General features: G+C 34.7%; 3 protein-coding genes and 1 long non-coding RNA gene across 5 annotated transcripts; 2 read left to right on the forward strand and 2 right to left on the reverse strand.

Annotated features, from left to right (window-relative positions):
* The first annotated feature begins 14950 nt into the window (after positions 1-14950).
* LOC143226307 (uncharacterized) lies at positions 14951-52694 on the forward strand. The gene is made up of 2 exons (XR_013014542.1): positions 14951-15141; positions 50778-52694. It is a non-coding gene; the product is annotated as an uncharacterized LOC143226307 (long non-coding RNA).
* Positions 22965-32543, reverse strand: LOC143226305 (uncharacterized). 2 transcript variants are annotated; one of them, XM_076457097.1, is made up of 5 exons: positions 32405-32543; positions 27648-27709; positions 27298-27339; positions 26636-26683; positions 22965-23226 (listed from the first exon to the last, which is right to left on the reverse strand). In XM_076457097.1, the coding sequence occupies exons 1-5, from the start codon at positions 32526-32528 to the stop codon at positions 23131-23133; spliced, it is 372 nt and encodes a 123-aa protein (XP_076313212.1). In that variant the 5' UTR covers positions 32529-32543; the 3' UTR covers positions 22965-23130. The 2 variants fall into 2 exon arrangements, with proteins under 2 accessions (XP_076313212.1, XP_076313213.1); XM_076457098.1 differs by lacking the exon at positions 32405-32543 and adding an exon at positions 27855-28103.
* A 4108-nt stretch (positions 52695-56802) lies between the features above and the next one.
* On the reverse strand, positions 56803-78639 carry NP15.6 (NADH dehydrogenase [ubiquinone] 1 beta subcomplex subunit NP15.6). Its single transcript, XM_076457099.1, has 3 exons — positions 78393-78639; positions 65642-65775; positions 56803-57079 (listed from the first exon to the last, which is right to left on the reverse strand). Exons 1-3 carry the CDS (start codon positions 78594-78596, stop codon positions 56929-56931), a joined length of 489 nt encoding a protein of 162 aa, XP_076313214.1. The 5' UTR covers positions 78597-78639; the 3' UTR covers positions 56803-56928.
* A 9500-nt stretch (positions 78640-88139) lies between these two features.
* On the forward strand, positions 88140-120153 carry LOC143226309 (uncharacterized). The gene is made up of 5 exons (XM_076457100.1): positions 88140-88343; positions 97100-97394; positions 99421-99446; positions 102843-102966; positions 115398-120153. The coding sequence occupies exons 2-5, from the start codon at positions 97182-97184 to the stop codon at positions 115446-115448; spliced, it is 414 nt and encodes a 137-aa protein (XP_076313215.1). The 5' UTR covers positions 88140-88343; positions 97100-97181; the 3' UTR covers positions 115449-120153.
* Positions 120154-144179: the final 24026 nt, after the last annotated feature.

Here is a 144179-nt window from a genome sequence, read left to right on the forward strand (position 1 = left end):
AAAAGGGATATGACACCGAAACTGGCCATAAGGCTTTGATTAAGGTTAGACTTGAAATTAAGAGTCTTTGATGAATAAAGCTGGCTGATGTTACATACACTGATGGCTAAAATCTTAAGGCCAATGAACGTAAAGAAAAAATATGTATTTTGCGCTGTTAGACTCAACCACTTATTTGAGTAGAGCTTTTTGTCAATTCATCCAAAATGGGTTTCCACCATCAGAAATATGAAGATATGACTGGACGACTCCTTTCATAAGTATAAAAAGAGAAGGTCATCTTGCATGTAATAATAAAACCATAGACCAAGTCAAAGGAGATGTAGAGCAAACGTTCTGACCACGTGACTGAAATTATAGGAGACAATGTAGTGTTTGAAACAATAAAATATAGCACCAATGGATGAAGAAAAGGAAGCATCTACAGAACTCTGCAATGGGAATAGGAAGAAAGACATTTGAGATATAGATCTCAATATGAAGTAATGTTCCAATGAAGTGAAGAGAACTTTTCCAAATGAAGACATTGGACAGTTTAATAGCTACACCCCATCAGTGTCTTTTTAGGGGTACCAAGTAAAACCTTGTAAGAGGGTTGGTAAATTTTTTCACACTTAAAGAGGACAGAATAGATTCTAAAGAGGATGAAACTGTTATGTATGTAAAAATAGCTGGTATGGGTAGAGAAAGCACTAGTAGAGGAGCAAACAACGTTTTGATCTTCTTCGGTCATCGTCAGATTCACAAAAAAAGAAAGGGTTACTGACCGGTAGCTAACCACATGTTTGAAGGCCGTTGTGTAATTGAGTGTAGGAATGTAGAGGGCGTGCTTAAATGTTGGGTATATTTGGCAAAAACTAGAAACAAAATATAACATTCCAGTTAATACCAAATTTATTCAAAAACCGGACACAAAACTAAGGTCAATACTATACAAAACTACACTGACAAACACCACAACAACATTATTTATAAAATGCAATGTGATAACTGCCACGACTTCTATATTAGAGAAACAAGAAGAAAAATGGAAACCAGATTCAAAGAACATGGATTCAAATTAATATAGAATAATGGAGGTATATTTTAGGATTTTATATGTGTTAATGGCCCGGCATGGCCAAGCGTGTTAAGGCGTGCGATTCGTAATCCGAGGGTGGCGGGTTCGCATCCCCGTCGCGCCAAACATGCTTGCCCTTTTAGCCGTAGGGGCGTTACAATGTGACTGTCAATCACGTTGGTAAAAGAGTAGCCCAAGAGTTGGCGGTGGGTGGTGATGACTAGCTGCCTTCCCTCTAGTCTTACACTGCTAAATTAGGGATGGCTAGTGCAGATATCCCTCGAATAGCTTTGCGCGAAATTTAAAAAACAAACAAACATCAATTTCACTGTCAGATTCAACACTATTGGTGTTGACTTCCACTGACCGTTTTCACACTGTTGGTGATCAAGTATATTGTCTGTTTCAATACTATTTGTTTCACCTTTACTGACTGTTTCAACACTGTTGGACTTCAACTTCACTGTTTTCACACTATTTGTCTGCAGTTTCACTGAATGTTTGTACACTGTTGATCTTCAATTTCAATGTCTGTTTTAAAATTTGGTGTTTAGTTTCACTGTCTTTTTCACACTTTTGGTTTTCACTTTAGCTTCTCTTTCAACCCTGTTGGTCGTGAATTCAATTGACTATTTTCACAATGTTGACCTTCACTTTCACTGACTGTTTCAACACTGTTGGTTTTCAAGTTCAATGTCTCTTTCAACACTGTTGATGATAACCTTCACTGTCTGTTTCAACACTATTGTTCTTCTGTTTCACTGTGTATTTCAATACTAATGGTCTTCAATTTCACTGTTTCAACAGTGTAGTCTTAATTTTAAGTCTGCTTCAACAGTGTAGATCTTCAATTTCACTATAATTTAACACTACTAGTCTTCCATTTCATAGTATGTGTCAACAGTGTTGTTCTTCACTTTCACTGCATGTTCCAACAGTATACGTCTTCCATTTTACTAACTTTATCAACACTATTGGTCTTCGGTTTTACTGACGGTTTGCACAATGTTGTTGTTCAATTTCACTGTTTTTCAACCGTGTCTGTCTTCACTTTCAATGGTTGTTTCAGTAGTGTCGGTCTTCAATTTCACGGACTGGTTGAAAACAGTTGGTTTTCACTTTCAATGACTGTCTCAACAGTAGAGATCTTCAATTTCACAGTCAGTTTCAGAAGTGCTGGTTTTCACTTTCAATGTCTGTTTTTGAACAGTGTTGGTCTTTAACTTGACTGTGTGTTTCAACAGTGTCTCTTTTAAGACGGCTGGTTCTCACTTTCAATTACTTTTCAGTAGAGTAAGTCATCAATTTCACGGTCCATTTCAACAATGTTGGTCTTCACTTTCACTGAATATTTCAACAGTGTAGATCTTCAATTTCACTGTCCGTTTCACAGGAGTGGATCTTCACATTCATTTACTGTTTCATCACTGCTTACCTTAATTTTCACTGATCGTTTTCACACTATTAGTTTTGAATTTCTCTGCCTGTTTCACCACTGTGGATCTTCACTTTCATTAACTGTTTTGACAATGTTGTTCTTCAACTTCACGGTCTGTTTTACCACGACTATCAGTTTCTTGGCAGTTTCAACATGTTTTTCACAGTGTTGGTCATAAATTTCACTGTCTGTTTCAACATTACTGGTCTTCAATTCAACTGTTTGTTTCAACACTGTTGGTATTCACTTTCACTGACATTTCAACACTTATTGTGTTGACTTCCACTCTCTTTTTCAACACCATTGGTCTACACTTTCATTGACTGTTTCAACACTTGTTGTCATCAATTTACTGTCTGTCTTAACACTATTGGTCTTCAACATCACTGACTGTTTCAACACTACTGGTCTGCAGTTTCAATGTCTGTTTTAAAACTGTTGGGTCGTTAGTTTACTGTCTGTTTCAATAGTGCTTTTCACAGTTTTACCTTCTCGTTTGTACACTGTTGGTTTCATTCACTTCTGTTTCAACATTGGTGGTTTTCAGTTTCACTGACTGTTTCAACACTGTTGGTCTTCAAGTTCACTGTTTCAACACAGTTGGTCATATACTTCACTGATTTAAACACTATTATTCTTCTGTTTCACTGACTGTTTTCACACTTTTGGTCTTCACGTTCACTCTGTTTCAACACTTTTGTCCTTCAATTTCACTGTCTGTTTCACACTATTGGTCTTCACTTTCACTGTCTCTTAACACTGTTGGTCTTATATTTCACTGTCTGTTTCAATAGTGCTGGTCTTCACTGTTGGCCTTTCAACAGTTTACTCTTCTGTTTCAACACTATTAGTCTTCACCGTGCCTGTTTCAACACTTGGATCTTCACTTTTATTAACTGTTTTGACAATATTGATCTTCACTTACACTTCTGTTTAAACACTATTGATCTTCACTTTCACTTCCATTTCAACAGTGTTCATACATTTCACTGTCTGTTTCAACACTACTGGTCTTCAGTTCAACTGTTTGTTTCAACACTGTTGGTCATCAATTTATTGACTGTTTCAACACTAATGTCTTCAATTTCACACCCTGTTTCAACACCATTTGTCTTCAGTTTCACTGACTCTGTTTCTGTTGGTCGTCAAGTTTACCGTCTGTTTCAGTAGTGCTGGTCTAGTTTCACTGTTCGTTTTCACACTGTTGGTCTTCACCTTCACTGTTTCAACACTGTTGGTCTTTCAACTTCACTGTTTCAACACTGTTGGTCTTAAAACTTCACTGATTGTAACACTATTGATCTTCCAGTTTCACTGTCTGTTTCAACACTTTTGGTCTTAATCTCTTGATCTTCCCTTTCACTTCTGTTTAAACACTATGAGTGTTCAGTTTCACTGTTTTCACACTGTCGGTCATACCTTTCACTGTCTATTTTAACACTATTGGTCTTCACTTCCACTGTCTGTTTAAACACTGTTGGTATTCAATTTTGCTGACTTTTTAACACTAATGAACTTAAATTTCACTCTGTGTTTCAACATCGTTGGTCTTCACTTTCACTCTTTCGTTTTAACACTACTGGTCTTCAATTTCACTAACAGTTTCAACACTATTGGTCTATAGTTTCACTGTCTGTTTTTACAATCTTGGTTTTCACTCTCACTTCCATTTAAAGACTATCAGTGTTAACTTCCACTGACTGTTTTCACACTTTTGGTCTTCACGTTCACGGGCTGTTTCAACACATTTGGCCTTCAATTTCACTGTCTGTTTTCACACTATTGGTCTTTCCTTTAACTGTCTCTTGAAGCACTGTTGGTTTTATGTTTCACTGTCTGTTTCAATACTGCTGGTCTTCACTGTTGGCCTTCAAGTTTACTGTCTGTTTCAACACTATTAGTCTTCACCGTGACTTCACTGTTGGCCTTCAAGTTTACTGTCTGTTTTAACGCTATTGGTCTTCACTTTCACTGTCAGATTCAACACTATTGATCTTCACTTTCACTTCCATTTCAACAGTATTGGTGTTGACTTCCACTGCCTTTTTCACACTGTTGGTCTTCACTTTAATTAGCTGTTTCAACACTGTTGGTCATCAAGTATATTGTCTGTTTCAACACTGTTTACCTTCAATTTTAACTGTTTTTTCACACCATTTGTCTTCAATTTCAATGTCTGTTTCAACACTATTGGTCTTTACTTTCATTAACTGTTTTGACAATGTTGTTCTTCACTTTCACTGACTGTTTTACCACGACTGGTCTTCCAGTTTCAATGGCTGTTTCAACATTTTTGGTCTTCAGTTTCACTTTCTGTTTCAACACTGTTTGTCTTGAATTTCACTGTGTGTTTCAACACTATTGATCTTCAATTTCACTATGTTTCAACAGTTGGTGTCTTAATTTCACAGTCTGTTCTTCAACACTATTGACCTTCACTTTCACTTCTGTTTTAAAACTACTGGTATTCAAATCCAAGGTATGTGTCAACAGTGTTGTTCTTCGCTTCCACTGTATGTTTCAACAGTCCATATCTTCCATTTCACTGTCTGTTTCTTCACTGCTGGTTGTTTCACTAGTGTGGTCTTGAATTTCACTGTCTGTTTCAACACTATTCTTCTTGACTTTCACTGAATGTTTCAACACTGGAGGTCTTCACTTTCACAGTCAGTTTCAACACTATTGGTTTTGACGTTCAATGTCTTTTTTGAACACTGTTGGTCTACACTTTGACTGCTGTTTCAACAGTGTATCTTTTAAGACGGCTGGTGTTCACTTTCAACTACTCTTGAATAGAGAAAGTCGTCAATTTCACGGTCCATTTCAACAGTGTAAGTTTTCAATTTCACTGTCTGTTTCAACGGTGTTAAACTTCACTTTACTTCTAATTCAACACTTGTTGATTGTTAATTCAATTGACTGTTTGAACACTGTTGGTTTCACTTTCACTGACTGTTTCAACACTGTTGGTCTTCAAGTTCACTGTCTCTTTCAACACTGTTGGTCATAAACTTCAGTTTCTATTACAACACTATTATTCTTCTGTTTCACTGTGTGTTTCAATACTCATGGTCTTCAATTTCACTCTGTTCCAACAGTGAAGTCTCAATTTTAAGTCTGCTTCAACAGTGTAGATCTTCAATTTCAGTATAATTTAAGACTACTGGTCTTCCATTTCACGGTATGTGTCAACAGTGTTGTTCTTCACTTGCACTGTATGTTTCAACAGTGTACGTCTTCCATTTTACTGTAAACATTATTAGTCTTCAATTTCTCTGCCTGTTTCAACACTGTGGATCTTCACTTTTATTAACTGTTTTGACAATGTTGTTCTTCACTTTAACTTCTGTTTAAACGCTATCAGTCTTCAGTTTCAATGTTTTCAAAGTGTTCATACATTTCACTGTCTGTTTCAACACTACTGGTCTTCAGTTCAACTGTTTGTTTGAACACTGTTGGTATTCAATTTTGCTGACTTTTTAACACTAATGTACTTAAATTTCACACCCTGTTTCAACACCATTGGTCTTCACTTTCACTGACTCTTTCGACACTTGATGTTCAATTTCACTGTCTGTTTTCACACTGTTGGTGGTCAACATCACTGCCTGTTTTAACACTACTGGTCTGCAGTTTCAATGACTGTTTCAACACTGTTGGTCGTTAAGTTTACTGTCTGTTTCAATAGTGCTTGTCTACAGTTTTACCTGTTCGTTTGTACACTGTTGGTTTCACTTTCACTTCTGTTTCAACATTGGTGGTTTTCAGTTACACTGACTCTTTAACACTGTTGGTCTTCACATTCACTGTTTCAACACTTTTGGTATTAAACTTTACTGATTTAACACTTTTGGTTTGCAGTTTCACTGGCTGTTTCAACACTGTTGGTCGTCAAGTTTACCGTCTGTTTCAATAGTGCTGGTCTACAGTTTTACTGTTCGTTTGTACACTGTTGGTCTTCACCTTCACTGTTTCAACACTGTTGGTCTTAAACTTCACTGCTTCAACACTGTTGGTCTTAAAATTCACTGATTTAACGCTATTGGTCTGCAGTTTCACTGGCTGTTTCAACACTTTTAGTCTTAATCTCTTGATCTTCCATTTCACTTCTGTTTAAACACTATGAGTGTTCAGTTTCACTGTTTTCACATTGTCGGTCACACCTTTCACTGTCTATTTTAACACAACTGGTCTTCACTTCCACTGTCTGTTTAAACACTGTTGGTATTCAATTTTGCTGACTTTTTAACACTGATGGACCTAAATTTCATTCTGTGTTTCAACAGCGTTGGTCTTCACTTTCACTCTCTCTTTTAACACTACTGGTCTTCATTTTCACTCTCTGTTTTAACACTACTGGTCTTTAATTTCACTGACTGTTTCAACACTATTGGTCTAAAGTTTTACTGTCTGTTTTCACAATCTTGGTTTTAAATCTAACTTCCATATAAAGACTATTGGTGTTAACCTCCACTGACTGTTTTCACAGTTTTGGTCTTCACGTTTACTGTCTGTTTAATACTATTGGTCTTCACTTTCACTGACTGTTTTAACACCGTTAATCTTCAACTTCACGGTCTGTTTTAACACGACTGGTCTACAGTTTCAATGGCTGTTTCAACACTGTTGGTTTTATATTCCACTAACTGATTTCAAACTGTTGGTCTTTACTTTTACTTTCTGTTCCAAAACAGTTGGACATCAATTTCACTGTCAGATTCAACACTATTGATTTTCACTTTCACTTCCATTTCAACAGTATTGGTGTTGACTTCCACTACCTTTTTCACTCTGTTGGTCTTCACTTTCATTGGCTGTTTCAACATTGTTGGTCTTCAACTTCACTATTTTAACACCATTTGTCTGCAATTTCAATGTCTGTTTTAACACTTTGTGTTTGGTTTCAATTTCTGTTTTAACACTTGGTGTTTAGTTTCACTGTCTCTTTCAACACTATTGGTCGTGAATTCAACTGAATGTTTTCACAATATTGGTCTTCACTTTCACTGACTGTTTCAACACTGTTGGTATTCTATCTCACTGTCTGTTTTTATAGTACTGGTCTTCATTTTTCTGTCTGTTTGTACACTGTTGATCTTCACTGTCACATCTGTTTCAACACTTTTGGTCTCCATTTCACTGACTCTTTAACAATGTTCGTCTTCAGTTTCACTGACTGTTTCAACTCTGTTTCAATTTCGCTGACTTTTTAACATAAATCTCACTCTCTGTTTCAACAGTGTTGGCCTCCACTTTTACTCTCTATTTTAACACTACTGCTGTTCAATTTCACTGAGTGTTTTAACAATATTGGCTACAGTTTCACTCTTTATTTTCACAATCTTTGTTTTTACTTCAAATTCCATTTCAAGAGAATTGGTGTTAACTTCCACTGATTGTTTTCACAATGTTGGTCTTCACGTTTGTTGGCTGTTTCAACACTGTTGGCCTTCATGTTTACTCTCTCTTTCAACACTGTTGGTACTCACTTTCACTGTCTATTTAAACACTGGTGGTTTTCAGTTTCAATGTCTGTTTAAACACTGGTGGTTTACAGTTTCACTCTCTTTTATATGCAAAAACGGCTCGTTTGGGTTGAAAAAATATTTTACATAAAAAAGCCGTTTTTGCATATAAATTTCTCAACAAGTGGGTTTCTCGAAATCACTGATTATTGTTTCACTCTCTGTTTTCACACTGTTGGTCTTCACTTTTACTTCTGTTTCAACACTATTGGTCTCAAATTCCACTGACTCTTTTCACACTCTTCGTCTTCACTTTCACTGTCTCTTCCAACGTTGTTGGTTTTCAGTTTCACTGTCTGTTTTTACACTGTTGGTCTTCACTGTCACTGTTTTTCAACAATACTGGTCTTGAATTTCACTGACTGTTTTTACACTGTTGGTCTTCAGTTTCACTGTTTCAATACTGTTGGTCTTCAATTTCCTTGTCTGTTTAAACATTAGTGGTGTTCAGTTTCACTGACTGTTTTCACACTGTACGTCTTCACTTTTTCGGTCTGTTTCAACAATATTGGGCTTCACTTGCACGTACTATTCTAATACTGTTGGTGTTCAATTTCACTCTGTGTTTCAATACTACTGGTTTTCAATTTTACAGTCTGCCTGCATTCTCTTCGTTCTTCAACTCTCTTTTAACATCATTGGTATTCAGTTTCACTGAATGATTTCACACTGATGGTCTTTCCTTTTAAGGTGTGTTTCAACAATACTGCTCTTTAGTTTCACTGTCTGTTTCGCACTGTTGGTCTTCACTTTCACTTCCATTTGAACACTGTTGGTGTTGACTTCCGCTGACTGTTTTCACACTGTTGGTCTTCTCTTTTACTATTTCTTTCGACATTGTTGGTCTTCAATTTCACTGTCTCTTTCAACAATGTTGTTCATCTGTTTCACTGTGTGTTTCAACACTAATGTTCTTCAATTTCAGTCTGTTTCAACAGAGTTGATCTTCACTTTCACTATATTTTAACACTACTGGTCTTCAATTTCAATGACTGTTTCAATAGTGTTGGTCTTCACTGTCACTTTTGTTTCAACACTACTGGTCTTGAATTTTACTGACTTTTTTACACTATTGGTCTTCAGTTTCACTGTTTCAATACTGTTGGTCTTCAATATCATTGTCTGTCTCAACACTATTGGTGTTCAGTTTCACTGACTGTTTTCATAATGTTGGTCTTCACTTTTACGGTCTGTTTCAACGATATTGTTTTTTTTTTTGTTTTGCTGTCTGTTTTCACACTGTTGGTCTTCTTTTTCACTTCTGTTTGAATATTATTAGTCTTCAATTCCACTAATTGTATCTACACTAATGGTCTCCACTTTCATTGTCTATTGTCACACCGTTGGTCTTCACTTTCACTTTCATTTCAACACTACTGGTCTTCACTTTCACTGACTGTTTCAACACTGTTGGTCTTCAACTTCACTGTCTGTTTCAACATTATTGGTCTTCAGTTTCACTCTATGTTCAACACTATTGGTGTTCAGTTTCACTGACTGTTTTCATAATGTTGGTCTTCACTTTTACGGTCTGTTTCAACGATATTGGTTTTTTGTTTTGCTGTCTGTTTTCACACTGTTGGTCTTCTTTTTCACTTCTGTTTGAATATTATTAGTCTTCAATTCCATTAATTGTATCTACACAAATGGTCTTCACTTTCATTGTCTATTGTCACACCGTTGGTCTTCACTTTCACTGACTGTTTCAACACTGTTGGTCTTCAGTTTCACTCTATGTTCAACACTATTGGTATTCAATTTCAATTACTGCTTTAACACTGTTGGTCTTCACTTTAACTGAGTGTTCAACACTCAACAATTACTGCTTTAACACTGTTGGTCTTCACTTTAACTGAGTGTTTCAACACTGTTTTCTTCCCCTTCATTGTATGTTTCAACACTATTGTTGTTCAGTGTCACTGTATGTTTTCACACTGATGGTATTCACGTCAATTCTATTTCCACTGACTGTTTTCACACTGTTGATCTACGCTTTCACTGAGTGTTTCAGTACTGTTGATCTTCAAGTTCACTGTCTGTTTCAAAACTATTTGTTTTCACTTTCACTTACTGTTTCAGTACTGTTGGTCTTCAAGTTCACTGTCTGTTTCAAAACTATTTGTTTTCACTTTCACTTACTGTTTCAACTCAATTGGCCATCAGTTTCACACTGTGTTTCAACACTACCGTTATTCAATTTCACTGGCATTTTAAAACTATTGGTCTGCAATTTAAATGACTGTTTCAACAGTGTTGGTCTTCAATTTCACTGTCTCTATCATCACTTTTGGTGTTTACTTTCACTGACTGTTTCAACACTAACGGTCTTCAGTATCATTTCTCTTTTCACATTGTCGGTCTTCTCTTTTTCAACACTACTGGTCCCCAGTTTCACTCACTGTTTTCACACTGTTAGTCTTCACTTTCATTGGCTGTTTCAACACTTGGTCTTCCATTTCACTGTCAGTTTCAACACTGTTGTTCTTCTGTTTTACTGTGTGTTTCAACACTAAGGGTTTTCAATTTCATTTTCTGTTTCAACAGTGTATTCTTCATTTTCGGTCTGTTTCAACAGTGTTGCTCTTCATTTTCACTCTATATTTTAACACTACTGGTCTTCAATTTCAGCAATTGTTTCAATGGTGTTGGTTTTCGGTTTCACTGTCTGTTTGAACGGCATTGGTCTTTAATTTTACTGTCTCTTTCAACAGTATTTGTCTTCACTTTTACTCTACATTTTAAAACTACTGTTTTACACTTTACATGCTTGTTTCAAGAATGTTGGTCTTGAATTTCACTAACATTATCAACACTATTGGCCTTCGGTTTCACTGACGGTTTGAAAAGTGTTAGTATTCAATCTCACTGAATGTTTCAACAGTGGAGATCTTCAATTTCACTGTTAGTTTCAGCAGTGTTGTTTTTCAGTTTCAATGTCTGTTTTTGAACAGTGTTTGTCTTTAATTTGACTGTCTATTTCAACAGTGTGTGTCTTCATTTCTACTCTCTTTTAACACAGGTGGTCTTCACTTTCAATGACTGTCTCATTAGAGCACGTCATCAATATCACGGTCTGTTTCTGCAGTTGGTCTTCACTTTCATTTCTATTTCAACGTTATTAGTCTTCACTTTCAATACTATTGGGTTTCACTTTCACTGAGCATTTCAACATTGTTGATTTTCACTTTTTACTGACTGTTTCCTCATTGTTGTTCTTCAATTTCACTGTGTGTTGCAACATTATTGGTGTTATGTTTGTCTATCTGTGTCAACACTATTGGTCTTTAGTTTCAATCTCTCTTTCAACACTATTGGTTTATACTTTAATTGACTGTTTTCACACTGTTGGTCTTCACTTTCACTTCTGTTTCAAAACTGGTGTTCTTCAATTTCAGTGCCTGTTTTCACGTTATTGGTCTTCACTTTTACTGACTCTTTCAACACTCTTGGTCTTCAATTTGACTGAAAGTTTTATTACTGTTTTAGTATGCTGCTGAGACTTCTCGTTGTTGAAAACTCATGTTTGTAGTGTTCTAGCGAGACTTCTTGTTACTGATAACTCATGTTTGAAGAGTTCTAGTGAAATTTCTGGTAACTGATAATCCATGTTTCTCGTTTTCTGATGGGACTTCTGGTTACTGATAACTCATGTTTGTAGTGTTCTGGTGATACTTCCGATTACTTATATCTCATCTTTGGAGTTCTCTGGTGGGACTTCTCGTTACTAAAAACTCATGTTTGTAGTCTTATGCTGAGATTTCTTGTTACCTATAACTCATGTTTGTAGTGTTGTGGTGACACTTTTGGTTACTGAAAAATTATGTTCATCGTGTTGTGGTGAGACTTCTCGTTGCTGATAACTCATGTTATAGTGTTACTCTGGTAATATTTCTGCTTACTGATAACCCATATTTGTAGTTCTCTGGTGGGACTTCTGGTAACTGAAAACTAATGTTTGTAGTGTTCTAATGAGACTTGTGGTCAGTGAAAACTGATGTTTATAGTGTTTTGGTGAGACTTCTGGTTACTTATAACTCATGTTTAAAGTTCTCTAGTGGGACTTCTGGTTACTGAAAACTCATATTTGTAGTGTTTTGGTGAGACAAAAGGTAAGGAGGTATACAGTGAAGGATCAGAAATAGACAGGATAACTGTGTGCTGAGCAGCTGAACTGAACTCAATTGGTCAGCTTTCCAAACATGTCCCAAATATTCCAAAGTTTCTAAATATAGATAACACAAGTGAGAATAACTGTAAGTTAGAATAAAAATATAAGTGAAGTAAGTGTGTTAAAGAGATTTTGGGTTTCTATGTTTGATGTTCCATGTATTGAAAGTGTTCTGCTAAGAGCCACTATACAATAACATACCGTTACGTCACATGTTGATATGTGAATGATAGTGTTATTAATTCATAACAAGTTAGTGTAGAATATCCTGTTTGTTGTCAACATTATTCGTATCTGTTCTACTGTTATTTAAATAGTTAATGTTGAACTTTGACTTCATCCGTAACTTTTCACACTCAACACGAGAAGTGACCGTTATAAACAGAAGACAGATGAACGGATGGACAGACACTGCGGTTCACAATGTAAAACAAGTAGTACATAATGTTCTCTTTCCAGTCATATTCAAATATTGTCTACAGCTACTTTCAAAGTCGGTCTTCATTTGTTGTTGTGTAGATCCATTCTGTAATATCATACAAGAGTAAAATAAAAAGATTGTCGTTAGTAAACTACTAAGAAAAGTTTACAAAAACGAGACATGAGTAATTAGTATGTGAAGAAATGAAAATTAGTTGACAAATACAATCATAGGATTTGGGATTAGTAGTTAAAAAACAATAAGTAGATTGTCTACTGGAGAAACTCGTCAGAATTTACATGTTAACAAACATGAAAGTCTGGATTGGTGTTAATTCTTCTTTGCGACATGCATTGAATGAATGTTACAAAACTAAAGAGTCTGAAATATTTCTGAGTAAAACTGTTAGTACACATTTAGAATTATGATTTACTTAAAGTTTAAAATTTGATACGTGGGTTGTGCACCCAACATCTGAAAGGTGATCCCAAATCGGGGTAGGATAAAAAAAAACAATTATAAAGATAGATTTAAAAAAACAAAAAGCACAGAGCAATACGGTGATAAGTAATTGCTTTCTTATAACTCATACATTATGTTATAGTTCCAGATTAGTTTTAACACAACATTACGCATGAGATCTTTCCTGAATAACACCAAACGAATTTATCTTTATTCATGGCTTGTCCATATTTCACGAGTGAAGGCAGTAAAGCCTGTTTTATTCAAAAAACCGAACGTCATCTAGTACTAAGAGTTAATAAAATATTGGATTTCATGGTTTTCGTTTATAAAACAAAATAGTGAAGAAACAGGACACGAACATTAAAATATAAATATTCTTTATAAAGCTAACACTGATCTGGAATCAGTACTTAAAGAAACCATCCACATCAAATAAGTTTAACCAACACCGAATATCATGTAGCCTTCATTAAAATAGCACATTTTAAAATATTTACAGCATTTTTTATTGTCAGTAATTTAGTTTCTATGTATTTTAGTGTTGTTTAAATTATCGTTATTTCAGAAATATATTTTATTTAGTTAGTTAGAAATTATGTATTTTTATTTTGCTTTGACTACTGAAGATGGAATATGTAAAATATTGAAAATGTTATCTCTGACCCCTTCTGTTATAGCAAAGTATTTTTTCATCTTCAATATAGTTATACAATTAATCGTCAAATATCGCTTTCCTTCGATACACTGATTGCTAATGTCTTGATATGACCATATGTAAATGAAGTGTTGCCTGTATGCTGTGCCTCTGCAAAATCAAAGTTAAAAAAGAAAATCTTGAAATTTTCTTTCTTTCAGAATGCAAACTTCGAAACATCATTCCAAAGTTTCTCCATTTTAATGAAGGAAACCAAACTAAAAAATTCGTTAGCTTATCAGATTTGCCTAAAGAGACTATTGGTTTGTTTGAATTTCGCTAAATGCTACATGAGGGCTATCTGTTATAGCCGTCGTTAATTTAGCAGTGAAAGAAAAGAGGAAAGGTACCAAGTGATCACCACTCACCAACCACTGTTTCACAGAGGAACTATTGGATTGATTGTAACAGTATACCGCCCAGTCACGCGTCATAAAGGGTGAGCATGTTTGGTGGAGCAAAAGTTGGATCAAGAATTTCGAACAAAACATCAACAGAACATAAATTTTAGTGGAAAAGTTCAAAGTGTATTGTACTAACCTAAAAATTGTTGATACTAGTGTTATTACACCAATGTACTAAACTAATGGAACGAAGACAAATTGCTCGACGTGATCATGTCCAAACTTTGAAGCTGAGTTGACTGACTAACAGCATTCAATTCTAGTTTTATCCTAGTGAACAGACTGTTAATCTACATAATTATAACATAAATAATCAGTGTAAATTAGTCCTACCTAAAATTGTTATTTTAACTAAAATGAATACGTGATCAAAATATTGCTTATTCTTGTAAACTCTACCACATTATCAATGCCCCTTAATTGTGTGTCACCCAACGTGAGAAAATGTTCCAGAAACAGCTGAGAGAACTTAGAAATAGAAATGTCGTAAACATTTTAGTAATGATGATACGACACCAGGTGAACCATCACAGTATATTAAGTTGTTGTTGTGGGTTATATAATTATAATTATTAAACTTTACTAAAATCATGAACCCAAAGCAAAGTTAATTAATAATAAAACATACAATACGCTATGTATTAACGACTGTAGCATGACATATTGTTGAAGATATATCTTTGTGGTAAATCCAATATATAGAATTACGTCATATTTTCTAATCTTTCTATTATATGGCGTTTATATCTGTATCTATCTATCGAAACAATAAATACATTATGGCATATCTATCAAATGGCACCACAAACAAATATCTATTTAAAAATTCCCACTTTTGGTATTCTAGATTCAGACAATTATAAAAATAAATACGATACGTATAACATTCCTTTGTTTATCATAGATAGAATGTCAAGTACTCTCCTTGTAACAAGAACCCAGCTTTCACCAGGACTGAGCCTAAAGGTTTGATTGTATCTTTATTGATGTAATTTATAGTTTTAAGAAATATAGTTTAAAAGAAAAAAAAAAGTCCAATAAACATTAGCACGTTTAATAGATAGAAAATTACCGTTTCTATCAACACGATCCGAACACTTTTCCCCTGCTGCACTTGCCGTAAAAATATATATTTTTTTATTATTATTTAGGAAATGTTCATTTTCTCTAAATTTCCCAGCACGGCGTTATCTAAAACAGCTCAATATTTGCTAACCCTCTCGCAGGTTGTAGAGTAACAGGAATGTCACTCACTAATTGTCTAACTTTTCTTTCTCATCCAAGAATTTAATTCAGAGTTATATAATAACCTTATCTGAATATACATTTAAATTATTTATACAAAACTTTATACCTACAAATTGTACTGGTCGAAATACCCATGAAGCCCATGAAATGCAAGATACGTTCGAATATAAAATTGTGCTTTTTCTTCACACAGTTCGGTTCCAATATGTTGTCATTTTAGTTAGTATATGCAAATATTCAATAATATTGTGGTTGCATTTTATTGTTGTCTTTCTCAGTTTGTATTGGTTAGAAGCGTCGCAATATTTGTCAATCAATTGTTGTAAATATATGACGTACGCGAAAGAGAAGAAAAATGAAGACAGAAATATAAAACAGATAAGTGTGGGATAGCAGTTGGAAAAGACAGAAGATGTTCAAAGTGGGGTTATAAAAAAGACAATTTCTCCTTTAATCTTACTTAACAAATTGTACCTAGAGTATGAATAAGGTGTCGTTATTCTCGATTACGTATATAACAATTTGTTGGTGTATATCTCAGAGCAAAACGTTTGAGATGTGACAAGACATACATGTCTGTAGATTTATATATGTGTATGTATGTATGTATATATATATATATATATATTATTTAGATTAAAGTATACAGATAGGTGCTACAAAGAAACAAACATATAAAGTTGAATGGATACACAAGTTACTACAAGTGATAAAAAAATTGTGAGATTTTGTGATGCTCTAGAGTAAGTGTGTCAAAATAGTTTTAGTTTTCTATGTTTGATGTTCCATGTTTGTATAGGAAGTGTTCTGTTAAAAGCCACTCAACAATAACAAACCGTTACGTCACATGTTGATATGTGAATGACAGTGTTATTAATTCCTAACAAGATAGTGTAGAATATTCTGTTTGTTGTTAACATTATTCGTACTTCTTCTTTCGTTATTTAAATAGTTAATGTTGAACTTTGACTTTGTCAACTTTTTCAAACTCAGCGGGAGAAAAGGATACCATAAACAGTAGACAGAGATGAACGGACGGACAGACACCACTGTTCACGATGTAAATAAAACAAGTATTAAATAATGTTCTCTGTCCAATCACATTTAAATATTGTCTACAGCTCCTTTCAAAGCTGAGCTTCATTGATTGGTGTTGATATCGAATTCTGTAATATCATAAAAGGGTACGATAAAAGTAATGTAGAAAGTAAAACACTAAGAAAATTGTACGAAAAACGAGGCCTGACTATTTACTATGTCAAGAAATGATAATTAGTTAACAAATACAGTAACAGGATTTGGGATGAGGAGTCAAAAAAACAATAGGTAAATTGTCTATTGTTAAAAACACGTCCATAGGCTCTGGGATTAAGAGTTAAAAACAATAGGTAAATTGTATACTGGGGAATCTCGTCAGACTTTGCATGTAAACAAACATGAAACTCTCAATTGGTTTCTCACATCTTTGTGACTTACACTGAATAAATATTACAAAATTATAAAGTCTAAAGTATGTCTGAGTGAAACTGTTCATACAGATTCATAATTATTATTTTTATTTAAAGTTGTATGTTATTCAGAGTTATTAGTCAGACATGTATGTTTCAGATGAAAGTAGTAGTTAACAGGAACAGATGTATCAGTAAAGTAGTGACCAGGCATGTATGTTGTTCAAAGGTATCAGTAGTCAATCAGGTATATATGTCAGACGTACCAGGCATGTATGTTGTACAGACAATCAGTATATATGTTGAGACGTATCAATAGGTATTAGTAGTAGTAAACCAGACATGTATGTTGAACAGATGTATGTTGTACAGTAGTAAACCAGACATGTATGTTGAACAGAAGTAACCGGTAAGTTAGTCAACCAGGCATGTATGTTGTTGAGTGGTATCAGTAGACTAGTCAACAAAGCATGTATGTTCTACAGACGTATCAGTAAATTAGTAAACTAGGCATGTATGTTGTTCAGAGTTATCAGTACTCAATGAGGTATGTATGTTGAATAGAAGTACCTGTAAAGTAGTCAACCAGACATTTACTTTGTACAGATGTATTAGTAGAGCAGTCAATCAGGCATGTATGTTCTTCAGATGTATGAGGAAACATGACAACCAAGCATGTATGTTGTTCAGGTGTATCAGTAAAGAAGGAAACAAGGCACGTATCTTCTACAGATGTACCAATAAAAGAGTGAACCAGACATTATGTTGTTCAGATGTATAGGTAAATTGGTGAACCAAGCATTATGTTGTTCAGATGTATAGGTAAATTGGTGAACCAGGCATCTGTTGTTCAGAGGTATCAGTAAAGTAGTGAACCACGCATGTATTTTGTTAAGGGGTTTTAGTAGACTAGTCAACAAGGCATGTATGTTGTTCAGACGATTCAGTAAAGTAGTAAACAAGGCAAGTATGTTGTTCAGAGGTATCTGTGAAGTAGCTAGCAAGCACTTATGGTCTTCAGAGATGTCAGTAAAGTAGTGAACCAGATACCTATGTTGTTCAGATGTATAGGTAAATTATAGAAGCAGCCATGTATATTGTTGTGAGGTATCAGCAATGGAGTTAACCATGCAGGTATATTCTTGAAAGGTGTCAGTAAAGTTGTCAACCAGGCATGTATGTTCAAATGTAGTACCAGTAAAGTAGTTAACCAAGAATGTATGTTGAACAGAAGTACAAGTAAAGTAATCAAACAGACATATATTTTGTACAGACGTATCAGTGAAGTTGTCAAGAAGGCACGTACGTTGTTCAAATGTATTAATAAAGAAGTAAACCACGAATGTATCTTCTTGAGAAGTATTACTAAAGTATTTAACCAGGCATGTTTGTTGTAGAGATCTACCAGTAAAGTAGTAGTCAACTAGGAATGTACGTTCTACAGATGTATCATTAAAGCAGTCAACAAGGCATGTATGTTGTTCAGATGTATCAGTAAAGTAGGCAACCAGGCATGTATATACTTGTGAGGTATCAGTAAAGTACTTAACGACGCATGTATATCGTTCAGAGGTGTCAGTAAAGTTGTCAACCAGACATGTATGTTGTTCAGATGTATCAGTAAAGTAATAAACTAGGCAAGTATGTTGTTCAGAGGTATCGTTAAAGTAGCTACTAAGACACGTATTGTCTTCAGAGATATCACTAAAGTAGTGATACAGGCATCTATATTGTACAAATGTATAGGTAAATTAGCAAGCAGGGCATATATGTTGTTTCCTGGTATCAGTAAAGCAGACAACCAGGCATGCATGTTTTACAGACATAACAGTAAGGTAGTCAACCAGACATGTACGTTTTACAGATCTAACAGAAAAGTTGTCAACCATGCATGAATGTTGTTCAGATGTATGACTAAAGTAGTCAACCATGTATATGTGTTGTACAGATGTACCAGTAAATTAGTAAACCAAGTATGCATGTTGTACAGATGTATCACAGTCACCCAGGCATGTATGGTGTTCAGATTTATATGTAAATTAGTGAACTAGGCATGTATATTGTTCAGAGGTATGAGTAAAATAGTCAAAGAGGCATGTATGTTGCCCAGACAATTCAGCAAAGTACTAAATTAGGTAAGTATATTGTTCAGAGGTATCTGTGAAGTAGATAGTAATCCACGTATGGTCTTTAGAGATATCAGTAAAGTAGTGAATCAGGCATCTATGTTATTCAGATATATAGGTAAATTAGTGACTCAGTCATGTAGGTTGTTCAGTGGGATCAGTATAGTAGCCTCACAGGCATGGACGTTGTACAGATCTAACAGTAAAGTAGACAACCAGGTATGTATGTTGCTCACATGTATGATTAAGGTAGTTAACCATGTATATGTGTTGTACAGATGTATCAGTAAATTAATCAACCAGGCGTGTATGTTGTTCAAAGGTATCAGTAGTGAACCAGGATGGTATGTTGTTAAGAGTTATTAGTACTCAATGAGGCATGTATGTTGAACAGAAGTATGAGTAAAGTACTCAACCAGGCATTTTATTGTAGAGATGTACCAGTAAAGTAGTCAACCAGGAATGTACGTTCTATAGACGTATCAGTAAAGCAGTGAACCAGGCACCTACGTTGTTCATATGTGTAGGTAAATTAGTGAGCCAGGCATGTATGTTGTTCAGAGGTATCGGTAAAGTAAACAACCAGGGATGTATATTATTCAGATGTATTTGTGAAGTAGTCAATAAGGGATCTATGTTGTTCAGATATTTCAGTAAAATAGTCAACCAGGCATGTATGTTGTTCACAGGTATCTGAAAAGGTGTCAACAAAGCATGTGTGTTGTACAGACATATCAGTAAAGCAGTCAACCAGGCATGTATATTTTTCAGATGAGTCAGCAAAGTAGGCAACCAGGAAGTATGTTATTCAGATGTATTAAAAAAGTAGGCAACCAGGCATATATGTTTAACAGAAGTACCAGTAAAGTATTCACCCAAGCAAGAACGTTGTAGAGATATAACAGTAAACTAGTCAACAAGGCATTAGGTTGTTCAAAGGTATTAGGAAAGAAGTAAACCAGAAATGTTTCTTGTTCAGAGATATTGGTAAAGTACTCAACTTGGAATGTGTGCTCTATAGATGTACTAGTAAAGTAGTCACCAGAAATGTACGTTCTACAGATGTATGAGTAAAGCAGTCGACCAGGCATGTATATTGTTCAGACGTGTCAGTAAAGGAGGCAACCAGGCATTCATGTATTCATATGTATCAGTAAAGAAGGCAACAGGCATGTATCTTGTAGAGATATACCAGTAAAAGAGTGAACCAGGCAAGTATGTTATTCAGATGTATAGGTAAATTAGTGAACCAAGCATGTATGTGGTTGAGTTGTATCATTAGACCAGGGAACAAGGCATATATGTTGTTCAGATATTTCAGTAAAGTAGTCAACCAGGCATCTATGTTGTTCAGACGTATCTGAAAAGTTCTGAACAAAGCATGTATGTTCTTCAGATGTATCAATGAAGTAGTCAACCATACATGTACGTTGTTTCGACGTATGAGTAAAGTAGTAAACTATGCATTATGTTGTACAGATGTACCAGTAAAGTAGTCAACCAGGCATTATGTTGTACAGATGTACCAGTAAAGTAGTCAACCAGGCATTATGTTGTACAGATGTACCAGTAAAGTAGTCAACCAGGCATTATGCTGTACAGATGTACCAGTAAAGTAGTCAACCAGGCATTATGCTGTACAGATGTACCAGTAAAGTAGTCAACCAGGCATTATGCTGTACAGATGTACCAGTAAAGTAGTCAACCAGGCATTATGCTGTACAGATGTATCAGTGAAGTAGTCAACCATACATGTATGTTGTTTCGACGTATGAGTAAAGTAGTAAACTAGGCATTATGTTGTACAGATGTACCAGTAAAGTAGTCAACCAGGCATTATGCTGTACAGATGTACCAGTAAAGTAGTCAACCAGGCATTATGCTGTACAGATGTACCAGTAAAGTAGTCAACCAGGCATTATGCTGTACAGATGTACCAGTAAAGTAGTCAACCAGGCATTATGTTGTACAGATGTACCAGTAAAGTAGTCAACCAGGCATTATGCTGTACAGATGTACCATTGGAGTCGTCAACCAGGCATCTATGTTGTTCAGATGTATTGGTAAAAACTCAAGCCCAATTTAAAACATTTTTGTAATGTGAAATTATGATACCAAAGATTATTATTTCCCTTTGTATAAGTAGTTATTTATGTTAATTACACAATTACCTTTCATTCAGCATTATGAAAATTATTTCTGAATAGTAAGTCATGTGAAAAATTAGAATTGTTTTTTTGGATTAATGACATTAGTGCATTTTCAAACATTAATAGGCCTGGCATGGCCTAGCACGTAAGGCGTGCGACTCGTAATCCGAGGGTCGTGGGTTTGCGCCCACGTCGCGCCTAACATGCTCGCCCTCCCAGCCATGGAGGCGTTATAATGTGACGGTCAATCCCACTATTCATTGGTTAAAGAGTAGCCCAAGAGTTGGCGGTGGATGGTGATGACTAGCTGCCTTCCCTCTAGTCTTACACTACTAAATTAGGGACGACTTGATGCAGCGGGCTAACAACCTACTCACTTAAATACTTGTTGAAGAATCCACAAGCGATTGCGGCCCTATGTTTCTAGATGGAATCTAATGGTGATAACTAACTAAACATTAATAACTTATTATAAGTTGTGACAATTGATGTACTAGAATGTATTTAAAACTTGAGAACTTAACAAGTAAGCTGGAATAAAAAAGTTTTTCAAATTAAAATGCAGTTGTTCATGTGACTGGGAGACAACAGTTACCTCTTAAAAGAAAGCTGTTTGAGGTAGATTATTCAACTGCAATAAACATAATGTTGTGCATGTATTAGTTTTCCAAGTAGTATTTTTACTCAGTGTAAGATATTACAAGGGAAAATTACAATAAAAGAAATATTTTACAGCAGAAGAGTATCAGTTAAATTACTGAATATTCTGAAAAATCCACACAATTATTTCATGATAATTACTAATATAAAAACACACTGAACTGAACTTGAAGAGCTGTTTGTTGTTTCTTCAGTCATTTGCAAGCATTCTCAGGGTAGATGGTAATAAAAAAAAAGACAGGATAAAAAAAATCGGTGTTGTCATATTTATATGCTGACTGTAAAGTACATTTTTCATACAAAGCAGTTACTGAGGTAGGTTTTCACAATTAAAATTTAACATTGCTCAGAAAATAAAAATAAAAAAGTGCTTAACATTAAACTTCTTTTTGGATTAGTTCTGAAGAGAGTTTAAGGAAATTATGGAAAATATGTTTTAAAACTCATTTACTAAAGGGTGGGTACTGTTACTGTCAGATTCATTAATGTATTTAGGAATAAGTGCTATTGAAAATTTTCTTACAGCTGATTTAATGCTTGTTACTACAGTTTATCAAGAGTGGGGATTATGTTTAGAATACATAGATCAAAGTTAAATGGATCACCCAATAATTAAAAGAAAGATATTACACAAAAATAGGCTATCTGTAAAGTATATAAACTGCTAACTTATGGGAATAAAATATTTTCACTGTTGTGTTAGATGGAATGTGTAGGCTTTATTTAATGTATCTCAAAAACATTTCCTTCATCCTATTCTTAAAAGTTGTTTTTTTTCATTATCACTTGTTATGAAATAAAGTTATAGATAGCACTTACAGAAAAACTATGGTATAATTTATTTTTATTCCATTGTACTTTGTAACTTCAAGAAGTATCAACTTCCTTACAGTCATTACTGATAAACATTTTGTGGGAATGTTTCTTTTGTGCTACAGGAAATATTCTGTGCCTAAAGAGTAGATGGGAAACAGAATATATAAGAAATTACTTTATGTGGAAAATAAGATTTGATGCCAATAAAATTGTGTGTAGATTTTACCTTAAAAGCATCAGCAATATGTTTTCTCGGGAAATGGCATGTTGAGTGTCACGTTTATTTACTTCAGGATATTTGTGTGGTGCAGGTATAAACATATGCATACACTTAATCCAAATAAATCCAAAATGTTTGCTTTATTGCATATATTTCTTGATAACTAGAACTGGTTATACATTAGTGGATCCACTTGAGAATAAGAAAACAGTAAAACAGTTAATGAACAGTAGGTAGTGTGTCTGTTATATAGTGCCAGAGTAACTGTTGTAATGTTACTGTGGAGCTCAGCCAGTTCTGGTCATGTTTGCCAAACTAAGTTTTATCGGCGGTCTAATCGTGGCCACTCCAGGAGGGTATCTTCTTATTGCATTTCTGATACACTGTAAAATAAATATCAAAACTTTATTTATAATGAGACAGTAAACCAGAAATTATGCTGTTATGACACACATTCTATGTAGTTTTCCATGATTTATTTCTATATGGCTTCATTGTCAAAATGTAAAAAACTACCATAATTAGTGACTACCTGCCGATGGAGAGTTCTAAACATGGTTCACAACAAGACCCAGAGCAGGGTTAGTCCTTAAGTATATCAGTAATTATTTATTTCTGTAGTACAGTGGGTTGAATATGTTATATTAAACTGATTTTGAATATGCAATTCAACAACTTGTGTGACAATGAAGCTGATATAGAGCCAAGATGGAACAGAATGTATTAGAATTATATTTTACCTTGTTATTTTTGCATTCCTTTAATAGTATGATACCACTGAACATTGATCACTATTGCAAAGGGTAAAAGCCCTTTCTCATGCAACATATTGCTATTTTCTGGTTATAAAATAGCTGTAAAAAATATTTAGAATTTATAAGATGAGAGTATATTTTTGTGCTAAATAGCATTAAAACACAAAGGTATATTGGATTAACTTTTAGCCCACGGCCATCCAGTAAAAGACCTGAAACAAGTCATGCTCAAGTGAGAATCCATAACATGAAGTTAGTGACAAAAGCAATCCATGTGCCCCAAGCAACAGTACACAACATGAACGATACATATATGGAAAAGTGACAGAAGTCACATGTTTAAGTTGCTTCCTCAATGTGTCTGTTCACTATCACATACCTCAAGCATCTACAGAATGAAATAAGTATTCATGCTACTCAGTATGGAAACATGCCATGTAAGTTGCTGAATGCAGTACCTATAAGTTTCTGTGAGATTGAACTGTTGAAACAGTGTTGTTTCTGTACACTGGATGGCTGATGTAGGGTGATCAGATGTCCTGGTTTTTCCACAACAGCCCAGGTTTTTGTAGCTTGTCCCAGTGCTCTTAGAAAAGTTGTTGGGATATGCAAGACACCCTAATTTTATAATAAAGGGAAAAAATCCCAGTGACATCAAATCACAAATGTAGTCGGTCTTCTTAACTTCCTCATTCTTGTAGCACATACTCTCCTACCATGAAATTCTCCCAAAAGTTCTGCGTGTGGTGGGAAACCCAGTTCTATGCAGGTGTGAATGTGGAGAGTGTTTAGGCAATTCTCATTGTCAAAACACACTTTACACAGTTGTGTACTAAATTTTATAAATATTTAATGAAAATCAGAACTTTTATGTTCCATTCTCTCTTCATAAAATGTCTTAAAAGTTTCAAAGCAATTTTTAAACTTAAAAAGTTCTATGTGTGATAATATTATGAATTCTTAAATAAATCAAATTATCAAGTAGCCTATTTTAAGATGAATTGGGTAAAGATTTTTTGGATGTGCAAGTTAAATATTTTTGCTCATTTGTTTTGTGTTTATTGCCAAAAAAAAAGGAATTGAAATTATTTCAAGTTCTATACTAGTATTAATGTATTTGGAAATACTGTGAGACATTACAATAAATTTAAAGTAACATTAAACAAAAGTTAAATTATTTAGCTATTAACTATTTTTAAATTAGGGGCAAGGTCTAGGCTGTCTTATTTTTCAGTAAGGAAAGGTCGTGGCTAATGGAAAATAAAGTGTTCAGAGGGGTATTTTGGAGGTGCAGCCTTACAGTTGAATGTTTTGTAATACAAAATATGCTGCAGGACTATTGTCAGAATGCAGAGTTATAAGACAAAGCATGACTAAATGTGGTGACTGCAATGATGTGATGAGGCTCCCAAATTATTTTGTTATAATGTAGTTAATCTCTGTAGAGCTCAAAACATAGCCCACTGCAAGACCAATGCTGGAGCTGTCCCTTAAAATATCAGTCGTGGACTATGACAGGAAGAGTATCAGCCATCAATTTTTCTTGCAGTAGTTCAATCAATGGTGTTCCAAAACACAGTACCCCACAAGAATTATGGTAGGAACAGTTGGTGATGGATTGGTCAGGTCCTGATCCTATCAATACAGTTTAAAACATGGTCCCCCACAAGAATTATGGCAGGAGCAGTCTTAAAAAATATCTTTCATAGATTGTTCTTAACATGATCGTATCAATCAGTTCATAAGATCGACTGAGGCAGGAATCGTCTTAAAGAATACAAGTCACAAATTGTTCTTACCATGATGCAAGAAAAGAATCAAGGCATGAGAAGGATTTAAAATATGAAACTATATATTTCACTTTTAGTTAAATTATACTTCTATTGTTTTTTTTTGTGATACATCTGCCTTAACTCTTACTACAAGGATTTCTCAGAAGTCTGGAGAATAAGGCTGAACATTTCATTAAAAGCACAATGTTGGAAAATAACGAACTTAAAATATTGTAATTAATACAAGAAAAAAATTGTTACTTTATATTTCACTTAAGATTTAGTTTGGTTCGAGGTTTTTATGCTTATTGTTTGTTTCATATTTCGCGCAAAACTACACGAGGGCTATCTGCGCTAGCCGTTCCTAATTTAGCAGTGTAAGACTAGAGAGAAGGCAACTAGCCTTCACCACTCACCGCCAACTCCTAGGCTACTCTTTTTACCAACGAATAGTGGGATTGGAAGGGCGAGCAAGTATGCGAATGGAATTCAAACCCACGACCCTCAGATTGCGAGTCGAATGTCCTAACCACCAGGCCATGCTGGGCCATTTTTGTGGCTTGATTGGCATTAGGCCTACGAAATACAAGTGTGAGATTAATTTAAGTTGCAAAACTACTCGAAGGTTATATGCGCTAATTCTTAATTTTGAAATTGTTAGAGATTCATTTACAGTAGTGACATAACATTGCATTAACTCGCTCTCACAAATGCGTTATTTTTTCTATTGGGTTGAGGAATAATTCGTGAGCGTTTTTTCAAGTTAAAAAAATATATTCATAAATGAAACGCTTTCGCAAAATATTTCATGTCATTTGGTAGATAATTTTTTGCTCTAATAGATAGTGTGTTTGATTTTCATATGTCTTTAATTTTTGCTTTCATTTTCAGCTCATTAAATGGAATGTCAAGTGGACAAAATCGAGCATTTTCGACACCATCTGTTTTTCGCATTTAATTGCAATTTCGTTTAAAACAATGCATACTATATACCTAGGTATTACATGAAATAAAGTATCATAATAAATGTTTTGGGTGTAATGTGTTCATGCATTGAAGTATTGTATAGTCTTGCATGTAATGCTTGAATGAAATTATTTAAAAACGCTCACGAATTATTCCTCAACCTAATACAAAATGGTCATTCTAAATTTTTAAATTAGTTTTGTGTTTTACTAGATAGATTATCTGTAACCACATGGTGCAATAAACATTCACTACCAGGAAATATCAAAAATTTAAAAACAGCCAGACAAGTCACCTACCTGGCACAGTCTGGATAAGTATCGATATTTCATCGTTTCTGTCGAGCTCTGTAAATAAATACATTCATATTTTTTTAATTCCAACTCTTAATAATTAGTGATAAGTAAAGCGTGTTAAATATTGTTAACAGTATGGAGATAGATAACGTTAAATATTTAGATTGTATTATTTTCATAAAACTGCATTTAAAAATTTCGAGGTAAAGGTCTGTAGTTAAAGATGCAACTTTATTTGCATTTGTTGTAAATAAAGGCAGCCTTTGTAAGATCGCTTCGGCAAATGAAAGCTCGAATATACATGTTTATAACGTGCATAAGGTTTGGCAAAACAATGCTCAAGTTACGCAGTTACAATTGTGTATATCTTGGTGACAAATAAACCACCATTTGCCCTACGCGATCTAACAATACTTTTTAATTGTAAATATCAACGAATCTCCTCCCTGGCCTCAATTAAAGCGTAATAATTATTTTGGCTAAACGGAACTAAATTTTTACGTAAATGATCGAAGTTGAATATTGTCATTGTATGAAAATTCACCTCTCTATCTGATGGAATTATTAACTGTAAATAGTATCGAAATTATGACTTGGACAAAGTAATTTAAATTTATTTCAGGTTCAAACTTAAGCAACAATCAATAGATAAAAACGCTACTTACAAACAAATAGCGTCGATAATACCTCAGAAACGAACACCAACACTAGCGGTAAAGAAACAAAAAGTTACTTAAACACTTGCCTAAATCCTGTAGCTAATTTTTAGTTAGTTTGTTCATGCATTATAATTTTATTATAAATTGACAAATTCTGTACAAAAATTGAAAGTTGGCAATACCTTAAGAAAACGAACTATTTAGACCAAATTGTCGTACGATACTTGTTATTTTTACCCTAGTAATCCTCTTTTAACTTTGATGGATCATAAAATGCAACATTCAAGGACTATGAAACCTGGGAATTAGAATATTTAATGGGCATTACATTCAACAAATTAAAAAAAAAAACTTACACGACGAATCGCCCTTCCTTCTTGGGTTCGTTCCAAGAAACACTCGTCGCAATAATAGTAAACTGGAAAGAAAGATAATTAAATTTCTCAGAAAAGAAAATACAAACACTTGTTAGAAATGTTTAAAAGACTTAAAAATGGCAGATAATTGACGTAGAGAATTTAATTAATCTAAGTATATATAGCATAATTATATTTATAACTTACTTGGTCGTATAGGTATAGGTTTCAACAGGGTTAGGTTTGCACTCTGTAAATTTTGTGCAAACGTTGAAACCAAAACAACGATGATCCACAAAGAAAAGATAATCGTTTTCATTTTCGGAAAATAATTAATTTTTTGTGTGAAGATTGCGAGCTGTGTACTGAGCCTTCTACGTGGTCTTATATTTTTTACCTTGGATATTCGTTAAAATCTTCTTGATACGGAACATGTCTTTACTCTTCCAGTTGACTATTTATATAAACCATTACATAAATATCAGTGACATGTTAGGTAACGATGTGGTACGTCACGGATACATGATTTCCTCTGATGGAAATAGCACCGTTTGTGCTTTTGTTGTCGCTTACCAAAACATATTCACCTGCCATTCTTTCGTGTATGAACATAAATTTTTATTAATGGTTGAAACATGAAGGAAATTCCCCGCGCTGTATACTGTCAAGCACAACGTTGTATTTAGTCTTCTCAGTTATTGCTACTTTTAATATTCACAGATACCGCAAAAGAGAATCAAGCAAAATATAGTGCTTTTGTGAATGAGATTCTAATCTGGCTTAATAAGGATTCAATAAAGTATATGATTTATAAGCGGAAAAACTTGAATTTCCTGTATAATTCAAGCGTGTTTCACATGAGTTAGGTTTATCTAACGACTTCCTGTTATTCTCAGCGATATAAATAACATACTAAATTGACATAGGGAATTACGGGGTGTTTTTGTTACGGTGTTTATGTTATTTTCTGTGACTTTTCAGTTCTTTATTCGCGCTTTTCATTGTCCTTGAATTTGTTGCAAACACCATTTGTGAAATAGAATTCAATGAGGCACCGTGTTGCTTAACCCTTGTTCCTTCTTTCTATAATGCTCCAGGGCGTGACGTGCGTAGTACTTTCCACAAACCACAGAGTTTAATCATGTTGTTAACAGTTTGCTTTTGGCATTGGGTTTTAGAGTTGGGATGGTCAGACTCATTTGTACTTTTTCTTCCCTGCTGCACTTGGTGATTGATTTCTGAATAATATTGATGTAATTACTACAAGAAGGCCAGAGTCTAGCTAGTCCACACTTTAAATCTGGCCCTATTTAGGACCATGTCCAAATATGTAATTATATTAATACCAATGTGTTAAATGCACTTTTGATTTATCCAGTTGTGCAAAGGTCTACACTACGAACTGTTCCCGCTGTTGTTTTCAGATTTTGTCATCAATTCTGAACATTACCGAGAACATTCACATATATAACTCTTTTTTAATTCTATAACAGTGAATTAAAATTAATAATGATATGTGTGTAATGTCTAACATTAGGTGGCTTTCATTTATTTTTATTTCTTATATATGTTTATATATATATTTTTTCCTCAATGAGGAAAAGGTACTTAGGACTAGTTTCGTTATGTAATCAGCCCCCTCCCTCAGAAACACAGCGGCAGGTCTGCGTGTTCACACCGCTAAAAAAACGAATTTCAACACCCGTGGTGGGCAAAGCACAGATAACCCATTGTGTAGCTTTGTGCTTAATTCCAAACAAACAAATAATGTAAGCAGAAACAGTTGATTTCACATAGCAGATCATTCTTTTGTTACTTTTTCGCGAAATGTTTAGTGAACTACGAAGGAGTCTGTCAGTATTTCTGTATTTGCATGTGGCATAATTGTATGTGTACAACAAAGTACGCAGTCTAGGTAACTAATAAATGACCATTTGTGTGTAAAATTCGTTTTAACTGTTATAAGTGTAACTACCAGTTAAGAAGACAATTGGTTTCATTTCTTTGAGTCGGCCCGGCATGGCCAAGCGTGTTAAGATGTGCGATTGAGGGTCGCGGGTTCGCATCCCCGTCACACCAAACATACTCGCCCTTTCAGCCGTGGGGTCGTTATAAAGTGAAGGTCAATCCCACTATTCGTTGGTAAAAGAGTAGCCCAAGAGTTGGCGGTGAGTGGTGATGCATAGCTACCTTCCCTCTAGTCTTACACTGCTAAATTAAGGACGGCTAGTGCAGACCGCCCTCGTGTAGCTTTGCGCGAAATTCAAAACAAACAAAGAATCACGACGTTAATGTGGCTCATGACGATACTTTGTTAGAGGTTACCACCAGGCGCTCAGTGTTTCTTCCATAAAGATTGGTAATGATTTGTCCTCACCAGGATGTCTATTGCTGAACTCCCAGAAAATAGTCATGGCTTTACCAGAACTGATTAACATTCCTACTCCATTATGTCGCTTGCTCACCCTGCTGAGTGATGAATTTACCTTGCTTTCAATACCATCTTTGCTAAAGCGTCAGCACAGATTAGCTTGCGGAATGTAATTAGACTGCCAAGGTGTGCAACAGCCATGGTGCTGACACTGGTGAGAAAAGACAAGAGTAGTGATTTAGTCTGATTACCACTTCAATGCTTCATAATCAGTCTTCTTGTTAATTCTGCTACTATCATCTTACACCACGGTAGCTGATACATGGAATCAATCATATAGTTTAATGTGATGTATATTGGTTACGAAGAGAGTTCATGAATCGTACGTTTTGAAACAGGGTATACTGTAAACATTTTATTAAAACCAATCCGATAAATCTAATATTATAGTTCGAATCCCCTCGGTGGGCTTAGCAAATAGCCCGATGTGGCGTTGCTATAATAAAGCACAAGCACATAAGTTACTCTACAGAAAGTCTTGGCCCGGCATGGCCAAGCGTGTTAAAGCGTGCGACTCGTAATCGGAGGGTCGCGGGTTCACATCCCCGTCGCGCCAAACATGCTCGCCCTTTCAGCCGTGGGAGCGTTAAAATGTGACGGTCAATCCCACTATTCGTTGGTAAAAGAGTAGCCCAAGAGTTGGCGGTGGGTGGTGATGACTAGCTGCCTTCCCTCTAGTCTTACACCACTAAATTAGGGACGGCTAGCGCAGATAGCTCTCGAGTAGCTTTGTGCGAAATTCAAAAAAAAAAAAAAATAAACATAATTAATATTATAGATAGTAACATTTTGCGCCTGAACCTGTCACAGCTGGTCGCGAAGACTTCCATTATTTTTATTTTTTCTATCATCAGAGAACCTCAAAAAGGATTTATTTATTACGGTATAATGTTCCAACAGTTACATGGGTTAAACTGTGCTTAGTGGACTGGTGTATTTCACACTGATTTTTCTGTCTTGATCAAGAATAGAAATATTTACATAACTTTTTTACGTTAGTTAACAGTTTCTTTCAGGTACACACTTAAAACGTTTTATACGTGGTACCAGTTAAAAACATTCTAATTACACGTTTTCATCTGTTTGGTTTACTGTCCAGCATATAGCTACACAATGGGGTATCTGTGCTTTGCCCAACTCACGTATCGAAACCCGATACCAAACGCAAAATAATATATGCTAATAAAATGATACACAGAACTTAAAGCTAAAACAATCATTATGTTTCTTTTTGTGTAAAACTTATTTGACTTATTGAGTTTGAGAATATGAACGTTGAATCTAATATGGCTGAACAACAGACAAACATTTGTTGAAACGTGTACAGCGAATGTTACATTAATATAACTATAATAAATATAATATGTTTAAGTCTACGTGGATTCGCCTTAGGTTGCCTGAAAAACCTATAAATATGTCCACATTTTAAAAAATGCAAGTTGTTGTTTGTTTGTATGCTACTGTTAGTTACACTGATTTCTCTCAGAATAAAGGGATAGAGCCCACTAAAACTGAAGATCTGTGATGACGAGAAACCCACTTGTTGAGAATTTATATGCTATGAAGAGTTTCGACCTTCTTTCGGTGAACCTGACGATGACCGAAGAAGGTCGAAACGTTTCTCCCTGACTATGGGTATCTGTTTGTTTCTCCCTGACTGAATTTTAAGCAAAGAAAAATAAGATACACAGAAACATATTAGGCAACTAACTTTATTCCGAAACACAATCACAATTAAAGTTATGACATAAGAATAGATTGAAGTGAGTTTTTAAATCTATGATTAGTTTGATTTGTTTGTTTGTTTTAATTTTGTGCAAAGCTACACGGGGGCTATCTTTTTATGGTGGCGCATCGCTTTCACCAGTCTAGTGGATATTTTGCTCCAAGCTCTAGCTTTGTGCTGCTTGAGGGAATCTCGAATACTTCATCAGCCTTATACAGTATGTTGTTGTTTTTTGAGACAATGAATGCTTAACCCCTGTCTTGCTGTTTGTGCTGTAGGAACTACCAGTGGTTATGATAACATGCCACTGACTCTCAATGGCCCGGCATGACCAGGTGGGTTAAGGCGTTCGACTCATAATCTGAGGGTCGCGGGTTCGAATCCCGGTCGCACCAAACATGCTCGCCCTTTCAGCCGTGGGGACGTTATAATATGACGGTCAATCCCACTATTCGTTGTTACAAGAGTAGCCTAAGCGTTGGCGGTGATGACTAGCTGTCTTCCCTCTAGTCTTACACTGCTAAATTAGGGATGGCTAGCGCAGATAGCCCCTCGAGTAGCTTTGCGCGAAAATTCAAAAACAAACAAACAAATACTTACTCTTATGGTATTTAAATAGGTGCTGACAAACATTTTTTCTTGTTTTACTCTCTACCCAATCTCCATATTTTCCGTTTAGGCTGATTTCCACAGATTCTACTTGTAAGAGATATGTATTCCACATGAACAATTAGATATTGGCGGTAGTTATATGACACTCGTCCACCCTTGACTGTTTCATTTATGTAATATCTTACTTGGTTGATATTTTAGTAATGGTGGAATGTTCGTGGTTCTTTGGTAACATATAGCTTTTCTTTTACTGTTACGTAATATTTGTTAGTTTGTTTGTTATTAATGGTACTTGGTCAACATATCGTTGTTGCTGTGTGGTATTTGTGCGCTCTGTGTTTGTTTGTTATTCGTCTCGTTTTGTTAAGATACAGCTTTACTCCTACGTGGTATTTGTAAACTTAGTGTATGAGAAACGGATGTTTTGTAGATTTTCAAGCTTGTCTAGCTGCATAGCATTCGTACTGATTCAGAAATAATGAATAATTAATTATATGAGTGTTTAAGACCTTGGCAGAGTATAAACAGGTGATATTTCCGTCAGTTTGTTTGTTTTGGAATTTCGCGCAACGCTACACGAGGGCGGTCTGCACTAGCCGTCCCTAATTTAGCAGTGTAAGACTAGAGGGAAGGCAGCTTGTCATCACCACCCACCGCCAACTCTTGGGTTACTCTTTTACCAACAAATAGTGAGATTGATCGTCACATTATAACACCCCTACGACTGAAAGGGCGAGAATGTTTGGTACGACGGGGATTCGAACCTCCGATCCTCGGATTAGGAGTCGAATGCCTTAACCACCTGGCCATGCCGGGCCTGCTACAGCGATATGTTAATAAACACCAAACTCTTAAATAAGACGTAGTTAGTTGTGGTGGCTGTCTTGAAATGTTTGTTTGCGTACATAAACGCTTAACAATACTTGTGAACCTATAACTGTAAGGGTGTAAATTGGTTCAAGAGATACCAAAACCTAGTCTTAGGAAAGAAATTTGAGCGCATTAGTGCTTTTAATGACTAGATAGAGATATTTCGAGATTTGTATCGGCTATTTTGGATTTTTTCAATTATTATTTATGAACCCCTGACAAATTTAAAGAAACTTGAACAACTGAGTCCAGGAGGTACTAAGACCTAGTTTTAAATGTTCAAGTTGAGCATTTAAGGTATTTTGATGATGAGATAATGATATTTTAGTGTCCTAGCGATCATCTTGAAGTTTTCAGAGCATAACGGCAAGGAATTTTGAAACTTTTTTTTAATGTACTTAGGACCTAAGTTAATTAGACAGTATGTTTCCAAACGCTGTATAAAAAGTTCACAAAATGTATAAATTTTACAACGATTCCAAATACGTGCTGTTTCGTGTTTCATAAAACTTGTAAACAGATTCAGTTGTACGTTTTATGGATTATAACGGTAAAGTTTGAGGTTTGATTCCCGCGTTAACACATCTCACATAGCTCATTCTATAGCTTTGCACATAAAAAAATATTTACTGTGTATTGTCAGGAAATTTCAACCATATATCTCACAAATAACGAACAACAAATTGCCCTCCTTGTCATCCAACATTTCTAATATGCCTACCAAAGCAGAAATCCCCTTCGTGATTCGAATGTTTATATTTTTTACTTTGTACTTCCATCTAACCTAAACGACGTGATAAAAATTAATTCAAAATATGTCACAATAATTATAAGATTTCAAGTTACGGATTTATTGTAAAATTGGAAAGAAAAAGAAGCCAGATGTGAATATAGTTAACATTTAGTTTGATTATTACTTGAAACTTGAACAATGTAGTTTTTATTATTATTAGAATTATAAATAAGTAATAAATATAATTTATTTACTTATTATGTATTACGAACACAAGTGTACTCGTATTTTATAGATACAGATTTGAGTGCCCCCAGTGGCACAGCGGTATGTCTGCGCACTTGCACTGTTATAAACCAGGTTTAGATACTCCGAGGGGCTGGGAAGAGCGCAGATAGTCCTTTGTGTAGCTGTGTGTTTAATAACAAACAACAACAACAGACTTGAGTATTAGCATTAATAATACAGCAAAATGGGTTAAGTTAGTGCTGTATTAGTACATACATACACACACGCGTGTATATACAACGAATTGACAACATTTCATGGCATATTGATAATATAGGATTTAAAATAACCAGAATACATGTATCTGCAATCAGTCGCGTAAATTTGTAAATTGTAGACGTTTCACAACACTTTTAATTGGAACTATATTTAATTATTAGGTTGTCCAGAAATGAATGTTGGAATTCTCACGATGACATTAAGAAGCTGAATATTGAGTAACTTATCGTTGGTTGGTTGGTTGGTTGGTTGGTTTAATCCAACGTTTGTCGCTTACAAGGTGTCTTAATTGTCTGCTGTTTCAACTCTACTCAGAGTAAGTTTCGCAACCCCTAAGGCAGCATGGATAAAGAGGACTTTCGTATGATTTTCCTCTACGATTTCAAACTCGGAAGAAAAACTACCAAAAATACATGGAACATCAACCAGGTATTTGGCTATGTATCTGTCACTGAACGTACAGTTCAACATGGAGATAAAAGTCATGAAGATTACGAAAGTCGTGGAAGGAAGCCACCCTAGATGAAAACATATTAAGGGAATCAGTTGAAACAGACCTTCACACAACAGTATGTGAGCTTGAGGAAAGCTAGACACAAGCAAATCAAATATTGCCAACCACCTGAGTGCGATTGGAAAGACGAAGAATAAATGAATTCCGCATGAGCTGACTGAAGATCAACAAAATCGGCGTTATGAGACCTGTCAAGGATGACCCTCCAGATAATTGAACTGATTTGTTATTCCGCAGCAAACTTTATAACAATGTTTCTCAAACTGAAAAACTGAACGTTTGTTCAAATTCTTATAGTATATATAAATTTCAAGGACAGTAGATGTGTGTTTATTCTGCATTGAAAGCAACAAAATGATTGAACAACTAACAAAACAGACATTGAGACAGGCTTAGCATGCCTTGACGGTTAGGGCACTCGACTCGTAACCTGAGGTTTGCGGGTTCGAATTCACGTCACACCAAACACATAATATTATTCACTAAAAAAGTCTTCCAAATTTTGGCTATTGGTAGGATTGACCAATTGTCTTCCCACTACTAAGTTAGGGGCGGCAAGCACAGATAGGCCTCGTACGGCTTTTAGCGAAAGTAAAAACTAAAACACAATAAGACATGGAATTGTATAACGACAGTAAAAAGCTTAAAAGAAAAAAATTATGGACATGATTAAACACAGACTTCATCGCAGAATATTCTAAAACAACACAAAGACAAGACTGCACGGAACTCATAATAACAATAGTTCAAAACACATCCTATCACAGATATTCTGCCGTGTTTGACTTTACTCTGTATTGTCAAAACAAAAAAAACGTTTTATTTGGCTCGGTGAGTGACTAAAGTTTTGAGAAATTACTAAACCATGTATTTGAAATAAGAAGACATTGATTTGCAAAAGATTACTGCAAAGAACAGTACAAAATGTTGATACAACTTCAGGTAAAAGATGATCGTAGGTTATAATGTCTGACCTTGAAAATGAAATATTTTTCTCAATCATTCCTTCTATTGTGGCTATTTATAAGAAGTTATAGGCAGTGGAACTGTTTTACCTTTTACTGCTTTATTCAGTCACATCTACAGAAAAATAAGAGTATAATACCACAGAAATATAAGTCAAACGAAATGGTGAGAGATGTATATGGAGACGTGGCTAGTTTGTTTTTTTCGGCTTCTGTTTCATATTTGTGTTATTGTCTCGTTTGTTTTAGTTCTGTTTGCGTTAGTATTGTATTATTCATGTGTGTTTTATAAGTGTTTCTCACTGAAGCTTTTCTGAGCTGTAATTTTTTGACTTCAAATAATTTGCTGTATCAATTTTCTTTGTGTGTCAGTACATATTTTAAAATTTATCATACTAAGAAAACATTTAGAAAGGAATGCCACTGTAGCAATGCCAGCTTTCAGATTACACGTAACCTATAAGAGTATTTGGGCATGTATATATTTCCTTGTGATTATGTAATAATATAAACAGATCTGAAACTGAGATTTACTTAGGGGATAAATACGAGGGTGCCCGGTCCTTGTTTTTATCCCCATTCATAAATAATCAACCAAATATTGTCAAATATGCCATTTTTAGACCCAAAAATGAAGAGCACAATTTTATTCTCCTTACTTCTTCCTTGATTCTATCCTGACATCATTATGCCCCGACCCGGCCCGGTCGTCTGGTGATATTTTTTATGAGACGAGCGAACAATCCGAGACAGAAACACAGAGACAACGACGACAAGCTTTTAGATGTAATTCAACAATTTTGCGACTATAAATTCAGATCAGTATGTGTTCTATCACATTTTCATTTTCGATTTCATTTTACACCCTGCAAGCAAGACGTGCTTTCTCCATCGTCTCTAGTCTAGACACCGTACGAGCAATATGTGCCGACGTCATGCTGTTCGAAATACTAGGTCCCGCGACGCCTGTGACCCCTCCGGTTTCACCTGTGATAGGCAACGGCCTCCCGCCCAACCTTACGCCACTAGAAGCAGCCACGCTAATCGCCCAAGCCAAACCTTGACCCACGCAAAACTCGTTTCCTTCGCCGAGGCGGCATTCTTATTCAGTCTTCCACACCTGCAGACCTGGATTAATTTTGCCGACCATGGATGGAATACTGCATTCAATATCACTTGTTCACCTGCAAAAATCCCAGTCAGTCTTTTTTCAGTCTTTCTTCGGGGCGTTCACCCAAATATCGATTCTGCAGAAATCAGACAAACCATGGAAAGTCATACACAGTCAACACTTCACGCAGTCCACCGCATCTTCTCGAAGTACAACAACCAACCCACCCGATTTGTCAAGATCGTCACAACGTCAAAAAGTATTGCTGACTACATCCTGCAAAAAGGATGCTACTATCACGTCTTTTATTTTAGTGCTGAACGCCCACGTTGTCGCTCCACCCACCAACTGTCTCATAACAACTTCAGACGATACTGGCAACCATCGAACGACTGTCAGCAGTCTAGCAACGAAATACCATTTAATCCAGTTCCGAACAGGAAAGACGATCACACATTCTCAATCACGACTACCAGCAACAAATCTCAACAAATCAAGAAGACAAACAACAATTCTTGCCAGACCACAGCTTTCATTCCACGTTCTACTACCTCTACTCAGATACAAACCTCGTGACCTATAACTAAAGACGCAGCTGTTCAGACAGACCTCAAGACCACTGTAGCACAACGTGATTAAGAAGTATTGACCAGTGATGCGGAATTATTTCCTCTCTTCAACCTTAGTACATTAATAAAACAATGCAACCTTCACCTAAAGTCGTTTCAGTCCAGACAGACTTTAATCATCAAATCATCTTTCACAAGGGCCGTTCAAAATCAGTTCAAAACATTGAAGCGGAATCACCACCTCTCTTCACCCTCAGCACATTAATGAAACATGCATCATGTTATAGAGTAATAACCCATATTTCTGCCTCTGTGACCTTCCATTTTGAAGAGTATTAAACCGGCACTAGCTGGATTATCGGCACCAGCTAGTGAAAGTGGGTTTTCTCGAAGTCCTCCCGCTTCCCCCACATCTAAATTATGGCATTGGATCTACAGATCCCAGCCGCCCTGATGGACCCTAAGTCACGTATCGGCCTTTGTTTTTGTGGTATTTATTCACTCACGCATCACCTGCGGGTGTCTGGTGTCAGTTCGCCGGTGTTTCGTCTTCGTTGGTTACTTACTCAGAGTTCATATCGTACATCAAGTTTTTCCTTTTTTTTTCGGGTAGCTGCTTCAATATCCTAAAATCACGAGTGGGGCGAAGAGAAAGGCCATCTTTCTGAGCACCCCCGGTTTTCTCTATCTTCTCCAGGGTTAGAGAATATCAAACCGAAATACCTGTCAGTTTTGTTGTTGTTTCTATCACATTTCTGAAAAGCAGGGAAAATAATTGACTGATCGGAGCGGTCTAAAGGTGATAACTCGACTTGTTAGGTTACATTGCGTAAAACTTAGACATGGACGACAACATGATTCTTAACGTTGTTATGTATACACTATACTATTACTAGTAGTACAGTATTGTGGCACCGTGGTCATACAAATATACTGTAAAAACCGACAAATCAACAAAATCAATTTAGGATTGTCTGAAAAATTGTGTGAATTGAACAAGTTCATGTGAGCAAGGTTAGTACTGAGTACTAACTAGGCTTAACATTAGTGGCCTAAGTTGCAAGGTATTAGCATTAGGCCTAACATTAGTGTTGTTATCTGAGAACTGAGGACAGTAACTTAAGGCCTAAATACTGTAATTAGTTTGGTGTAAGTACACTGGAAACGCTACTGTAGCCTGTAATAACGAAGTGGACTATTTCCAATTCAAGGCCGTCGTTTCGAATTTGCCTTCGCCTTCTGGCACGCAGATGAAGTTTCAGACATATGCCTATTTTGTTGATGTATGGTCTGTTGGCTCATTTGAAGTTCCCAGGTCAAAACTGAACTCAGAGTTGAGGTTACAACTCATTCTTCAGATATTTGATTAGGATTAAGGAACTCTAGCCTAGGCTTAATCCAGTATTTAGTAGTTCAACGTGCAGTACATTTTATAATTGATAATATGTTATGCATGTTTACCAGTATAGAATGATCACTTTGTGTATAAGCTACTACAGTATGTGTTGTTGATCACAAATTATTTTTGGAATATCTTTTGGCTTACAATGGATTTGCATATTACCACTGACATTGCTTCTTGCATACAGCTACCATAGCAACAGCCTTAATAAAACATTTGCAATGACTGAACACTAATTCTCCTAAAATGTATTAAAGCCAGTCTCGAATGCTTTTCAACCAATCAGAATGCAGCAACTCAATAAAGGTATTTATAAATTCATGTTTATGTGCTAATAGACCTAGGTCTTAGGATAACTTTCTGACAGTCTTTGTCTAAATGTAGACCTAGAGTTTAGTATTCTTCACTGTCTTACCAACGTTTTTGCAATCATTATAACTATATATGATTCATATTCTTTTGTTCTTTTATTATTTTTGTTTCTGTATTTTGTAGACTGTAAGATGAAACGTGTTCAATTAAGTGGGGCACAAAAGAGAAAACTGGTAAAAAAACCAACAAAAGGCTTTAGATTTAGTGGCTAAGGCTGGAAATCTGACTATTTTTTCACTCAACTTACACAACGTGATCTTCCAAATCAGAACCCATCTCTGCCATCAGAAGTCACTTGTACTGCATCTGACTCTGACAAGATTGAAGTTTAACCAAGCTCCACACCTATAAGTACCCACTTTGTCCATTTTAAGGTCAGAACATCATGATGACGTTGAGGTGTCACAGGCTGGCTCAACTGGAACAAGTCTCACAATTGATCTCACTTTGCCTGTAAATTCTCCTGATATCTAGTGTTAATGTTGATGCAAGTTGCTCTACAAGACAGTTTGAAGTTGAAATAAGTGATGAAAATGAAAATCTGTTGGACTATGGTAAAATGCTTCAGTCTACAAAAGATGAAGAAACTAAGCAAAAGATCCAGGGTTGTAGCTCGAGTTCTCTGCTGATGATGTGGCTTATTGGATTACTTGTAGACCTACTGACTTTCAACACCACAATGGGCCATTTGGCAAATCTTGCTGGACTTTCAGTAGTGGCACACCAACAAGATACTGTTCACAAAAACTTTTATTTGGGGTAAAAGCCAATGGTGAGCAATACAAGAGAGAGTGGTTATTATATTTACCATCAACAGGGTCAGTTTACTTCTTTGTTTGTAAACGTTTTGCCCTTACATTTTCCTCGCGTTTTGTTGAAAGAGAAGGTTTCAGTGACTGGCGAAATACTATTGTAATTGGTCATCATGAAAGAAGCACCACTCACCGAGACTCTGTACTAACATATTTAACTCGCAGACAAGGTTTAGGCTTGCGACAAGAGTTGGAAAAACAAATTAAAGAAGATGTCTTGCATAAGTTAACTAAACGTGGCCTGGCTTTTCGAGGAACAAATGAAAAAATTGGTTCACTGCAGAATGAGAATTTTTTACAGTTTGATCCATTTTTAGCATGACACATTTCGAAATATGGAAATTCTGGAAAAGAAAACCCTTCTTACTTGTCCAAAACCACCTGTGAAGAATATTTTGAACTAATGGTTCAGAAGGTTCATGCGTTAATTGTTGATGAAGTAAATGCTTCAGGTTATTCTAGCTTGTCAGTTGACTTGACGCCAGGTCTATCACATATAAATCAGTTAAGTGTTGTACTTCGACACTTAAAAGATTGGCAGCCTATTGAACGCTTTTCAACCTTTCTGGAACTGAAAAAGCCACACCAGTGAGAAAATGGCAAACCAGGTATTTAAATGCTTACGTGAAGTTTGCGAACTTAATTTTTCAAATTGTAGGGGTCAGTCTTACAACAAAGATGCTAATATTCCTGGGCATTATAAGGGGATGTAGCAAAAGATGTTAGAATAAGTTTGCCATATACGCGGACTGTTTGAATTGCGCGGCTCCAGTTAGTTCCAGGGGAATCCGCTTGGTGTCGCTAGGTTCGCACAGATCAGCTGATTACGACGCCATTTCCCGATTGCAGATATCTTCATTTGTGTATTAGCTACGCGGTTTTAAGTGAAGTGCGATTTTTTCGTTTGGCGGATTTCAGAATGAATGACCTGAAGGAGCAACGACTTGCTGTAAAATTTTGTTAAACTTCTGCTATGCTTAACACGGCTTACGGTGATGTTGCTATGAAGCGTACGGCATGTTTCAAGTGGCATGAACGTTTTAAGGATGGTCGACAGTCCATTGAAGATGATGAGCGTCCTGGACGTCCTTCCACGTCAACTGACGACCCACACGTCGACAAAATCAATACCCTGGTGCGGACAAATCGACGTTTGACTGTCAGGGAGCTTGCTGAAAAGTGTGGGATGTCAGTTGGATTTTGTTACGAGATTTTGACCGAAAAAGTGAAGATGCACCGCGTTGCTGCGAAATTCAGCCCTCAGAACTCGTGAGTTTTTGGCCAAACACTCGATCACTGTTCTTCCCCACCCCTCTACTCACCTGACCTTGCTCCTTACGATTGTTTCTTGTTCCCCAAACTCAAAAGACCCTTGAAAGGAAGAAAATTTGAGACGATTCCCGAGATTAAGGCAAATGCGACGAAGAAGCTGGAGGACATTACAAAAGAAGCGTACCAGGGCTGTTTCAACAAGTGGAAACACCGTTGGGATAAGTGTGTGCGTTGGGGAGGAGAATACTTTGAAGGGGTCCCAGACCTGTAACTTCTAAATAAAGTACATTTTGTTTTATGACGTCAGTGCGCGTATTTTTTGAACAGACCTCGTATGTGCCCTGTGCAGCGCTTTAACTAAATCTGTTAGGCCGAAGTGCTGTTGACCGCTATCAAGTGGCAGTTAATTTTTTCTCTACAATGCGTTTGCTCTATACATTTTTTTCAGACGATGGAAAGTTCTTAAAGCTTGTCTTGGAAATGAAAGTGTGTTAAAATCCCTCTCTGATACCAGATGGGAGGCACATCTTTAAGATTTTGGAAGCTTTAGAATGTCTAGTTGAAGACAAAAGGGAGACACTAGAAGAGAAGCAGACAGTATTACAAATAAGATACAAGAGCTAGAATTTGTTTTTATGTTGATCATGTGGGATGATATTTTGCAAAGGCTTCATAAAGCAAGTCAAATTCTGCAAAATGAGGATGTGGACTTAAAAACGTGCAGATTTGTAGGGGTCATTAGTTGACCAACTAACTACGCCCTTTAAGGGAAGTCTTTGAAAAAAATTTGAAGCAGTTGCAAAGGAAATACTACCAGATGTTGATTACAATGCAGCTCAAACTCGCAAACATGTCAGAAAGAAGGTACTCAATGACGGAGATGCTCAAGAAGTATGCCAGAGATAAATTTCATATCACAATCTTCTACACAATTGTTGACAAACTAGAAACCTAGATGAGAAGAAGAGGAGAGGTGTACAAAGACACAACAAACATATTTTCTTTCTTAAGTGATGTGCCAAATGATGTCACTTCATCTGCTGAAACTGAAAGGTACTCTCAGTGTTCCCAAAAGCTAATACTCAGAGGAATTGAACATTGATCTCTCTGCCGAGCTTCAGCAGTTTCATTCATGTATGCGCCATAAGTTCAGTGCAAAAAAAAACTGTAAAAACCAGATTAGGCCATGCTGAACAAGACAGGCAGGATGCCTTGTCTCAGCTAAGTATAGATTTGTTTGTTTTTGAATTTCGCACAAAGCTACTCGAGGGCTATCTGTGCTAGCCGTCCCTAATTTAGCAGTGTAAGACTAGAGGGAAGGCAGCTAGTCATCACCATCCACCGCCAACTCTTGGGCTACTCTTTTACCAACGAATAGTGGGATTGACCGTCACATTATACACCCCCACGGCTGGGATGGCGAGCATGTTTAGCGCGACGGGGGCGCGAACCCGCGACCCTCGGATTAGGAGTCGCACGCCTTACGCGTTTGGCCATGCCAGGCCTGCTAAGTATAGAAGCAGATTTGTTACGCCAAGTTAGTATTGAGGACCAAATAAAAGACTTTGCAATTAGAAAATCTAGAAGAAAACTTTTTAAAATTCGAATAAATATTATGGTATGAGTAAATAATTTGCTTACAGGGTTTTAAGTTCAAAATGAGAATTTTTTGGATGAAAGGGTTTTGAGTAAATTTTTGTGAACATCAAAGTGAAAATTGTTAACTCAAAGTGTAAACAAATGTACGGTAAAAATAATTCTTTTTAATTATCATTAATTAAAGAAGTAATTTCACTCATCATTTCTAAATTTTGCTTGATTTTGATCCATGCTTAATTTGCTAAATAAATAAAAAAATTTATTTAATATAGTTGTGAGGTCTGACCTGGAAAAAAAACTGAAGAAGAGTTATAAATTTTCAAACTTTTATTTAACTTTCAGCACTTACTGAGTCTTAATGTCTTGTGAGTTAAGCAATGGAGGGGCCACCATTGTTGGGATATGCTTAGGGCATCAGTTGCTCTTAATTCGGCCCTGTATGAAATACAAATAAATAGTAATAAACAATATATAACAGTTGATTGATTTTAAACATTATGTATCCATAGCAGCATAACTGTATTGTTACCCAATAAAGTCAATAGACTGAGATTATCTAAACAATGTAAAGTCTCACAACATGAACTTCATTTTCATAGATCTGAATAACAAACACAAAAACTGTGGACGCAAAATAACCAAGTAAATAAAAGAAAAAATAATACATTTTATTGATAATATGAATATAGCTCAACTAAACAATGCAACACCAACGCATACATAGTATGCTAATAACAGTAATTATATACTGGATCTTTGCCTAAACTTATGTAGTATGAGCCAAACATTCGTATAGTTCGACGTGGTAGCGAACAGTCTCATCACTCATAAAAATGTATTCCATCAAACAGAAAAAATACTAAAAAGTTTGTTTTTGGAATTTCGCACAAAGCTACTCGAGGGCTATTTGTGCTAGCCGTCCCTAATTTAGCAGTGTAAGACTAGAGGGAAGGCAGCTAGTCATCACCACCCACCGCCAACTCTTGGGCTACTCTTTCACCAACGAAAAGTGGGATTGACCGTAACATTATAACGCCCCTACGGCAGGGAGGGCGAGCATGTTTTGGCGCGAACCCGCGACCCTCAGATTACGAAGTGCACGCCTTAACGCGCTAGGCCATGCCAGGCCATACTAAAAAGTAAACTGGCAAAAATATAAAACAGTATTAAACAAATTGTTACCAAACATCATAAATCAAACGCCCGTGAATCAATTTGAAATAGGTAAGTATTGCCAAATAATCCCAGGGTTATTTACAAAAGCCGCCAGACGAAGAATACTGCTACACAAATATACAACATAAAAAAATACCTGACAACCACATGCACAACTACTATATCTCATCAAAAAACGAAGACAATACATGGAAAACGGAAAACAAGCAACAAAAACGTAAATAAACACACTAAGAATTATGAATAGAAGACAAACTTTTAAATCTAGACAAACAGGACAATTTATGCCATTAACGAAACAACAGAACCAAAATAATTCTGGTCACATTTACTTAAAACGATTCACAGATAGAGAAAATAAGACACGAAAATACCCACCACTTGAATACAACAACACTGTTTCTCACACGAATTTAGATAAGGCAAAAACTTTTAAACAACACGTTCCGAACACATCATGAACCACACACTTTTATAATGAAGTAAACAAGATACATAAAAAATGACACTAGAATGCACAAACATAAATAACATTAACACTACAGAATATGAAAGAGAAGATGGTTACACAATAAAGATGATGACAAAGAAAAGAACCGAACAGGAAAGTCTTGGAAACAAAGCTCCATGAGATGATGGCATACAAGCCATCTTCTTAAATAAAAGGCACTCAAAGACTGCTTGAACATCTAACGGTGATTTTCATCTATCTCTAAACTCAGGATATATTTCATTTTCTTGAAAACATGCAAATGTCTTAATGCTCCTATAGCAGGAAATCCAGCCAATGAACCAAATGGTTACTGCCCAGTCAGACTGACCAACTGTGTTGGCAAAATTCTAGAATGAATAATACGTAAAAGAATCTCCACATTTCTGGAGATAACATCAAAGTTATCTAAAATACAAACCGGATTCAAAACAATTTAAACAACCGATCATTTAATCAGATTAAATAAATCCACAGTAAATACTTTTAACAAAAAAGAATGCACAGTCGTATATTTTCTCAATATCGAGAAATTCTTCGATACTGTATCCCATAATGGTATGTAAGGAATGATCTCAAGCTTTCTGGAAAACAGAAAATATGGAATAAATGTTAAGGGAATCTTCTCTTGGTTATTTATTCCGGAGGCAGGTGTCCCTCAGGGAGGGATAGTTAGCCCTATACTCATCATCATATATGTTATCAATCTGCTCTTGAAAGATCCAACTCACGGATACTCCTCATAGTTCGCTGACGATGTAGCAGTCTAAAAAAGTGCTTTTATTTCAGTTACAGCGGCTACAAACCTACAATTCTAGTTAAATAGGATAACTGAATGTTGCCATGGATACCAAATTAAAATGAAAGTACCAAAAAAGTAATTGGGTAGCTTTTATCAAACTACCAAAACACAAAAAAAACCATCAAAACTTTATATGATCTTTTCCATACTGCTACATTTGTAAAATTCCCAGGATTCGCATACGAGTCAAACTTAACGTGGACGAGCCATTTAAACAATATCAAATTCTAAGTCTGGCAACGAACGAACTATACTAGAAGTCTAACGGGTGAAAACAGTAGAGCAACAGCCGACGACATATTAAACATGTACAAAACGTATATACAACCTGTTATGGGATATGTAGCTACAACATGGAGTTACTGTAGCACCAAAACCTAACACAAACAATACAGAATACATTACTAGAACAACTTCATACACAATTATAGAAACAATGACCGATAAACTTCAATATCGAATTAGAAAAAAAAAAACTTATCATGTAAACTTGATATACACTGCACACATTATGACGATAGCCCTAAGCACCTGTGAATATCTAATAAATAGAAATAAACCAAATTAACACTGTTTTAAAGTTATTATGACAACATTAAAATGGTATATATGTAAATGATCTCATTTTAACCTAGATTATGCGTGAAATGCTGTTTGCGAAGTGGAGAGCTTTATACAACCAAACGAAGCGATGGTGTATTTTTACATCAATGTTACCATAATTACCCTCATGAGTTCGGGCCTGAAAAAGGTCAGAATAAATGCGCAAAATTAGCTCTAATCCTCTTGTAACAATTATATTAAAATTACTCAGGAATTCATGACAAACGCTGGAAGAAGGTAAAGGTCAAACACACCTGACCCTTCCAGGTCACCTCCCGGTAGCACAGTGGTATGTCTGTGGACTTGTATCACAAAAAACCGGGTTTCGATACCCGTGGTGGGCATAGCACAGATAGCCCATTGTGTAGCTTTGTACTTAATTCAAAACAACAACTTCCAGGTCTTAAATGATCAAGTCCGATGTCGATAGAGAAAAGTTGTAGACTTTAATAATATATCTGCTGTAATAGATAGTATCACCATAAAAATTTCCTGGCATGTTGAAGAGAACTTGATAGCTGATCCTCCGCTGGGACTTCGGTAAGTTTATGGATTTACAACGCTAAAATAAGGGATTTGATTCCCCTCGGTGGACACAGCATAGTCCGATGTGGCGATAAGAAAACACTTATTAGCTGGTAAAAGATGGCAATCGCTAGACCATATTTTTAATCCGAAATGTTAGTCTTACACTGTTACCATCCCGGTAAATAAACCACGTAATCTGGTAAAAAACTTAGACTCTATGAACAAAGTCATGTATTCCCCGCTAAAAATAAATTTGAATTGAATTTCTCGGAACGGTGAAGTAAAATAGAGAAGGGGGAATTATTGTATCATATGATAATAACACGGAGCCAAATATAATTAGATACGATATTTGTAAAGTTTGTGTTTGTTTCTTGTGGCATATCATTATAACTTCGAAATTACGTATTTATAAGCTTTGGTTCGTTTTTTCTGGTAGTTGTTAATATATGGTTATAACTTCATTGCTACGCGGTGTTTGTTTGTTATTCGTGGTACCTGTTAACATAAGCTTATAGCGTTACTACTATGTGATATCTGTAAGTTATGTGTCATTTATTCATGGTACCGATTAATATATGATTATAACTTTGTTGCTACATGATATTTGTAAGTTTTGTTTGTTGTTCGTGATATTTGCAAATATATTCTGTATTTTAACTTTTTGTTTATTCCTTTTAATACTCAACGCAAAGTTGCCACTGCAGAGATTTAACTCCTAATATTTGCTTTATAAGCCCTCCAAGCCTACTGTTGAACAGGAGGGCGTAAGCTTTGTAACTAATGTACAGTTCACGGATTGTTTATATACAGTTAATTATTATCTAACCAACAAGAAGTTTATCCGTGTTACTCAGTTAATAAGAGCGCTTGATTTTTGTCGCATTATTATTAAGTCTCAAAAGGTGGAGGTATTGGGTATTCAATCTAATGTCACGTGTCTGCCTGATATGCCTTAAGAATAAATAGAATACAAGAAGTAAACTCTTGAATGTATGTACAATGTATGTGTTGTATTTTATTAACATCTGTTGATACACCCTTGTGCAAATTATTTGAAACAAATGGTCATTTTACAATATTTTCAGCATGGCGGCCGGTGTAGGCCTTCTGGACCCGCTGATTTCCTTTAATAGTCATTTTTTCACACAGACGGCGTCATTAGCTATGTTATGCAGTACGGTTGATCTATTTTTGGGATATATGACGAAATTTTGAGGAATATTACGTCATTCGAAATTACATTAGAAGGGCAAGGAGACCAGTCAAAAAACAACTTCTTACCAATTCAATGAAGAAAAAACGGTATCAGTGGGATCTAAATACAAGAACTGAACGCAAGAACAATGGAGGAAGGTGTTATTCAGTGACAAGACTCATTTCTTCGTACAGGGTCAAAGAAGTCTGCATGTTCGCAGATCTCCAGGTGAGAAACTTCGAGAATCTCACATCAAACAGTTCATAAAACATCCCTTGAAGAAGATATTTTGAGGATTTTTCAGCTACCATGGCGTCGGAGGCTTACATATCGTAGAAGGTATGATGTGAGGACCACTGTACATCGAAGTTTTGCAGAAAAAGTCGTTCCAGAATTGAAAAAGAGATTTCCAGATGGATCTGGCATTTTTCAGCAAGATCTAGCTCTGTGCCACACATCGAAACTTGTGAAGAATGTTATGACTACAACGCGAATAAAGGTGCTGGACTGGCCTGGAAACTCTCTGGACTTAAATCCTATTGAAAATCTTTGGGCAATTTGTAAAGAAAGACTTTGGCGAAAAGACTGTACTACGAAAAATAAGCTAATTGAGGCCATAATTGAGGTGTGGTACTGCGATCCAAAAATTAATAATGATTGCAGTCAACTCGTGGACTCGATGCCAAAGCGAATTAATGATCTTCTGAAAAATAAAGGCGGTCGTATCATGTATTAATTTGTGAGTAATTTTTGGATTCTCAGAAATAAAACGCAAAAAATTGAAAAAATCTTAATTTTTCGTCTTGTCTCAATTAACTTGCACAAGGGTGTATTATATATATTTGACATGTATTCGTGTACGACAAGCACCTTTTGCGTGCCAGAAACATTTATGATTTGCAGAATGTCCGGAAATTGAGTAACATAAGAAAGCTTTGTATTTATTTTTTATGTTGGTTATCCTGTCAGGCCCATGATATTTCAATCAGTGATATTATATACACTTCCGCTGATCGAGAGGAATTTTATTAGTCATTGTATATGAAGCACGAGTAAATAATTTCGTTTAACATAATCTCCGGACAAACATTTTATACCTAACATATAGGTATAATGTGTTGAAACGTTATGTGAATATATTATATACCATAATATGTCTGTAAAATATCGCAGTCTATAAATAATACCGTTATAGCGCTAAAAATCATCTATCGTGGCTTGTCAAATGTTATAAAGTCAACTTCTTATAAAATCACGGATGTTATTAGTTGTTAGTCTATATACGACTTGTCAACTTGTTAAAAAATACCTGGTTACAAACGTAACATGTATTGATTTTGCAAGGAAACATTTTCGATAAGCTACAACATACGCCATTCCTGTATTTATAAATATAACAAGACAAGTGTATTATTTATTTTGCTTTAGGCTGTCTGTGTTTTTCTTCAAGTGACGGTAGCAAATATATTAAAAATGAATAGTCTCTATTCACATCAGAATTTGTAAATAAGGAAAGTTGGTGTTTGTATCTACATTTAGATACGAATAACTAACTAAAATTTTACTTTGGTAATTTATATTATTTATTTGCAATGAATATGTCCTTTTATGTCCTAGTCTTCGAGCACACCCGCTTGTACCTCCTTCGTAGCCGAATATGAGAGCATATCCGTTAAACATAAACATGACATAAATATCTTTATAGCAGCATTGATGGCCCGGCATGGCCAGGTGGGTTAAGGCGTGCGACTCGTAATCTGAGGGTTGCGGGTTCGCATCCCTGTCGTGCCAAACATGCTCGCCCTTTCAGCCGTGCAGGCATTATAATGTGACGGTCAATCCCATTATTCGTTGGTAAAAGAGTAGCCCAAGAGTTGGAGGTGGGTGGTGATGACTAGCTGCCTTCCCTCTAGTCTTACACTGCTAAATTAGGCACGGCTAGCACAGATAGCCCTCAAGTAGCTTTGTGCAAAATTCAAAACAAACAAACAAACAAGCAGCACTGATTGAAACTATCAGGTAATCCCTTACGTAATATCTGATTTTATATTCAAAAAAAGAGAAAAGATTTCAAACCATTTTAATGTTATTTAATATTATTATTATTTACTTCCTGCCAACGACTCACAAGGTTCTGAATGCCACTTCTATAAAATTCTTGAGGTTTGGAAGAGAACAATGTAGAGAAGGTACTTTTGACATTTTCATGTGTTCTAAGCTATTTTCCATCAAGATAGTTCTGCAAACTTCGGAATAAATGACAGTAAGATGAGGCAAGATCTAGAGAATAAGAAAGATGTGGAAGTTTTCCCAGTCTAGCTCTTCAATCTCTGCAAATGTGATCCTTGGTGTATGGGGCCGTGCATTATTCTGGTGTAAGACAAAACACTTTTACGATTGATCAAAGCCTTTTTTTTTTTTTTATCTTTCAGTGCAACATTCAAGCACTCTAACTGTTAACAACAGAAGTCTGATGTAATCGTTACATTGAGTAGCAGCAACTCAAAGTGAATCACACCAACAATATCCCACCAAACGCTTAATAATACTTTCCTAGGGTGGAGGTCCATTTTGGGCTGTGCTTTAGCCAGTTTATCTGCAGAGAGCCATTGTCTGCGGCGCTTAGCATTTTTATAAAATATCCATTTTTCATCCCCAGTCACTAACTTGTCCAAAAAAGGTGAGTTACATTCACAAGAGTTGCTCTTAGGTTGGCTTCTGTCAAATCATGGGGGACCCATTTTCCAAGTTTTGACACCTTTCCAAGCTGTTGCAGATGTCGGTGAACTGTTGAATGTGTTGAATTAAACTTCTGTCCTTGTTCTTCAACTTTTGCAGTACTATCTTAGTCAAGTGCAGCCAGCGGTAAGTCATCATTAAACTCAACAAGACGACCTGAACGTGACGCATCACTTAAGCTGTAGTCATCTGATCTGAACCTTTGAAACCACCTTCGACGTTTACCTTCATTGAGAGACTCCGCACCATAAACATTTTGAATGTTTCGTGTAGTTTCTGCTGCACTATTGCCTCTTTTAAACTCATAAAGCATTATATGCCTGATATGCTCCTCAGACACACCCATCTTCATAAAGGTTTATTTGATTAATTATTTGAAAAAGTGGAGTTGGGTTAGTTTTCTTTATTTGTCTGAACATTTTTATAGAAGTTCTACTATATATTTTAATCATTAAGCCTTCTACAAAGAAATGATGATGCACTTTCTGCATTATATTTTCGGACATAACTCATGGGATGACTTGATACATGGAAATCAAAACAGTTGCTAGAGAAAACTTCACTACAGTACAATTTGCAAGCAAGGAAGCCAACAAAATAGTTACAAACAGCGCTAGTGCAGTACACGTGTTGGCACTAAAAGGGAAAAATGAAAAAAATAGCAAAATCTTCACTGCAGAACATGTTATCGCTGCAGGCAAACCAACAATAAATTATACAAACGCTTCGCTAAAGTCGACCACACTACTTACAAACAGTTTACATGCAGGGCACTTTGGTAGTACAGGAACGCCAACATATTATAGAACATTAAAAGCAAGTTAATAAAATAGTTGGAAACTCTTATGAAGAGTATAAATTAGCCATGCAGTGTAGCCGAGAAAATGCATACAAACAGTTTCACTGTAGTAAATATCGGCACTATAAGAAAACCAACAAGGTTTTACAAAATGCTTCACTGCAGTGAAGCCAAAACCATAATTAAAACAGTTTCACTATAATAAACATTGATACTCTCAAGACGGCTGGTATGGATATTAAAACTTTAATTAAAATAAAGTACAGAACAACATTATTTTAAAGTTTTAATACCCATATCAGCCGTCTTGAGAGTACATTTTCACTTCAAATGAGTTTCTCGTTATCGTGAAACATTGGTACTGCATAGAAACCAACAAAGTTGCTACAGAACTCTACAATTCACTACTTGTTCCTAATGCAGGGAAGCATTTACAAAAAGCCTCGCTGCATTACACGTTGCAACTACAAAGAAGGCAAGAAATTGGTTACAAAGAGCTATCTATAGACTGACGCCACTGTAGTAGAAGGAAAGCTACAAGAAAAGTTCACATTGACATAGTTACTAAAAACGAGGTTGAATCGGAGCTTCGGTGTAATGTCCATATAAAAAATGTGAGATACAAGCAAATAACTATTAATTTACCGTCTTCAGTTATAACCAATTATCAAAGCAGTTTTGTTTCTGGTTCTGAGAATCACGATGAGTTTGCAACAAAAATTAACCATTTGAGAGTCAGATCTACTTACAGGTAGACATGTACTTTTATTTGGAAAGTCGTAAGGATATGAAAAACATATTAGTGTAAGAACCCATGTTTTATACCAGAAAAGTTAGTTCTCACCAGTTTAGAAGTCTCTTTCTTCAGAACTGAAAAGTTAAACATGTTTACAACCATGCTGCAAGTACATAACGTTTCCTGCTTTAACTGTAAGAAAGTAAATTACTGCTGTCTCTTCTTAGAAACAAATAACATAATTCATATTGACTGTGCAATGTTTAACATTAATATATGAATGAGCAATTTCAATCAATGTGCCAGTTGGTAACTTACGGTAGTATTAAGTGATTTAATGGATGTTATGGAAAATTTAATAGAAGAACAATTACAGAATTGATAAATTTGATAGTAATTTGTTCCAAGATACTTTCAGTGATTTTGATGTGGCCGTGTATCTTTATATAGTGAATTAAAGTGTTGTTGTATTCGAACCTAAGTCTCACAGTCAATTTTTTATTCTAATTGTAAACTTCACCGAGTTAGAGACTTGGGTACTGCACTCGTGGCTGTATACTTGGATTTGATATAAATATATTTTGGCTGAGGGTAAAGTCAATCTCTAACGACTAGCCTATGTGCCCATTTGTTACAGACTGATCTCAGTATATCTGCACAGCAAGGTGACAAAAAACCTACAAAAAGAATTCTCGTTCTCACTGCATGGAAGCCAACAAAATGTGAAAAAACAACACTTTACTAACCCATAAATATGCAGACAGGGAAGCCAACAAAGCAGTTACATTGCAGTACACGTATCCAACCAAGCAAGAAAGCCAACAAAGTAGTAAATATCAGCTTCATTGCAGTACACGTCAACAAATCAGCAAAATGTTTAAAATGAGCCTCACTCCACTACTCTTTGACACTCTAGTAAAACCAACACATTACTAACAATAGTACACTGACATTGTCAGGAATCTAACACATTATTTACAAACAACCTCATTGCAGTACTAACATGCATGAAGAAAAGCTAACAGTTTAATTGCAAGGATCTTTATTGTAGTACACGTTAGCAGACAAATGAAACCATCAAAATATTTAGAAAAAGCTTAATTGCAGTACACTTTGGCATTGTATTACACAGAAGCCAATAAATATTGATAAAATTCCCATTACAAAATATGTTTCAACTGCAGAAAAGACAAATATATTACTTACACTGCTTCACTGTAGACCATATACAAAATGAAAGAAAACCAAATTAAATAAACAAATCTTATTAGCAGTACAAATTGGCATTATAAAATGCTTGAAAATAACTTTACTGCAGTACAAATATGCAAACTGGGATGCCAACCAAGTAGTTATAAAGAATTTCATTGCAGTACACATTGACATACCAGAAAAACCAGCAAAAAGTTTACAAAAAACTTCACTGCACCAAAGCTAACACCTCACTTACTAACTTGTAGTGATATAATTTCAGAAATATTTGTATCTTAACTTTTATCATGTTTAATATGGCTTGTTAAAAATGGAATATGAACATTCTGAAACATTCAACTATTAAATGACTATTACCACTTCCCAAACAGTAAATATCTATTGCCCTTGTCATTGTGGTTTTGTTTATAAAAATGAATTGTACAGTGACCTGTGTGGAACGTATGGCCAAACATCTTTTCATTTGTATTTTTGGTTAATGGGGGTACTCTATTTACAATTTAATCATTACAGGTTTGAATTAACTGTGCCTGTGTGTTCATATTTATGCTACTCTGTCAGTATAATACAAAGAATTTGTTATATTAATTTTTAAGTTACCTACACTTCATTTTCACCTTACATGTAATTTCCCCAGCCAAATTTTTGATATCACCAATCCATTACACTAAACATGAAATCTTTCCATTAGCCAATACTTCATGTTGTCCTTCAGCCAAATCATCGTCTTCTTGTGCAGCTGTTCCCACATGACCAATTTGTGATCACGTCCATTTATTTAGGAATGTGCATGGCTAAAGGTTAGATATCTATCTTGCTCCATAATTGTAACCATTAACATGTTTTCCAGTGTTATGCTTTCTTGTCCCAAAATATGTGCAATATTTCTGGTTTTAACTTGTTCAGGGTGGCCATGTACTCCAAATTCACTTGGACTATAGTTTCAGTGGGGGCTAAGAATTCAGCACAGTCACTTTGAGCACAAATTTCCACCAAGAATGGCATCATCAGTTGCATAACTTCACATCAAACTATCAGTATTATTCAGATGTGTGTATATTTTTGTTTAGGAGATGCTACTTTCCTTTCAACAAATAAATAAATTACACAAATCATCTTTAACTGATGGACATAAAAACACCAGAGTACAGTCTATGACTTTCTAATTAAACAGAAAATTCAATAATGACACATTCTACAACTAACTTATCCCTCCCCCTCTTTATTTTCAGAAGTACAATAAATTCATTAAAATTAAATTTCAGTACCTCAAAATGCACTAACATATACCAGTGAATCTAACAGCTCATACTATGTTTGCTGTCAGTTAAATGCATTATTGTTTGCCATGAATGTAATTTATTTTGTTTACATGTAATAATGGTCATTGCATATAAAAATCAGTAATACAGATGACGTTTTAAAATTTTCTGTTACTGACTTTTCTAGTTACAAAAGGTAACTGAAATTAAAGTTTACAGCCATGCCACTGAATTACTCAGCTCGATTCAATATAATTATAAATTTGAAAACAGTGCTTTCCTATCAAACACAATATGTACCCTGAGCCTTTCTTATGTAAATTAAACAGACTATTGCTTAAACTCTGAATTTTAATCTATATGTCAAATCAATAATGTAGGACTGTTTGAACTGTCTCTTTCCAATTGCTATCACTACTACTTTTCCCATATTTTGTCAAAGTTAACATTTTGAAACTTTTTATACCCAAATGATTTACCATAACAAGTACTTGAATTACCTGGTTACGTACGTCATTGCCAATTTAAGCACAAGTTAAACATTGTCTTCCAACTGTTTTTATTTTGAGACAAGTGTGTCAAACCAAGTTCTATTTACAGCTAAAACAATCATGAAACTTAGTAATAAACATCAGATATTAATAGAAGTATGAATGACATTCAAGGTAAACTTATAACAACTTTGTTTTGGGATGTGTGTATATATATATATATATAGATTATCCCTATATTACACTATAATTCAAGTTTTTCAAACAGTCACTAGGCACACTGACAAGTTTTATCTTGCCTATCATATTCTTTGAGGCCAAGCTATCAAAATATCACCATTAAATACAACCAACACTAGAGCCATAAACACCCTAATTGTTATAACACTAGTCTTTCTGACTGGATAAAGATTTACGATCTGCCTAAACATTACCCAAGCAACCAAAATTAAACCTGGTCAAAATTATCTTGGTAAGCAAAGATTTGATGAAATACATTGCAACAAAAAATAATTCTGGCAATATGCCTTAGTAATATTGCATCAAAAGTTTCAACATAACTGTTAACTTTTCTTTTTTATCAAACTGGTACTTTTCATTAATTTTCTATGTTGCACCTGGTTTCTCATGTAATGTGATACATGTTGTGAAGCAAGAAAACATCCAGAAACATAAATTACGTTTTCATTTCACACACACACACATATATATATATACTCTTCAAAAAAAAAATGCAAAAGGGATATTTTTGTTATTTTAAAGAGAAATATATGTAATAACGTTACAAGCTCAGAGTATGTGATGTTACACGTGTTAAGGCACTGATTGTCAGACCAAAATGACAATAAAAGTTGTGCACTTTGAAAACGGAGGAAAACATCAGATTTTTCGCCAAAACGCATGCTTGTCCAATAAATTTGTTTGAGAGATCTGCATGTTCTGCAAATGCAACATGTGCAAAATCCCTATAAAAGTGACGGGTTCTCGGTTTCCATAGCTCAGTGTTAAGCCACCGACACGCAATACAGTTACGCCAAGACTAACTGAAGCACAATGCAACAACGCCATTGGTTGCTTGGAAGCAGGCGAATCTCGATCAGATGTTGCCAGAGCTGTGAATGTCCCCAGCCAAATTTTTGATAATATCACCAATCCATTACACTAAACATGAAATCTTTCCATTAGCCAATACTTCATGTTGTCCTTCAGCCAAATCATCGTCTTCTTGTGCAGCTGTTCCCACATGACTCTACCTCAGCTTGCAGCAGCTTTGCAGGCTGAGTGGACAGCCATTCCACAGGATGTGATTCGTCATCTCATCGCTTCCATGGGCAGGAGATGCCAAGCAGTTATTGATGCTCACGGGTGGCATACTCGTTATTGACGTTGAGTGACGTTAAACTTCACCTAGTGAGCGTAGACTTCTCCTTTGCAGACTTTGGATGTTCAGCAGTGAATGTGCAAAGTTTCACACATGTCATACAGAACTACCCGGAATAAACTTGTTAACAATTTGTCTCACATTTTGCCTTTCTTTTTTTTGAAGAGTATATATACGGTAGTTTCCATCCTATCCTGCAGAAAATGAAAATAATGAAGGAAGCACAAAACTACAGCCACCATCTGTAATAAACACAGTTTAATGAACCATTTAGAATAACTACAAAATTCTACTTTATCTACAATACAGATGCAAAGGTTATATCAGCATACTACTCTGTCTAACAAGTGTGTTAACATTTTTATTAATTTATATAATTATTTCACTATCTCCTAACTCTTCATCAGACGGGAGCTCAATCTTGCTTGGATCTATGAGGTTTTTGTCAACCAGTGGTAAGCCTAACTTTTCTCTTCTATGGAGTTGTAAGAAAGCTTCCCTTACTGACCACTGTTTGTTTCTGTAACATACATAATTGAAATTTTTGTTAGTATTTCTAAATGAATTTCACTGTAAGAAAAAAACAGTAGTTCTTGCAAACATATAATTGCTAACCTTCTTGAAACATAATGTTTAATTTACACAAAGACATGTATATACATTTGTAACATGCCACTTTCAAAGTACCAAGTGCAATTTGTCAAATTGAAAATTTATATAAAAGATAGATTCAAGAGTTTTACTGAACAATAACATTAAAATTTCCATTTTAAAAGCAAAAAAATATAACACAACAGAAGAGCAGAGGGTTGAAAATGGATGTCTTAAAACGATCCAAAAAAAGGATAAAGTATTAAAGATCTGTGTATGAATGTTTTTCATTTGTTTATAAACACTCACGCACTGTTACTAATCCTGTTATTATTTTAATACTTGTCCATAACATCCAGGTATTGAAGACATCTCTAGAACTGATGTCTTTTACTAGATAAGTTTATCTGTTTGTCATTTCTGATCAGACCACTTTGGCTCAGTGTCTATCATACTAGAAATATTTGGTGGGTATCATATGTTATGGAACAGATTTAACCTTGCAGTCATTGCATGGTTATTGGATTCGTTTCAAACTCTTAAGTATCTAACCTCATACCAACCAAAGTATTCTAGGCAGATAACTGTTTTAATTACTTTAAATAAACAGCACTGCTTTTCCACTTTAAGAACTCTGTGCATTCAAATACAAAATATCACAGGCAAAAAAAAAGGTTTTTACAAGGAACATTAGTTTTCTCCAATTTTAACATTAATTAGAAAAAAAAAAAAAAGAAGTATAAACTATTACTTTGTTGACAGTTTTATCTGTTTAAAATTGACCTCCACCGAAGAAGTGGAAACTGTAAATAGGTCATATACTGTACACACAGTCATGTGAAAAAGTTAGGACACCCTATGTATTTGTGTAATATTTTTGGATATATAGATATTTAATCTCAATTTCAACAATACTGAGAGATAATAAGAATATAACTAAACAATTAAAACTGAAGAAAAGACTTTTCAAGATCTTCTGTAAATGTAATTCTACAAAAATGCATATTCTAAATGAGGAAAAAGTTAGGACACCCTACCCCCGAATAGCTAGTGTTACCCCCTTTGGCTGAAATAACTACCATCTACAAGTCCCTCACATCAGTCTAAAGAAAGTTTGCCCCACTCCTCAATGCAGAATTCTTTCAGCTGTGAGATGTTTGAGGGTTTTTTTTGCATGTACAACCCGTTTCAAGTCACCCCACAGCATTTCAATGGGATTAAGATCTAAGCTTTGACTCGGCCATTCCAAGGCTTTCCATTTCTTAGTTTTCAGCCAGTCCTTGGTGGACTTACTGGTGTGTTTTGGGTCACTGTCGTGTTGCAAAGTCCAGTTCTGCTTCAGCTTTAATTTTCGTACAGATGGTCTCACATGTATCCCTCTGATACACAGTAGAATTCATGATGGATTCAGTATTGTTAAAATTGAGATTAAATATCTATATATCTAAAAATGTTACAAAAATACACAGGCTTTCATACAGTGTCCTAACTTTTTCACATGACTGTATATTCATAATACTGTATGTTTTAATTACATATTTTACTAACTTCATTTATTAATTAACTCTCTACAGTTTTACACAATTTTTAAAACTTTATCCAGCTATAATTTAAAATAATCATAAAAAATCTGATAGAGATTTAAATGTTTAACACAAAGTGTTCTGTACAATGTATAAACTGTTTGTTAACTGTTGAATGTTCTATTATTGTAAGTAATTCACATGTAACTAAACACACAATCTGTTGCTTCATGTAAAAACTGTGAATACAGCCTAGTTTTCACTGGTATCAATAAAGTGTACATTTGTTTCAGTGTAAATGAAATTACCTGTGAACATGTTTTGAATTAAACAAGTATTAATATTAAGTAATTTAAATACCAGGATATCAGGAAAATCCAATGTTGATAGTTATGTGTCACCAAGATAAGCTAATTGTCAAAATGCATAGTGTGGCTGAGGCTTAATGCCATTTTGTCTCAGTCAAATACTTACCTGAGATACGTACTATAATGAGAGGTGGAAGAAAGAGCCCTCATCAGTATCTCAAAGCAAGTGTAAGTTGTTACTTCATTTAGGATCAAACCCATGAGAGAGAATGAGGGTGTCAAGAACCACCCCTCCAAACCATAAATTAATATTTTTCTGACTTGAAAATGTATTGCTAACAAATACTTCCTCTCAGCATACAGTAGTTATTTTTCATGCAACTGCTGTTAAGATTTTGCACACATCACTAACCTTAAACTATTGCCCACTTAAATTATGTTTTAATCTAAACTTTGCTAATACATGATGTAATTGTCAAGTGACAGCAGTCCTCTCCCAAATGGAAGATGACACATTACTCATACACGTTAGGAACCCATTAGCACATGCACTTGAAATAAACTTCATTCTTAGACCAGGCAATTGCAATGTGCACCAGAAAGTAGTGGAGAGGAAGGGTGGAAAGGTGTGAAGAGAGTTTCTGTTGAAGATACTTCAAGTAAAGAAAATGTCAATTTCCAAAATGATCCACTTATTGTTTTGCAAACAGCAGCTAGAATGTCACTCTGATGTGGTGGAAGAGCTAGTGCAAATGAAAAAACCTATATGAGCTCTCTTAAGAGAAGGCATCAAAAGTGGAAAGCCCATGGAGCATGAAACCCCTTAATAAGGGCTTAGTAGAGAAGTACGACTTGTGGGAGAATGCATCCTTCTCCAACAGGGTGCACTCTTCACCTGAAGGGAAGTATGAAAGGAGGAGGGAAAAATGAGTTAATGTGTTGCAAGGATGGGCAGAAAACATGCATGACCAAACATGTATTTGCATACAATAGAGTGGATGGATGAAAGATGTAGTATGGCTAAAGCAATAATGAGGTTTCGTTTGTATTCTGCTGTACAATTTACTCACCATATGTATACAAAAATGAAGATCAAGGTTTCTTCATACCTTCCAGAGAGAACATTTTGACCCATTCAGCTGGTCAAAACCACCAGGATCTCTGTAGGGACTGTACTACCAATGAGCAACTCTCCTAGTCAATCACCTCAGTGGCTAGAAAATGGAAATAGCAAATATCTTTTGTGCTTCACTCAAAGATGGTGGCAATTCACATTAGGTAAACTCTAGAGAAGTGCCTGGACTCAATCAAATCTAATCAATGCAAATGCCTTTTACTGGGGAAAATGCACTGGGTTATCATGAAACCTCTTTTGGAAAGTTGCCACATGCAAGCCAGGGAAGTGCACAGGGACTCTTTTAGTACCAGCCTTTTCCATAATAGTCTACAGAATGTTTCACATTCCCTTTCTAAGATTTCGTTCAATGGTCATAGAAGGTAAAGGGTGTGTTTTTCTTATAGCAAAGCCACATTGGTCTATCTGCTGAGCCCAGTCTGAGGAGAATCGAACCCCTGAATTTACCATTGTAAATCCGTAAACTAACCACTGTGCTTCCGAGAGGTGAAGGTAAAGGGACATATATAGTGAGAAGTGATATGACAGTCAGCATGCAGTACACTGGGAATTGTGGAAAAGAATAAGAAAGGGACTGACAAAAAAAATGCTATCATGGGAACTGAAAGGGGAAATAATAAAACTACAGCATGAAGTATAAAATAAAGGACAAAACATAGGAGAAAAAAAAAGATGACATAGGAGAAAGAGAAAGCAAGTATAAACCTAAAATAAGTTGCAAAGAGAGATAGGAGAGATGAGTTCCTCAGTGATGAACAATGAAACTAGAGCAAAACCATACAGTGGAATGAATTGGACAAAAATATTGACCTCATGGGCCTTAGGAATAAAGAAGACAGAGGAGCTATGAAGGAACCATTATTGCTGAAAATTATTGGTAACATTTTTCACAGACAATGAATCTTCAGTAGGTAAAAACATGGTATAAGCTGTCACGAGTTTTGAGACATTAGAATGTGCAAAATATATTATGGAGGATATCAACTAGTCTCATTCCAGATAAAATTTTGTCTTTGTGAACACACGTAGAGTCTTGAGAAGATGAAGCTGCAGAAATACAAATAATAATAACAACTTGAAAGGTAATTCTAACACAGCTTTTAAAACTGTTAAAAAATGAATAAGTGAGAAATTCTCACTAATATAAAAAATAAACAGTCATGCACTAAAAGTATAAATGGTCAACAAGACAGTAACTACAATAAAGTTTACTAAATCAATCACAAAAGTCATGCAAAATCTTTCAAAACTGAAGAGCAAAATTAAACATTTGTTAACACAATGCCAAGTTTAAAATGGCATTAATTGTAAATGCAGGTGTTTATGGTGTTCTACTACACAGGAAGATCATGTTGTCCTCCTTTCTCCTATTGGTAGAAGGCAACTGCCACATGATCATCATGCACTAACACAGTTCACGGGAAAACATATGATTTTAGTGGAAAATAATCTAAGATGTGAGTGCAAAATCTCAACAACATGCATGAGAAAAGTAAATACTGTCTGCAGGGAAGTGTACTGTTTTTAGGAAAAAAAAAAGCATTGATGTGAAGATTCAAGTCAAGTGGAATATCCCTTGGGCAACTGAGCCACCATAACAGAGAGGAATATAAGGGCAAATAAAGAATTGCAATCTATGAGCAACAGATCCCTCAGAGTACATAAGTATTTGAGGAGAGAGAAACTGTAAATCCCAAAAGCAAGGGAACCTGTCATGTATGTCGGGAAGGAAACAGAAGTTTTTAATACCAAGATATCTATGGAATGAAAATGCAAGGGAAATGACTGAGCATGTCCAACATAAGAATTAAGAAACTCCTGGGAAAATGTAGAAGACAAAGAGAATCAGAGGGAAAAAGATAAGTGAAAGGGTAAGGAGAAAGCAGAGATGGAATATAAAAAGCAGGGACTGACTTTAAGAAAGAACTTGAAAAACCCAAGGGTTACCAATTAAGGGAAACTACAAGTGTGCAAGAAGAAGAGCCAGAAACCAAAGGTTCCAGCCAAGAATCAGCTCCAAGGATAGGTTAATACTAAGTTTCAATAGTCCACCCAATGGGTTTGTTGTTTTTTGAATTTTGCACAAAGCTACACGAAGGCTATCTGTGCTAGTCGTCCCTAATTTAGCAGTGTAAGACTAGAGGAAAGGCAGCTTGTCATCACCACCCACTGCCAACTCTTGGGCTACCCTTTTACCAATTAATAGTAAAATTGACTGCCACATTAAAACACCCCCACAGCTGAAAGGGCAAGCATGTTTGATGCCACCCTATGGGAGGGAGAATGATGAGTAGAAGCAATAAGATAATAAACAGAATACTCTAATGAGGTTCCCAAGATCGGGTAACCAACTAAGGTATCTGTTGTCTTGTGTGAGAAGAAACTAAAGAAATATAGGAAGTAGTCATAGCCTAAGAGTCTATGTTTATTACTGTTGCAGTGAGTAAAGGGACAAAATTCAAGTCAAGGAAAGGAGACAAAGGAAAGCATTCAGACTGAGAAGATATATTCAGAAAAATATAAAAAAAGAAATAAAAAAAGATATTGTAAAGGAAGAAATACAAGCTGAAAGAGCAAACACAGAAGAATGAATCCCTCATCAAAACTATCATGGTTGTGGAGAATCACAGTTAGGAGGTGGAGATATTATATAGGAGCAAAGACAAGATAAATATGACCAGGCAACAGGAAAAAATACAAGCTATAGTAGAAAAAGAAAGAGCATGCCAAGCAGACAAAAGAATAAAAGAAGCTGACAAGAAAGGTACAAGTCATGACTTTAGGCCAAAAAGCTTTGGCTTAAATATTTTTCAAAAGTTCCAGTGCAATTTATAAGTCTCATAGGTAAACCATATAGTAAAATTTAATAAACTCACAAAAAAGTAAAAAAGCACTACAGTGTCAATGGAAAACTATTTAAAATTTACACTGCATGTCGTTTTCTTGCATGAGTGCAAAGTAATTTTCTTGATACGATTAAAAACAATTTTCTTGATTTGAAAAATTTTCATATATCATTTGCATAACCCTATAACCTATTAAATGAGCAAACTTTTTTTTGGAAAAACTTAATAGTTTATCATTTTCTTTACCCTTACTCTATACAAGGTCAGTTGATTTAACTGACCTTGTAACCACAATAAAAAGTTAAGAAATAATTATAAATTTCCCTTATTTTCTTTCAAGGATGATTGGAAACTGTAAAAGAAAACCACAAGTTTATCTTATTCTTAAATAGGTAAAACAATGTAACAGTATGCATCTATTTATACTTAAATGTTATTGCTTTATTGCCTTTTGACTTAGAGGTGACTACTATTCACACTACATAAACTGCAAATCATGTGGTAAATGTGCAGTACACATTATGGTATCAAATTGCATAACTCAAGGTTTACTCACGAGCATACCTCATAACAAATTAATATTATTATTTATTTCAGTTTACCTAACTTAAAGAGTTCTTGATTTTACATTTTAGTTCCTTTTATAATAATAAATAATAAACAAAGAAAACAAGAAATAAAGTACTTCCTTTTTTTTTGCTCACGACTGCAGATGAAACTTAACCTATGAGCTATGAATAATGTATATTATATTTAAGTAATATTTATGTTGTAAAGGAAACAGTGATTAGTGTAAGACTTGATGCTGTTTGTCTCTTGAAATCAGACTTGAGATAGAGTTATAAACTTGAACTCTTTTTCTAGGACCACCGTAAGCCAGGTGGATGCAATTTTTCATTTGGGGACTGAGGGTCGAATCTGACCCATGGCCATAGATTGGTGACCCCTGTTCCATAAGTATCACAATTTTTTAGTCTTCTAATTATGCAACAAAGGCTGTTAAAAATTCAGGTAGGCTCACTGATGTGTTTCCTGTGGGAATAAAATCTGAACTGGAAGGAAAATATACAATTCTTTATGTAAGCAACAATGTAATATAATAAATCAATTGACAGGAAAGAACTTTAGCTTTCTATGGGCTATAAATAATAGTCTTAAATGTCAGAGAGAGCTATTCATGACTGAAAAATATCAGCAGTGAACATGTTGTTATATTATAGTTCATCACAATTCTAAAAGATCATGGTAATATATTATTTCCACAAAACTTATATTTCGTCATGAACCAAAATATGAAACCTGTCACATGTTAAACAGTTGACTTACAAAGTAAGCTAAAAGGATAATCAAGCACCAGCTCCATGAACAGATAAGATGCATCTGGTTATCACTGACATAGTTGGAGTAAATACCTGAAGAAGAATGTCTGGTCTTTTTTTTGACTGTTTTATTTATGCAGTTACTGTTGTAAGCAATAACACATGGAAAAATGTGGGTGGAACAAAATGCAATGAGCATAAAACTAAAATAGGGTTACATGAAAAAAGATAATTAAAAAAAGCTAGAAATTCTAAAAGCACAGAAAAAACATTTGAACACAAGCAGTGCCAGGAAAGAATGAACCTATAACCATGTGTCAGTACTTACAGCAATTACTGTGCATGGAGGTTGTATCACACTCCTGTTGAGGGGATTTGCACCATTATAATGATTATGACACAGGCTGGTGCAATACATATAAAAACACAGAGGAGTGAATTCAGTTTAAATTATGCGACATATGCAGGACCTTTCACAGCCATTGCATGTGAGGTGATAGCTCTCAGTTATACAGAAGGTAAGTTGCATTTCTAAAATTACTCAATATCATGTAACTTGTAGATCACACCAGCAAAAAATGGTATAAAAAGAATTTGATAATTTAATGGTTATCAAAGCTAGCTAGAAACATGAAGTTTTGATTTACATTTTACGGAGAAATGTAATTTTTTTAAGCTTATATTATCAGATAAATGTTGTATGGATACTGTACATTGATGTAAACTTTATTTTTTACATAACAATCTACCATTTATTAACAATGTTTCATTAACTCAAACAAGTTTTTACTCAATTACTATTTATTCAACAATAACTCCCCAAACATACTTATGCTCTGATGAAATATATTTTAATAAATATATTCATCCAACCCTAAATGGACCTCACAGCAGTATCTGTGACAAAAAAACTTGACAAATAACAGGCTGAAACTGACTGAAATACAGAATAGTTTCATTAAAATCTTTTGTGAAGGTGATATACTGTAAGTCTTAGAACCAAATGTTTGAAACATATTTTGGTTTTTACTTTAAATAGCTTAAGATAATTTTCCTTACTTTGTAACAGAAAATACTTGAGAGCTACTAGTAACAGTATCTCCTCCAAGGCACATGTACACAGGAACAACACAAGAACCACATTTTACGTTAAGTGAACAGCAGAAAATTATATTTCTATAAACATACATTTATAGAATGTAATTCTATAAACACAAGCTGCTATGGGCTATTACATACACTGTGAGTAATTATACAGGTTTTAAATTAAGAACTAATGAACAAGACTTGTTAAAATACAAAAAATATTAAACAAAATACAAGTTACAACACCTAAAAAAAAAATGAAAACAACACAAACCTGAAATCAGGTATATAGAAGAGAACAAAACCACCTCCCACTATACACACGGTTATTCCCATGAAACAGGCTGAACGATATGATGATCTGTCTTCTTCCTTGGATTCAAAACTCCATCCATAGCTGACCCAGTTCTAAGATGATAACACATGTATAAACAAAACAAATTATTGTGCTGGACATTTTTGAGAATTCCAAGAAACTAGATGACTAAGCAGTATTCCTTTTCACATGTGAAATGTAATGAAAAGCTGTTACTATACTAATAAGATAAAAGGATTATATTATTTGTGTTCTGATAAAAGCTTAGAATTTTAATAACATTAAAAACAATTCTGCCTTTTAATTTCTATTAAGCCTAGTGTATGTGTGTGTGTGTGTGTGTATATACACTGTAGGGAAAAAAGAAGGAAATTAAAATTTAGTTATTATGGCACAAAATCACAGCTATATTATCAATAATCTCAGTTCATTTTTATACAAAGTAGCCATCTGACAATTTGTCATGTAATCAGAAGTGCAAATGATTGGTCATTCAGTCTATGCTTATAAAAGAGTATTTGACAGATATGACTTTAAATTTTTCATATGTTATTATATTATGAAATAATTTGGCTATCATAAATAGCAAGGGTTGCCTGGGGCTGATACTACACATTTAAAATAATAGTGCTAACAAAGCCAGAACATATTTTAGAATACTCCTGTGAAAGAGCTCTTTCTATGACATCTTTAGTGTCTAGAATCATCAGATGGGACATATCTCCCAACATTCTACACATGCTTGATGGGATTCAAGTTCAGTAAGCATGTAAACCACTATTTTCACAATATTTCTACTATTCAAGAAGTGTATCAACATAAGGGACAAGCTGTCATGTTATGATCCATTAGATTAAAGTGAAATCCAAATGGACCAACACATAGCAGCTAATTGGTTACAGGATTGCTCTCTATATTAATAATGGCATTAACTTTTACTGAATTACAGAGAGTTCACTGATATCGCTTGATTTTTTCCCTTCTCATAATGGGAATCATAAAACAAGTTGCAGGAAACTTGAATATTAATATACACTATCAAGTTTCAGCTTACAAAAATTCACATAATTTAATTTGATTTTAATGTTTTTTTATGCTTGAAATTTCTACAATTCTATTGCAAGATAATGTATTGAAAAATATTTTGATGAATAATTCCATCTTTTTTATTCTTACATTTTGTATTTCCAGTCAGTTTCAAGTTAACTGATATTTATTAACACACGTCTTTTTATACTTTGCCAGTTACAGTTGTCACTACTTGAAGCCATAAACTGTAAAAAACACTGCAAGAACAGACAAAGTTTTACTGATACACTAGGATCTATCAAAATAATATAAGGTGAGACTATCAATATTTTTTGTTAATAATGCTCTCGACCAAAATCAATTTACATCTGAAAATTTTTTTCATAAATTGCAAGTTATTTATTCCTGCACATTTGAATATGAATAAATTTAACAATAACGTTGAATAAATACAGATTTGCATTATCACAATAACCTGACATACCCATTGTACTCTCTACACTTCTCTGATTCCTTGCCATACAAGAAAAATTCTATAGCTTTTTAAACAGTATTTTCATAAATAAAACAATGACCAAAACAATTATAAGTAAACTTTTCAGATCTGTAATTTGTTCACAAGTTTTTTAAAACTGTTATAGTTCTCTGCAGAAGCTGAATTTAATCACTTTCTCTGTAGGTTTATCCAAAGCTGAGTTTCACTGGTAATCGTGTAGACATGTTGCAACATGAAATGTGGGAACTGGGCTATTTAGTCACAAAACCTCAGAGAGAAGGGCAAATCATGAGAGAAATAATTAACTTCACTTAGCTAACAGTATTCTAAAAAAAATGTTAATTGATAAGTGATAAATAAAAACTTGTGCTTTGGCATAAGTGAGACTCAGAATTGTACAAAAGTTTGAACTTTTTTTTATTTTTCACAATTATATGAAATGACAAAATAACAATACTAAAATATTTTTGATATACATATTGTTGTAATAGAACTATAATTATTATTGTTACTTGAATATTGATATTTGATTCTCCGGTGTATGATTGATGCCTAGAAGGTATCACCATTCTGTATAGAGTTAATAATACCATTCTGCACAATATAAAAACTGGTACACCTCCCACTGTTTGTTTCTACCAACATCACACTTATAGCACCACCATACATTTTTGTATGAAAATAATGGTTGATTTGATTTCATGTTCTTTTCCAAATGTGCAAACATCTGGTTTCCAGACAGCAACTTTAATAAAATATTCAAAGAATTATTTTCAGTAAATAAATTATCTTAGCTTTATATTTATCATTTCTATAAACTTTCAATCTTCAAAATGATACATATATTAACTTTGATTAGAGAAAGAGTTACCTTTAGAGTGAAACTAAAATTCAATATTCCTATACAGTTATGCTAAACAATATGGCTCAAGACAACATATGTACATGTTACTGATGTATGTTTTTAACTAACAACAATTTTCATAAAACTCAGAGTGGACAATCATGTTTTTTAATAATGTCTATTATGTTTAAAAACTCTACCAACGATTAGTCTATCAAGTCAATAGGTTTAAAACATTAGTTAACTTTGATAGAAGACATGATTTTAATAACTGAAAAGTAATTGCTTAAATTAATATATTTTATGAATGAAATTTCAACATTTAAATACAAGGAAAACATTTCTACCATCAAGATGATATTACAAGCTTCAGGAAGCCTCTGTACTAGAAAACTTGGTTTACTAAATTTTTCACTAAATAATTAGACAAATGAAATTCTACATTTACTAACCCAGATGCAACTTACTAGTACAGGGCTAGTTTGCCACTATTTTTCAGCCCTGCACTGAATATCATTTGGTGTAAGGTCCATTTCTAGCTCTCTGTCTACAAGCATTTAACTCAATCTTAGAAACACATCCTACATCTACAGTGATGAAAAATAGATGATAGCTGCCTGCTTGTGTTGTTGATGATGACTGTTCTTGTTAAAGTAGCCATTGGTTACTTTTATACTGTTGGTTTGGTAGAAGTTCTATACTCTTATGACAGTGCTTTGAGACACTTGTAGTCAGTCTGTAACCTATACTATAAATGGCCAGCTTCCATTTGTCCAACAGATTTCCACTGGATTGAAACATTCAAATGTCTTCTTTGAGGTTCATAAACAATATGATGAACTTTGAAGTGAAAAGTGAGACAAGGTTATGATAATTCACAAGTTAATATTCAGATTGAATGACCAAACATTTTGTTCTCAGACTGCATGCCTGATGTCACATAACTAAAATCGAACATTATTTTATACATTTTAGATTGTTATAGATTTAATGTTACATACTTTGTTTATCCTTCAATTGTTTTACTTATAGATTTCATAATATTCTTTGTATCTTAATAGGTAAGTTTAAGGTAAAAATTAATAAAACACTGAGTAGATGAACCACAAAAAATGTTAAACTATTACAGAGTGCAAATAGAACATGATTCATCTGAAGTTCAATATATTTTGAGTTCATATTTCATTAAGGACACATTAGGTCTATTGAAGAACATCAGAAACAATATACTTTCTTTAATAAACTTACCTCTAATACAAAAAGTGTTTTTAATACTGAAATACAATGCTTTACATCCATAAACCTTTCACACAAAATTTTAAAACAAGACAGACCACCTGCAAAATAATAAAACAAATTGTTTAAGAACAAAATTTATTAAATTGTAAGTTAATATCCAAGTCTGTCATTGTCAGGCAGATAACTCACATGAAGGCTATTTAAACCTTAACAGTCTAAACACCTTAGTCAAAATCCCACCTACCAAATCTTATTTTGCTCAAGAAAAAACAAGTTTAAAAGTCTAAGCATTTCCTTTTAAAATATTTATACTATAAGACATTTAAGTAGCCTGCCACTTTCCAACTTTGTGGAATAGTGGAACCAACTACAAACAGCACTCCAAATTAAGCCTCACGACTCTAGCATATTGTAAAGTAAGACTTCAAGAATGAATACTGATTTTAAGAAAAAACTTCCTGATAATACCAACCTGAAAATATTTTATTGTTTCCTAATAAATCTTTTTATTGATAGCAGATTTTTCTTGTATTATTTCCTTTTGAATCCTACAGTAATAATTCTCCATTCTTCTAAATTGGTCAACAATACTTCCACTCACAATCTTGGCGGCTTACATTAGATTGTTATAAGACCACTGATAATAAGCAAATCCAATGAAGGATGAGGAATGGACCTTGTTAACAAAGATATTATCTGAAATATCAATCCCTGATGTCATGCAATAAACCACATAAAAAGTAGTCTGAACCCTGAGAACAGTGACTGCTAGGTGAAGAATGTTCAACCCAGCCTGACAGAGAGGAAGTAGAAGCAGTCAGCACTCTTGGAGATACTGAATGAGTGACTCCAAGGATGCTCACTTTCTCAAATTAGAAAAAAAAAAAAAAAAACTGCATGCTCTGGTAGAGAAGTGATTGTACTAAAAAAATAGTCCATTCCATGACCTGAAGGTGTAAAGGAGAAAGTTAGGCCTGACTGAGATGTAAACTGAAAAATACCTCTAAATGGATCAGAAACCCATCTCTCACAGCTTAGGATAAAAGACCTTGAGACTAAAGCTCTGTCAAGTGGTGGAAAGGAGCAAGAAGAAGCCAATCACCCATATAATGGTAAGAGTAAATTCATGAATTGAGATGTGAAAAGGATCTAAATTCCCAGTAAAAACATATGTGGCAGGTACTATGCTGGAAGGTAAGTAAAGTAAGAAGCTGAAAAACCTCCCTCATGCACAAAATTGAGATAATGTGAAGACTCTGACTGAAAAATGAACATTGACATCAGCAACATCAAACTTTGTTAACCACAATCCAGATGCAAAGTGCCACAAAAGGAAAAAACAACAACTCCATGTTAAACCAAGGAGGACAGAGGTAATGATTAAGATGAGAGAGGTTGATGATAGGCCACCAATCACTTGTCTTCTTTGGAACTACAAACAAAATGGAATAAAACCCACAAGAAAAACGTTGGCAAGAAGTTTGTACAAAAGATCCTAGATGGCTTATGCTCAACAGCAGGGTGTAAGATGATCCTTGGAGAGGGGTAAGACAACCAGCAGGATAGAAAATAGAAGAGATGTAAAATAAGACTTGTGATTAGCTGTCATAGCAAAGGAAGGTTCTGGAAAAATAGAGTTTAAATTCTTACAAGTCTATCCCTTACCCATCATAAACTCAGCCTCTGAGCCTTCAGGGGAAGAAACATTAGATCTTGTGCAAGAACACACACCTGTGCCCATGAGAGGATGGATATCTGCAGAAAGGGGTCCTTCCTAAACACTTAAGCAACACTATCCTTCAAAGGTTTCAGATTAGGAACACTAGGAGACTCCATGTCAGATATATGGAGGATGAGAGATTTCTGAAACATTTTGGAATTTCTTTTGTGAAAAAAAACAATAAACACAAAACCCAATATGAGAGGTCTAAAAGAAATTGTACAAAGTGTAGGTATAGCTAAAGGCATAAGAGAAACCTTCAGCAAGCATGTAAAGCCATTGTCTTAATGTTCTATAATTGAGAAAATGCAAATAGAAAGTAAAAACAGGGAACTTACATGCAGACATGGTATAGGGGGCACACTAATGTAGGTGGAGAGAATCACAAAATCTAAATTACTATGGCCAATATAATTAGATATAAAGGCTGAAACAAGTGAGATAAAATTCATACAAATGCTTAAATGGGCAAAGAAACTTTCATTTGGATAAAGTTAAAGTGTGAGAGAGGTAAGTGTAGTTTTTCTCTTAAATATCTTAATTATAAAAAAAAAAAAAAATATATAAAATTCCAAAACACTTATCTTTGTCATCATTAGACTATATTTCAGACTGGTGCAGTCCACCCTTATGTGTAGGGGTTGGAAGTTCATTCAAGGCCTTTTACATGTACAAAAATCTTCTTGACAATGGTGCAATGTAACATTTATTTTGCAGATAGATGAGTAAATGTGTGTAAAAGTGGAAGCTTGAATTAGATGAGAATTACAAATTCATCAATACGAAGTCCACCAAAATGAGGACAATCCACAGACACACCAGTGAATGTTAGTACCACTCTGTCAAAATAATTCAGTCTAGGTAAGAGATTTGATCAACCAATAAGTTAAATTCCCAGATAATGGCAGGCTGTTGTTGATGTGAATCCAAAAGTGGAGCTAGAGAACAAAATAGACATTCTGAGCATGAATACCTCCCTGCTGGTTGATGCAAAAATTAATTGTGGAGTAGTTAGAACAGATCACAATAGGGCATTCAAACAAATGTAAAAGAAAATGACAGCATGTCCATTGAATAGCTCACATCAAGGTCATATATACAGGAAGATTTTGTCCTTAAGAAACCAAATACCAGAAAGTATCAAGGTATCAAAAATCACACACTACCTGAGGCATCTTGGAACAAATGAAAATACAGGTGGTGTGGAGGAAGATAGATGCCCAGAATCACGTGTAAATGATAAAGCCACTATCAATTTTATATATGGGTCAGATTCTTTACAGTAGGTGTCCATGACTTGGTGGTGTTAAATTTCAACAATTAAACAAACAGCAATACAACCCACTTTTTTAAAATGATATATTAAACCAAGTAAAAAATAAATACAAATGTTTGTTACACTGTTAATTATTACATTTGTATCCAAAGCTTTAAATAATTCACTTGTTTGTCAGGCTAGTTCAGTTACTTTAGAACACAATTTAAAAAAGTGAATTATTCTTCCTATTCCATTATTACAATATGTCTGTGATAATTTCACTTTAAAATCACTACTATAAATATTAGTTACAATAGTTACATCTAGAGCTTTAAAGTAAATTTTTTGTCATGTTTCACACAGGCTAGTTCAATGACTTTAAAATACAACTGACAAATTATTTCTTCTCTACTTTGTTATTACAATACAATCTATGATAATTTCACTTTAAAAACTATCACTAAGCACTTTTTATAGTTCAAACTAGAACTATCTTTTTCACTACATTTTCTATGCATATTTGCATTCCAATAGAGGTCTAGAACATTCCACACACTACTAGATATGATAATGCATTAATTTTTAATGAAAGCAAAAAAACATAAAAGGTTCTGGTAAAATGATGCAATACAATAACAATTATCAATTAGTTACTATCAAACTACACAAGAATGATTCATAAACAATTCTATAAACAAACTTGTTATAAGCTACTGCTTCTAAAAATAAAATTTAATACTCATGTTATAGAAACTATCTAATTCATAACTCTCACACTAAACTGAAACAGTTGTGTATATCTAACAGCCACCCTGATTACAGGAGATAATAAAATGGACATTAAGAAATATTCCACTGAACTGCTATAGCTCACTGAAGAATATATAAAAGTACAAGCCTAGAGGAAGAAATGACTTTATGAGAAGCTATACTTCCAAAAAAAAGAAAAAGAGACAGCATCTCACATGTAGGGAAAAAAAAAAATGTAAGCTTTCAAAACCAGAAGCTTGATATCTAATAATGTATAGAAGGTTGGACTCATCCAGCAAATGAGGTGATAAAGACTCCAAAATGAGTCAAGTACTGAATGGGAATCTGAAAAAAACAATCAAACCAAACAGACTCCACCAAGAGAAGGAAGGTTATAGTAAATGATGCTGTCCATGAACAGGCTAAGAGACGCAAACTGTTCAAAGTGGTGGGCATTCAGACCTAATTAACCCATCTTCTGTGTCAAAGCTCTCATGGCATAATTGAAAACTGATAGCTTTCAGTCCAAAAATATAGATAAAGCTCCTTATATGAAATCTATGTAATCCAAAGGTTTCTGTAAAATGGAGTTCACAAGTGAACAAAGTGTAATAACTATGCTCCAACAAGACCACAGCCATGTTATGGTTCCAGAAACATCTGAATGCCAAGCTCCATGATGAACTACCAAGAGGCAGGACACCAAAATGGGCCAAATGACAAGGAACTCTACAAAAAAACTCTAGCATGATGATGAAGGAATCCCAGGAAATAAATAAATCAGGTGAGCTAGGTAACTGCTGAGAAAGAAATGGGGTCAGCATGAAAAATAGTTTGGTACAACTTCTCCAAGTAAAGCTTTAGGTTGTGATAATGAGCCTTAAAAAACAAAGATAAAGCAGACAGTAAGCAAAAGACAAGCAGTGAAGAAAAATGAGAGTTGAAGTAGGAATAGATCTCAAGATCAGATATGAATTAATGGGTTGCAACTCTAGAAAAGAGGGAGACTTCTTCCCACAAGTCAGAAAGAAGCAGTCTGAGGTTAAGGGAGATGAAAATGATAGTAAGTCTGAATTTGAAACAAAGAATCTGCAAAAATGCAATAATCAAGTGAGGAAGAGGGAGAAAATCTCAGGAATTGAGATGCATTCAAGAAACTCATTCAAGAATAAGTAAAAGAAACAGCAAAGGACAAAAACCATTTAAGGAAAGAAGGGTAGCCTTTCCTTCTCTCTTTGATGACAATAGCATGCATTCAGATATGACTAATGAAAACAACTTCTTTTTTAAATTTGGTTACTTTTAGAGTGCTAATATTTAACACAGGGTTAGCAAAAATGGAGAATATACCAGTGAAAAAAAAATCACAAAATGTAGAATAATTATTTTTATTATATTGACCTTTCGGCCAGAAAGTTACAAAGTTGCAAAGACACTGAGCACATGTACTTGTGTTACCATCCACAATAGTATAAAATTGACCATCTTTACAAAGTAATCTGTCTTGGCTGTGTTTTAGTGAACTAGTATTTTGTAAAAAACAGTCACATTTCAGTTATAATACATAATATCTATATATACATTGTTATTGTTTACAAATACATTCTTAAACTTATCTTTCTTAAAACACAGAAGCAAACAAGTATTTCTTCGTTATGACATTTATATCTGGTTGTTGCTTGTCATAGGTTGCCAAGTCTTAAGAAAATTTGCATGTTGAGTATGTGAAATAACCAAAAAATCAAATATTAATATATCAATACCACTGAATTCCATTATAGCTCTATGTGAGTCTAAGAAAAATATGAAATTTTGAACAGCCTAAGGACTCAATTTACCAGCATGAATGTCCTGAAAAAAAGACAACTCTGTTATATTTGAAAATGGCTAAGAAAACCACTTCAGGGACATTTTGAAGTTTACAATAATATTTTTTTGCATTTTTTTCTTTTTGTTTTAGTTTTTTGATGCCACGTTCCATGTCATTTGGTCTTTTTTTCTCACATGGTTTTGCTGCATTTGGTTCTTTGTAAATTTTACTCAGTTGATTCTGAAATTTCAGTTCCTTCAACAACTGGTGCAACAAGTTTGTCTTTAATAGCTTGTAACTGATGATGCACCCTATTATAATTTCTTCAATTTTTTTTTTTTAAGTCAGTTTCTTTCCCTTTATTTTTATTTCTATTGTCCATATTAATTTTTTTGCTTGTCAAAACTTCTGGGCAGACATAAGCTATTTTCTAAACAAATTATTGGACTATATATATTTCCCTGCATTATCATTACTGTATTAACCCTATCATGACAGGTCATGGGTCAAAGTCCATGTCACTGTGTGTGTTGACTTGCATTCACAATTTTACTGAACTACTATTTTATAAATTCGTTAACAAGCTTAGTATCAAATATTAGTCAATTTCTTAATTTAAAAGTAAATATAAAAGGGCACACCTAAATATCAATTTCTGTCTATTACATGTATGTTAAATGGAGCATTGGTTCAAATTAAATGTCTATGATATCCATATACAAAGTTTATAGTTTTGTATGATTTAGAAATTCAAAGTACTGATACTGACAAGCTATAACAAGAACCTCCTTTCTTTTCTGTTTGCTGAGATATTGCCTTTATATTGAATCAAACACAATGGCCTTGCTTACCTCTTCCCATTTTTGGAAACTGTCCTTCTGGTGTTCCTTCAATAATTTTCTGGATAATTTGCTGTTGTGTGGTAGAATGAGCATTTACCATTATAAGATACAAAATATTTCCTTTATACAATGAAGGTTTCCAAGCTACTCTGTCCAAAGTTAAATGTCTGTCAACAAGAATGTCAATGATTGGTGGCTAGGATGCTGAAAGACTGATGAAAGCTTTTCTCACCAACAACCAAATATGACACAATCTACTATTCTACTCTTAATCTCCTTGATTCAGTTCTATTATAAAAAATGAGTTCATGAACCAATTGAAGTCCACAATTAAAAGAACTATGTGATGAATTGAGATCCATAAACCATGCTTTCAACATGTCAAAGACATAAAAGGAAGAGCTGTAACCATAAGCTTCTCCTAGAGTCCTGTTTTAGATGAGTTATTAGATGAAGTGCAGTCAACTTTTACTAAAATTATATTTTACCAATAAAATCTTATAAAACTGCAAAAGTGTTTGGGAGGATACTTGTTTGAAGTTGAAAAAAATGCATACACACTTGGCAGTGACTGTGGATTTACAGATATTCATCAGCAAAGCCTTAACTTCTTGTGGTTCAGACAAGTCTGGTGTTTTCCACTATTGGAAGTATCACTTGAATAAAAAAGGTGAAAAAACAGGTTGATTATATATTGTTTTAATATTTTATTTTATTATGCAGCTCATCTTTATGATCAAATCCCTCTGCTAACAGACTTCCTGTATTTGTTTCACAATCCCAATCAACCAACTACTGAAATCCATTATATTTGATCCTGATGCAATAGTGTATGTTGCTGGTGTTTGAGTAATAGAAATCTTAAACAAGAACACTAAAATTTAAATTAGTTATTCAATGAAAATTTTAAATCTTTCTGGATCTAAATATTCTCAAGTTAATTACAATTAAAAGTGCCATGACTGATTGACTAATATTGAATTTTACTATTTTTTAGTCCTTTCTTATTGAACTAAAATATTCAGAAATTTTGAAAATAAGCCACAAGTTTTGTTTCTTTTAGTTCTAGACATATTTATTAGTTACATTAGTTTATGTAAGCAATTTTTTTTAGTGTGCACAAAAATAAGTGCATATGTCTCAAATCCAAACATTCATTTTCAAAATGCATCACTTTACAATTCATTATCTTGACATTTATGCACTAAGTAATTTTAATAAACATTTCTATATTTTGGGTCAAATTTTATAATTTTTCAGATATACACAAACATTTTAATTACTCTTTTACATGGCAAGTAAACTTTTCATTTTCCATATTTCTACTAAGAGCATATAAATTGTGTTCTGTATTTGTATAAACAAATCTAGCCAGAAGATAATGATGCACTAAGTATAGAAATGTGAAGGTTTAAAGAATTGTAAACCACTGGTTACAAAATTAATGTTTAGTGTGTGGAGATACCATTGCTAGCAGCAGTAAAAGACAGAACATGGTCAAACAGAAATTACAGACACTGAGTGAAATGATAAACAAAAAACCAATCATTTTACATATAGGATCCATAAAATATGCCAGCAGAGTGCAATTAGCTGTGAAATTTTTTATCCACCATATTATGATTATTCATATGTAAAGCCCTTAAGCCAGCTGCACTTATTAACCTCTCTTACACTATTTAAAAATTTCAGTTTCTGGAACAACTCATCCAGGCTTCTGAAAAAAACATTGCAGACCCACTGCTAAACAAAATCAAGTAATTCTAGAATAGGTTTAAGCATTGTTCACTACAAGTTTTTATCAAGAGGTAATAAACTAAGTCTTATATTAGCATGCAAAGTTATAAATTTCTTTGAGAATGTAATTGCATCTTTCGAGCATGTTGATTTTGAAATGTTCAAGAGACTTCTAAAATGCATATAATTATATGTATCCAGATCACTTGCATGTGTAAACATCATGATAGATGTTATTCAACTGAAAGTTTTGAAAAATAATTAAATGATATAAAAGCTAGTCTTTCAAGGTCCAGTATTCATCTTGTTTCATGATACAAGTGAGAATCATTCAAGGAAAACTTTAAGCCCTCTTTATATTTCTTCAAGCTTCACCAGGCACAGATTTAACATGGGGTAACATTAGGTTCACCCTACTAATAAAACTTCTGATCTTACCCAACAAGAAGCCACAATATGAAGTGATACAGAATGCAAGTTTTGTACTTTTGACATACTGGCCATTGAATTTGATATTTTATAAATTTAATTTGTTTCAATTTCCCTATTATGGAACACCAATTTCAAACTGCACCAGATTCTGAGACAGTATAATAGCATTAAGTAAGAGTGAAAATATATACACAAAATCTTTCAAAAATTTCATCTACAAAGATAATAATTATAAGCCATATACGTTCTAAATAAATCACAGTTTAAAATTTTTTACAATACAAATTATATGACTAAGCGATTGAACTTAATTCAAAGTGAATAAATAGAAACAGTATCAGTATAACCCCCAAAAAAAAATTGTTCGACTAAAAAGGTAGTAACAATAATAATGTCATGTATTATAAATTGTAATATACAAAAACACAATTTACACCAATCATTATACACCATTACCGTTGTCATATTTAAAACAAAAAATTATAACGGCATAAGTTCCAGTACCTACGTTGGTGGTATTGTTATGTAATCGTAGTGTTAGCTTAGTCGTACCTTTTCAAGTTCAGACTTTACGTTTGCAAAATCTTCAGCAGTCTTCTCCTTAATTAATGATTCAGAAACAAATGCGGTTTCTTTGTTCTTTTTGCTTGTTGATATGAAAGCAGAACTTAAGCATGAAGAATTTTTGTAACACCAAGTACGCAAAACAGGGAAAATACGACAAGCAAGGTATACTCCAACCCTCCCAGACTCCATTTTCCCCTAAACGATCATCGTTTATAGAGGGCACTCTAAATAGATTTACTTGATGACGAAAAACTCACTTGAAATAAAAATATATCTCAGAATGTTCCGACCTTCCTTGGTCATTTTCAGGTTAAGAACTTGATCCCGAAGATGACTTAAGAAGATCGAAACGTTGTTCTCTCCTTATCAATAAAAGTGTTAACAGCCATAACAGCCATTCTGAGATATATTTAAATAGAATTTTTTTTTTTTTTCATTAATAGGAGCACAACTATATAACTTAGCTATCTGTAGTTTACTCATTGCTGGATTAATTAACTAAACAACTTGGTGATTATTTTAGGTTTAGTAGAAAACCTGAGGGTGCTCATAAATTAATGTTATTTCTATTCATCCAATTGAGTATTTGAGATTATTACTAAGACGTAACAAACATACTAATTTGCGGATATCGAAACACGGTCTTGAATGTTGTGAACCTTAATACTTACCATTAAGCCACCGGGATGTGTGAATATATAACCAGAGAAAGAGTTTAAAAATAAAACCAAGCAGGATAATTCAGTCCTGGTCAACACGTGCAAAACATGTAAATATCGTTTTCTGTTTCTTCTTCTATTTGTTTTAGAGTAAAGTCAAATTCGGTTATCTTCCGCAAGAAATCTAATCTGTATTTTAACATTTTAAGTCTGCAAAGCCCCCCACATCTAATGGCACAGCGGTATGTCTGCGGACTCACACCGCTAAAAACCGGGTTTTGATAATCACGGTTGGAAGAGCACGTTGTGTAGTTTTGTGCTTAATTTCAAACAAACAAGTCTGCAAAGCTACCGCTGACCCATAGGGTGACATTTTTCGTTTGTGTTGAATATCTGACTCAGATATTAAGCTATATTGATGTACTATCTGGTGTAACAGCTACTCTATACGGAAGTTATGTAAATTTGTAATTAATGAAAGATTATCTTAGGGCATGAAAAAGTTGTTTGATTATATGTTATTATATAAACATAAAAACGCCCATAAAGCTACAAGACTCAAAATATGAAACCGAAAATTTGCGAATATCTCCGTATGGACAAAACAAATAAATTTGGTGAAGATCCATCAACAGGGAGAGAAGCAGTGGTAAAAAAAGCAAAAAAAAATGCACAAAAGACGCAAAACGCATGGACCTAATAAACCTTTATAACAATTTTGGTCAAGATCCATCTACACCTTGAGAAGTAGTTATATGGATATACAGCAGACGGTTTTATTGTATTATACAGATTTACAAAAAAGAACATCCTAAACAGTGGGTTTGCTAAAAACTAATCTTGTTAGTATAACATTACTACTAGAAGCAATTTTCTTATCCTTGGCTATTTTCACTTTCCTGAATATTGTTACATGTTTTAGTTCGTTGAATTTTAAAATTTGTTTCGGCATTTGTAAATTTCGTGCAAAAAAACACAGAAAATTGTTTCCAGAGTGACTCTTGTTCTTAAGTAATTCCAATTAATTTTGTGATATTCTCAGGTGCACTGATTAATATAACAGGTGTAACAGATTTACAGTTAAAGGTTTATTTTAATACCTACGCTTCTTTCAGTATAGATTTTTCTTTTTTTCATGTGATGTATATTCTTGACTTTGTATTGCAAAGTTACCCCTGTTCTTGAAAGTAAGAATCAACAATATTTGTTTAAAAAAAAGCGCTAGAACATTGTTGAAACTTCAAGTTGAGATGCAACTATGATATTCTATAGTGTAAATAGTTTTTGTACATATGTTTGACTTGTTTGAAATTTATTATCTTAAAACAAGTAGATTATGTGCTGTCCGTTTATTGTTTACACTTATCGCTGACAAGTCACAAACACATAAGCCCATATACACAAAACCCTGACAATGAAAAGATAACTTAAGTGAGCAAATAAAACAATACATTTATTTACAATTGTGCAAATAAATCATATATATAATGACTGCTTATCCACTGTATCTAGTTGCCGGGGTAAAGAAATGTTTTTTTGCAGAATATTCCCACACAACAACAATAATGAAATACAACACTATCAAGTTAAACCAGGACTTTTATATGGTACCAAACAATCCTTAGATTACCTCTGTTGAATATCGTTCAAAATAAATATTTTCAATAAATATAGCCCCATCTCGTAAAACTCTACAAGTCTCTTTAGCATTCTTTGAAATGAAATTACTCAGACACAGAATTAATTGGTATAGTTTTTTTTACGGAAAAGTAGTGTTGTAAGTAATATTTTCCTAAGATAGTGTAGGTATCTTTAAACTTTCGTAAATTCAGATAACAAACAAGACGTAAACTACATGCATAATGCTGTAAACCACATATTTAATCTTGTAATTTGTTTATTTGCTAAAGAGGGAGTACTGATTGTCATGATTATAATGTATTAAGCAAAATTACACATCCTCAGTGACGGGAAATTTTTAACTTATCTATCAATTTAAGTTATTTCATGAACTCTAAAAGGGTTAATTGTACTGCACTCTGAACTACTTATACCGTTCATCGTGTAAAGTAATCGTTGATCATTTCAGTCATAACAGTTGCTTAACATGTGATAAATTTACATTTTCATTCTTTAAGCTACATCACATTTTGAAATGTGAATAATAGTGTGATTAATTCCTGACAATTTAGTGTTGAATATCCTGCTTGCGAAATAAAATTTGGCTTCAACATTTTCAGGCCTGTTTTCCCGTCATTTCAAAAGTGAATATTGGGCTTCGTCTGCGTGCGCGAATTTTCAAGCGCAGTGCACGAAGCGGTTGCTGTAAACAGGTTTATAATTTATATTAGATGATTGAGGGATTTTGTGAAATATTTAGAACAAAAATTATTTTAAATACAACTGAATAATTCAATTAGCAGAACAGCAGTGAGCCAGTCAATTTTGAGTTGATATAGTGCCACTTGTTCTGTAAAATGTCAAATGGAGAATTCAGCGTGTGAATGCCGAGTAGCTGTTGATCGAGTTAATGTTTCTGTAATTTAATTAGCTTTTCAGTTAGTAGGGTGCTTGTCAGAGTGAAGGATTCAGATCAATGTGAAATACTGCGTATATTTAGTTAGTTTGTTTTGGAATTTCGCACAAAGCTTGAGGGCTATCTGTGCAGCCGTTAAAGCTAGTCATCACCACCCACCGTAACCAATGAATTATTTCACGTTAGTCCTAGTTAGTTGATTGATTAGTCATTAAAGTAAATTTATTTCTACGTTAGTCCTAGTGCCATTTAGATATATGCTATTAAAAACATCATTTATAAACCTTCGCCTACAAAAATAACTGCGGAGAAGTGATATTATCATTAAAATTTAGCAAACGTTAAGAAAAAAAATAAGCTAATTAATTATTATCACTTCGACTGCACTTGGTCTTACTTTCACTAAAAATCTAAAAGAACCAGTTCAGTGAAAGAATAACACTACAAATATAACAACAGTGTGAAACTTTAGAAAAGCAATTCGAATATATCCGAATTAAGGTATATTGCTTGCAGGTACGCAAGAGATTCGAAGGGGTTTTGCTAAGCCCTTTATTTTTGTAAAGTAAATTATATATATTTGTACAGTTATAGTGCAGCTTCTCATGTATTTAACATTTTATACACTACATTTTTCTGATGAAGAATTGGCATTTTTTTGGCCTTAAATAGTTATATGCAAGGGCTTACGTTGAAACTTTACAATTGTAATCACAAAGCCATATTATTACAGTAGATGTCTGTGACTTCTTGGCGTAACTTCAATAATAAACAAATAGCAACACAGTGCTCTTCTTTTGAAATAACATGTTAAAACAATTCAAACGTATACAGTACTGTATAAAAGTGTTAAGACAAAGTCAAAATAAGATTTCAGGCTACTTTTAAAGAAGAATGGAAAGTAAATCACAAATGAAACATCAAAATTCTATTAATCTTCATCTTTAGTGCAACAGAAACTCATTGAAAGTGCTTGAGCTCAGCAAACAGTTGATATTTTGTATGTTCCACTTTTGGTTTCATAGGACAGTCTTTCAATCATTGTTGCAATATATTTTATCAAAGTGTTCTTTTAGATTTTAATCCAAATGTCTCTAATACACTCCTATAAAGTTTCTTTGGAAGTAACTTTTGATTTGTAATGTTTTTTATCTATCTAATCTCAGATCTGCTCAATTGGGGGTAACCATTGTATCATTTGAATTACTCCAGCAGCTTCTTTCTAAATAATTTTTGCATAGGTTGGATACGTGTTTGCGGTCATTACATTATTGATAGTAGAATCCTTTACCAATAATATGCAAACCACTGAGTATATCATGATGGATCGGTATCTGATGATACTTGCAATGATCTATTATTCCACCCATTTTGCAAATACTCAGTTACCTCAGCAGATACACATCCACATACCATCATACTGCCTCCCCAGAGTTTCATGGTAGGTACTATATACATTGAGGTAAGTATCTTTCACCTTTCTTCTACCAGACATACAACTTATGCTTTGAACCAAATATTTCAAACTTTGACTCATCGCCCTTTTTAATTCTGCAATACTTTAATGGACATAATCCCCTCTGAGATGGTGTTGACAGTGATGGGAGGGGCCGTTCCGTAGAGTGTATGCTTTTTGATTACAACTTTTCGATACTGGTTCTTATACTTATTTTTATGCACCTAGTCAGTCCTTTACTGCCATTGACTTCTCTATCTGTTCCCCTTCACTTTTCTTGGAGGGTTGGTCAATGGTGCAATGATCAATTTCCTATCACTTTAAGGGAGATCTGCCATGATCGATGCCACCTAACCCATATACTTCGGTGGCAGTTGGATCAAGTCAACTAGCCGTCTTTCACTGCTATTTTGATCTTGCCATAAGTGGTCTGTCTACCATCGATAGATGACTGAGTGGCAGTGGTAACTGACTGTATTGTCCAGGCAGCTGCTCATTCCATTCCTAAGACCTCGACACGTTTTTCACAGTATCTACGGCCATGTTGGATTCCTGTCTGCCAAAAACGAACCTGGAACACAGGTTTCCCACTTCTTCGAACCACTTTGCTTTCAGCGGGTCCATGCCAGTGCATGGCAGACTAGACATCAAAACCAAAAGGAATCTTGTATTAGGTTCATTTGTAGCATCTTTTCTTTCACCAGTTCCAAAATCCGATTGAACAAGATTCGGGAGGTCTGTGGGAAGTCTACTTCCCATCCCCTCTCAATTTTGCTCTCCAATGGCCAGAAAGTTGCTGATGTCCAGAGCATGAACGATACTATCGGCGAAAGCTTTTCTCGTCTTTCTTCCACCGCCTTCTTTGCCAACAAGTCTCGGGCAGAGTGATCACGTTTTTCTTTTCGAGAGGCCCAGCATGGCTAGGTGGTCAGGGCACTCGATTCGTAATTTGAGGGTTGCGGGTTCAAATCTCCGTCATACCAAACATGTTCACCCTTTCATCTGGTCTTACGAAGATTTAAATGGCCCGTAATTCAGCAAAACAAGAAAAGGACTTTAAGGGGATCGTAATCAATGGCAAGTCAAAGACTGACTTTGATTAAAACTTGACCTTAAATACTGACATTTCAGATTCAGCTGCAAGGTTGACCAAGTTCTAATTGTTCAGAGGTCAAACCAAGAGTTTATAATAAAGAGGATCATAACAGGTAATAACAACCAAGAACTATGAAATCGTATATTGGTCAAATGACACATCTACAGGCTTAAAATGTGCTCGTGCTCAACTTCATCCATAAAACATGTGTGTATAAAACTTGGGGACTTTTTAACCTCCTTGGATTTCATACATAGAACATGTGTGTATAAAACTTGGGGATTTCCTAACCTCCTTGGATTTCTACTAAACTGGCTACCTTGTGTCCACATTGTCACAGACAATTAAAGAATCCACTTCACACTCTCTAACCTATTCTCATGTCTTTCCTATTATCTGGTTGTTATTTAGAAAGTAATGGGAGGGGAGGGTACAATAGGTTCCAAGGCAGGTGACGCTAATTTAAACTTTAACTGTTAGCCTTTAATTTTTAAATGATTTTCCTAAGGGTTTTCTTTCATTTACAAAACGTGTAGCAGTTTTGTAGCAAATTACAAGGTTTCACTTTCTCACTTATATTTGCAGCTTACAGTTTTACGATTCAAAACTGCATCTTGTAATGACACAATGTCACAAAAATTCAATAGAGGTGCTTGTTGAAACTATTTCTTTCTAAATGCCTAAAAATATTCCTATCACAATGGAATAAAACACAAGGTAAACCATATGTATGCATATATTTGTTGTGAAATCTAAGAAATCATCTGTAAATTTCATGTACTACTGATAACTTCATCTATTCGTTAATATTTCAACTTGATGAAGTTTTAATAGTCCTATATTACATTTAATGTTTATGAAAATATTATTGAAGAATTAGTTTTTCATTCAAAGATAAATCTGGATTCTTTCGTAGATAGTAGATCCAAGATATTTCCAAGGAAAATCAATGAAAAACCTAATGAATACTAAATGGTATGCTATGCAGATTTCTCACAGCTCAACCAGACTGTTGGAATAACTTCTTGACACATCGGATGACGTTCTGAATCAGAAAATTTACCAAGTTTCAATTCTGAAAGCAATAGGTCACAATGCTATCTCAGTTACTAACTTTTCAATTTCATGGTTGCCATAAGTGTTGATAATTGAGTGATAAAATTCTACAATACATTGTATATATACTGCATCTCAATACCACTTGATAGTTTGGAAGGAATAGAACATCTTTCCCCTTCAGTTCATGATCGCGCAGATCAATGACTGCCCTAACATTTGCAAAGTTTAATTCATACATTCAATAAGAGGTTACCACATGATGACTCAGAAAGTGAGAAATGTCACTTCCTTTGAATGTGTAACAAATAGACATTATTTATTCGACCAGCAAAAGATTTTACAGTTGGTGATCCTTTCAACAAATATATGCTATGTTACTGCAATATCGGACAGTATAGACATTATCTACTTTATAGACAAAGCAATATGGACGGTATTTTTTTTTGGGGCAGGGCACTTACTCATGCTAAAACTGTATAGATACTAGATAAATTTTGAAAAAAAATTCTATTTAACTAAAGCGGAGAGAAAACATGGTATGCCAAAATATTAATTCCGCAACAGATATTTTCTGTTAAACCTATATTCCGTACCTACATAATTGTAGAAACGTTTATTTAAACAAGAGATCAAGACACACGGTAATGTGTCTTGCGACCAAAAAAACCTGCTGCAGGACATGCTGTGTGTTATTAACAGGATTAATTTCCCACCTTCTGTAGCTCGGATTGTGGAAATCTAAGGTATCTTATAGTTTCGATGGATGCGTGCAACTTGACTCTGACTTCATACACCATATTTCAAGGTGATCCACTAAGAAAGTTTTAGATATAACGTCCGCAGTTTTGATTGCGTTTACTTCTTTTTTTAATTCGCACCACAAGTACGGAACTCTATTTGATAAACCGTAATCTGAGGGTCGCGGGTTCGCATCCCGGTCGCGCCAAACATGCTCGCCCTTTCAGCCGTGGGGGCGTCATAATGTGATGGTCAATCCCACTATTCGTTGGTAAAAGAGTAGCCCAAGAGTTGGCGGTGAGTAGTGATGACTACCTGCCTTCCCTCTAGTCTTACACTGCTAAATTAGGGACGGCTAGCGCAGATAACCCTTGAGTAGCTTTGCGGGAAATTCAAAACAAACAAACAAACTATTTGATAAAAAAAAACACAGAACAATTTAACTTTTATGTTTTGTTTTGTTTATAATTTGATACATTAATATATCTTTTTAAACCTGCAATTAAGAATCTCATTTGGTGTAAGTATAAGTCACATGCGTAAAGTTATTTGACAAAACCGCTCAAACATGGCGAAAAGTTTTGCGCACCCCTATCCAAAACGTCACGTGAGCTGTCGGTCTAACATTTTCACTGCAGCTTCACTTAAGAGTTTATGGACACTTTTTCGCTTTTGTTATATGGATTAATTGTTTGTTTTGAATTTCGCGCAAAGCTACTCGAGTGCTATCTGCGCTAGCCGTCCCTAATTTAACAGTGTAAGACTAGAGGGAAGGCAGCTGGTCATCACCACCAACCGCCAACTCTTCGGCTGCTCTTTTACTAACAAATAGTGGAATTGACTGTCACATTGTAATGCCCCACAGCTGAAAGGGCGAGCATGTTTGGTGCGACTGGGATTCGAACTCGCGACCCTCAGATTATGAGTCGAACGCTTTAGCCCATCTGGCCATGTCGGGCCAACTTTGAAGAAAGATATTAGTACTGTTTTAGAGAGGAAAACAAGCATCACATATATTAAAAAAAAATTGATTGTTTGTGTAGAGTAAAGGTCTGTTCTGAATAATAGGACTGTAATCTTGAAGCTAATGTTGTTCACTGTTGAGCTTAACATTTTACTTTTTGTGGTTTGTTGGTGTATATTGACAAAAAACAACTAAAGTGTAGAGAAAGGTGCAGCTAAAAAAAGAATTGAATATGCGACTTTAAAGAATGAAATCAAAATTGGAGGCCAAACTAGTTGCTACATTTATAGCATTGATAAGACTTTTACAGCAAATATTCATTCAGTAGTTAGCTGGACCTCGTATTTTATTTTCCCCGCCATAACGCCCCAGGTATTTTTGACTAGATATTTGTCTAATTAAGCGACAATGAACAGAAATAAGTAGTATGCTTCTCATGCCAGAACACTGGTACTTTATGATTAGTTCTTATACGAATAAAATCTTGATCTTTTGACTAACAAGAGATAAAATTTGCCCGTACTCACAAAAACTATCGTCTTTGCAGTAATACAGAGTTAATAAACGGATGCACATTAACTGTATGTTTGTTTGTTTGTTTTGGAATTTCGCACAAAGCTACTCGAGGGATATCTGTGCTAGCCGCCCCTAATTTAGCAGTGTAAGACTAGAGGGAAGGCAGCTAGTCATCACCACCCACCGCCAACTCTTGGGCTACTCTTTTACCAACGAATAGTGGGATTGACCGTCACATTATACACCCCCACGGCTGGGAGGGCGAGCATGTTTAGCGCGACGCGAGCGCGAACCCGCGACCCTCGAACTACGAGTCGCACGCCTTACGCGCTTGGCCATGCTAGGCCTGATTAACTGTAATGGTTAATGGTTGTTCCTTTAGTGTGTGTTTGTGTGTGTTTTTCTTATAGCAAAACCATAACAGGCCATCTACTGTGTCCACTGAGGGAAATCGAGTCCCTGATTTTAACGTCGTAAATTCAAAGAATTACCGTTGTCCCAGCGTGATACAACTCCCTTTAGCACTGATAGCAAAATAATAATCTAAACTTAATATAATGCATAATATTTTGTTACTGAAAAGTTCTAACCACAGAATTCAATACTTTATTGACATTTATGATATTTTCTTAATGCTTATTTTCTCAATGAATGTGAAAAACACTATTTATTTAAATTGTAAGACTTGTCTTATCTTTATTTGCTATAAGATGGCGCTTTATGATTGAAAGGTTTGGGGCATCTTTGGATATAAGGTTCTTTTAATTTTGTTATATTGTGTGGGGTGTAGTACGGGTTTTGTTTTCTGAGAGACGTGCGTATTTAGACTTAGGATTTTGCTGAATTTCTAATATCGATAATAAAAACTAACACCCTCCCACCAAAAAAAGGCAAAGATAAAAAAGCACAAAGGTAAGATAAGGTAGTTTTGTTTATTTCTAAGTATTTTAATTCATTTTAAGGTTATGAAACAATGATGATGATAGTGAATATTGATACTATTACTACTAACTTGGATAGAACTATAAATGTTATAGCTGTGATTATTTGGGAGAGTGGTCTTCTACCAGGTATTGCAGATGACATTAAACTTTTGGACATTTCTAACTGTATAGAAATTGTTGTATCAAGCAATAAGTTTGAGAAATATTTGAGAATTGACTTTTACAAGTGCAACTGTAAATTAGTGAATTTGGGTAACTGTAATTTAGATGACACCTTTAATATTGTAACAGTTTCTGTTGTTAGTTTTTGGTATTATTGTTGAGAAAATTATTTATAGCTTAGACCGCATTATAATAAAAGTGTTTTATAACTTCAACTGTGATGTACAAGCTCCAACTCACAAATAAAAATTACCTACTTATTTGCAATATCAACATTGTTGAAGAATGAATTTAAAAGTTTTTTTTTAACAGGCTTCCTAACTAACTTTGAGTAAGTTGCTAACTAATTAATAACACTTCAGCTATGTTTTTCTTTAGTACCACATTGAGCTTGCTCTCATAATTCAATTTGTATTTCATAGATTTTTGCCTCAATTAATATTTGTTGTTATTATTTAAAAACTTTTTTTTGGGGGGAGGGAGTCTTCAGTTTTGCTCCCATAATCCTTTTACACATCTCCAGTAGTTTCTTCAGTTGTGTTTTAAATCAGATTTATTTCTGTTTTTAATTCTAATTTGAATCTTACATCTGTTTTATTTTTGTTCTAAATTATTATTTAAATCTTGTATCCTTCTTTCATATTTTTGTCCTAATATCTTAACTGAATCTTTCATCTCTCCTTTAAATTCTCTCCTAAGTTCCTCTCTATTACTTCTTTATTTCTCTTTAAGTTTCTGTTGTTTTTTCTTTTAAGTATCTGTCTATTTCTCCCTGTACTACTTTTATTTGTCTGTAAATTCCTTCCTGGCTTTCCTCATGTTTTTTGTAAATTTTCTGTTTTTTGTTTTGACCTTATTTTAATGTTTTGTCTTTTTTTTTCTGCTTGTTCTTTTCACCGTTTTATCACTTCCAACTATTTTTTTATATTGTTTTAAGTATATTATCATTTTTAGTTTAATATAGATTGTGTTTTGCTTTTCATCAAAATAATTCCATTTCTGGTGTGTGTGTGCTGTAATGGCTTCTGTTGTTAGGCAAGATTTTTTGATTATGTGGCAAATATAATGTAAAGCTCAACCTACTTGAAGAAAGCAAAAGTGAATTATTCCTTTCCTCTGCCTGTAATGTACAAATTCTATGAGCTATGAGTTAAGTCACAAGTAAAACTAAAATCACTTTCAAACTCTCCTTTTTTAAACACAACTTCAAGATTTACACCTCAATTGGCTTACCAACTAATTAACTCACCATATAAATAACTTGCTAACTACCTAACCATATAAAACAGTAGTGTTTTTTCTCAAGTACCTTGAAAATTTCAGATATCATGCCAGATTTAAGCACACCGAAAATATTTAGTCATCCCATATCATTAACTAATAGGAAAACATTATCCAGCAAACAATACAGAGCATTGTAATTACATTTTAAAAATATATAGCAATACAAATTGGTACCCTCTCATAATTATCTGAATAATAATAAAATGACATAGAAGTAAAGCTTAGAATTTTAGAGACATGTTGGTTACATATTAAAAGAGGAAAGAGGTAGCATCTTTTCCATACAAATAGTTAGACTTTACTTAGAAACTTTATACAATACAGCAGAGCTTTGCTCTTATCTAAGAAATGGTGTTGACTTATTTCAAGTTATTGGAAAGGGTTTTGAAAAAGTTTACTATGATTGTTCTTTGATGGAAGGGTTATATTTTGAGGCTAGTGTAAGCATACATTTTCATGAGAAAATAAGGGTAAAAGGTGTACTTATTGAAGTTTATAAGATTATGTGGAAGTTTGATAGCATTAAAGTTCCTGTTTTTTATTATTATACTCTAAAGATAATATTTTGAGTTTTAACAATAAGAACTGGAAAAGAGAGGCTAGGTTCCATTTTAGAGTTTTATTTCTCTAACCACTGACAGAACAATCTGTTACTGGAAATAATGGCAGTCATCACTTTACAGGAGTTTATTGGTGCTACTATAGTGTGTAGGTTATAGAGTTATTCACACTATATAATTTTATGAAATTATTCTTAAGTAAAATTTCTTGAAACTTAAATATAATCATTATAAAAATAAATTTTGACCAAGGTAATTTTTTATAGCATTGCACTATTTGGTTTATAAACTAGTTAGAGAAGTGAGTGATCTGCCTGTAAACAGTTTTTGTTTTTATGCTATCTGGAAGTGCAGAACTAGAAGAGATGATATTTGTTATAAACATTACTTGTATATTTGTTTATCGTTTAAACAACTTCAAACTTTTGAGTCAGTTTGTGGAATTTTGTTAAAAGAGGTGGTATGTCCAGTCTGAAATCTTCAAAGCTAGTTTATGTTAATTTGTAGAGATATGTTTGGCTATATACAGGGTGTCCCAAAATAATGTTTACACTCTTTGGATCATTATAACTTGCCTTGTTTATTGATTTTAACAATGAAACAAGATACATATGATAGCCAAAGGATTTATTTAAAGATTTAATACTGAAATCAAGAGAAAAAATAACAAATAAAATTCTTCCCAAGGAAAACTCTCCTTGGTTGAAATTGTAAAATGTCACAATTTGCTTGCTTCACTTCAGGTGTTCAAACTGAAATCTGTTCTGCTCCAGACACATCTCATAACGGGAAGAAATGGAAGTGCTTGATTGTAAGCTGATTATCTGCCATCCTTGGACACAAGTCAAATCTGAAACAAAAGAAATGGTTTATTAGCTATACACAGTCAAATAGTGTAAACGTTATTTTGGAACACTCTGTATATATTTATGTTATAGGTTTTGAGGTCCACACAGCCTTGCTGTTTTTTTTCTTTTATCCACTTGGTTACTATTAGTCTTGCATACCTCAGTGTAAGATAAACAATCGGTGAAGTGAACTGATGTGAAAATAATTAGATAATGCTTCTGCTTTGGGCAAAGGATATATAACCAGTTAAAATACTTCATTCTTAGAATCATCCTTGATTTTCAAGTCCCACAAATGAGTGTGACCAACTGTAACATTTTGTATTTAATATCAAATATAACAGTTAAATCTGTTAACCATAAACTGATGCAGTTAGGTTACTGAAATATGTATCTTATTTAAGTGCTGGATAAATATAAATATTGTTTAGAGGGAGAAAAATATAAGTGTGATAATTTATGAAAGTCTCAAGTCTTCAAGTGGAATGTTTGAAAGTAGTAAAAAGATCAGATGTTTTGGAATTTATTTCCAGAAATTTTGAGCTCAGGATTAAGGAGTTGATTTTTATTACCTTTGTAACTTTGATAAGACCTTATGTGGAATATTGGCTTCAGTTTTGGTTGTATTATTGCAGAAAATATATACTGATTTTCATTGAAAGATTTAGGGAGACCAAACTGATTCTTGTTTTCATAAGCAGTGTAAAGAAACTCAAAGATATGAATTTTATATAAAATATAGAAGAAGAGGCGATCTGAAATGGGCATATGGACAATGTCTGACCAGGTTTTGGGGAAAAAAAAACTATCTCACCCAAATAATTTTTATATAGTCTACCTTTTCACTCATTTTTATTACTTTTTTCTTAAGATGTCAAAATTTTAGGTTTGTTTGTTTTAAACTGAGAATCTAATTAGGTAGTTAATTTGGTAATTATAGCTTGTACTTTCAAGATGAGAAATAATGTTGAAAAATTTGGCACTTTGTTGCATATAATTGGAACCTCGTTAAAAGAAATGTTTTTATTTTAATAAGAAAATAGTCAAACACATTTTTCATTCGAGTACAAGAGACTACAAATTTTCAAAAATGATTGGAAAATACAAAAGATAGATGAAAGAAACAATTTTGTCTCAACACACAACAAAAAATATGATTCAATTATGTAAATAAAAACTTAGAGCAATTACCCACAATTGAAACATTGTTTAAAAAAAAAACTTGAATATTTATAAAAATTACAGAAATTTTGGTGGTCAATTTCATTTGATTACCATATTCAAGTGTTGTAGTTATTTTTTCCAAAATATGCATTTTATACTTTATCATATTAATGCCAAATTTATGCAAAATTCTCTAGATCAAAAGCTCAGAGTTTTGAAGATATTTTCTCAGGAATGTGTAAGAGTTGGAGAATTTGATCAGGCATTCAAAATTTTTAGGGTGTGGATCATTTAATGGTTAAAATTAAAAGGTTGACAGCACAAAACTTCAGCATTAGGAAGAGTAAATTGAAACTTTTGGAGATGTTAATTTACATACAATTAGCTTCAACATTATTAAACTTCTATTACAGAAGATTGTGGATATGAAAGTGATTTGTGTGTATGTGTTTTTATGAACTCACATTATGGGTCAAATAGCTTTGTCATTTTATCCATTTTTCATGTTTTATTGTTATGAAATAGAAAAAAAAAACTGCAGGTGAACAAAATGTAACGTCTGAAACGTTTTCTAACCCTAACACATGCATATTATATTCTTTTATAAAGCATTTAAAAAATTTAACTCATTTTTTAGAAACTGAATTTGGAAGATAGTTTAAGTATGGATTCCAAAAGAATTGTAGTTTTCAGTCACAGAAATATGAGACTGTGAAGTTGTAATTAATAGTATGGCTCCCATAATCAAAATACTTTATTACTGTACATCAAATGACAATTGAAAATGGCTTAAAGTACAATTATGTTCTTAATTTAATCTGTTTATTTCAATGCAACTATACTATCACTAATTGTAAATTACCTATAATAAGATTGCCTTGAGAGCTAAACATTCCTCCACCATTTAATATTTGATAATTATGAAACCAGTGCAAGCATGAACCTCTCCTTTAATAAGTAAATATTGAAGTTCATATTATTTGTTTTCAACATTTGGTTATTGACAATTTCCATTTATCAATGTAATATTAATTTGCATACACATTTTAAAGTATTTTAATAGGGTCACATTTTATCTTGTCTTAGAAGTTTCGTGGACTACCAGGTAAAGCAGTTTTATTTGCATTGTTTAAATTAGATATTTGAGTGATGAAAAAAGTCGGTTTACAATAATAATCATCAATTATTAAATACATAATTAAAATTTCAGTGTAAATCTGCTAATGTTTGCTACTTAAGATTCAACAACTTCCTCCTAGTTTTAGTAATTCAGAGTATGTAAATTTTTTAGCAAGTGTAGTTGAAATGTATGACACTTGATTGTGAGAAGCAATGCATGTATGTGTGTGTGTGTTTTTTAGCCTAATTTGAAAATAGATTTAAGTATTTGTATAATAATATAACAGTATGATTGAGAAATAATTTTAGTAGTGACTAAACATGAATGATTTTGCTAGATATTTATAATTAAGTTCAGATTCATTGAATGTTAACTCCAGAGGGATGATTATCTTGTATTAACATCTGTTGCTTCAGGCCATGCCATTGCACATGTTGACTTGTACTCAAAATTGTATTTAACTGCTATTTTATGAATTTATTCAATAAGTTTGAAATTCATTTGTAGATTCAATTCAAACTTTATTATTATACATGAGTTAATTTTATAATTTAGAAGTAAATGTTAAAAGAACACACCTAAATATAGATTTCAGTGAGTCGCATGATGTTGAATACAGCAATGTTTAAAATTAGGTATTTGTGATTTCAAAATACTGAGGATATAGTTTTTTCAAATTAAGAACTCAAATTACTAATATTGAAAAGTTAGAATATAAAATAAGAACTTCCTATATTTGTATTTTGCTGAGATGTGACTTGTGTACTGAATCAAACAGTGGCCCCATTCAGCTCTTTCCATTTTTGGAAATGGTCACTTATATATACACTTCAATATATGACATGAATAACCAATCGACTGCTTAGAATGTCCCAGTAGTGGTTTTTTGAGCCATTTTAATATTTGAAAACACTCTTTTTTTTCAATCAGTATTTCAAGAAGGTAGATTGTGCCTTTAGTCTGCTCAAGAGTTTCATATTTTTTATAAACCTAAGTAAGCTTAGTTTATAAACTTAATAAAGTTATAGTGGAATTCTATGGTATCAGTATACTTATTTATGATTTTTTTTAAATATTCAACTGTGTGTAAAACCTGAAAGAAATTTGTTTAATACTCTCTACATGCAAAATTTTAAAAGGCTTAGCAACCTTTCTCCAGCAGCAGCTGAGTTCGAAGGTTGTAGATAGAAGAGAAAATTATTTGCTTTTTTTTTTATTGTTCTATATTATAAGAAAAACAAGTTTTTAACTTATTTCTAAATAGTAATAATCTATATACATAAGTATAACAATTTAAATGTTGCTCTATAATACAAAATATTAGTCCACTAAAACACAGTCAAGACTGGGTCAGTTTTATATTATTGGATACAGAAACATGAGTGCATGTTCATCATATTCAATGTGAGTTATGTTAGCTAAACATGACTAAGTCAGTATTATCAAAATTATAAATGTGTAACATTATGAGATTTAAACTACTTAGACTAAACATTTGTATTTTCATATTATAATATGTAAGCATGATAAAAATCCATAATCTATATTTCTGAATTTTTAAATAATGATTACAAAGTCTGTCACTTGACGGACCACACATACAAATAGAAGATAAAATTTTAAGTCTTACTGAAAGCAAATGTCTGAAATGTATTAAGAGGTTTTAGATATACACAAATATTTGAGATTTTGGGGATGAAGAATAGTTTTTTAATCATCCTGAAATCACTTTGCACTCTGACTAGTGACCAGACAGACTAACTATATTTACATAACAAATCTTTAGTAAAAATATTTCATTAAAAAATCTGATTTTTTTTGTGTACATAAAACTTCTAACCTTTGCTAAAAGTCTGCCAAATTTTATGAAGGTACTCATATTGTATTTAAAGTTGTAGGGTAAATACTTAATGTGTGAAAATGTGTATAAGAACTTGTGTACTTAGCCCATTGCAAAAGGGATTAATATGATTTGGGGGTCTTGCATATCGTTGCCATCCATGTTGCCATATCTTGTCCTACTGATGACTGCATCTTGACAATAGTTCTGTGATACAGATTACATTGCAAAAAGCTCTCATACCACTCCTTTCTATATCTAGTAAATGAGGTTATTTTAACAGTCTGGCAACATAGTAAACTGTAAGCACTGTTTTTACCAACTTGACATGTATTTGGTTAGTGTAGCAGCTTGAGGAATGTGACAGTTGATTAGGTAGTATGACAGTAATCCATACCCTTTTGGTCTAATTTACACCAAAGGTCATACCTTTCTAGATTGTCTTATACTGTTGCCCTGAGGTAAATTGATGGTTTTTGCCACTGGCCTTCATGTTAAAAAATGTTGTACTTTGCTTACCATACTTAGGGGTACAGTTTGTTGTAGGTATTTTTGTTGTTCCCCAAGCTGATCCATTTGCCTATATTGTCCAATATTGTTAAATTCATGAGATATCCCTGTCATGGAAATAACTCCTAAATATGCAATCTGAACACATCTTTATGATCTGAATGTATAAATTTCTGTGTTGGAAATGCCTGCTACTTTCCAAAAGCAATAAAATTTTGGCATCTACTGTAACTTTTTCTACTGATCTTATATAATATTTGGTTACTAACATATTCAAAGTTTTTAATATAACATATTCATCCCTGTAAACATTGTACTTTGTGAAAACTCAGTGTGGATAATATTACTCATATTTATTTATAATTAAGAATTCTCATACAAAAAACATTTAATTTTGAATTACTAGCTGTTTTCATGTAACATTTGAATCAAATTTTGATTGAAAACTAATTTCTGTTCCTTTCCCACTTGGACAGAGCATTTTTTGTCAAAATGTTTGTTGGAGAAAAAACCTTTTTTTTTAATATTTATCATTTTCTTAATGTTTATTAAAAAGATTATTTTTCAAAGGGAAACAGAAATAAATATTAAAAACTTCATGTAAAGAATTAAAGCTATTTTCTGGTATTTTCCTGTATTTTATTTTTTATCTGAGTGAAAAGATTTACAAATTAGTAATAGAACAACAAAGTCCTATATTTGTTATTGATTTTAGTTTTTGCTTCTTCACTAAGATGCATCATTACTCATTTTCATTATAGAATATAACTGGTTATTTCTTTATCACATTGGAGATTATATAATGTTTCTAAATTGTAGAGAGTTAATTTTAAGGAGGTTTAATAATTAATTTGACATGTAGATTTGCAATAAAAACTTGGTTTTGGTGTTTGATGCTTGGTTGTCAACAACACCATAGTGGTATTAGCATTGTGATATTTAAAATTGTGAAAGTGATTCTGTTTCAATGACAAGATAAACAGTTGAGTTAAAATGTTAGTTTCTGATATCGTTTTACAAAGTGGAAAATTTTCCTGTTGAAGAAGTAGCTAATTAATCGCATAATTTTTTTTAAGTCATGTCATGTGACTTGGACAAAAACATAACTCAAGATTTTAAAGTAATTTATCCTTTTGGGTTTATTTGTAACATTTTGTCAGCTTAAGTGAGAGTGGTCATGCTTATTATTACTGTTTTGTGTACATGAATATTTATTTTAAAAATGTATTCTTATAGTTTATAGGTTTATACGTACAGCCAAGGGTACTGAAGTAATGATAAAAGAAAAAAACTAAGGAGATATTCCAAAAGAATCCTGATGGTTGGGATCTTGGTCATGCCCTCTGCTCCACTGTATACTTCTACCAGTAATATTCTTGTTAATAAAACTTCAGAAGATGTTGAAAATGTAACTGTTTTTACAACTACAGGTTCAGTTGACCTCAATACAACTCATGCAGCTTCAACTTTTCTCTTTGGATTTGGAATTGCCATTGGGATAATTGCCCTTGCTACTGCAATTGTTGCTGTGGTAAGATAACTTCTTTATCACAAAAAAGTGTAATTACTAACAGCAACTAGTCTTAAAAGAAATAAGTGCATCTTCCTTATTTTCCAACTATGTCACCAAATAATTACAAATGAAATTCCAAAATGTACTTACCTCCATTGCCATTTATAGCTATTACTTGACCACCATGATTTTAATCTTTGCTCATCTAAGCATTGATCTGATTTTTACTCACTTGCTCTGGTCGTTTATAACTTGTTTAATTGCCTTTAGCAATATAGTGTCCATTTATATCAGGGTGCTCTCAATCTTAGTACTATATATAAGCACCTCATTCAGTTAATCTTTTTTTCTTGACAAAATATTTAGACATAGGTTTCTCTACAAAACACCTGCAATAATTAACATGCTTGTGCTTAGTGGCTTTTGACATAAATTGTATTTAATAATTATTACAAAATATACATTTTGCAATATGTTTATTTCAGACATGATTTTGCAGGTTACTCTTTCAAGCGTGAAGGTTAATCAGCCCTCTTTTATTCTACCTCAGTTATTTATTGTCTCTGATTTGATTCATTGTGAGATGGAAATATGTATTTGATCTGGATGCATCTCTCCAGGGAATTTCTAACGCTGTTTTTGTCAATGATCCAGGACAGTCTTGAGAGTGCTTTCATTTACTATGCCACACTGACTCAGATTTTGTCTGTGCATAGGGAGAAACATAGGTGTGCATATATTTTTAGTAGTACTTTAGTAGATCTTTGTCAGTTGGTGAATGGTTAAATGTCACGGACTGTCTCTGAATTATTTTGAATATTGAGAACATTGAACCTATCATAATTTCAAAATATCAAAAAGTGTTTTTTTCAGGTACTTTGAAAGCAGACATGAATGCATTATTTGCAAAGTTGCATTTCTAATAGTAAGTTGTGGAGTATAGGACATTATAGGTCAGTTATTTCAAAACCAGTACCATTGTTAATGATTTTGGAAATAATGTGAAACAAATGAATAAATATAAAGTCAATTAAAGAAAAATTCAGTTATTTCAAATTTGTAATAACCATCTTGAATTTAATGGCAAGGGCTGGACTGTCTGGGTTTTTCTACATGAAAACACTGCCACCTTAATAAAAACATATACAAATTATTTTTCTGGTAAGATTATCAGAAATAAATATGGTACTGTTATCCAAACTTGCATATGAACTAATATTCAAAAAAATGCTCATATTTGAAAATATTTACCCATGTTCAGATCTATTTATTATTTCAAAACCAACAAGACATAATTTACTGGCAGTTCTGGTTCCAGATCTTTTTGAAAATAATATTACTTTCCACCCCCACTCCCTAAGAAAACTGTTTTTGCAAATGCACTAATTGTATAGTTTTATACTTTACAAATAAAAATTATTCACATGAGAACAAAAATATCAACATACACTTGCTTATTTATTTTTATTACCTCCCATTTCCTGAAAGTATATGGAAGAAGGGAATGAAACTTCACACACAAGTAACAATTCTTCTTATCTGATTATGGTTAAGTGTCTAGTTTTAATTTTACTTCGATTGTGCTAAAGCAAGATAGTTTGGTTTGAGCAAGTGATATCCTATTGCATCAGTGATGACAAGAAAACCCACTTGTAAAGAAAAATATATATGTAAAAATAGCTGGTTTGGGTTTAGAAAATTTTTATATAGAGGAGAGAAAAACGTTTTGGCCTTCTTCAGTCATCATCAGGTTCACAAAGAAAGAAATAGGTAACTGACCAACAGCTGACCACATGTTTGAAGGGGGTTGTGTAACTGAGTGTAGAAATGTAGAGGGCATGCTTAAATGTTTGATTATATTTATTAATATAGGTATAAAGATGTTCCTTTGCATTAGTTTATTTTGAGCTTGAGTTGTTTTCTAAGTTAGGCTTCTTTAATTTTGCATTTGTTTATATTTGTTTCTTCATTTAGTATTTGGGTGTTTTCTAAACATAACCAGTGTAGTTTATAATGTACTGTAAGCTATTCTTTTGTCTTTCAGGTAATATTCCTAATACGTAAGAGCAAGTAAGTATCAAGTTTGATTCTTTAAAAAAAAAAAAAGGAAAATATTTTCTAAGAGCAGTTTTGCTGTCAGGGCTTTGATTTAATTCATATTGTGCTGTATTATTTGTAATTGACACTTGTTATGTTGTTTTTTTGGTTTTGAGATGTGCTGTTATTTTGAATTTCAGTAAATGATTCATCCCATTCATCAAAACAATAGTATACTAATATAAATTTATGTAAGAATCTTAGATTTTACATCATTACATAATAGTCTAACTGAGAACTAAAGTACTTGTTCACCAGAAGCTGTTAAGTAAGCATTTCAGCACCTTTTGTCATTGATGCATTACTTTGTACTTAAGTTTTACTTTGGATGATAATTTGAAACAAGTTGGCATTCATGAGCTTGTTGCAAGTCATGCTGATCTGATTGTATATAATTTATTTTTATTTTTTGATAGTAATTTTGTGTTTTTCTGTTTTATTAAAGAATAAAATTTAAATTAAAAACAGTCTAATTTTTTTGTTTGGAGCTATTAGTATAGTTTTATTAATCACAGTTTGGCAAGGTTTTTCAAATAACAGGTGTGCTGATAAACCACCCTAGTGAATTCCTAAGTAAAAAAATTACCAAATTATTGTTTATGATACATTATGCACATATATACTAATAATATATATAACAATTCAGTTTCTAAAACAGTAGATTTTTCACTTACATACATACTTACCTATGTTCGTCCTCTGCTGGTTCAGTGGTAAGTCTATGGATTTACAATGCTAAAATGGGGGTTTTGATTCCCTTTGGTGGACTCAGCAGATAGCCCGATGTGGCTTTGCTGTAAAAAAACATACATGTACTTATCAATGTGATCACATCAGCAGGGTAGCTCCTAGATGGCTTGGATTATCACTACAAGATTTCTCCAACTTACTTGAGTAGTCTTCTTTTAATATTCCGATAAATATATAAAGGATTTTTCAAACTGTAAACATATTATGCACAAATTTAAATATCTTTTAAATCTATATCAAATCATCAGATGGCAGTACATATTGATGAAGAGACATAATAATTTCTAAAGGTAAAAGATGTACTTCATACAGGTGTAAGATAAAAGTAAATAAACTAGAATATTAAAATTTTGTGAATTTCAAATGAAGTTGGCATCCTGCTATAAAATGTGATGGAACAAGAATTAAACCCACCATCACAATTTTATAAAAGTTAATCCTTGGCAGCATTATGAACTTATCTGTAGGCCAAAGTAAGGGTTACATTTTATAAATTTGTGGTTTTTGTTTCAATTCTTGTAAAAGTTATGACTATCAGAGATATTGCATCTGTTCCATGCATATATAACAACAGAAGTAAATGGGATGGGGGTGGGAATTACAATTTGAATGGAAGGTAAGAATTGTTGGTTATTTGTAGAACTGCTATAAGATGTATCCAAAAAAAATGTTGCATTAAAAAGTACACAAACAAGTAAAGTGATACTAGTTGGATAGATTTTTAAAATGGTTTTCAACCCTACTTTGATAGGCAAAGTTACTGTTTCACTTAGCTATATATTTACCTGTTGTTATGAAAAATATACTCTTCAAAAAAAGAAATGCAAAAGGCAAAATTTGAGACAAATTGTTAACAAGTTTATTCCGGGTAGTTCTGTATGACATGTGTGAAACTTTGCACATTCACTGCTGAACATCCAAAGTCTGCAAAGGCAAAGTCCACGCTCACTAGTTGACGTTTAACGTCACTCAACGTCAATAACGAGTATGCCCCCCCCGTGAGCATCAATAACTGCTTGGCATCTCCCGCCCATGGAAGTGATGAGATGATGAATCACATCCTGTGGAATGGCTGTCCACTCAGCCTGCAAAGCTGCTGCAAGCTGAGGTAGAGTCTGCAGTTGAGGTTGTTGCCGTCGCAGACGTCTGTCCAACTCATCCCAAAGATGTTTGATGGGGTTTAAATCTGGTGATCTGGAGGGTCAGGGAAGAATGTTGATGTTGTGGTGTCTCAAGAAGACAGTGGTGAGTCGGGCTGTGTGAGGACGGGCATTGTCATGTTGAAAAACGTCGTTGACGTTTACCATGATGGGTTGCACATGGGGTCTAAGAATCTCGTCGACGTATCGATGGTCTGATCGGAAATCCTACGCAGCCCTGGTATGGTTGAGGCAGTAGACGTCGCAGTGATGGTCCTATCTCGAAGGTGACGTAACCGGATGTAGTGATCTTGTGCGGGCGTGATCATACGAGGTCTGCCAGATCGTGGACGGTCACGAGTTGATCCATGTTGTTGGTGACTAATCCATAGCTTTGTGATGGTGCTTGGGTGGACATTCACAGCTCTGACAACATCTGATCGAGATTCGCCTGCTTCCAAGTGACCAATGGCGTTGTTGTGTTGTGCTTCAGTTAGTCTTGGCGTAACTGTATTGTGTGTTGGTGGCTTAACACTGAGCTATAGAAACCGAGAACCCGTCACTTTTATAGGGATTTTGCACATGTTGCACTTGCAGAACATGCATATCTCTCAAACAAATTTATTGGACACGAATGTGTTTTGGCGAAAAATCCGTTGTTTGCCTTCATTTTCAAAGTGCACAACTTTCATTGTCATTTTAGTCTGACAATCAGTGCCTTAACACGTGTAACATCACATACTCTGAGCTTGTAACGTTATTACATATATTTCTCTTTAAAATAACAAAAAGATCCCTTTTGCATTTCTTTTTTTGAAGAGTATATAAAACATCCTTAATGCTCAGTATGTGACATCAACTTTCCATCTGGTTTAGTTGCTTTATTTAGCTATACATATCACAATGCCAACCAAAGAACAGATTAAAAATTGTTTTTAGAGCAATTCTACAAATAACCAATTATCCCAACTTTCCATCAAATGTTTATTTGTTTTCCTATTTATTAACAATATAATTGCCAACTATAGGTGAACCATCACTGCCATAAAGTTGTTATTCTAACTTGGCCAGTAAAGTAACATATTTTTGGTGTTTTTATTACATTTTAAAATTGCATGTGTGTAATACTCGTTTCAAATATAAACTGAATTGAGATTTTCACAGTACTAAATTTTCCCTATGAAACTAATTTGTTGAACTACTTTCAAAATATAAATGCTTTCAACGTGTTTTATGATTTTCAAATTCATATATTTCCCATATTATTTACATGTAAATCATTATTATCAACTTTGTAACTGATCTATATAAGTAAAGACATGGATTTTGCTGAAAAGTTGTGTTTTAAACTTTGTTTATTGTTTGTGGAGTGATTAAATACAAAGGGTCATGGTGTTCATAATACACATTAAATATAAAAAAAGTTTAGTGAATGAAAAATACTTTTTATGTTTGTGCTATAAATCTCAAATATTAACAGACTGGACAAACTTCGGCATCACCTCATGCCACTGTATAGCTTTGACCCCACAGAAGAAGGAGAGGACTGGGAAACGGAACTGATTGAGGAAGGTCTTGATCATCGACAGCATTGGAGAGGAAAAGTACACAATCTTCTTTGATTATCCTTTTGAAATAGATATAAGAATCTATTGATTTGAGTTGTTTTTATATAAACTTTTATTTGTACATGATTTTTAAACATTTAAGCTGTAGTTTATGTTTAGAATTTGTGATTTTACGCCTATGATTTTTTCATTTTTTTGAGAAACATTTGGATTTTGACTATTGTGTTGTTATTATGGCTTTTGAAACATTACTTTAGCTAATATATTTCCATCCAGATTCATAGGGTTTTTATATACGTACATTTATAAAAAGAGCAAAGAAAAGTTTGTACTCCAATCTTGAGTATATATTAAGAACTAAATACTTAGCTGCATGACTATTTACATAGTTTGGTTAAATTCTCTAAATTAATTTTATTTATGATTGTGTATGTTTAATAATTAGTTTAGTAGCTTTAAAAATTAGATTTTCATATTAAAAAAAAAAGACCAGTTAATGATTACAATGTTATGGTTACCAGTTGTTTATTCTGGTTGAAAAAAATCTTATGCCAAGAACACTTAACAGCCCAAACATTGCCTATAGAAGTTGATAAATAAATACAAGTTATGGAGATAAATTTTCCTTTTTTTTTTTTCAAAGTATTTATAATTAGCAAGCAACCTGTAATATGAGATGTTGAGAAAAAATTTTAAGAATAAAAACATTGTAAGTTAAAACTATAAAAATTATTTGCCTGTTCTTATGAAAAATATAAACTTACTATTATTATTATTATTATTATTATTATTATGCTCATTTTGTGACATCGACACTCCATCTCGTGAAACTAAGTTTACCATACTGCCCTCTTCCTAGAGTGTGAAATCCCCTGAACAGTCCTTTTACACAAAGAAACCAATGACATATTAAATTTTCAGAAGTAACATTGAATTACCTTTGCAATTAATAATATTAATACTCATAAAAATCAAACTTGTAATTTAAAAACCAAAAACTCTGGCATCATGTATTTACTGTTCCCAAACTGTCCATTTTCTTATAACTTATGTTTCAAAGATGAAATGATCTATTATACATGATTGCTGTCTTGTCACTGGTGAAGTTTTGTTCATATAAATTATCAAGGAAATCCATTTTTGTCTCCAGCCTTGGAAAAAGTGAAAGTGAGCTATGCAGGAGCCTCAAGTTGTCTAAAGGTTGACTGACTCCTGTAGTAGAGTTGTGCAATTAGAAACCATTAAGATACGTTTTAATTCATTCAATACAGCAAATATTTCCTTCTAAAGCTGTGGGTGCATTATATGAGTGACAATCAGACTTAGTGTGTGTAGTGAGGTTCTGTAAACTGACTGCCTTTCTTTTGTTCAATAGTTAAAAATCAGGGAATGCATCACATAGCATTACCATAAATATAAAATGCAAACACTTCTGAAACTGTTTTGCTATCATTTTCTTGGTGTATCTTCAACATGATTGTAGTGAATAACCTTTGACTTAGACCACCTGTCTTTTGGATTCTGCTTGCTTGCACTTATTATCTTGTGTTTTCATCCTCATCACTGAAAGTTCAACATCTGACAGAGTAACTGTCATACAGTGCTAAGAATTTCCTAGTCATAAACTCTAAAACTGTTTCAAGATAGTCTGACATCATGTTTATGTTTCCATGTGAAGTCTATTCCTGAGATTGTTTTCCTCTGTGCCATTTATTTGCACATCATGTTGTACAAAGAAGCTTTACTCTTTGACAATAATTCAAAATTTTCCTGTTCTGGAACTGTATGACCATTTACTTTTCACATCAGTGTGTTTTCTTGCTTCATCCTTGAACGTAGTTTTCCACATTTCATTACCAGATCAGGTCAAATAATTGCTGCCTTAAAACGAATGTTAATCAACACGGTGCAAAGCTTCCCATTAATAAATATATGGACTTGTCAACTGATATATTTAAGTAATGTACTTCTTATTTCAGCTGGAGGAAGATGAGGTATTCTTTTTACTAGTATATTATTTCCTTTGTTTATTTTTTATTGGTTGAGTCATCAGTCTCGCTTGTGATGTCCATGGCTTCCACGCTTATAGAAGTTCCTATTTAAAATCAACAGTTCCTGGTAATATGCCCTTTTAAATTGCAAATTAAATACAAACTTTTCTTTAATTTTCTTCTTCCATTCTTAATAGTTGCAAATTGAATGCATTCTATTGTTTACTTCTTCCGTTTTGAATAAACAGTTGTCTAATTAATTCTTTGCTTTTTTCTAGACTTCCAGAATTCTTGGATGGCACTTGAAATTGTTTATATGAAACTTGAACTTATTCAGTTCTCATTTCCAACTGGACAGTTTCCTCTAACATTGTGCAACAATTTTGCTTTAGGCTATTTTTGATATCTTACTCTTATATAAAACACGTGCATTTTTTGTTGAATTGAGAAATGATGGTGGGTAAAACCAAAAACACAACCTAGCTAACTAACAAATGAATATTTGCTGTAACATTTATCAATGCTACAAGTGTAGCTACCAGTTTTGATTTCACTCCTCTAAGTCATACACTTAATCCTTATTTGGCTGCATCTTTCCTTCTCACCTGAAGTGTTTTTGATTAGATACCATGACTTTTTATCAGTATACACCAACAAACTACAAGTAAGGAAAAGAGATACTCAGTAGTAATCAACATTATCTTTAGAAATCCATTATCTTTAGGATTGCAACCATATTATTCGTAACAGATCTATACTTTAAAGAACTAACCAGGTTCTTTATAAAATATATGGTGGTATTTCTTCTGCTTTTAGACAATGTTAAAAACTGCCTTTGTGGTTATGGCACACAAAATAGATTAACAGTTTCTTGACATCACCCACATGCACTTAGCTCAACAATATCAAGCATTATTATTTACGCTAATTGCTTAAGGTAATATCACATGATGTTAAATGCCATTTAATTAGGATAATTTCAAGAAATTTTGCAAATTTCTGCATAAAAGTTAGCATTGAATAATCAGTAACAACCATCTTCCCATAATATTCTGTTGAAAATTAAGGAGGAAATCGCTAATGTAGTTTACTTGGCCTAACCAATACTGATGCATCTGCACATACTTTAACTATATAGTTCCACCATTTTAAATCAGTTGTTATTAATTTTTTTCACTTTTTGTGGAGATATGAACATTTTGGTCAAAATTTAGCAGTTTTTCTTGAATAACTTTCCACGTGTAGCTTATACTTAGACCAAATATGACCTTTAATTTTAGGTTGAGAAGGTCTATCAGTGTACCAAATTTGAAAGGAAATCACTGAAAGTATTTTTTTTTATCAAATAAATTTTTCATACTTTTGATGCAAAGAAGGAAAAAAAGAAAAAATTCAATGAAGATTGGAGATTTTATATATCCTTTATTTCTTAATAGATTGCTTTGAAATTTAATATGTGAAATAAGGTTTCAGTATAACACATCCACTGAAAATATGCAATAGTATGGATTACCACAGCACAAGCTACAGAAAGTTGAAAGTTGCTGAACTGTCACTCATGTTAATAATGCACACTGTGTCCTGCAAGTTATTTTGGTCACACAACACACTACCATGGGTCATGATCTACTGTGGCATCTGTGAATTGGTCACATGCTTACTTTTCTACTAATATTTGCTTAAGAAACTTCCTTTCTGATCTATTGAGTAAGATAGAAATGCGTGGTGATCCATGAAGGGGAGGAGAGGATCCTGATGGTTGAGGGGTCCAACCCCAACACACCACTTTGGTCTTGAATTCCTGTAGATGGGCAGCCTTGGGGTTGTCTACCTAGGGTCAGTTGGCTGGCCCACATTGGGTAGGATCAAGCAAATACCAGTATTGGATATTCTCAACGGGTGTTGTGGACACTGTATCTGATGCCGGTGTTTGGGTATAGTGCTTACAAAACCCTGACATTGATGCAGTGTCCTTGTTTGGTATTATAGTGCATCCCCTTATAGAGTTCCTTGCTGGGTAGGGTCAGTGGGCATCAAAATATTTTTTTTTATTACACTATGTAACACAAAACTTGTTCCTGGATAGTATTTGTTATTTCTTAATTGCTTATGTTGTAAAAGCAGAGAAAATGACCATTATTCCCTTCAAACTTTGCTTTTGTGACCTGGATAATGAAATTTAGAAATTAACCTATTTTCTGTGTAAAAGGGGCAAATATGTACATTTTTATTTCCATAAGATCTGAATAAAACATCATATGGATCAAGATTTGCATGTAATTATACTAGTTATATCATCTCCCAAATATAGTCTCCCATCATGTTTTTGTTATACGTTCTTCCAAATAAAAACTTAAATAAAATAGTGAAAGAACAGCCAATTGGTAAACAACCATGTCTTGAACATCTGTAACACCTGTACCTCATTTTCTTATTCTACATTCTATTTCAGACAAACATGTTGGGGCAGATGTCTCCCTTTTTCTTTCAGAAGGAACTAGAGTAACTTTCTGGCTCTCCAAAGGTAGTAAAGAAGTTTTGCTTTGGTGACATATTGGTGGAAACATCTACATCTCAATACAGTGAACTCCTCTTGCATTCAAAGGCGATTGGGGATATACCTATTGAGGTTATGTCTCATGTTAATTTGAATTTGTCATAAGGTGTTATTATTGAGAGGGATTTGAAGAACATCCCTGAATCAGAGATTCTTGCTGGTTTCTCTACCCAAGGAGTTTCTGTAGTGAGGTGTGACTCCACTTGCAAAGATGGAATTATGATGCTGACCAATGTCCTCATTCTGACATTTAAGTCACAGTGTCCACCTGTCACCATCAAGGCAGGTTATCTTAATTTCAAGGTACAACCAATAATTCCAAATCCTCTCTGATGTTTCCAGTGTCAGTGGTTTGGTAACTCGGAGACATCATTTCATTGTTTTTTTTGTGTGTGTTTGTTGCAGTAGCATAGATGCCAACCATTACGATTTGAGCATAATCATTATGATTTTGGTGTATACATTACGACTATACTCTCATACAGACAAATATTACGACTTGTTGCAACTCCCAAGTTATTATATATTATATAGGCCTATACAATAAAGTGATAAATTGTTCCCCCAGGGCTTGAAAGGGGTGAAAAATTTCTAGTGAGATACAAATAAATTTTGATAATAAATAAAAGACATAGTCAAAATGGCTACTTATGATAATCATGTTTGTGCTTGAAATAATAAAAAATATTTGTATCTCTGATGTCTGATAATAGTTTGAGTGTGGTGCTTCTCCATACTGGGTACGTGGGGGATTCCATAGTTAGGTCATCAATGGTTGTCAACGAATCAGCGCTCGCGTAGATGGGTATTTCTTGTTTTATAAGCGGTATAGAAACACCAATGCCATCTTTCACAAGATGGAAAAAAGAGGCCTCGTTTACCAGATTGTCTTGTTTCTGACAAATCTAAAAGTACTAAAACTGAATCAAAACTTTAGGAAAGAGTATAGTGCAAAATATCCGGTCATTGCATCAAAAGTTGGTGACAGTCATGCGTTTTGTACAGTTTGTCACATCAATTTTTCTGTGGTGCATGGTGGGATAAACAATTGTTCTAGACGTACAAAATCGGCATTTCACCAACAAAAGGCTGAGGCAAAGACAAAAACAATGCAGATAAAAACATTTATGAGTAAGAATTCAGAATATGAAACCATAAATGCAGAAGTGATGTTCACGCAATTTGTCATTGCTCATAATTTACCTGATCATGCAGGTCATTTATTCAGAAGAATGTTCCCAGACTCTGTTATAGCGAAAAAATATGGCTGTGCTAAAACCAAAACTACAGCTATTGTACAAATGTTGGGTTGTGAAGATGACAAAATGATTTCAAGCATACTTACTAACAGTGTTTACAGTTTAGCCACAGATGGATCCACAGACATGGATGAGACTCAAAACTGTATCCAGTCATAAATGAGCAATCTATAGCAGTAATAAATAATAATAGTTATAATAATAAACAGCTTAGAGACATTGGTCAGGCCTAGTAGCTGCAAATGATAAAGGGCACTGTCTATAATCATTACACTCAGTCATTTGAAATAGTTGGCATCTCTGCAGTAGCAAGGACCATGATGCCTATGACTGTGAAAGAGACCCTCATTTCATCAACTGCAATGGTTCTCACTAGTCCTACTTTCCTTCTTGACCTAAGTGGATCACAGAAAGAGTTAGAGCATTTGAAACTCATTTAAAACGTTTCTTACCCTGAGACTCAATTTATTGTCCACTGCTCCATCTCGGATGCATGCTGCTGCACTCTGTCCCACTGCTACAGTTGAAGTGGAGACTGATCTCTCTGTGCCTGCAAGAGAATTGTTCTCAAACCCTGAATGGTTAGAAGAAAAAGATATGCAGTGTTTGAAAATGATTCAAAACATTGCTTACCCTGAGGCTCGAAAATTGCTGTCTACCACTTCATCTTGGATGTACGCTGCTGCATTTAGTTCCACTACTACAGTGGGAATGCAGATGCATTACTTTCTGCATCCAAAAGAATTGTTCTCAAAACAAATGAAAATTCTTTTGACCTCCATGGTTAAAAAGTTGATGAATCAATGTCAACACCCATCTCTGCCCCTAACATACATTCCAACAAACCCCAAGATCCACTTCCTTTGTTTTTGGATATGGGCATTTCCTTGGGTACATCATCTTCTTTCACCCTAAGCTGCAAAATGATCATTTGTTCGCATTTTTAGTTACTGGAATCCTCTTCCAACAACAAAGACCTGCCCAATTGACTTAGGGCAGGATCCATGGAGGTCAACAGACATTCCTTGAATAAAAACAAAGAAAAAAGATGTCATAAACAGAAGGGCTCTCCACCCAATTTGCCTACACTTAAATAAAAATGGCCACCTTGATACAATGGAACTGTCAAGGTTTACATCCTAATCTGGATGACATCAAAGCACTGATTGCTTCCTACCATCCTGCATGTTTTTCCTCACATGAAACATTTCTGAAACCTGCAGATACAGTCAACTTTTGGCAGTTTTCTTTGTACAGAAATGACAGGCTGTGTGATGGACGAGTGTATGGAGGGGTGGCACTGTTGGTTGATCAACATGTGCCCACTTTGTCTTTGCCACTTAACGCACCTTTGGAGGCTGCATCCATCCGTGTTTCCTTGGATCGTACCATCACTGTTTGTTCTCTCTACCTGTCACCTGGAGAGACGTATGATCAATCAGACCTTGATGCTATCATTGAACAGTTGCTCTCTTCCTCTTTAATCCTTGGGGACTATAATTTACATCAACTTCCTTGGGAAAGTGCTGATACTGATGGTAGGGGCCGTTCTGTAGAGCGTATGCTCTCTGATCACAACCTTTCTCTTTTCAGTAGTGGTTCTTATATTTATTTTCATCCACCTAGTCAGTCCTTTACTGCTATTGTTCTCTCACTATTCTCCCACCTTTCATGGAGGATTGATAATAACCCATGAAGCAGTGATCATTTTCCTATAATTTTGACAGAAACTGGTCGTGGTTGATGCTACCCGACCCCACGTGCCTGGTGGAAGCTGGATCAAGCAAACTGGCTCTCTTTCACTGCTTTACCAGAACTTGATCCTGCCATCATCTGTGAGCCATCAATAGACCAGTGTGTGACAGCAGTAACTGACTGTATTATTACAGGCAGTTGCTCAATGTATTCCTAAAACCTTGACATGTTTTCCACGATATCCTCATCTGTGGCAGAATCATGCCTGCCATATGGCATGTAAGGCTAAAAAATGGGCTTGGGGTACTTTTCATGGGTATCCCACACACACGCACCACATCGCTTTCCAGCAGGCCCATGCACATGCTTGGTGGGTAAGATGTCAAAGCCAGAAGGACTCTTGGATTAAGTTCACAACCAGCGTATCATCTATCACCAGTTCCAAAGTCATATGGGACAAGATTCAAAAGGTAAATGGGCAGTATAATTCTGTCCCCCTTTTGATCTTGCTCTCTGATGACCAAGAAGAAGCTCATACCCCACCTTTCTCAAAGCCTGGGAAGGATCCCAAGATTCCTTCAAACTACCACCCAATTGCTTTGACGAACTGTTTCTGTAAGACCTTAGAGAGGATGCTTAATGCTTGTCTTGTTTGGTTCGAGGAACCAAACAACTTCCTCTCACCCACTCAGTGTTGGTTCCAATGACAGCACTCCACCATGTACCACCTGATTTGACTTGAAACGTCAGTCAAAGAAGCCTTTCTCAAATCACATCTTGTATCTATATTCTTTGACATTCAGAAGGCTTATAATACAACATGGAGGTATGGCATTTTGCAAGACCTCCATATATATGGGTTATGTGGCCCTTTGCCCATTTTTATTAACAATTTTTAATGGATAGGTGATTCCAAGTTTGTGTGGGTTTGACACTTTCCAGTTCTTTTCTGCAGGATCTTGGAGTCCCTTAGGGCTGTGTTCTGAGTGTCACACTTTTCAGTGTTAAGATTAATGCCATCACTGAACAACTCCCCCTTACTGTTGCAAACAGGCTCTATATGGACGATTTTGACATCTTATATTAGGTGTTGAACATGAGATATGTTGAATGGCAGCTACAGATTGCCCTTAATCATTTACTGAAGTGGACCACATCAAAAGGCTTTAACTTCCCTCTCTCTCAAACTGTTTGCATGCACTTTTGTTGCCAATGGGGTATTCACCCTGATCCTGAACTCCATATCGGTGGTTCCTGAGACAAAGGTCTTGTGGCTTATCTTTGTCCATAAGCTGACCTTTATTCCACACATCAAGCAGCTACAGGTCAAATGTACAAGAGCACTGAACATCCTCCATGTTTTCTCTTCCACCATTTTTGAAGCATTGATGTTCTATGCTAAAGGTATATCGTGCTTTTCTTCAATTGAAACTAGACTATTGATTGCTGGTCTATGGCTCTACCAGGACCTCAACCTTAAAGATGCTGGTCTCTGTTTATCACCAGGGCTTTCCACCCTTCCCCAGTTCAGGGCTTATACAGTCTTATGAACCTTCTTTGCACCTCTGCCGTTTGCAACTGTTTTTACTATATGCTTCGAAACTTCATTCCTTACCAAAGCATCCCACCTGGAGTTGTGTTTTCCTTCCTTGTTGGATCATGTTTTTTCAGATCAGATGATCTGCCATTGCTCCTTTTGGCCATCATATCCAGGAGCAGTTGCATGAATTGGGTCTGCCCTTAGATAACATTGCTGTATCCACTGGCCAGCCTATCCTATCATGGCTAATTACAGTCCCCAAATGTGACCTGTCTTTAAGTCATCTGAAAAAGTACACTCCTGGTTGGTAATATTGTCTGTTATTTGCTGAACATTTTTCGAACCATCCTACCATTCCTCTTTATATAGATGGTTCAAAATCAGGTGACTATTTTGGCTCTGCCATGGTTTGTTGTGGTTTGATGGTTGCATGCAGAATCCCTTCTGAAGCTTCTGTGTTCACTGCTGAACTGTACAACATTTCTCTTGCCCTGGATCACATAGAAGCTAAGCAGTACTCAAATTGCACTATTTATACTGACTTCCTCAGTTCTCTACTGGCCCTGGAATCACTTCACTTTAGTTCTCACCTTGTTATTGCTGATAATCAAAACTGACTGGCCATTTCTCTTTAACATTTACTTCTCTCCAATTTTTCTGGATACCAGGCCACATTGGCATTTGCTGGAATAGGCTTGCTGATACTGCAGCTAAATCTGTCTGCTCTGGCACCATCACTGCTGTGCCTGTTTCATACATGGACTATTGTCCTGTGTTCAAGGCTCGGCTCCATGCCAGTTGGCAGTCAACTTGGAGTAAGCAACGTGAAAACAAGCTTTTTCAAATAAAACTCTATATTGGACTTTGCCCATCTTATTTCTGTAAGGATTGGAAAGAAGTTGTTCTAACTAGACTACGCATTAGTCACAATTTTTTAACTCATCGTTTTCTTTTATTGATTGTGTAGTCTGTCTGATACTCAGGTCATAGTAGGCCACATTTTACTGTCTTGTTGTCATTATGACTCTCAACCACAGCACCATTTTAAAAGGTTTTTTAAAACTTGAATTACTTTACTTTCTGAAAATGGCTCAAAAATAACTCTAAACCGGGACTGGAAAGGCCATCTTCAGGTGACTAACGCTGCTGTTTGAACTACCTGCTAGTCATCCTGGTGAGTTATAATAATTAACATTTTGCTACAAGTTTTTAAAACTCGAATTACTCTACTCTTTGAAAATGACCATAACATCAAATAACTCTAAACCAGGACTGGAAAGGCCAACATCAGTTGACTGATGGTGGTTTTAGAACTTACCTGTTAGCCTTCCTGATGAGTTATGATAAATACAGTTATGCTACAGAAAGTCCTTTACATTTTGCATTACTGTTGTTTTTCTCTTACTGCTGTAGACTAGATGTAAAAATTGGATTTAATGTTATTTATATTTGTATTTCAAAAATTAAACTTTGCCTTGTTTTACCTTAATTTCCTTTTATGAATTTTAATAATTTTATTTTAACTTTTTACTGGATGTTTGGTACAAATTGCCTCATTGCTTTGTGCCATAAAACACCAACCAACCAACCTTTTGTGATTTTCCATCATAATTTTTTATTTCTTAATTGGGCAGTGTTGTTTAATTGACCTATTACATTCCATAAGTTGATGAAATAGTGTAGCTGGACTAATGAAGGAAATCCCTGCAGTCATTACAATCCTTCTGTACTTCAATATGTTCTTTTGAACTTCTTTGATTTTATTATCATAATTCTTTTGTACATCTTTTGTTGTTTTTTAATTTCGGACAAAGCTACTCGGGCTATCTGTGCTAACCATCCCTAATTTTGCAGTGTAAGACTAGAGGGAAGACAGCTAGTCATCACCACCTACCACCAACTCTTGGGCTGCTCTTTTACCAATGAATAGTGGGATTGACCATCACCTTATAACGCCCCCACAACTGAAAGGGCGAGCGATCATGTTTGGTGTTTTATAATTTCCAGCATGTTTTAAATTATGTTTCAAGAAAGTTGGGTTTAAATTTTAGTTTGTCTGTACTACAGTAGTTCAATTTCTGGCGAAAGTACTTTAACTATTTTAATTGTTTGGAAGTTTATTTAGTAAGAAATAAATAAAATTCCATTCCACTTAATGACATAGCAATCAATCAATAATTTTGCTAACCTACTCTTCCTAACTTGCATTTTGATACTTTCAAATAAATGCCTAACAAAATTGCGAGACACTTTCAGATATTAAGCTTCACATCGACACATCCTCTGGAGAAATAAAGATAACTAGTTAGTGGTGTAGAAAGTAGTTGCAAAGTGGGGGTGCTTGGCTATACAAGCAGTCTTTATAATAAGGGATTGAAAGTACAAGGAGCTACTTAGAACACCTCAATCTAGAGGGGTCAATCACCCAGAAAATTAATATATTTTGCAGTTTCTACAAAAGGGAAATAAAAGTGGCTACTACATTCCCTCTGGTTCCAATGCCTCTTCTAGTGTCTGAGCTAAAACAACACAACTTGCAGCAGTTCATTCAAATGTTTAATGAGTAGATTTAGTAAATGGAGTATGGTATATCGATAGATTTAATTATATCTTTTATGGATTTATGTATAATGTATTTAAAACCCAATGAAGAAGTTAATTCATGAAGTGTTATATAAGCACTTTTATATATATATATTTTTTTTCATATCTGGTACTTGTTTAAAAACAGCAACAACAAAAAGCTTATTCAAGTATTATAAGCAGAGTATAAGATACACTATAACTGGTTACACATTTAAAGTTTAACTACATTATTTATATTGCCTGTAAAACTGAGCATGTAACTGATTTTCTGGGTATTTGTACCCTGTAATAACTTGTACACATTTTGTTACTGTTTGGATATTTCTAAATTATGTGCAACTGATTAAATTAATGTCCTGGTTCTAACTTGTGTCCATGATCTTAAAGCTTTAGTTTTCATATTATAGTATGAAAAGAAAAAATATTATACCGTGTTTGATTAAACTTCATTAACCTGTGGACTTGTTTAGGTCATTATCACTTCTATACTTTTCAGGACCAGCTATTGTATGTAGAACTTTCTGAGTATGGTACTCTGCAAAATTGTATTTGGTTCATGAAAGGGTCCACAAGTTGAAAAGATTGAAAACCATTTACTTACTGTTCCATGGATCAAATAGTTTATTTTCTAATAGTTTTTATTTCTCTAATGTGCACTTACCAAGTTACCCAAATGTCTTCATGTTTTCTGATACGTGAATAAAATGTTTCATTTATGTATACCTCTAAGATCTTTTGAGAGAACTTTATAATTGTACAAATGTTAGAAATGTATGCTGCCATGTTTGTGTGTATATATGTTGTGCTTAACAGAATCTAATCCTCTGTTTCCCTTACAGCATCCTGGTCGTGATCCTGTACCAAAACTAGCATTTGATGGAGGACTTTAAATAAACTGACTTATTGTTTAAAGCAAGACCAGCCAGTTTTCAAAGAGAAAACAAAGAGTGCTGAAGACGAGCTGTTTTGTGTTTTGTTCATCCATTTGTAGTTGATCTATTCACACTAAGAAAAGTCATTTGAATGAAAAATGTTTTACATACTTCTATTTAAATGCAAGAAGACAACCTGAAAAATACGATCAATCTTTTATGTATATGATAGATCAGTAGGTTTGTTTTTAAGTTAAAATACTTTACCGTTGTAATTATCTTTTGAGCCTCATGTATTTGAAATGCTTAGAATTACTCATGTATACATGATTCTACTGACATCTCTCAAGAGTTTCTACCTAGTGATAAGTGATTTACTGTTTCTGTTAATGTGATGTTTAAAGGAAAATTTTAATACTGGATTTCTAGTCATTTTCTTCAAAATTTTTGTGTATATAGAATTGTCTATTTATGTTTTGGGGTGTGGGTTTCCAACATAACTGTTTCAGAGTAGCTTTATTGAACCTGGTTCTTTAAAGATAAGGTTTTGATGAAAGGTTACACAAAAAAAGAATGAATTGGAAGTTACTACATTTATGAGAAGTTTGTTGTTTTTTTTTAACAAAACTTAGAACTCTGATTTTATAAAGATGCAATTTGTTTAAGACTCAGTGGTGATTTATTAATAGCCAGAGCATATCATATAGATCATTAAATACTCTTTATTTTCATTTGAAAATAATTTATTGTGTGTATGAGATATTGTACATTATTATAAGTCTAATATTTTGTTATTTTATTTAAAAGGTTAGAATGTGTGTGTGTGTGTGTGTGTGTGTGTGAACTATTTATCAAAAGATATTTTTAAACATGTGTTTGTGCATATGAATATGATTATTTTACAACACTAAGGTTTAATTTTATCTTTACATAATACACTAGAACAAAATAATGTTTTAAAATGTAAATTTTGTAGTTTAACAAAGCTACATGATGGGCTGTGTGTGCTTTGCCCACTATGGGTGTAAAAATCCAGTTTCTAACAGTGTAAGTCTTCAGACATGCTGCTGTGCCAGTAGGGAGTAGAATATAATGACTGTTTCTTTTCATTGGTAATTGCTGTAGATTACCTCAAGTTACAAATGAGTTCATTACATCATGGGTAGATGATGTAAAATTAACTAAATTAATTTACACTGTATTTTGTAATATAATAATGTACCAGAAAATTGGCATTTTTAATGCAGTTATGTTGTGCAAACTGTAAGACAAAATTGACATAAAGTAATCACAAAGTTTTAATAGTGTTTTATCAGATCTATATCAATATTAAAATATTGAGTACCAATTTGTTGATAAGAAAATATGGCATTTTCCAAAACTCTACATGAGACTAAGTTCAGATGCATTATTCTAGTCACTAATTGAATCTCAGCACATTTTGTAAAGTGGAGTGTTTTTAATGACTAATTACTACTAATAAAAACAGATTTCCTCATGCACTGTTAACTACAAAATTCAGGGTTCATATGTATCAAGGATATTAGTGGAAACTGAAAATTGCCTGAGAAGATTCCATCTCAAGAAAGCTAAAATAACCAGAAAAACATAAAACTTTAGAGTTTGAAAGAAAAAGCATAAAAAATATAAAACATTACTATCTATATATACACATAAAAAGTTTGAACTTTAGTTGATAAATGAAAATGTCCCTGGATTCATTTTATTTAATTATATAGAAAAAAAAACTTGTTCGAATGCTTTTCATTCAGAATTGTGGCTTTAATGAAAAGAGGAATTTACAGCATAAACAGTGTCACATGCAAATTTTCCCTCTACTTGTATGATTTTTCATGTTTTATTTAAGCAATGTAATTTTAATTTTTTGTTATTATGAAATTTTTTTAGATTTATGTAGACATAAGAATAAAATATGAAAGAAACGGCTTTTATAAGTTATTTAAATTCCTGTTTCAGGTATGTAAACATGTTTGATTTTCTGTGTTATACTTTATCAATTTAAAGGTAATTGCTGTGAGTTTACTCAAAAATTTATAAAAAATAAATTTTGAAAACTTAAGATTCATAATAAAATTAAATATGTACAAGGACTTTAATACAGGTGTTATGTATGTCTCTTGACGAGTACTTGTATTAAAATCCTTCATTGCGTAAAAAATGTTTCATAGTAATTCAGTTTTATAACTTTTGCAAAAATGGCTATATCAAAAAGTATAAATATAAAAGACGATGGTACGAAGAGGTGATTTTTCTAAAGATGCATTAGACTTAAGCTACATAAGTATCCTGTGACTAATAATATACACTTATGTACATAGTAGCTGATTAAAATAGTTACATTTATACTTGACCTTTAACATTCGCTCTTTGTTTGTGATACCATATACATTGTTTTCTAAGCAATGCTAATGAAAGATTCACATGCACTGTAACTATTTTAAGAAGACAGTAACATGTGGCATTCATGCACAAGTGACTAAAATACTTGCATGTAACTTGTATCCAGTGACATTTTAAATGTATTTTCTTCATGTGTTTAAAGACAACAGGTGAATATAGTTTTTTGCATCTTAAATTTACTTTGAGTTCCTTTTTATATCTTTAATAATTAATTATATATCTTTTTAATATTAAGAAACAAGGATATTTGTTTAATTAAGAAGATTGCATTAAGTTAGAAATGTGTATTTTTTAGGAAACTGCAGTTTAGAATTTATTTCTGCAAATGTAGATATTTTAGGAAATTGATTAAAAAAAAATCGAAACTGAGTGACTTAATTATGCTCATCCTATTTCTCTAAGACTGTTGTAGTAAAGAAAGACGAATCAGTTCTCATGTGCTGTATGCATATGCATTTCTATTTTTGATGTCATAGCTTTTAGTGGACAACAGGTTTTTTCATTGCTGTAGCAAAATAAGTATTTTCATTACTGATTTCTAATGTATTAATGTGTGAATTCACCCACACCCACAGTCCACTGTATGTATGTTCTTAATGTGCTTCCCATAACCATAAACTTTTTCATGTACATGTTTCTTAACCTGTGATATTAGACTATGTACTTTGGCTAGTTATTTTTAATCTACTTCTTTCTGTGTTTGTAGCCAGGGGTGAAGTTTAGAAAACAAAAGTAGAGGTATTTAATTTGGGAAGTGGATCTGCCATTGAAAAAAAAAGATAAACATATAAACAAAAAACATGAGAACTTGAGTATCAAGGAATAAATGTTTTTTTATGGAACAGTGAAATGTACGTGCATCTGAGAAAACAGCTCAAGTAAATCTTGGTACTAGTAATGCCTTAAAAATAAGTTTTGGTACTCAGTAGCTGTGAATAATGGTAACATTTCACCCTGATTTGTAGCTGTATGGCTTGTTGGTATTTAAATTACCAGGAAAATGCCTGATGTGGTTTGTGTTTTCTGTGCTCTGTTGTTTTAAATCTACAATAATATAATTAAATCACAGCTTTGGTGCACTTGGGTAGATATGATTTCTTATAAATATACTGAACTGTCAATAAATAAGCAATCCTGGCATCAGTGACACAATAGTATGGTACTTAAGGTGAGAAGCTGATTTTAAACGTACTTGCAAATTTATACATGATAGTATAAGATGTACATGTTTATTTTGTAATAAATTGTTATACTTTTGTTTTGTTTATATTTATTTATTTGTAAAAGGAAAGCATTTATATTTTGAGAAACTTCTCAATGATTTGACCTTTTCTCCAAAACCAGGAAAACCTGTGTTGTTAAAAAAAATAAAATTGTGATGGATCACAAAAATCTGTGCTATGGCTGCACTGCTCTGCATGTGGAGATAAACTTATTTGTTATTGAAGAGAGAGAGAGAAAGAGGTACATTTCTGGATAATTTATGAAATGAATGTTTCGTTTGTTGGCTTATAAATATGTGCTTCCTGCTTGATTTTTTTTGCTAGTTTTTTTTTTCCAGTTGTTTTACGAATTGTAAATAATTTGTGACTTCCAATTAGCTTTGATTGTTTAACTGTGCATTCCACATTTTAATGTAATCTAGTGAAGTACCATCTATTTTCAGAATGTTTGTTTACTATGAAATAGTTTATATAATTATCTGCCACCTTATAAAGTAGAAGGAAGACAATGTTAAGATTATCTGTTTTGATGTTGCAGCCTACACAATGTTTTATGTACGTTGTATATGTTTTGAGGTTTTGTATAAGAAATAACTTGATTGTTTTTACAAAGTGGTAAAAAACAATTACTGTTTTGCAGTTTTAATAAACTGTACTTTTTTGTTCTTGAACAAGAAACTGTCTTGAAGAAACACAAGAAGACATATTCATTTTTATGTTTGGTTATGCTAAATGTATTCAGTGTCTGGAGATGAAGTTGCAGGTTGAGACATCATGGACAAATGTTGGTGTTAAAAATGATGGATCATATGTTTAAAAGTGGAAGCATTGATTATATATATTTTGTTGATTGTGTATCAAGCTTGCATCCCTAAATTATCACTTACCTCTATAATATACAATGATTATGTTTGTACAATAACAGGCAACTTAAAATATTTGTTTTAATAGTATAATATTTAATGTATAGTCCTTTAAAGTTATGAAATGCATTTTTTTGTTGCTCAGGTATATTTAATGACAAAGAAGAGTGATGTATTCTGTAATGTGGATTATCAATAAATTTACTTAACACTTGACTGAATTTTTGTTTTTATAGACAAATGCCTATTGTATAACCAACTGCAAAATTGATTTATATTAGACAATATATTCAACAACATTAAACGTAATTATATTGTGTCACAGTTGTTTTTCCCCTCCCCAACATAATGAAATTCATACTCACAAATTCTGATGTGAAGTTGAGTAGGGCTTATATTATTGAGTAAATATATACCCAGAAGATGATCACTGTTTTGAGCTGTAACACTTTAACCGTTCTTATGCAAAGATATCCAGTGGCATATTTAGGTAGGGGCTAGAGGGGCCTCAGACCCAGGGCTCATTGGTAATTTTATTTTATATAAAATTACATGGGATGGTAGGGCCCACGAAAATGATTAGCCCCTGGGCCCACACAACCTTAAGTCTGACACTGATTCCCCTCAGTGTGGATTCTGTACATGGTGAGAGGACCTTTCAGAGAAGGTTCTGTTCTTTCAGTTTATCTCCTCTGGGATTTAAACATCCACAAACATGTTTGCCATGCATTGGTTGGCAACCTATGATGGGGAGGAGAGGATCCTGGTGTGATTGAGGGCTCAAATTCTAACACACTACATTGGCCTTTAATTCCTGTAGACGGGCACCCTTGATGTGCCCCCCCCCAGCTCAATCAGCTGGTCCACAGGGTCTGGGGTCAACCAAATATCAGCATTGGATGTTCTCAACGGGTGTTGCGGACATTGTAACTGATGCTGTTGTTTGGATATAGTGCTTATGAAATCCTGGTGTTGCTGCAGTGTCCTTGTTTTGCACTGTAGGGTTCCATTGTGGGTGGGGTCAGCAGGCATCAAAACATTTTCTCTCGAGAAGATTCTGAGCAGCAACCTTCAATTTTTTCAATAACTGTACCACATTTTCTGATATTACACTCATTATCTGACAAATCTTCAGAGCAAAGGTTTCCCTTTTTATTCAGAAAGGAACTTGCTGGCTCTCCTAAGTCAATCAAAAAACTTTGTTCTGGTGATGTATTGGTGGGAAATATCCACATCTCAACACAGTGAACTCCTCTTGCATTTGAAGGCCATGGGGATATACCCATTGAGGTTACCCCTATGCTACCTTGAATTCGTCATGATGTGTTATTATTGAGAGGGATATGAAGAACATCCCTGAGTCAGATCTTTGCTGGTTTCTCAACCCAAGGAGTTTTTGCAGTGAGCAATATCTTAACTTGCAAAGATGGTGTTATAAGCATCAAAATTAGGACATTGGTCTTAATTGCAAGGTGTGGCCATATATTCCGAATCCTCTTGGATGTTTCCATTGTCAGTAGTTTAGTCAATAGAAAACATCATGTTGTAGTTCCTTGATGTGTGCTTGTTGTGGTAGGAAGGACCACAATGCCTGTGAGTGTAAATTAGACCCTTGTTGTATTAATTGTTGTGGCTTTCGCCCATCCTACCTTTGTTCTTGACCAAAGTGGGTTGAAGAAAAAGAGGTGCAGCATTTGAAAATCATTCAAAACATTTCTTACCCTGAGACTCAATTTATTATCCACTGCTCCATTTCGCATGTATGCTGCTGCACTTCGTTCCGCTGCTACAATGTAAGTGCAGACCGATCTCTCTTTGCCTGCAAGAGAATCATTCTCAAACCATGTGAAAAGTCTTTTGACCTCCATGGTTAAGAAAGTTGATGAATCAACGTCAATACTTGTCTTTGCCTCTACTATTTGTTCCAGCAGACCCCAGATCCACTTACTTTGGTTCTGAATATAGACATTTCCTCCAGTCCATCTTCTTCTCCAGCCCCGAGATGTAAAACAATCATTTGTTCACACCCTCAGTTGCTAGATTTTTTCAACGACAAAGAGCTGCCCAAGAGATCGAGGACAGAATCCATGGAAGTCGATAGACCTCCCTCAAATAAAGACAGTAAAGAAAAAAATGTAAAGAGAAGGGCTCTTCACCCAATTCGCCTACACTTAAATAAAAATGGCCACATTGATACAATGGAACTGTGAAGGTTTACGTTCTAATCTGGATGACACCAAAGCACTGATTGCTTCCTACCATCTCTGCTGCTTCTTTTGCTGTTCTTCTAGATTCTTTTAATCGAATCTAGCATGAGAATATTTTTCCTGATGTATAGCACCAGTCTGTTGTCCTACCTTTCTCTAAGCCTGGGAATGATCCCAAGATTCCTTCAAACTACTGTCCAGTTGCTTTGACGAGCTGTCTCTGTTAGAACTTAGAGAGGATTGTTAATGCTCGTCTTGATTGGCTCTTTGAATCAAACAGCCTCTTCTCACCCACCCAGTATGGGTTCTGATGACAGCGCTCCACCATGGACCACCTGATTCAACTTTAAACATCGATCGGAGAAGCCTTTTCCAAACGACATTTTGTATCAGTATCCCTTGACCTTGAGATGGTTTATGATACTAGGTGGAGGTATGGCATTTTACGAGACCTCTACTTGTATGCGTTGAGTGGCTGTTTGGCCACTTTTATTACAAATATTTTAATGGGCAGGTGATTACAAGTTCGTGTGGGTTTGACACTTTCCTATAGGAAGTTGGAGTCCCTCAGGGCTGTGTTTTGACTGTTGCACTATTCAGTATAAAGATTAATGCCATCACTGGACAACTCCTTTATACTATTGTAAACGGGCTCTATATCGACAACTTCCACATTTCGTGTTAGTCATCGAACATGAGCTGCAAGCTGCTCTCAATTGTTTACTGAAGTGGATCACAGCAAACGATTTTAACTTTTCTTTATCTTAAAACTGTTTGCATGTACTTTTTCCACCAACATAATTGTCACCCCGATCCTGAACTCTGTGTCAGTGAAGTTGTGCTTCCTGTGGTCTCTGAGGCAAAGTTCTTGGGGCTTGTCTTTTACTGTAAGCTAATACTTATACCACCTATCAAGAAGCTGTGAGTAAGATGTACAAGAGCACTGAACATCCTCCATGTTTTTTCTTCCACCACTTGGGGAGTATATCGATGTTCTATGCTAAAGATATATCATGCTCTTATTTGATCGAAAGTAGACTATTGGTCTATGGCTCTGCTCAAACCTCAGTCTTGATGATGCTGTACCTCGTTCATCATCAGGGGCTTTGGCTTTGCACTGGTGCTTTCCACACTTCCCCAGTACAGAGTTTGTACACAGTCTCATGAACCTTCTCTACATCTCTGCTGTTTGCAACTCTCTTCACTGTATGCTTCCAAACTTTGATCCTTACCACAGCATCCCACCTGGGGTTGTATTTTCCTTCCTCGGTTGGCCATGCTTTTTTAGAACAGACGATCTGCCATTGCTCCTTTTGGCATTCGTATCCGGACACAGTTGGATGAATTGGGTCTGTTCTTGATTAACATTGCTGTATCCACTGGTCAGCCCATCTCATCATGGCTTATTGCTATCCCCAAATGTGAACTTTCTTTGAGTCATCCGCAAAAATCTGATATTCCCAATTGGAAGTACCGTCTTTTATTTGCTGAAATATCTTTTGAACTATCCTTCCATTCCCATTTATATGAATGGTTCGAAATCAGATGACTCTGTGAGCTCTGCTATGGTTTGTTGTGGTTTGGTTGTTGCATACAGAATCCCCTCTACAGTTTTTTTGTGTTTACTGTGAAACTGTACGCCATTTCTCTTGCCCTGAATCACATAGAAGCTAAATACTACTCAAATTGTACTATTTATATTGACTCGTTTAGTTCTCTACTGGCCCTGAAACTGCTTCACGTTAGTTCTCACCCTGTTCTCGTCGATATTCAAAATCTACTTCTATCCAGTTCTTCTGGATAACAGGCCGTATTGATATTCGCGGGAACGAGCTCGCCGACACCGCAGCTAGGTCAATCTGCTCTGGCGCTTTCACTGCTGTGCCTGTTCCATACTTGGATAATGGTCCTGTGTTCGAGGTTCAGCTCCGTGTCAGCTGGCAGTCGACTTGGAATGAACAATGTGAAAACAAGCTTTTCCAAATAAAACTCTCTGTTAGACTTTGGTCATCTTGCTACCGTAAGGATGGAAAAGAGGAAGTTGTTCTAACTAGACTACACATTGGTCACAGTTTTTAACTCATAGTTTTCTTTTATCTGGGATTGATGCACCAATGTGTGATCTGTGTGACACTCAGACCACAGTAATCCACATGTTATTGTCATGTTGTCGTTACGAATCTCAACGACGGCAGGATTTGCGACAAGTTTTATCCCAAGATTTATCGCTGACGCTGGACAGTGTCACCATCGTCAATGACACTGTCCACCTTACACATGTTTCTAGTATCTTAAATGCCATTGGCTTTTTTAAAGCTATTTAAGTTTTTATTTCATAAATTAGACTTTTTTGTTTTAACATGTTCTTTTTTACGAATTAAAGTAAAATTAGTTCGATACAAAATTAGAAAATGGCCGTGACGTCAAATAACTCGAAACCAAGACTGAAAATACCAACTTCAGGTGAGTGACGCTGATTTTTGAACTTACCGTTAGTTATAATAAATAAAATTATGGTACAGAAAGTGTTTTAAAATTTCTTACTTTATTTTCTCTCTTACTGCTGTAAACTAGATTTAAAAATTGAATTTAATGCTATTTGACTTTTTTAATTCAAAAATCAGGCTTAGTTTTGTTTTAACATGATTTCTTTTTAGGTTTGGTCTGTTTTGAATTCCGTGCAAAGCTACACGAGGGCTCTCCGCACTAGCCGTCTCTAATTTAGCAGTGTAAGACTAGAGGGCAGCTAGTCATCACCACCCACCGCCAACTCTTGGGCTACTCTTTTACCAAGGAATAGTGGGATTGACCGTAAGTTATAAGGCTCCCACGGCTGAAAGGGCAAGCATGTTTGGTGTGACGGGGATTCGAACCCACGACCCTCGGATTACGAGTCGAGTGCCTTAACCCCTTGGCCATGCTGATTCCTTTTTTTATGAATTTTTAATAATTTCATTTTACTTTTATTTTTTTTACCGGTTGTTTAGCTCAGATAGTCCAGTTGCTTTGCGCCATAAAACGCCAAACAACCAACACTGATTAGGTAGTGATGCTATGCATATAGTTAACATTACTTTTGTTTGATATCAACTGATGTACTGTGACCGACATTTTCACTTGTTTGGACTTTCATTTGCGATATTATGGTAGTAGAAATGAAATGGATACCAAACTCTATTCATCTGATTGGTTATTCATTTAAACTCGACCTTTTAGGGATTCGATAAACAAAACAAACTAGTTAAACAAGTTTGTCCCAACAACTGGTACTGTTTTTTCAATTTAAGTATTTATAACTATCTCTAACAAATTTACAATAGTGCTTAACACTGCTTGTTATTAAGGTATTTCATGTTGGTGGCCCAACGAAAACGTTATTGGATCCATTGGTGTAAATTTATGTAAACCTTTCTGCCTTCATTCTTTGTCATATACACAACACTTTGAAATAGGAGAACTGACTATGTCGTTTGGTTTAATAGATTCTTAAACTATGGTGGTAGCAGACTCCTCAAATTTCCTATACTATTATTTTTTAAACAGGGTTGGCCTATGCTAATTATTTTGAAACTACACCATAGCAACTTATTTCTCAATTTTCCCACATCCGAAAACTGTGTATTAAGTCAAAGGATGCCTTAACGTCTTCAAGGGTCTTGGGAAGTATTCTCTTTAGAGGTACAATTAAATTTATAACAGATATTTAGACTGCCAAAAGTGTTCGTAGGAATCCAGCAAGAGATGTTTAGGAACCTTATGATTCTCCCAGCTACGCAAAGCATCCGATTTTGTTCTAAAACTATCTGATCTAGACCTGCACAATGTCTTTTCTTCACGAGTATTAGGTAAATAACATATGCTTGGAAAAATTACTAGCCAATTGTTCTAGTGTTATGTATATAGTTTAGTCTTATCACTACTGATAAAAAATAGATATTTTTTTGAAAATGCACCTAGTGGCAAGAATGAAGGCTGATAAAGTTGAAAACAGTTTTGAGACCCGTAGTGGGGGACAGCGTAATTAGCTCAATTTTTGAAAATATCTCGATCGTGCATTCACTACCCTAATCATAAAATATATATATATATATATTATTTATCATTTAGAGTGAAGAGTACCGGGAAAACAGATCATAGTTTATCCAAGAAATATTGAAAGTGGATATAAAAATCTGATCAAGTTATTAAAATGTTTTATTATTTATAAACTTTATTTTCCATTTTTAAAACGTGAAAAATTACCGTGGTCACGCGAGAAATGTCTCAACTATTCCTATACTACTTGATAAGTTGTATTTTTAATGTTGTTATTTTATTTGTTTGCGAGAAGGAGCAACTAACTATAGTAATAGCGTAAACCCTAGAATATTCGTGAATATAATAATTGTTTAAATATCTTGAATATTGTTTGTTTTTTTTAATTTCGCACAAAGCTACTCGGGGGCTATCTGTGCTAGCCGTCCCTAATTTAGCAGTGTAAGACCAGAGGGAAGGTGGCTAGTCATCACCACCCACCGTCAACTCTTAGGCTACTCTTTTACCAACGAATAGTGGGATTGACCGTCACATCATAACGCCCCCACGGCTGAAAGGGATAACATGTTTGGCGCGACGGGGATGCGAACCCGCGACCCTCAGATTACGAGTCGCACGCCTTAACACGCTAGGCCATGCCGGGCCATCTTGAATATCCAGAGACGAACGTACGTTCTTGTAAATACGAGTAATTTGTTAGTGTTGTTAACGAAAAGTTAGTTCAGTGTCGGAAAAGTTATTTAGTGTTTATCATCGCGTATATTGTGATTCAGTTCTGTGAGTTACGTTTTGTTTATCTATCTTTAAGCATCCTGTCTGCAAAAACGCCATTAACTATCAGGTCATCCCATGAATAATGTCCGAAAATTTAATACAGAAAGTGCATCTTCATTTCTGTCTTTGTAGAAGCTTTTATGACTAAACCATGTAGTAGGACGTACATAAAAATATTCAGACAAATAAAATAAACTAACCCAACTGCACTTTATCAGATCATTAATCAAATAAACCCTTATGAAGATTGATGTGTCTGAGGAGCACATTAGGCATATAATGATTTATGAAATAGTGTAGCAGAAACTACACGAAACATTCAAGGTGTTTATGGTGCGGAGTCTCTCAATGAAAGAAAATGTTGAATATGGTTTCAGAAGTTCAGATCAGGTGACTACAGCTTAAATGATGTGCCACGTTCAGGTCGTCCTGTTGAGTTTAATGATGACTTGCTGCTGGCTGCACTTGACGAAGATTGTGCTGTAATAGTTAAAGAACTAGCACTGAAGCTTAATTCAACCCATTCAACAGTTCACCGTAATCTGCAGCAGCTTGGAAAGGTGTCAAAACTTGGAAAGTGGGTCCCCCATGATTTGACAGAAGCCAACCCTGGAGCAAGAGTGGACATTTGCACTTCTCTGCACTCTCGTGAACGTAACTCACCATTTTTGGACAGGTTAGTTACTGGACATGAGAAACGGATATATTATAAAAATGTTAAGCACTGTAGACAATGACTCATTGCAGGTAAACTGGCTAAAGTACAGCCCAAAATGGACCTCCACCCTACGAATGTCTTGTTTAGTGTTTGGTGGGATATTGTCGGTGTAATCCACTTTTAGTTGCTGTCACTTAATGTAACGATTACATCAGACTTCTATTGTCAACAGTTAGAGTGCTTGAATATTACACTGAAAGAAAAAAGGCCTGCTTTGATCAATCATAAAGGTGTTGTGTTACACCAGGATAATGCACGGCCCCATACAGCAAGGATCACATCTGCAAAGATTGAAGAGCTAGAGTTGGAAAAACTTTTACATCCTACTTATTCTCCAGACCTTGCCCCATCTGATTACCATCTATTCTGAAGTTTGCAGACCTATCTTGATGGAAAAGAGCTTAGAACACATGAAGATGTCAGAGCTACCCTCTCTACATTGTTTTCCTTTAAACCCCAAGAATTTTATAGAAGTGGCATTTACAACCTTGTGAATCGTTGACAAGAAGTAATCAATAATAATGGACCGTACATTATTGATTAAAAAACATTAAAAGCCTTTGAAATCCTTTATCTTTTTCTGAATCTAAAATCGGGCACTACTTAAGGGATGACCTGATAGTTTTTGTGCTGTAGTGGTTTTAACACATGGTTCAGAAAGTCATTGATATTGACTTTATTTCTTTGTATTCTGTAGTAGGTAATGCATATTCTTCCCAAGAGGATATTGTATAATATGTAGCTTTTGAGTTAAAAGAATTGGCTTTGTAATATTCTTTGGTGGCTAATTATAACTGTGGAAGAATGTCAAGAGGTAGCACTGTAGTGTGGAAAATGACAGCTTTTCTGTTGAATTCAAGAACACATTCTGTGTTCAGTTCTACTTGATTTTCATCATGATTAGCTTGGCAGAAATTATTTTGAGAGATGAAAAGCTATGAGCTATTCATTCATCCAATATAAGTAGTTATCCACATGTCTACGCTCTTTTTCAAATGTATCCAATATATTTATTTCTCATACAACTTAATTAGTCATGTTCTCTACTGTAGAACACTCCTCTATTTCTTGAAAAACTGTCAATTGCGAATTCATCTATTGATACATGTCATGAAATTTTGTTTACTTAAAAATACCGAAAGCAAATAGTAAACAAAAACGTTAGTTCTCTGCTTTGCGAAGATTCTAAAACAATTACTTGCGTACTAGCTCTTACTCTATCTCTTAAGTTTAATGAAATCCTTTTGGTAAAAGAATAGCCAATGTTAGATGTAAAAATACTCACCATTGACAAAGGGGGAGTGTCAGTTTTTTTAATATGGGCTTGGATTCTTTACAGTAGCTGTTTGTGAATTGTTGGCGATAAATTCAAACAATAAATGGGCAGCACACGATCAGCTTATTTTAAAATGATGTGTATTTGAAACAAGTCAAACGTATGTGTGAACGCGATTGATCGGATTTTGACGAAAAGAAACAATTATATGTATGTACACACTGCCCATCTGAGGCCTGGAATTTTCTACAACCTATAAGACACTATGTTCTAACAATACTCACTTGGCGAGAAAAATGCCAAAGATTCGAATAAGGTGGCCCAACAATTGAACCACACACACGCAAAGTACCGCTCTTACTAAGTCACGCAACCAAACATATCATAATTATCGCCTTTAAAGTAATTACTCTTAACTATCTGAATGAGGACATTTGAGGTGTGTGCCTGTTTCTTATTAGCAAGGCCACATTGGGCAGACTGCTGTATTCACTGAAGGGAATCGAACCCCCATTTTAGCGTTGTGAATCCGAAGATTTACCACTGTCCTAGTAAGGATGCAAAAAGAGGGAGATCAAATAATACAGACAGCCAACCTAAAGTACAATACAGTAGCATTAAGGACATGACATTTACAACTGATGATAAAACATTAATGTGGCCTAATGCTCAACTTAAAAATTCTTATTCAAAAGATACAAGTTTGAAATCAGTTATTCAGTGTATCAAGAAAGTGGTGTTATACAGCCAAAAAAACACAAATATATACTGGGCAAAGTGTGATTCGTTATGCCTTCAAAATAACTTATGTTGGGAATGAAAATAATTACCAGACAGAAACAATGTCTTCAGTTGGTACTTCCACAGTCTCTGTAATTTAGAGCACTTTATTATATCCGTAACCTTCTAATACTTGGACACTTAAATCTTAGGAAAACAGTGGAGAGGGTAAGTGAATTTTTCTATTGGATAAGGTACTGGGAATCTATGAGAATCGGTGTAAATCATATGGACTATGCATTGAGTAAAATTGTCAATGAAATAAATAATACGGGAAGCTACAGCTGTATTTTTGGAGCATCACTTTACAGAACTGATGTCGGTGTGGCTAATCTCCTGTTACAGAATAAGAGTGAGGCTAAATACATCATGGTTGTGATGGACTATAACGCCAAATGGTCCAAAATATGTTGTTCCTAATAAGGAAACAGAAACTATAGCAAGGAAATTCATCAATTAACTCGTTAAATTTGAGATACCTCTGGTATCACACTTAGATCAGGTAAGGGTCTTTGAATCAGCCTTGCATGCAAACGTTTGTTAGGTCTTTAGAATCGAAATTAAAAAGGACAAGTGCAATTTACCATTTTCTAATGAACGATAAAATTTTACATTTTGAATAAATTGACAGCTTGTGCAGATGAACATCAGAAAACGCGGAACTCGGATATCCTTCTACTACTTATAAATTATTAAAACTCAGTACATGAATTTTGGAAGAGTACTTAAAGTGCCATTGGACCATTTGTCCTCGTATCTTGAGGATAGTTATCTTGTAGAATCTTACGTAAAATGTGTAGAGAGACTAAGAGACACTAGTGATGTCATACATGACTTTACTTGGAAAAAAACTTAAATCCTCTAGTGATAAAATGAAAAATTACTATGATTTTTGTGTTGATAAAACTGGAATTGATTGAGATGACAAGTACATTCCCCCACTAGAAGAAAGTGGAAATGCAGAAGTTAAGCAGGTACTAGGAAGGACCATGTGTTACACTGAAAATAATCAAAGGTGTGATTTTGTAAAAACAAGAAAGGTAGTTTAAGCCAAAGGTTATTCACTGTGATCGTTCTTGGAAGTACATCAGTAAGACAACAAGAGGAAATCCCCAACAGCCACAACACTTAAAATTCTTTTAGGCAAGTAAGAGTAAATTAATCTATGAGATATTAGAAGTGGTCAAACAGATCAACCTCCTGAGTCCAAAACTGTATCTAGATCTCAAATTGGTCAAGAGTTGACGAGTTATGAGTTAAAAGTTTGTACTTGGAAAATATGAAATCTGTTCTGTGAGTTGCTCTGCTGCGGTTAATAACCCACTGGGTAATTTCAGAGAAGAATTTGCCTGCAGAAAGTAGTTAACTTGATGAAGGTGGTTTGCTTTTTAGACCATCCATTTCCAAAAATAATCACCAAGTATAGAGCTATTAATGATTTCACTTGACTATTCTTATTTACAGAAAACTCCTTTAGTGATACGACAGCAAGGAATAAGAGATCATCCCGGATGTATTCCATAAAGGTGAGGTACCATAAAGGCTTGCAATCTAAGGGTCACCAGTATGAATCCTTGTCACACCAAACATGCTTGCGCTTTCAGCCATGGGGTTGTTATAACATTACGATCAATCCCACTGTTCGTTGGTAAAAGAGTGGCCCAAAAGCTGGCGGTGGATAGTGATGGTTAGCTGCCTTCCCTCTAGTCTTATACTATTAAATTAGGAACTGCATTCGCAGATAGCCCTCGTGTAGCTTTGCGCAAAATTTAAACAAACCAAAGCACAAATAGACAGTGTCATTAACATAATAATTGTAACTAGCTCACAAGGAGTACTACATAAGACTCGGAGTGTTTTGTCTCCAGATGGATGTCAAAGATCAAAGCCACCTTTATTTTTTGTGATTCCCTTGGAGATAATATTTGGTCTGTCCATAGAGTGAGGGTATATCTTCAAAGTTCCACTTTGTCCACGAATGTTGACAGTAGTGTCCTCAAATGGTAGATCAGACAATATCTCGAGGTTAAAATTTCCCATACGTTTGAATTGGAATTACAAGTCACGTGGTAAAGCTAGCCGCTTTGAATAAGTCAGTCATTATTAAAATTAACTAAGTAATATGTGCTTGGTAATGATTGTTCCAACAATTGAAACGTCGTACCTTTTCTAAAATCTAATTTTACTTAGTGTAAAAAGTTATAGATTGTAATGAAATATGCGATACACAAGGTTTAAACAGCCTCAGGACGTCAATCAGATTAAAAATGAGTCTTAATGAGAGTAGATCCAACCTTGTTAGTCACAAATCCATTAATGACAACATTCCAATCTCTAATGTCAATACGCAGGTTTGGTTTGGGATATTAAATTTTATTTTTTACTATGTAGCACAATTTGAGCTCAGTCAATTTATATAATTTTAGCACTGACTCGGTTATTTTTTAGCGAAATTCAGCTTTACGTCAGAGTTTATTTTTACCTAATCTCCCGTAAAATAGTGTACTTACCCATTTTACTCTTTGAAGAAGCTGGCGACTCAGGGGCAAGACTGAGGCTTATAACACTAAAAATGGAGTACCGATATCGTCGGCGGGCAAAACATAGATAGCAAATTATGTAGCTTTGTGCTCAATAACAAACTTTGGTGAATAAATTTACCCGAAAATACGATACATGCATATTATGTGATGCCTTACATTATTTATCTTTCTTCTTCAGATATTTTCCTTCGTTGCTTTTAAAAACGCCTGCTTTTCTTGTCTACTTTTTTATATATTTCTGCTTTCTATTGATATTCTCTTCTGCTTCTTGTGACACCTGTTTGAACTTAGCCCATTGGTTTGCATGTTCATTTTTCATTAATATTTCAAACAGGTTCTTAGTTTATATTACAAATAGTAGTGCCATTTGTATGTAGTCCATTGTGCTTGATATAATTTATTTTGGGAACAAACAATGTAGGTAAATTGTGTAATTTATCTATTTTCGTAGTTATTAAATAGTATACAAAATAATCAGGGAAAATGTTACATAATAGACTGATTCTTATATTTTAACAATTAAAAACCAAAGATTCACTCTATCTGTTGAAATACCCAACCGTTGGTACAGCGGTAAGTTTACGGAGTAACAACACGAAAATTAGGGGTTCGATTCCTTTCGGTGGACTCAGCAAATAGCTAGATATGGCTTTGTTATGAAAAAAATACACACAAATACAAACTTGTTGAAATCTGGGATGACGTTCATGATCACAAAGACCTCAGTTGTTGTTTTTTCTAAATTATTTTAATTTTGCCTTGTATGAGGCCTATTTGTTCGACTTATTCAGTTTTAGTCTTATTTGTTCTATTATTGAGTTCTGATCAGAACCAAAGTCTGCTTTTGAAACATTCTTCAACTACAGTGTAATCTATATAATATCTCACAATCTTATGATCCTATGGTGACCTCTTAATATAAAAATACTTAGTGTAATGCTTAAATCAAGCGTTTCCTATCATGAAGCATTTCTTTTCACAACGCGAAGATAATCAATCTCGTCTTTCATGCCATTTTCCAAGGCCATGTATTTCAACTAGTATGCCATTCCTACCGTCACATTTAAGTCACCTAGTACTATCATATATTCTTCTGAGGCCCGGCGTGGCCAAGCGTGTTAAGGCGTGCGACTCGTAATCTGAAGGTCGCGGGTTCGTATTCGCATCGCGCCAAACATGTTATCCCTTTCAGCCGTGGGGGCGTTATAATGTGACGGTCAATCCCACTATTCGTTGGTAAAAAAGTAGCCCAAGAGTTGGCGGTGGGTGGTGATGACTAGCTGCCTTCCCTCTAGTCTTACACTGCTAAATTAGGGACGGCTAGCACAGATAGCCCTTGAGTAGCTTTGCGCGAAATTAAAAAAACAAACAAACGTATATTCTTCTGAACTCGCTGCTTACATAGATTCCCTAACATCTTAATAAAAACTTTCTGTTTATTTTTCACTTTCAGATGTAGGCATCCGTAGACAGCAAGTACATGTAGGTTCCATGTGGTGTTTGAATGATTAGCCCAGTGGGTCCTAAATGGACAGCCATAATGGTACCCTCTATATTTGCACCTACAAATACAGTGGAATCCCATATGGGCTGGCATAATGGCATCGCCACAACTTTTTTAATTGCACGAAAGTCCCATGAAAGAAGAATATTGGGCGTAGATGGGTATCACCATGTTAGTACATTATTGCCCACGTATATATTTATGTCTGTGACGTTTCTTGAAGGGTTTGAGAATTATTAAACGACAGGTTTATAACAATCAGTCTCAAGTTTCTCATTTTACATTATAATATTCTAGTTAAAAGGGTTAACAAATTACCATTTTCAATAATCCTGAGCCGCGGGACATTTGCATATCCAAACTACTCCTAAAGAAAAAAGTATATAAAATGATTTAAAAGTTTGTTTGTTTGTTTGTTTTTGAATTTCGCACAAAGCTACTCAAGGGCTATCTGTGCTAGCCGTCCCTAATTTAGCAGTGTAAGATTAGAGGGAAGGCAGCTAGTCATCACCACCCACCGCCAACTCTTGGGCTACTCTTTTACCAACGAATAGTGCGATTAAATGTCACATTATAACGTCCCCACGGCTGAAAGGGCGAGCATATTTGGCGCGACGGGATATAAAAGTACTCATTCATTTTGGTCACCAAGGTTACAGTAATTCAACTAAAAGTATTGAGGTGGATAACAATAGCATTTTATTGATATTCTATCAGAAAGAATTTATATTTTTACTAGCCCCCCAGTGACTGAGCGGTATATCTGCGGACTTACAACGCTAAAAAACCGGGTTTCGATACCCGTGGTGGGCACAGCACAGATAGCCCATTGTGTAGCTTTGCGCTTAATTCAAAACAACAAACAACAACAATTATACTTTTACTCAAAACATGAAGTAAATGAGAGTACCACGAGTCAGTTATGATTGATAAACATGCAACATACTGATGCAGATCTGCTCACAAGACTTGCAGGACAGCAGTCGAAAGTTAAATACTATACGAAACAGGTTATCTTCTGTGTCCTCCGAGGAAATCGACCAGTGATTTTAGAGTTGTAAGACTTTACGCTGTACCAGGGAGGGACAATTTAACAACGATAATGGGAAATAAGATTGCAATGTTTTTTTTATTGCCTGTATCTTTTAACCAGTGTGTATTTTTTTCAATTTAACTGTAAAATGCAAAGATTATTTGTGTTATTGTATTATGTGCTTGAACAAAATATTACACTGTTTATACATTAATTACAGAAAGCATAAACACAAAATTAGTATCTAACTTTCACAGAAAAACAATGTCAAGAAACGTTGAAGCTAACCTGATATATTTATAATAAAATTGGTCATAAACAACTTGAAACTTGAGAGGCAGTGCCGTAATAACAAATACAAGAGGACTGCAACATTTTTAAAAAAATACAGACATAAAATGCCAGCTATTATACAAGAGGCCACTATATGAACAGTCCCACGCTGGTACAGCAGTAAACCTACGAATTTATAACGCTAATACCAAGTGTTTGATTCCCCTTGGTGGACTCAGCAGATAGCCTAATGGTGACTGTTGTAATATCTGCATATTATTACACAGGAGTATATGTGAATTTAAGAATGTCACCGATTTTTCTATCCTCATTTCCAGTCTCCTGAATTCACCAGCCATGTTTTTATCTTACCTATAGTTGTGCTTTCTGTCTTATCTTTCTTTTTAGGGCTGAGACGAATGATATCTAAATATCAAGTGGCGAAATTATTCCAATGATAACAGTCACTAATGTTTTGATTACTTTTGTTTATAGTGTATTATTAATGTATATAAGAACATATTAGGCTTACATAGTGCATACCAATTGTCTACAAGTACATAAAAAGGCTTACAAGTCTACTATTAAGAACAAAATTCAGGCAACATTTCAATTGTTTGCTATAAAACAGAAAATTATTTGCATAGAAATTTAAAATATCACAAAATATGTTTTACGGTAGTTTTCATAACTGTCATTTTGAATACAGAAAACCTTCTCAAAATCAAATCTTCATAATACACTACGTTTTACCATACACCATGTAAATCTGTGGTTCTCAACCTTCTCTGACTTGCGGCACACTACGACAATCTGAAAATTTTCGCGGCACACCTGGAAAGCCTTAACAATTTTTTTTAGGTACACGTTATACGGCCAGCGTTAAAAGCCTTAGAACGAAAATCACGGCCAAAGCAAGCGATAATAATGTCATTATTAACATTGACGATACTATCGCTTGCTTTGGCCATGAGTGTCGTTCTAAGGCTTTTTAACGATTTTGGGAGAAAAATCAAAACTTTTTATTTTTACATATGTTTTCAATGTGGCTTGTGCCTGCTTTCGAGAGCAAATGAAATTGAAGATAGGCTTTGAAGTAGACAAACAAGCTCGCATTTCATCATCGACTGTAAAAAGCCTCTCTCTCTTTCTGGCTTTAATTAAAACCACGAAGATGCAAATGAAAGCAGAACTTCAACTGCTTTTGAACTGATTGCAGGATATGAATTTTTAATGGAGTTCAAAAACTCATCCAAGCTCTTTTCGGGAAACAATTATTGATAAAATTTGTCGTTTCGTAAATCAATGAATTGTTCTTTCTTCTCAGTTGTAAGATTTGTTGTCTCGTTGATTCCGAATGGATAGGTCACCTAGTTATATTCGTCGACAGCAAGTAACATGAAGTAATGTTTTAGTGCGGACTGTTGGTCGCTTAATGTGTTCAAAATTTGAGGGGCAATTTTCTTCGTTGACGGACATTCGTCAACAGAAGGAAAACAATCAAGGACTCCTTGCGAGATCTTATTCTTCCACAGCGTCACCTTTTCATTGAAGGTCTTCAGTTTGGATGTTGCAGTAATAATGTTTTCAGATGGTCCTTGAGACTTAAGCTCAGAGAAGTTAAGTTGTCAAACAAGTCGGAGAGAAATCTATCATGATCTCATCATGAAAAGAAAATTCAAAACCTGCTTCCTCAACCTCCAAGAAAGAAATTACTTCAGTTTTTAGTTGCACAAGACGCTTTAACACTTTTCCTTTCGAAAGCCATCGAACTTCAGTGTGATACAATAGCTTTTTGTAGTCTGAATCCATCGCCTCACAGAGAAGAGAGAAAAGTCGAGATTGAAGTGGCCGAGACTTGATGAAATTCACCACTTGAATAACTTGATTCACAACAGACGGCAAATCTTTTGGCAAAGATTTGGAGGTGAGCGCCTCTCTGTGAATCATTCAGTGAACATTCCTAATGTTTGGATTTTGTAGACGCACCAGAGTGACGAATCCCTTCTTTTCCCTTGCATTGAAGGACAGCCAGCGGTGTGCAAACGCTGACACAGTTATTCCAATGTAATTTGAAGAGCAAAATGTTTTCATTCACCAGCTCGAAAATGTCTTGGTCTTTCCTGTACTTTTTAAGGCTTTGCAAAATAAGTATTCGTTTACGATTTTTCCATGTTTTATGAACCGAACAAAAGCCAAAAAACTTGAGCTTTTCCACTAACGTCAGTAAATTCATCACTTGAAGAGACCATAGCAGAGACAATTCATCTTCAGGCGCTTCGAAGTGATGGCAAACTTGATCCTTGAAATCCGACGACAAGTCTACAATTCTGCGCGAAATTGTGTCTTTGGACAGTGGAACTTGCTTAACCTTTTTGGCGGCATCCGTTCCAAGCATAGTTTCAATGATGGTTGCTAACGCTGGCGCAATGACTGATTCGGCCTCCGTATGCGCTTTTTTGCGTTTTGCCAACAATTGAGCAACCTTATAACTTGCAATCAATCCTTTTTTGAGCAGCTTCATGTAGTTCAAAAGCTTCCTTGATTGTTCACGTTGTTGAACCGCGAGATTATTTTCGAAGTATTCTATTGGTTTATCCTTCACAGCTGAATGTTTTATTTCGAAGTGTCTCTTCAATTCGCTAAGAACAAGCGCCTCGTTCAATAAAGCTGCATTGCAGAGTAGGCAGAATTGTAATTGAGAATGTTCCGATTCCAAAGCGATAAAACCGTATTCGATGCATTCGTTTTTGTACTTTCGTTTGATTCCTCGCTTTTGATTCAACACATTCTCCTTTGCAGCACCAGTCTTACTTAAATATTTTTCCATGGATAAATGATAAAGCTAATTCATACAAAATAAGCACGAAGTTCTGTAGTTGATATAAAATTCCTATCTACAGCGTAGTAGCTGTAGCTTACCGCAGAATGAGAACGTGTTCCAGAAAACAGTTTGATTGTTTGATGTATCATTTATGACGTACGAAGCACTTGTTGCGCCACAATTAAACTAACAGTCGAACCGTTGCAGTCGAGAATGAAATTTAAGTATGAACTTCTCAGTGCTCGAGTCCAATGAAAATCATCAAATGTTTTGGAAGGTTTCAGAGTGTCTCTATAGTGGCCTTTATTAACTGATGTGTTCGACTTGCTTGTAAAATCCCAAGAAAGTTAAATGTGTTTCAATACTTTGTTTAATACAGTGTTTAAATACAGCGTATTTAGTGATTAATAATACCGTAGTATACATATATGACTTCGCATGATCTTTACCAATGAAAAATTACAAAATCCCATTTTTTTTTATTGGTGTGTTCATATTTTCATCTTCCAATCCCTTAAGAGCTGGCTCTTTGGTTTTCTTTGTGCAGTTGTTATTACACCAGTTGTGACGCAAGGCCATATCATCGGACGTAACCTTAGGCATGAATCTGTATACTGTCTATTTTAGGTCTCCTCCAACAATCATAACTAGCTGTTTTGACTGTGAATAAAGGTAACAAATATACACAGAAATATAACAAGTAGGGAGAATAAATATATGAAATAAGGTACAATTCATTCAAAACATAAATAATTACCAGCTTATGTAAATGAAATGTTCATGGTTAAAATAATCAAATTTTATTAAACCTGTTATTAACTTTAGTATATAGTGAAGCTAATGACATATGTATAATATATATGTATACCCACCGGTTCTCTTTTATATATATATATATAAATTTCTTTAATAAACAAACCTATGTAATCGAAACAAGTTTTCAGAAACAGTGTTCCTGTTAGGCACTTAATACATATGGATTCCTACTGAATCTGTTTGTATGTGTAAATACTAATGTCTCCGCAATTTTTTGAACTTGCACCTTCACTTCAAGCAAAACTCTTTCGAGTATAAAGTTGAAAATAATTAGCTCCAAGACATCTTCTGGCACGTGGCCGTACGTTTGAAACCTAACAGCATCTTTATATACGTCCTGGCTTCTGAAAGAACCTTTATCAATTTCTTATTGTCAGATGTTAAAACAAAACACAACAGAATTCAAATATTAGCAGCATACTCGGCCAGTGATTCATGATTTGAATGATAAATGTAACGTCATTGTGTAAAATCTAGTTTGAATCTAACTGGTTATACTACCAAACGAAAAAAAAAACAAGCAGACATGAAAAAAATCTATGAAGAGGCTAGAGAATCTATTACTAATTTATATGATTTTTTTAAATGTTACGATATGTTGATATGAATACAGTTTTCAAATAATTTGTAATTCATTGTACTGTGCATTTTAGGTTACATATTTTATTTAACTTCTTAATGAAGGAAAGAAAAAAAAATCAAGCATATTTTATCTCAGTTCAGTTTTTCAACACAGAATATGTATGTGACGTTGGTGTTTTTTTTCTCCTGTGAATTGTTCGTGAGACCAAACTGCTATTGATACCCGAAATTTATTGTTGATAAGTGGATAGCTGGCAGTCAAATACATTAAGAATAATTAAATATCGGTGATGGAAAGATATGTATTTGAGATAGGTATAGCCTTGTGTCATCCTGATTAGGATCAGATCCTGCTTTAATAATCAACTTCTGTCATTTCTATGAAACCTGATGATTCATATATCTGCCATTTAGTTTGCAAAACAGAAGCATAACTCATATATTCCTATTAGTTCTAAGATAATGCCCCTCGGTGTGGATTCCTGTACGTGGTGAGAGGACCTCTCGGTGAAGGTTCTGTTTTTTCAGTTTACCTTCTCTGAGATCTAAACATCCACCCATGTGTTTGCCGTGCGTGGCAACCCGTGAAGGGGAGAAAAGGGTACTGGTGATTGAGGGGTCCAACCCTAACACACCACTTTGACCTTGAATTCCTGTAGACGGGTGGTCTTGAGGTGGACCCTCCTTGGGCCAAGCGGCTGGTTCACTCGGACTAGGAACAACCAAGTACCAGTGTTGGATGTTCTCAACAGGTGTTATAGACATTATAACAGATGCTGGTGTTTGTGTATAGTGCTCAAAAAACCCTGGTGTTGCTGTAGTGCCCTTGTTTGACATTTTAGTGCGTCCCCCTGTAAAGCTCCATGGTGGGTGGGGTTAGTGGGCACCAAAATTTCCCTTTCTTTATTATGGATACTCCAATTAAAAATCTAAATAAAATAGTAAAAAAACAGTCTATAGGTAAACGACCACGTCTTGAAGATTCTGAGCAGCAATTTAGAGGAACCTGCTGGCTCTCCAAAGTCAGTAGAAAAGCTTCGATCTGGTGACATATTGGTGGTAACATCCTCCTATTACATTCAAAGGCAATTGGGGATATACCTATAGAGGCTACACCTCATACTACTTTGAATTCATCACGAGGAGTTATTGTTGAGAGGAATTTGAAGAACATCCCAGAGTCGGAGATTCTCGTTGGTTTCTCCACCCAAGGAGCTTCTGCAGTGAGGCGCATCTCTACTCGCAAAGATGGAATTACAGTTCCGACCAATGTCTCTATTCTGACACTTACGTCATCACGTCCGTCTGCCACAATCAAGGCAGGTTATCTTAATTGCAGAGTACAGCCATACATTCCAAACCCTCTCAGATGTTTCCAGTGTCAACGGTTTGGTCACTTGAAGACGTCATGTCATGGTTCCTTGACATGTGCTTGTTGCAGAGGCAAGAACATGATGCCTGTGAATGTGAAATGGACACTCATTGCATCAATTGTAATAGCTCTCACCCGTCCTACTTTCGTTCTTGCCCTAAACGGTTGGAAGAAAAAGGAGGTGCAGCGTTTGAAAACGATTCATAACATTACCTATCCTAATGCTCGAAAACTGCTGTCCACCACCTTTTTTCGAACGTATGCTGCTGCACTTCGTTTTACAACTACTGTGGGAGTGCAGACAGATCTCTCTGTGCCTCCTAAATAATCGTTTTCCAAATAAATGAAAAGTCTTTTGACCTCCATGGTTAAAAAGTTGATGAATCAACTTCAACACCGATCTCTGTCCCTGATATACATTACACCAAACCCCAAGATCCACATCCTTTGGCTCCAGGTACAGGCATTTCCTCGAATCCATCATTCTCTCTTACCTCAAGATGAAAACAATCATTCGTTCATGTCATCAGTCTCTGGAATCCTCTTCCAAAAGCAAAGACCTACCCAATCGCCCCAGGGCAGGATCCATGGAGGTCGATAAACCTCCCTCGAATAAGGAAGGTAAGGAAAAAACACGTGCTCGTAAAGAGAAGAGTTCTCGGCTCAATTCGCCTACACGTAAATAAAAATGGCGACCCTGATACAATGAAACTGTCGAGGTTTACGTTCTAATCTCGATGATATCAAAACACTGATTGCTTCCTACCAATTGCTTCTTACCTGACAGGAAACATATCTGAAACCTGCCGATACAGTCACCTTTCGGCGGTTTTCTTTATACAGAAATGACAGACTGTGTGATGGGCGAGTGCATGGAGGGGTGGCATGGCTCGTTGATCAGCATTGCCCACCCTGTCTTTGTCACTCGACACACCCTTAGAGGCCGTAGCCATCCATGTTTCCTTGGGTCATACCATCACTGTTTGTTCTCTCTATCTGTCATCTGGAGAGACTATTGATCAATCAGACCTTGATGCTCCCATTGAATAGTTGCCGTCTCCCTTTTTCATCCTGAGGGACTTTAATGGACATCATCCCCTCTGGGGAAGTACTGATATTGATGGTGGGGCCGTTCTGTAGAGCGTATGCTCTCTGATCACAACCTTTTTCTTTTCAATAGTGGTTCTTATATTTATTTTCATGCACCTAGTCAGTCCTTTACTGCTATTGTTCTCTACTATTCTCCCATTTTTCATGGAGGATTGATAATAACCCATGAAGCAGTGATCATTTTCCTATAATTTTGAGAGAGACTGGCCGTAGACGATGCCCCAGTGGAAGCTAGATCTGGCAAACTGGCCCTCTTTCACTGCTCTCGCAGAACTTGATTCTGCCATTGTCTGTAAGCCATCAATATACGACTGTGTAACAGCAATAACTGACTGTATTATACAAACAGCTGCTCGAACCACATCACTTTTCAGCGGGCCCGTGCACATGCTCGATGGGAAAGACGTCAAAGCCAGAAGGAATCTTAGCTTAAGTTCACAACCAGCATATCCTCTACCACCAGTTCCAAAGTCATTTGGGACAAGATTCGAAAGGTCAGTGGGCAATATCAATCTATCCTTCTCTCGATCTTGCTCTCTGATGGCCAGAAAGTAACTGATATCTAGAGCATCGCCGATACTCTAGGTGAAAGCTTTTGCCGGGTATCTGGCACTTCTACCTCTTCTTCCACCTTCTTAGCCATCAATACTCGGGCAGAGAAATCATCTCTTTCCTTTCAAACTGATTGTCTCTATGACTATAATAATCCATTTACACTGGTGGAACTCAAACTGGCCCTTCATCGGTCTGGCAGTACATCAGTTGGATCTAATGATATACACTATGAGAAGCTGCGCCATCTCTCTCCTGTTTCGCTTGCTATCCTTCTGGTTGTTTTAACCGGATTTGGCAGGAGAATGTTTTCCTGATGCTTGGCGCCAGGCAATTGTCCTGCCTTTCTCCAAGCCTGGGAAGGATCCCAAGATTCCTTCAAACTACCGTCCAATTGCTTTGACGAGCTGTCTCTTTTAGGGCTGAATCAAACACCCTCCTTTCGCCCACTCAATGTGGGTTCCGACGACAGTGCTCCACTATGGACCACCTGATTCGACTTGAAACGTCAATCAGAGAAGCCTTTCTTAAACGACATCTTGTATGAATATTCTTTGACATTGAGAAGGCTTATGATACAACATGAAGGTATGGCATTTTGCGAGACCTCCATATATATGGGTTATGTGGCCATTTGCTCATTTTTTATTAAAAACATTGTAATGGGCAGGAGATTCCGAGTTCGTGTGGGTTCGACACTTTCCCGTTCTTTTCTACAGGAACTTGGAGTCCCTCAGGGCTGTGTTTTGAGTGTCACACTTTTCAGTATAAAAAATTAATGCCATCACTGAACAACTTGTTACAAATGTGCTCTATGTCGACGACTTTTCGGCCTGACATGGCCAAGCGTGTTAAGGCGTGCGACTTGTATTCCGAGGGTCGCGGGTTCGAATCCCGGTCGCACCAAACATGTCCGCCCTTTCATCCGTGTGGGCGTTATAAAGTGACGATCAATCTACTATTCGTTGGTAAAAGAGTAGCTCAAGAGTTGGCGGTGGGTGGTGATGACTAGCTGTCTTCCCTCTAGTCTTACACTGCTAGATTAGGGACGGCTAGTGCAGATAGCCCTCGAGTAGCTTTGCGCGAAATTAAAAACAAAGAAACAAATCGACAACTTTCACATCTCATGTCAGTCGTCGAACATAAGGTATATTGAGCGGCAGCTACAGAATGCACTCAATTGTTTACTGAAGTCTACCACAGTAAATGGCTTTACCTTCTCTCTCTATAAAACCGTTTGCATGCATTTTTGCCGCTAACGGGATATTCACCCTGATCCTGAACTCCGTATCAGTAAAGTTGTGCTGCCTGTGGTCTCTGAGACTAAGTTCTTGGGGCTAATCATTGACGGTAAGCTAACCTTTATACCACACATCAAGCAGCTATGGGCCAAATGTACAAGAGCATTGAACATCCTCCTCTTCCACCACTTGGGGAACAGATCGACGTTCTATGCTAAAGATATATCGTGCTCATATTCGTTCGAAACTCGACTATAGATCACTGGTCTATGGCTCTGCCAGACCATCGACCTTAAAGATGCTAGACCCTATCATCATCAAGGACTTCGGCTCTGCACTGAGGCTTTCCGCACTTCCCCAGTTCAGAGCTTATTCGTACAGTCTCACGAAGTTTCTTTGCACCTCCGCCATTTGCAACTGTCTTTGTTGTATGCTTCGAAACTTCATTCCTTACCAAAGCATCCCACTTGGGGTTGTGTTTTCCTTCTTTGACGGGCCATGCTTTTTCAGACCAGACCGCCTGCCATTGCTACTTTTGGTCTTCGTATCCAGATGCAGTTAGATGAGTTGGGTCTGTTCTTGGATATCATTGCTGTATCCAC

The sequence above is a fragment of the Tachypleus tridentatus genome, chromosome 9 (assembly GCF_004210375.1).
Source record: "Tachypleus tridentatus isolate NWPU-2018 chromosome 9, ASM421037v1, whole genome shotgun sequence".
Taxonomy (NCBI): Eukaryota; Metazoa; Arthropoda; class Merostomata; order Xiphosura; family Limulidae; genus Tachypleus; species Tachypleus tridentatus.

Coding starts and splice junctions, on each gene's coding strand:
- LOC143226305 (XM_076457097.1), bottom strand. CDS start 32,528: ATGTGGAATACATATCTCTTACAAGTAGAATCTGTGGAAATCAGCCTA. Junction 27,340..27,647: donor AAGGAAGGGCGATTCGTCGT/GTAAGTTTTTTT, acceptor CTTTACCGCTAG/TGTTGGTGTTCGTTTCTGAG. Junction 26,684..27,297: donor ATTATCGACGCTATTTGTTT/GTAAGTAGCGTT, acceptor ATTTATTTACAG/AGCTCGACAGAAACGATGAA.
- NP15.6 (XM_076457099.1), bottom strand. CDS start 78,596: ATGGAGTCTGGGAGGGTTGGAGTATACCTTGCTTGTCGTATTTTCCCT. Junction 65,776..78,392: donor TAAAGTCTGAACTTGAAAAG/GTACGACTAAGC, acceptor TTATCATCTTAG/AACTGGGTCAGCTATGGATG. Junction 57,080..65,641: donor TTCTATATACCTGATTTCAG/GTTTGTGTTGTT, acceptor TGTATGTTACAG/AAACAAACAGTGGTCAGTAA.
- LOC143226309 (XM_076457100.1), top strand. CDS start 97,182: ATGGTTGGGATCTTGGTCATGCCCTCTGCTCCACTGTATACTTCTACC. Junction 99,447..102,842: donor TTCCTAATACGTAAGAGCAA/GTAAGTATCAAG, acceptor AAATATTAACAG/ACTGGACAAACTTCGGCATC. Junction 102,967..115,397: donor GACAGCATTGGAGAGGAAAA/GTACACAATCTT, acceptor TTTCCCTTACAG/CATCCTGGTCGTGATCCTGT.